The sequence below is a fragment of the Pongo pygmaeus genome, chromosome 17 (assembly GCF_028885625.2).
Source record: "Pongo pygmaeus isolate AG05252 chromosome 17, NHGRI_mPonPyg2-v2.0_pri, whole genome shotgun sequence".
NCBI classification, from domain to species: domain Eukaryota; kingdom Metazoa; phylum Chordata; class Mammalia; order Primates; family Hominidae; genus Pongo; species Pongo pygmaeus.
Genome location: NC_072390.2, coordinates 78,836,983 through 78,958,878, shown reverse-complemented (window position 1 = coordinate 78,958,878; position 121,896 = coordinate 78,836,983). Strand labels below are relative to the sequence as shown.

General features: G+C 39.7%; 4 protein-coding genes across 16 annotated transcripts in view; all 4 read right to left on the bottom strand.

The window, feature by feature from the left end:
• Positions 1–2,940: 2,940 nt before the first annotated feature.
• Positions 2,941–22,269, bottom strand: SERPINB8 (serpin family B member 8). 12 transcript variants are annotated; one of them, XM_063653790.1, is made up of 8 exons: positions 22,141–22,269; positions 13,857–14,033; positions 12,392–12,529; positions 10,494–10,611; positions 8,620–8,762; positions 7,091–7,243; positions 5,140–5,456; positions 2,941–4,773 (listed from the first exon to the last, which is right to left on the bottom strand). In XM_063653790.1, exons 2-8 carry the CDS (start codon positions 14,022–14,024, stop codon positions 4,764–4,766), a joined length of 1,047 nt encoding a protein of 348 aa, XP_063509860.1. In that variant the 5' UTR covers positions 14,025–14,033; positions 22,141–22,269; the 3' UTR covers positions 2,941–4,763. The 12 variants fall into 12 exon arrangements, with proteins under 12 accessions (XP_063509860.1, XP_063509862.1, XP_063509858.1 ...); XM_063653792.1 differs by having other exon boundaries at positions 22,158–22,204; XM_063653788.1 differs by lacking the exon at positions 22,141–22,269 and adding an exon at positions 20,849–20,934.
• Positions 22,270–32,235: 9,966 nt separating this feature from the next.
• Positions 32,236–58,981, bottom strand: LOC129019051 (serpin B6-like). 2 transcript variants are annotated; one of them, XM_054461314.2, is made up of 8 exons: positions 58,800–58,970; positions 58,074–58,193; positions 55,336–55,510; positions 53,922–54,071; positions 42,697–42,814; positions 41,452–41,594; positions 36,608–36,763; positions 32,236–35,248 (listed from the first exon to the last, which is right to left on the bottom strand). In XM_054461314.2, exons 3-8 carry the CDS (start codon positions 55,498–55,500, stop codon positions 34,844–34,846), a joined length of 1,137 nt encoding a protein of 378 aa, XP_054317289.1. In that variant the 5' UTR covers positions 55,501–55,510; positions 58,074–58,193; positions 58,800–58,970; the 3' UTR covers positions 32,236–34,843. The 2 variants fall into 2 exon arrangements, with proteins under 2 accessions (XP_054317289.1, XP_054317287.1); XM_054461312.2 differs by lacking the exon at positions 58,074–58,193 and having other exon boundaries at positions 58,871–58,981.
• A 9,764-nt stretch (positions 58,982–68,745) lies between these two features.
• LOC129019071 (serpin B6-like) lies at positions 68,746–88,318 on the bottom strand. The gene is made up of 6 exons (XM_063653785.1): positions 88,169–88,318; positions 84,396–84,570; positions 77,644–77,761; positions 76,397–76,539; positions 73,070–73,241; positions 68,746–71,451 (listed from the first exon to the last, which is right to left on the bottom strand). The coding sequence occupies exons 1-5, from the start codon at positions 88,231–88,233 to the stop codon at positions 73,176–73,178; spliced, it is 567 nt and encodes a 188-aa protein (XP_063509855.1). The 5' UTR covers positions 88,234–88,318; the 3' UTR covers positions 68,746–71,451; positions 73,070–73,175.
• A 13,181-nt stretch (positions 88,319–101,499) lies between these two features.
• SERPINB10 (serpin family B member 10) overlaps positions 101,500–121,896 on the bottom strand; it is a 26,969-nt gene continuing 6,572 nt past the window's right edge. The window contains exons 2-8 of the mRNA XM_054460853.2: positions 120,764–120,940; positions 118,923–118,988; positions 118,340–118,477; positions 116,536–116,653; positions 107,419–107,561; positions 104,396–104,551; positions 101,500–102,774 (exon numbers count right to left, since the gene is read on the bottom strand). Of these exons, the coding sequence (XP_054316828.2) occupies positions 102,370–102,774; positions 104,396–104,551; positions 107,419–107,561; positions 116,536–116,653; positions 118,340–118,477; positions 118,923–118,988; positions 120,764–120,931 (1,194 nt within the window). The 5' untranslated portion in view covers positions 120,932–120,940 and the 3' untranslated portion in view covers positions 101,500–102,369. The remainder of the gene's footprint in view (positions 102,775–104,395; positions 104,552–107,418; positions 107,562–116,535; positions 116,654–118,339; positions 118,478–118,922; positions 118,989–120,763; positions 120,941–121,896) is intronic.

Sequence of the window (121,896 nt, the reverse complement as noted above, 5' to 3'; positions counted from 1 at the left end):
GATGCAGTCTTGCAAGCCTGCTGTGAACCAAACGGCCGACTAGGCCGACTAACAATTACCCGACAATCACCCCCACTTTTTTCGCTCTTTTACCTAATAAATATGGAGGACTGAAAAAGTTCAGGGCCCTTGCCCACTAGAGGCAAGGTGCCCCCAACCCCTTCTTCCAAATATACTCTTTTGTCTTTGTCTTTTATTCTCGCGTTCATCCTACTTTGTTCAGTACACCAGGGATCATGGTCGGTTACACCAAAAAGTGAAAACATTAAATGTAAAGTAATCAGAAAAAGGAATAATAAAGATCGGAGCAGAAGTTAATGTTGTGGACAGAAAAACAATAGTGAAAATCAATGAAACCAAAAGCTGGTTCTGAGAACGAGCAATAAAATTTATCAACATCTAGTCATACTGATCAGAAAAGAAAAAAAGGCACAAGCTACTAATCTCAGAAATGAGAGCGATGGTATCACTACAGATTTTATAGCTATTTAAAAAAAAAGAGACTATTATAAACAACTTTACACCACTAAATTTGATGACTAGAAAATGAACAAATTCCTTGAAAGACAAAAGCTACCAAAGCTAACTCAAGAAGAAATATGTAATTTGAATAGTTCACTATCTATTAATGAAATTAGAGTTGTAGTATAAAACCACTCCAGTCTCGGATGGCTTCACCAAACATTAAAGGAAGAAATAATACCAATTATACAACATCTGTCCCAGAAAATTGCAAAGGTAGGTATGTTTCTCGACTCATTCTTTGAGATCAGAATTATCTAAAACCAAAATGAGACAAAGATATTACAAAATAGGAATAGTACAGACTAATGTCTCTCATGAATGGAGATGAGCAATTCTAAAAATATTTTAACAAATTGCATCCGATACTAGACAAAATAGGAAATACATCATGACCAAGTGGAGTTTCTCCCAGTAACGCAAGATTGTTTCAACATTCAAAAATTAATCCCAATATTAACAAAACCATATGATCATCTAAAAGATACAAAAAAGCATTTGACAGAATCCAACCTCTATTTCTGATATAAACACAACAAACTAGGAATAAAAGAGGCCTTCTTCACCTGTTAAAGGACACCTATGAAAAGCCTACAGCTAACATCACGTTTAATGATGGGAGCCTTCGTGCTTTCCCCTAAGATCAGGAACCAGACAAGGATGTCTGTTTCCACTACTTCTAATCAAGTCAGTGCAATAAGGCAAGGGAAAAAAAAGCTATGTAAATGTGAAAGAAAGAGGAAAATTTGTCTTTATTAGCAGACATGGAACTAGAAACACAGCTACTAGAACTAAGTGATTTTAGCAAGTTTGCAAGATACAAGGCTGAGATACAAAAAAACAACAAAAAAAAACCTGTACTGTATTCCCATATACTAGCAACAATTAATCAAAAATTGAAATTAAAAAGCAACACCACTTATAATAGCACAAAATAGGATATACTTAAGGATAAATCTGACAAAATTTGTACCAGATTTGTATACCAAAAACTACAAAACTATGCTGAGATTAATCAATAAAAACCTAAAAAAAATGAGAAACATGCTTTGTTCATGGGTTGGAAGACTCAATATTGCTAATATGTCTATTCTCTCCAAGCTGATGTTTAGAATTCACACAGTCCTAATCAAAATTGCAGCAGGCTTTGTACAAGTCAACAAGCAAAGTATAAAATTCACAGGGGAAGATAGAGGACTGAAAGCAGATGAAACAAATTTGAAAAATAAAGTTGGAAAACTTATGTCACTTAAGTGTTTTCAAAACTTATTATTAAGCTACAGTAATTCAGATAATGTGGAATTGACATCAAGATAGACAAGCAGATCAATGGAATCCAATAGAATCCAGAAATAGAACCACACATCCATGATCAACTGATTTTTGACAAAGATGCAGAGGCAATTCAGTGGGAAATGGATAGCATTTTCATCATATGCAAAACATGAACTCAAAATTGATCATAGGCCAAAAAGGAAAATCAAATCCTGTAACACTTCTAGAAGAAACATAGCAGATCCTTGTGACCTTGGGTTAGGCAAAGCATTCCTTCAATATGACAACAAAAGCATTAAGCATAAACAAAGAAACAAAATGATAAAATGGACTTCATCAAAATTAAGAACTTCTGCTTTTTAAAGGCACTGTTATAGAAATGAAAATTGAAGCCATGAGCTGGGAGAAAAAATGGTTTCAAATCACATATATGACAAAAGATTTGGTAGTCATATCATGAGATTTTTCAAAATACAATAAGAAAACAAAAGGCCAGGTGCGGTGGCTCATACCTGTAATCCCAGCACTTTGGGAGGCCAAGGTGGGCAGATGACCTGAGGTCAGGAGTTCAAAACCAGCTTGGCTAACATGGGGAAACACTGTCTCTACTAAAAATACAAAAATTAGCCGGGTGTGGAGGCACACGCCTGTAGTCCCAGCTACTCGGGGGTCTGAGGCACGAGAATTGCTTGAACCCAGGAGGCAGAGGTTGCAGTGAGCCGAGATTGTGCCCCTGCCATACTCTGTCTCAAAAAGAAAAAAAAAAAACATGAAAACAAAATAAAGCAAGAAGCAATAAAATATCGATGAGACATTTAAAAAGACATTTCATCAAAGAACATATATGGATGGAAAATAAGTACATTTTTAAAAATGCTGAACATAATTAGGCATTAGGGAAATGCAACCTAAAGCTGGTACACACTGAAAGTAACAGCACTGGTAGTACCAAGTACTGGTGAGAAGGGAGAAAAACCAGAACTCTCCTAGGCTCTACTGGGAATGTTAAATGATACAACCACTTTCAAAGGCAATTTGGCAGATCCTTAAAAAGTTAAACTTAAACCTTCCATATGACCCAGCCATTCTACTTCTATGTATCTATATACAAAAGAAATGAAGACATATGTCCATACAAAGATGTATATACATAAATGTTCATAAAAACTTTATTTTCAATAGCAAAAATCTTGGTAACAACCAAAATGTTCATCAACAGGTAAATTTGTTCATCAACAAATCATGGTATATCTATACAAAAAAATGTTACTTACCAATAAAAAGGATGAACTATTGATATATACAATAACATAAATGAATCTCAACATAATTGTACTGAGTGATAGGAGTCATACTACAAAGCATACATGATGTATGCTTCCATGTATGTAAATTTCTTTAAAAATGCAAATTAATCTATAGTGACTGAAAGAAGATCAGTAGTTGCCTGAGCAGATCAGTGGTTGGGATGGGACAGGGAGAGGGAGAAGGAAGAGTGAGAAATTACAAAGATGCAAGAAGGAATTTGGGAGTATGATAGATAGGTTCATTATCTTGAATATAGCGATGGTTTGTTTCATGGAAAACGTGTCAGAACTTATTGTATAGGTTAAATATGTGAAATGTATTCTGTGTCAATTAAAGTATAAAGTACTCTTCAAATTAGAGGTGGAAGTGAGAACAAAACTCACAGATGTATACCTTTCAGTCCCATGGATTAATTTTGCCCAAACCTGCTTTGGAAAACATGATCCCTGAAATGAATGTGGCCTAACAGATATATCCCAGCTTGGTCAAATTTAAGTAAGAGCTGTAATATGAATGGTTCATGTAACTGTTAACTGTCAGTCAAAAACAGAGTCAGAATTAACCACTGTTCAGTCTAACTCATTAAAGAAATAATAAAGCAGGCAGCAGTTAGTGGTGGTATAAATGGTGACATAAGTGGGAGTACAAACCAGTGTAACTTTCTAGGGACCAATTTGTAAGAAGTCTCAAAATGTGCTCAACTTTTATCTCAACAGTACTATTGTTAGGAATTTTAAAAAATATATTAAGGATGTGAGAAAATATTTAGTATATCCAAAACAGCATAATATATATTATTAACAATCTATTATTTGTTAACAGAAATAATTTTAATTACTCAAACTGTCTAAAATTAGATTCAATTATAGAAATCCAGCCACACAGTGGAATACTATGCACATCAAACTGATGACCTGGAAAGATCTTAAGGGAGGTTTTTCATAAGGGAAGAAATTAGCTACTGAAGGATATGATTAACTTGTAATAAAATACTTATAAATTTCTATTTGCATACACATAATAGGGAAGGATGTATATCACTATTAACAGCAGTGATTGCTGTGTGTTGGAATTGTGGGTGACTTCAATTTTTTTGGAGACTTTGCTGTAGTTTCTAAATTGCTGCCACAATGCAATTTTATTTTTAGGCAGAAAAAAATTAACGTATGGAGGTTCTTTCTTAACTAACGGGTATGCTTGAGCTGTGTCTGAGCACATATGATGAGTTAGAGGACTCAGTGGTGTGCTGTGTAAGTTCCTTTGGTATTTTGTGTGTTTCAGAGGGAAAAGGAATGGAAAGAACGGCATAGCAAGCTTCAGATATTTGCCTCCTAGTTCAGTCCTGAAGTGCATTGCTGAGTCCCTGAACTTGTATCTCAGGCTTATGGAAACATGAGAAGGAGGTGTCTTCATTACAGACTGTGTGAGACAGGGGGCATGCAGGGCTGTCTATGCGACAGTGACAGAAGCAGATCACTATTTCAGCTGCACATGAGACACAGGGTGGCTGCAGCTTTACTCTGTAGGGTTTGCGCTTGGCTTTGTGTGCAGTGTCGCCTGGGCACTGGTCCCCTGTTCAGCCTGGCAGTGGTGGTGGGCAGAGCTGGGCGGATGGAAGAGCACATAGAGGGCTGGCTCCTGAAGCCTTGAGATGCTCCTTAAGATCCCCTGAAACAATGGGCACAGACTTAGGTGAAGGCAGAGGCAATGGCAGGCACCCCAAACACTCCAAAACCAGCATAGCCTTCCCAGGCCCAAATTTCATGCATCTGCGGCCTCAGTTACTCTCAATGGCTCTGGAACCTTCAGCAAAGACTTTCACACACTATCCAGTGCACACGCTTTATTTTGGTATTCAAGCCACTGCACCACCTAGGTCACACGGAATGTTAATTAAGGCAAGGTAGGTAGAAGGAAAGGAGGGCATGTACAGCAATTGCTCCTCTTTACGGAGAAGAGAACCTGCCGCAGAACAAGATGCAGTTGGTTTTGTGGTGCCTGATGAAGAAAAGGAAAGGGTGGTCTGCACAGAACCTTGGCTCCATTCTGCTGCACCGGGAATTCCTGACCACAGCAGTGGCTGCGGCAGCCTCTGTGCCTTCCTCATTGACCTCCACGAAGCACTTGTGAGCAACCTTGGACACAGGCACATTCTTCTTAGTTGACATTCCAGAAAAGTCTGCCTTGGCTTCGTCAAAAGCATCGATCATTCCTAATCTTCGAAGGAAAGGCTCCAAGTCATAACTCTCCTCCAGCTTTAATCTGGGAAGGAAAACTTGAACCTTACTTTTTGTCAACTTTTCTGAATTTGTCCAGGCTTTGAATTTCTCATATGTAAGAGCTTTTTCCACCTAGGATAAGAAAGACTCAAACCTTAAAATTTAGATGACAATAGCCTGATACCCACACACCCATTTATTACCCCTCCCCCAATGACATGCAACTAGATGATGAGCTCTGGTCCAAGAAAATCTACAGATATTTTCTTTTATAAACACACCAAGATTTTCTCCCAAATTTTCGTCTTTTCGCAGTTTTATGGAGACAAGTGTAAAAGAGCTAGTAAACACCTGAGACAGGCAGAAATTTTTAATAAAAATAATTTGTACCTAACTCCTTTCAAATGTTAAAAACATTTTTTAACAGTTTAGAAAATTCTAACCAATTCATTACATTAATCTTCATGCAATACATACTACTGTGAGTGGGAGAGATTGTTTGACAAAAGACAAAGAGCATGGCTCAGAACTCTGCTTCTGAGTCTAAGGAGGGGACTATTCAGGGTTAAATCAGAGGGCAACTCAGAGTAAAAGAGAGGGAGTTGTGTTTCATCTGAAGAAGGGAGGCATGAGAAGGGAGCACGAGACAAGAAATGGGGAATTCAACAAGATTTCATCGGCGTCCTTGTTTGTCCTCTACCTCTCCTGGAGTTAGCTTCAAATTCTTCAAGATCCATCACTCTTTCTATTTATCAATAAGGTAGAAAGAAAAAAGGGAGAAGGGCCTTCCACTCGCATCTCCCGTTCCCTTTAACAACTGGAGCCCAGGTGGGTACTCCTCTCCAATGAACATTGTTTTGATTTTGACTCTATTTCTAGACTCTCCTAATTTTCTCATAAGTGGCCACAACAGATGTCATCCCTGACTTAGGGCAGTAGCGTTCTGATTCCAAAGGGAAGCCAGGAAAATCAAGCAGCCCAGCCTCAACATCCTGTGCATTGGGGAGCCAGAGCTGGCTCCTATCAATTGTTAAACCCTCAGTAGCCTAAAGTCGGCCGTGGTGGGATTATTTACCATGTCATGAGAATTGGCAAACTTTACAAATGAAGGCTTCTCCCACCTCCCAGAGCTGGTTTACAAGTGCACTATTAGTCTCGCACCTCCTACCTTGCAAGTTTACTATTTCCCTTCCTGGACTCTGTTCCTTTTCTGTCACAGTAAGTCTTTTCTCTCCTCTTGTATAAGGTAAATTTCCCACCTCTACGTTAGACTTTTGCTATTCATAGTGTGGTTCCAAGCATCTGTATCACTTGGAATCTTGTTACAAATGCAAGATCTCAGGCCACACTCCATTGAATCAAAATCTGCACTTTAACAAGATCACTAGAATCATATATGTGCATTAATGTTTGAGAATCACTGCCCAGATTGATCCTTACCCTTCTTCCAGGACTTTTGTGCGATAATCATTGGGCTTTCAAATAGACCTTCCATGCAGAATAAAGAATAATATTCCAAATAATAATATATTTAGAACTCTCTCTTCTTAGCTTCATCAAAACTTGTCCACTCATATATGTATACACTCAACAGAAATGCATGAACATGTTCACCAAAAGACACACAATGATGTTCACCCAGCACTGCTTGCAACAACCGTAATAACCCCAATTGGAAACTCCTCAAATGCCAATTGGTAGATGGACTTAAAGAAATGAGCTCAGCTGGACTCCACAGATACTCAGGCTCATTGCCTGGAGCTTACCACGGCAAGGTCCGTGTTGTCATCGGGAAGCAGAATGACCATGCTCAGCTCCTCTTCCACATAGGGCAGCTCCAGGACCTGGGTGTGCACCTCATCCACATACCCCATTTTAAATTTAGCTTCCTTAAACATCATCTGCACTGTCTTTTTTTCCTAATGGAAACATAAAATTAAAATTAGATTACTGAAAAGTGGGTATAATTTACTAAAAATAGGATATATCTAACTCACAGAAACTCTAGGTGTGTATAATTACCGTTTCTGCACATTTATGCTGATATATATAAAATCTTCATTAGTACATCTTAGTATTGAATAGAACAAGCTATTGTTCCAGCAGATCAAATATTACCAGGTGAGGAAAAAAAACCGTTTGGTAAATGGAGAAGGACATAAAAATTTACATTATTCTTGGAAGAAGTTGTGTTTGCTTTTTTGAGAACATTCATAGAGAAGCTTTCTCATGGAAGCTTCCAACTAAAAATTCTTTATCGAAGTTAAGATAAATATTCAGGCCCTTGGGCTGAAGGATCTGGTTAGAAAAGACGTACAGTCCAAACTCTGAAAAGTTGCCTTGTTGTAGAATTGGTTTTATGGCCTTGGTTTTCTTAGGAAGGGGACCTTGAAGAGTTGTGTAAGGTCTGCTGTTTTTAAAGCCTGCATCAAATATATTTTTAACTTTCATATCTTTGTGCAATATGAAAGTATCATATTTGATGGATGTCAAATCCCAAGCTAACAATTATTGATACCAGCCATTTTCATATTCAAAAGGGAATGTAAAGTTAGGCTTTACATCTGCTAACATTTTTTTTCTTGTGCTCAGGATTGTATAACTTTGATTTTTGAGGCAATAAATAGGCACAGTTGCCACTGATATTGCAAAAAGGTATCTAACTAAATACAGACAGTAATAGCATCATGCAAACATAATTCCAAGGCTTAGAAGAAATTCTCCTCCAATCCAAATCATATGACCAGAGATGGAAGGTAGATTTGATCACAGATGGAAAAACAAAACTATCAATACCAAACTTATTTTTGTTTCTCTCCTCCTTCCGCCATTAAAGATATACAGGAGGCATTAAATTCATTCAGAAAAGAAGCCAGGCACAGTGGCTCATGCCTGTAATCCCAGAACTTTGGGAGGATAAGGCAGGTGTATCACTTGAGGCCAGGAGTTCGAGACCAACCTGGGCAATATGACAAAATCTTGTCTCTACAAAAAATACAAAAATTAGCCAGGCCTGCTGGTGTGCACCTGTAGTCACAGCTACTTGGGAAGCTAAGGTTGGGGAATCATTTGAGCCTGGGAGGTTGAGGCTGCAGTGAGCTGAGATTGTACCACTGTACTCCAGCCTGGGTGACAAAAAGAGATCCTGTCTCAAAGAAAATAAAATAATATAATATAATTCAGAAATAGATTAAAATCAAGATCACGTCAAATAAATTATTCATTTTTCTGAGAGAATATTTCCTGTAATATTACTTTAAGAAAGTAGCAGTATATCTGAAAAATCTTTCCCTACCTCATTGGTTTTAAAGAGCATTCCCCTTGTGTACTTTCTGTCAAATTGCTCATTCCACTTTCCCTTGAAATAAATGGCATTCACAAGGACCAGCTTTGTCAAGGGATCGACTGTCCCAGCATCCAGTACCTCTGAAATCTTACCTATAAAGAATATGAGAGTTTATTGCAATTTGTGGGGAAATAAGCATTCTTTTACAAAAATCCCTTTGACACATAAGGCAGAGGCTTGGTTGAGAGACAGGCTGGAGTTCTGTCTTTCTGGGCCCCTGATGAATTGGGCGATGGTGTTTAGCAGTGTGGCATACACAGTGTAACATTCGTGCTTAAGAAAAAAATCTTGAAGTAGGAAGGGCAACTATGATTTTGCCCTCAATTTATGGATGTAGAAATTCAGGATCAGAGCATTTGCCAGACTTTTGCTGAGTGCACACAGGTGACAAGTGGCTGAGTTGAGAACATCACCCCAGAGTCTTGATTCTGACTATGGGGCAGTCAACCTTGGCACTATCATATCCAAGCCTCACCACTATTGTCATTTTAAGCCAGATAATTCTTTGTTATGAGGGCTGTCTTGTGCATTGTAGGATGTTTAGCCAGCAGCATTTCTTCCCATTTAGACAACCAAGACTGTCTTCAGCCATTATCCAACGGCACCTGGAGGGCAACGCTACCCCTGGTTAAGGATCATTGCTCTATGCATATATTCAAACCTCATCAGACAAGGAAAGCTTTCCAAAGGATGAGAGAACACAGACCTGTCAACGGGAAAAGGCAGGCTCTCTGAAAGGGGTGAATGGGGCAAAGGAATTAGGGGGGTAGAATAGAGGGGCCCAAATTGAGTTGTCCAGTGAGAGGGTAACAAGGTCATCTCCAAGGTTCCCTTCAGCTCTAATATTCTGGGGGAAATGTGGGTGGTCAGCCTAAGGGAAGGAAGGGCATAAGCAGCACTGGAAGAGAAGTGACAGGTATAGGGCAGTGGGGGGAAGGTGTGGAGAAGCTTCCAGGTTCCTCAGGTGACAGTACTGCTAGAACAACTGGAGAGACCACTGGGCAGATGATGTATGAAAACACGAAAGGCTCTTCTCTTCCCGTGGTAATTATTTTATTGGCTTTCAGTAGAATCAGGGGCATTACTTCTGCTGGACACACAGTGGTTGTGACATAGGATGGAATGGACGCAATAATGAGTGCAGGTTGGCCCTTGAAATAAGTGACCTAATTCCTTCACTGTTTACAAGTATCGAAATTACTTGTTAGGATGCTTTAAAGTATGCCTTCCCCTTTTTCCTACTGAAGTAAAGAACTGGCAGAAATATTTCTGGTACAGTGGAATGTGGTCTGGGCAGGGAACACTGCAGGCTCCATGTCGCTGCACCTCCAGAATAGGGAAGAAATTCCGAAAAGCCCACACTCTGAGAGCAAATGTAGCCACGGCCAAGTTAAAAAGGAAGGAGAAGGCTGCAGATCAAACTACCGAGCTGTCCCATTACTACGGGGAGGAGATAACATGAGAGCATGAAATGTTGCCCTCTCTAAGCCGCAACTTAATTGAATGCCATTCCATCTCTGAGCATGGAAGGGCCTCTCAGATAGAAGATTAACAGGATTCCAAGGAGGAACCATTTTCCAGGGATTTTTCCAGCATGGTCAACAGGGGAGGAGGTCTGAGACTCAACATTAGTTTTAGAAATCAGTACTTCATGATCTGATAAGAAATGACAGAGTTGCATTGTTGGCCTGCAAACTCAGCAATACACACAAACAGGCCTGTGGTAAGCAGGTCACAGTGACAACACCGTGGCGGTCCCATCCCAGCCAATCTCAGCCTCATTGCATAGTAATTCCAAATCAACAGAAATGAAACTGTCTCACCTTCAGTCTTCTCTGCCACCCAGTCATTTATATGTTTCCTGCACTCTTCAGTGTCTTCAGCAAAGGACAACTCCTCCAGCTCTGCCTGATAGAACTTCTGACAGGATTCTTTAAAGTCCTGCAAACACAAAACACTGAGTTTGGTCTCATGTGGTACAGGTTCCCACAAACGCAAAAGCATTTTGTTTTCTCTTACTGCGTTTCTACCATAAGTGCTTGGACAGGTCACATTCCACTTAAAGGTGCATGCGTGCAATTAACAAAAATGTATGGGCCACCTATTCTTGTCTGGTACTGGGCAAGGTGCTTGGCTTGAGGAGGTCCACGGTCTGAGAACAGGCAGCTGAGACACCCAGACACTTACAGGACATCATGAGCTGCCACTATCCACAAAACATCCCAGGAGCATCCTTGTCAAATGTTCTCCACTGACTTTAATATTGCTTCCCTCACTAGGCAGTCTAACACACTTTTACTCATTTTGCATCACCAGCACCAACCACAGTATTGTGGTTTTGGTTAAATGAGAGGCTTTATAAAGGAACTAGATAGTTAAGAAATCGTGTTGAACTGCAAAGAAGGAAATAGCATTTTAGATCTGGGTCATATGGTTGGTTGGAAGAATACAGAGCAAGGAAGGCCCCATGGGAATGGAGCATGATAGGCCTGGATCATAGAGTGTGTGTGCAACTGGGTTCATACATGTGCGTGCATGTGAACATCTGTGCACATGGGTGCACATGTGTACATGTGAGTGCTTGTGCACCTGCATGTGTGTGGACTGCATGCATGTTTGTGTGTGTGTGTACACGTGTATGTGTGTTTGTGTGTATCAGGGAGGTGATTAAGGGAAACAGTGGCAGGGGAAGAGCCTTGAAATGTAAGTTGGGGTCCAATCAGAAAAGGCCTGTAACCAATACATTAAAACCCAGATAACTCACCTCACAAAAACCTGGCTCCAGGTATAATAGGCCTGGAAACTGGCTCCCAGCCCCTGTCCATTCTCTGTTCTCAAATTTTTAATTTTGGCCAAAGAAAGAGGATATGGAGGGAAGGAGAAGCCAACCCACCAAGAAAAGTAGAGGTTGGTTCCCTGTGTCCCCAATATTACAACAGTAGAAGATCAGGCTGACATTCAAAAATGAAATGGATTCACCAGGAAATTCCTGAGATCCAGAGTCACCTTCTGAGGTAGATAAACCAAGAGCAGGCAAATTCCGGGAACAGCACCCAGCTGCTACCAGGACAGGGATGTATTTGAACCTTAGAGGAGTCCTCTCAGAACCTCCAGCCAATAGGATGGCCAAGCTTGCTGCGATGGGTTCACTAATTTTAAGACAACATCACCCTGCATATTATATGGCATGATTTTTGAACCTCACTGATTGCATCATGCCAGGCTGGACTAGGGAACCTTGGAATTATATGCCGAAGTAAATAGAAACTACTTAGACTTAAAACCTCAATTTTATGAACAGATTTTCATTTTAGAAAGACGATTGTGTCAGTTGTAGGTACAATTCAGAAGAGGGGGGAAAATTTAAGAGAATTTGAGAGGCTACCTCAGCAGGAGGCAGCCAAATAACCACACATGGGACTGGGGAGGAGCTCTGTACAGCGTGTTGAATGATGTGGTCACTCAGGGATAGGGAATTAAGGGGGAGAAGCAGGGCTGCATGCAGGAGAATTGACATATTGGGATTGATAACAGGGATGGGTGTATCAGTAACAATTTACAAAGGACGTAATTCAGAAGCCATCACAAAATCTAAAATTGTAATTTCAGAAGTGTAATTCCAAGTACATTTTAAGTCAGTACACTTATACTTTATTATCTGCTCTTCTGTAGTCTAGCTTATTTTCAATTTCTTTTTCATCAATATATGAATACTACTTACTGGAAGGAAATCACACGTCTTTTCTCCAAAGAGTCGGTTGGCAGTTCTAAGCAAGTTCTGAGTGCCAGTTCTGTTAACTTCACTGAGAAGTGACTGGAAACCTTGGTGAATATCTCCGTCTTTGTATAAACAAAGTGCCTGGGAACAGAAACCAACGCTGACTTTTAACACTGTCATTGTACTCTACAAAAGAGCTTTCTCCAAACAAACCTCTGTGCTAAAAAAAATCACGCAGGATCCTGCTTTAAAAAGGTTTGGCCTAATTGTCTAGCACAGGGTTTCTCAACGTGGGCAATGCAGCCTTGACATTTGGGGCCAGGACACTTCCTTGTCTCATATAAGCATTGTAGGATTTTTGCAGCACTTCTGGCTTCTATCCACTAGGTGTCAGTAGCACCTCTCAGTTATGGGATCTAAAACTCCAGGTCTTCGCAAGGGTCCCCAGGAAGGAAAAATTCACCCACCGACCCCTACCTCCCACCCCCCAGGTGAGAACCACTAGTCTAGCAAATTTATTCATGCCAGCAAGGCAGTGTGCGATAATTCAAGGGGAAGGCAGAACAGAAAAAAGTAAGTAACTGGGATGAATTACGACTCAGGTAATACAAACAAAAGCAGCAATAAAACTAAAAATGTTTCATCTGCAATTTTACAGAAGTTCTCCAGACCATATTACAAATTAAATGTCAAGTCAGAGTGAGAATTAAGGTTGTTCCTATATCTCTCGATCACCCCCAGTCCAAAGCCTCACTCCTCCAATCAGTTGAAAGAAACAACCACAGAAGGATGTCAACTGGCGTCCCTGGGTGCGTTTTAGGAGATTGTCTATACACTCCTGATATTGGTGGCAAAGTGATATCCATTTGGCAATTATCTGGGACATTTTCACCAATAGTCAGAGAACTGTTCCTAAAGTATCCCCCACCTCATTTGTAGATAAGGTTATACATCACCATTTTGAATCAAACAGATTATACATTCCTCAAATCACTCCAGAAGATATAAGTCCACACTTGTGTTACATTCCTTTTCTAGGATGCATAATCATGCACTAAAAATAACCCACTTAACAAAAAGTTAATCTACCCACCCACATGTCTATTAAAAGTATAATGTCAGCAAGAGTTTAAAATGTAACAAAGTTGGAATATTTTGCCTTCTCGTGGGACAGAATTATAGTTTATCCTACTTATCAAAGATGTGAATTTGCCAGACTGTATTGATGATCTGATCTAGAGAAAATAACTCTATGGCTTGATTTCTCCCATAAACATCAGAGGAGATGATCTGTCCAACACATTTCACCTTTCTACCCCTTTCTGCTCTTCTCCACTGCTGAGCTGCTCCTCCTTCTACCTCCAGCTCCACAGGCCTCAGCGGGAGCAAAAGCACAGAAAGACAGCTGTATGGAAGCATAAGGGAAACACGCCGTTCTCCTTCCTTTGCGACAAGCACACATACATACCTGGGATATCTGGGCTGCGGTGCTTCCCTTTGCCCCCATGAAGACCATGGCCAGGGCAGAGGAGATGCTCATGGGAGAGAAGAATACGTTTCTTGAGTTGTCCTCTTCCCCCAAGATTTTAAATAAGCTGATGGCAAAAGTGCCATTTGCTTCACAGAGGTCATCCATCAGAGAAGTCTGCATCAAAGGCACAGCACGGAAAAGCACATAAGCCAATGATTCCGGTAGCCACGCAGTCATTCATCCCCTAGTCAGTGGACGCTGAGGTGGTAGGTGGAAGAACCACCCTCCAAAGACTTCCACTCCTAATTCCCAAAACCTGTGACTACATGATCTTCCCTGGCAATAAGGACTTTGCAAATGGTATTCAATTAAGTATTGTGAGATGTGAGATTATCCTGAGTTATCCCAGTGGACTTAATGGAATCACGAGGGTCCTTAAAAGAGAGAGGCAGGAGGGTCAGAGTTGGAGACAGAGATGTGAAGACGGAAGCAGAGGTCAGAGGGATAGGGGCCACTGATGAAGGAATGCAACCTCCTCGCGAAGACAGAAAAGGCAAGGAAACAGATTTTCTTCTAGAGACTCCAGAAAATAACATTGCTATGCCGTACCATTTTGGACTTAGGACTTCTAGAACCATAAGATAATAAATGTGTGTCATTTTTCAGCCACTAAATTTGTGGTAAAGTGTTATCACACCAATAGGAAACAAAAACACTGGTTTATTCATAAAATAGCCAATCTCAGGGCCTATGACTTGTATCCCTCTTAGCAACAGGGGCACAGACACCCTGCAACACCTGCTTACTTCCTCCCTTGGTGTAGCAGCAGCCAAAAGGTCTTTGTGCAGACGGGTGTGGTGCCTCACACCTGTAATCCCAGCATTTTGGAAAGCCAAGGCAGGCAGATAACTTGAGGTCAGCAGTTCGAGACCAGCCTGGTCAACGAGATGAAACCCCATCTCTATTGAAAATTCAAAAATTATCCAGGCATGGTGGCAGGCACCTATAATCCCAGCTACTTGGAAGGCTGGGGCAGGAGAATTGCTTGAGCCCCAGGAGGTGGAGGCTGTAGAGAGCCGAGATCACGCCACTGCACTCCAGCCTGGGCAACAGAGTGAGACTCCATCTCAGGAAAAAAAAAAAAAAGATCTTGGTGCCAGGCACTGTTTTCAGCACTTTACATTACCACCCAATAACACATTGAGGTCAGTATAGTTATTGCCCCATTTTAGAGATTAGAAGACTGAGTGAGGTTTAGTAACTCATTCCAGAACCCTCAGGTAGTCATAAACGCCTGGAACCCACAGTTTGATTCCGGAGCCTGAATTCTTAATCATTACACAAAATCCCCCTATTGCTGCTAATTATCTTTCAGTTTAATGTCTCCAATATAATCTATAAAGAATGTTCTAAAACTTATAAATGTAATTCTTTATCAATAAAAACTGTATTTCTGTCATCACTTCCTATGAAAACAGCTAGATACATTTCACCAAATTTGGAGGGTTTGTTTGAGATAGGCTGGCCTAAAATATGAGGCTACTGGAAAGACAAAAAAAAAAAAAATTACTTTTTAAAGTGACTCCAAAAAGATGCCCCATTTTCCCCAAGAGTTGCTGAAACTGGGTTACGGAGTTGCAAAGAAAGTCCGTAGGTATGGATATAAAATATGAAGCCCTAATCTTGTCATCGAGTGAGCACTTTTAATTAGACGCATTGATTTTTGGATCCTTCTGGCTAAGAGGGTCTTAACATTCCCCTTAGCTTGAATTAACTTTAGACAACCTAAATTTGACTAAATAAACAAACTAAACGGGCTTCCTCCTGCCTCTAGGCCCTTTCTTCCTTTTTCTTAAAGCATTTTATTTAGAGAACTTGTCATTGTAAATTCTTTATCAGCCCCTTTGAGATGGAAATCTTTTAAAAAAGCTTCTTGCTAGTTTTACATCCCAGGACAGTCTCTCAAAGACCTGGAAGCCATCCCTTTGAAATGTAATCATCAAGAAAGATAGCATCCCTATCAACCAGTTCTGTGGAAGGTAGGAGCCTAATCTAGGGGGGGAACCTTGCTTAAAGTGCTAAAAAGCTATTACAGCTTACTATTATTATAATTTTAGTGCATTATTATAAGTCCTACATTGTTGTTTATATCTATTAAACCCTATAAAAACTTGGGCTATTATTTCATAAAATATTACAGTTCACCAACTCATCTCAATTTCCCTGAGCCTTTTTGTTCTTACAATTGAGAACATTTGGGAAAATAAAAGGACAAATCATTATCTATAATCTCATGATCCTACAAGATATTTTTTCTATTGTATTATCCTTTTTTTCATAAACATGTATAATTTTAACTGAAAAAATGTAGTCAAACAAGAAAAATATGCTCCAGTTTGGAAAATTAGCAAATGAGGAAAACGAAAAGTCCTGGAAACTCTATCTAGAGATATAAATCATCGTGCATGTGTTCATTTCTATAAACAGATGGAGCCTCATCCAGTTTCCCAGCAGCCTACGAAGTGCCTGTTGCAGCAGCTTTGAAACTGTATCCCCTTAGTGGGGGTCTTGGACAGGTCTTCTGGGTCTCTTAGAGCACAAGAGGAAAGGGGAATTGAGTAGCTGAGACAGGGAAGTGGGGAACAACTGTATTAACCAAAGTATCTTCACTGTTGGATGTTTTGCTTCCTCCTAAGATATTTTGCTTCCTCCTAAGATATTTTTCAACAGAAGGGTGTCTCTTACTTAAACACAAAAGTGAGCTTATATATTTTTTTAAAGTGTAAAGGCAACACTCTAAATATAGAACAACAGTCTAAAACAGTGCAAATTCTTTAAAGTTTAAAATAAATGTTAGTGCAGTTCAGAAAAAAACAAGTAGGGTTAGGGTTATGGTTAGGGTTCAAAAAACTAAGTAAAATAAATGTGAACCAAGAAAACACAATCATGACATAATTTGCACAACAGTACTCTATACTTAAGAGGTTGTTTATTATGGAACAAAATATTCCAGTTCCTCACTATCCTCACATCATAAGACCTCTCCAGAGCTTATACTAGGGTCTGCAGATGTTGGAAGGCAGAGTAGTCTGTGCAGGCAAGTCCCGGGGTTCTCCACGACCTCATCTTTCACTTGAGGACATTTCAGAGACTGGGAGGCAGGAAGGAATATTCAAACTTCATAGAACTGGGCCCATCAGAAGGTGGCACCAAAGAAGCTTAAAGATGGAGAGAATTAGGTAAACTGGGTAAGACAGAGACACAAATAAATTTGGATTTGATCCAACCTTAGCATAAGAGCTTTGGACTCAGTGTGAAGCAAGCATGAACTTAGGTTGGTGTGTGTGTGTGTGTGTGTGTGTGTAGTTGTGTTTAATCATCCTGTCTGAACTATTGAATCAATAGTTTCAATAGTTCTGAATGAACTGAACGATTGCATCAATCTCATCTTTACATTTTAACTTCTCTTAGTTGCAAACTGCTACTTCTGATTTCTTCCATCTTTCCTCTTCCTTCATCTCATGTCCCCACTTTAATTCCTTTTCAACACTCAGGTGCTGATCAGTATGTGGTATTTCCCATCAATATCTACCCTGCAGCCACAATACATGTGCACACACTCACACACAAGTGCACCCCCTTGGCCTCTGCTCGGGTCAGAAGTCAGGCAGGGGAGAAAACCAGGTAACAGAATGACTCTTCCCCCCGTCTTCCTGGTGCTCCAATCTCATTTGGACATTATAGCTTTTGAAAGGGTTGGAACTTTAAACAAAATGGATTTTACCCAATATTTCTAAAAAGCAATTAATTTTAATACAAAATAATACTTTAGGTGCCAATGCCACAATTAGATTGTGTTATAAAAACACAGGAATCAGACGTTTTTATTTCCAGCCAACCAAATAAATTGGCATTAAACTAGTTTTTCCTTTTCAGGCAAACAAACAAGGACAGAGGCAATTAAATACTGTCCACAGGACTCACAGAAAAAGTGAGAGTCAATCTCAAAAGCAAGCCTTACATTTCCAAGTATATGATATCGCCCTCCTCCTGGGAGCCCCAAATACCTATGAACTCCCTCCTCCACTCCCCCATCCGCATACAACATCCAAAAGTGAGTTTATTCAAAGAGCATTTATGTAGAATATTCACTACCTGTTTTGGGAGGAGAAAATGAAAAATAAATGCAATAATCCCTGACCAGAAGCTTACACCGTGAAGAAGACACACATATAGAAATGCGTAGTTTCAAGCCAGTCAGGTGCTCTATACCAGGATAATTTTGAAAGTGCTAAGGAAGTCCTCAGAAAAAACAAATAAATAAAAAATAATAATAAAAATCCTCTATAGAATCCTGGAAAGACTTTCCAGAGAAGCTGGCTTTAAAAGCTGGGCAGGGCAAGGTAATTTATAGATTCAATGCCATCCCCATCAAGCTACCAATGACTTTCTTCACAGAATTGGAAAAAACTACTTTAAAGTTCATATGGAACCAAAAAAGAGCCCACATTGCCAAGACAATCCTAAGCAAAAAGAACAAAGCTGGAGGTATCACGTTACCTGATAACTACACTACAAGGCTTCAGTAACCAAAACAGCATGGTACTGGTACCTAAACAGAGATATAGACCAATGGAACAGAACAGAGGCCTTAGAAATAATAGCACCCATCTACAACCATCTGATCCTTGACAAACTTGACAAAAACAAGAAATGGAGAAAGGATTCCCTATTTAATAGATGGTGCTGGGAAAACTGGCTAGCCTTATGTAGAAAGCTGAAACTGGATCCCTTCCTTACACCTTATACAAAAATTAATTCAAGATGGATTGAAGACTTAAATGTTAGACCTAAAACCATAAAAACCCTAGAAGAAAACCTAGGCAATACCATTCAGGACATAGGCATGGGCAAGGACTTCATGACTAAAACACCAAAAGCAATGGCAACAAAAGCCGAAGTAGACAAATGGGATCTAACTAAACTAAAGAGCTTCTGCGCAGCAAAAGAAACTATCATCAGAGTAAACAGGCAACCTACAGAATGGGAGAAAATTTTTGCAATCTACCCATCTGACAAAGGGCTAATATCCAGAATCTACAAAGAACTCAAACAAATTTACAAGAAAAAAACAAACAACCCCATCAAAAAGTGGGCAATGGATATGAACAGACACTTCTCAAAGGAAGACATTTATGCAGCCAACGGACACATGAAAAAACATTCATCATCACTGGTCATCAGAGAAATGCAAATCAAAACCACAATGAGATACCATCTCACGCCAATTAGAACGGTGATCATTAAAAAGTCAGGGAACAACTGGTGCTGGAGAGGATGTGGAGAAACAGGAACACTTTTAAACTCCTGGTGGGACTGTAAACTAGTTCAATGATTGTGGAAGACAGTGTGGCGATTCCTCAAGGATCTAGAACTAGAAATTCCATTTGATCCAGCCATCCCATTACTGGGTATATACCCAAAGGATTATAAATCATGCTACTACAAAGACACATGCACACGTATGTTTACTGCAGCACTATTCACAATAGCAAAGACTTGGAACCAACCCAAATGTCCATCAATGATAGACTGGATTAAGAAAATGTGGCACATATACACCATGGAATACTATGCAGCCATAAAAAAACGATGAGTTCATGTCCTCTATAGGGACATGGATGAAGCTGGAAACCATCATTCTCAGCAAACTACCACAAAGACAGAAACCCAAACACCACATATTCTCACTCATAGGTGGGAATTGAACAATGAAAACACTTGGACATAGGGCGGGGAAAATCACACACCAGGGCCTGTGGGGTGTGGGGGGTGGGATGTGGGAGGAATAGCATTAGGAGAAATACCTAATGTAAGTGACGAGTTGATGGGTGCAGCAAACCAACATGGCTCATGTATACCTATGTATCAAACCTGCATATTGTGCAATTGTACCCTAGAACTTCAAGTATAATAATAAAAAAGAAGCAACCCAAATGTCTATCAAAAACAGAATGGATAAATGGATTGTAGTATGTTAGTATAATGGAATACAGAGCAATAAAAACTAAAAGAACCATATCTATAAGTTCTTTTAGTTTTTGATATGGACAATTCCCACAAATAATGTATTAAAGGATTAAGCCACAGAGTAATACAGTATTATTCCATATACGTAAAGTTCAAAACCAGGCTAAACTAAATCATTCTGGATGCATGTGTAGATAGTAAAACTGTCAAGAAAAGTAATGTCGTTATTATCATGAAACTCAGGAAGGTGGTGATACAGAGGGGAGGGAAGCGGATGTGATGAGGGAGGAGGGTGTGATCAGTAGGGAAACACTCAGGGCCTCCAGCGATGACAATATTCCAGTTATTAAACTGGATGATGGGTTGTACTGCTGTTCTTTATAATTTAATACACATTTTAAATGTTCTTTTGTATTTATTCAATAGGTAATAAAACTTATTAAAACCACATATCAAAAAAAAAAAAAAAAAGAAAAGCTGGGCAGGCATTCCGTAGGTGGTGAAATGGGGGATGCAAATAATAGGCTGAGGAATTAGCAGGTGCCAAGAATGTGGCAGGAAGACAAAGGGCATGGTTTCTGTGGTGCCCCTGGGGTGGGTTTCCATGGTTTCCTGTGAGCCACGTCGTAGTGAGATAGGATGGACCCTTGGCCACATTTAGGAGTGTGAACTTGAGATTATGGTCTGGAAAGCCATGCATGGTTTTTAAACAAACGACTCATAGGGGCTTTAGAAAGATAACCCAGCTCAGTAGTTGGTATGAAAAGAGGCTGGGGAGCTGGCGCGTAGGCCACCACCATGGGCCAGGGACTGCTGAAAGCAGAGGGATTGTCTGCAATAGAGAAGTGGGGGCTGGAATTGCCAGGCAGAGTGACTGCTCACATAGGGATAGAGCACAGGAGGGCCAAGTCCCGAGGCGCCTAGCTGTTATAAATTCATACTCAGGGTGGGTCACGAACCATTGGAATTTTATATGAGGAGTCAGGCTGGAATGGGGAATATGACTTGTTCCATTTGAGATGCGTGGAATACACCATACCAGGTGAACCTGTAACAAAGACAGCCAAGGATGTTTGTAAACAGTTAAGGGACGGCGATGAGTAGACCGTCTAGAGCCAGAGACCTGGAGCCATCAGCATCCCGATTCCGAGGGGTTCCATGAAAACTACACAGAACATCTAGTGGAGGCACAAGGGAAGAAATCCACCTATTTCTGTGGAATTTCCAATATCTGGAGGTAGCAAAAGAGACAGAGGAGGGGAGGGGAGAGCGCCCGCGCGAAAGGGATACTGCGACCCAGCCATCAGGGTGTGCTGGGAGAACTGGGGGGACGAGTCTGCCCCTCCGAGTGGACCCAGGGAAGAGGGCGCGGTCTACGCAGAACCCGAGGCAGGGAAGCGGGAGGGGCCCGGAGAGCAGCCCTGGGTGAGGCCGTTTGGAATGGGGAGGTATCAGGAGTGAAGCAGCAGCCAGAGGACTGAGAGTGTCTGGAAAGTGAGGAATTGGTTAAAGTAACGCCGGTGGCTCCGACAGAGAGGGGCGTAGGTGAAGAAGCACCCCCAACCCCATCCCATTTGAGAGGAAGCAGACAATGAAGAAGAGAATATGAAAGATACAGAAAGATGAAGGCAGGGATGGAAAGAACGGAGGGAGGGGACAGGAAGGGAAGGAGAAGGTGCAACCAATAGGCTGTAAGCACAGGGGCAGGCGTGGGTGCCAGGGGAGCAGGGACTCTGCGCCTCCCCGATCTGCCCCAGGCGCCACGGAAATTCCAGGCTCCGCCACTCGCACTCCCAGAGCCTCCTCCGCAGCCGCGGCTCCTCCCACTAGCCCTCCTTGGGCTCCCGCCCAAGCTTCCGGCGCTTCCAAACCCACTGCTCGCGTCACCCCCAGCTCCAACCCGGCAGCAAATCACAGCGCAGCAAATCGCAAGCCTAGAAACAGACGCTCCCTCTCCAGGGGCAGCTTCCTATTCAGGGCGGGTCTGGGAGCTCCTGTTCTCGGGGCCCAGCCCTCGGCCTTGGCCGGGTCTCGCGGTGGGGCTCGGGACCCCGGCTGGTGCCCGGGCGACCCCCACAGCCCCGCGACTCTGTTTCGCGGCCGCCTCCCGCCGTCATTCTCCTAGTTCCTGCCCCTTTGCCTCGCTCTGATTCCTGCTCTGGCCTTCCTCCCTTCCCCTCTCTCACGCGCTCCAGGGAAGAGGTGGCCGCCGCGGGAACCTGGGCACCTGCGTGCCTGCCCCGCCAGGTACCTGGCAGAGGCCCCCACCTCCTGCTGCTGCTGCTGCTGCCGCTGCTGCCGCCGCCGCCACTGCTTCGACTATTCCTCCTTTGTAGATGCTTCACGTCCGCCTTGATTGAGGGCAAGGCTTCCGGCAGATGACTCAGAACCGTTCGATTGCTCTGGCTTGTGCAATCCCTAATTCTTTGGGCCTGTGTGGATGTCTGTGGGCACCGAAGAGAGGGCCAGTGCCTGGTCTTTGGAGGGTGGTTGTGGAAGGCTTTGCTCAATAGGAGATTGGATTGTTTTCCTGGGTTAGTATGTTCAGTATTCGTGTTTCGGGTGTGTGTATGCAAGAGCACTCTCAAAGTGAGGACTTAACTTTGAAAATTAACTAAAGGCAAAACCAGAGGTTAAAGTTGCTAAAGTCAGCAGTTTCCAAGCTGTTTTGGCGTGACACCCATCAACACAAGTTTTGACACGCATCCCCAATGGATCGCTATGAATTTATACGTAATAGTGCGCTCAATACTAATGTATTCTAAATGCTATAAAACATAAATTTAAATTTGGATTGACAGCTATCATGGGGGAAAAGGTCTCAGGAAATGGACTGATTTAAATGGAATAAAGACAGCATTGGTTGTACTTATTAAACCTTGACATTTGATTTTCAGTCAAAGATATTTTGACTAATCACTCAAAGATATTTGATTGGAATCTAGTTAGTAAAAATCTATGCTCTTGAAACCAGTTTTTAAAAATAATTTAATTTTTATATTTCAACAGTTCGAAGCCCACCGAACCTATTCTTTTTGGAAGATTTTTATGAAGATTAGAAACCTACATTTCCACGTTTTTAAAGTGTTCTTATATGAGAATTTTAACAATTTTTAACAACAAAATCATACAATTATGGAAAAATATCCCAGGAGGAGTTCTCAAAATGATGACCCCAGACTCTTTCAAAAAGCAGTTCATTTCTCATTCATGGAAAAGATGCACATTTACCTGAAAGGCGTTCAATTGTATTTTTTTCAAAAACATTTGCTAGGTATTCCACTACTGACAGCCTCTTATCACCGAAAAGGTCAGCACAGGAGGGAACAGTAGCTTTTTACAAAAGAAAAAAAATGCAAATGTGTAATTAATTCCTTTTTTAAAGTACACTTGTATGAGACAACAAGAAAGTCAGCATTTTTCAAAAGACTGATGGCTGCTTTCCTACTTATTACAAAGTATTGTAAAAGTTCTGCTATTTAACATCCTAGGTTTTTGTTTTTTAAAACCGCAGTGATAGCATCTGGTGGCAAGCATTCCTTGCAATATCTTGCTGAAAGCAAACGCACAAGCATGTTACTCTAAACCCTATTTTTTATGAAACAGTGCTCCTCAGTGTCTGTGTAGAGGTTCAAAGAGCCAAGTTTTGGTTCCAACCCAGTTATCCCATATCGCAAAGTCTGTGCTGTTCTGCTTCCAGAGAAGAACTGGGCAGGCCATACAGGAATCAGAGACAGACATGGACACTCAAGTTTAGAGCCTCACAGAACAATTTTGAAAAGTAGTCTTTGCCATTTCAGGTTTATATTAGACCCCTACTTTTCAGAGAGTTCTTACTCTGGAAAATCTTTGAGAAATCTCAGCCCTAACACGTCTTTGACTGAACATGATTGGGATAAAAATTACACAGGGACTAGTTCTCAGGGTCTCAAGGAAAGTGGTGGTAAAGGGAAGGTCTTAATCTGAAACATGCATACCTCCAGGGTTTCCACTCTACCCCCACCATGGAGGAGTGGCCAACTGTCCCCTTGACTAGATTTAGCTTATCCTAACCCTCTGTTTTAAGGAAGGAAGTCGACCTCCTCCTTCCCAGGACATAAGTGCATGAGTAACCTTCATTCCTACATCGTTAGTCTCTTCACTATTTTGCAAAGTCTTAGCATGTAAATTTGCTCAATATCTCACATATTAAAAATAAACATGCTTTCTTTACCTTTTATACCTTGTAGCTACCACCCTGCTTTTTCATTTTTCTATTCACAGTCAATTTCTTTATAAAAAGTGTACACATAGGCTATTGCCCTTTTTTCACCATTGATTCACGTTTGACTCCACTGCAGGTAGACGTCCACCCAAACATTCTCTGAAATTGCTCTTGTTAAGGATACTAATCATTTTCTAATTGCATTGCCCAAAAAATACATCCCAGGTCTTATTTCATTTTGTTTGTTGTTGACATTTAGCCCTTTCCTCTTTGACCTTCCCAGGATTTCCGGAGCACCCTTCCCTTCTTCCCTGACTCCTTTGCTTGGTATCCTGATTCCTTTCCTCCCATTCTAAGCCCTCTTCTTTTCACTATAATATGATCTTCTTGTATGACCTCCACTATATCCATAGGTTCATGTTTCAACTTTTAACTTCTTCAAAATCTCTAACCTGTCTCAAGCCGTAGATGTTACCTGTGTACTACTGGACATCTCTCAGAAACCTGGGTGTGTCCCTCCCCAATTCTTTTAACTAAATGATCAAAAGTCCTGTTATTTCTATCACTTTTGTGTTCCTCCCATCCATACTCTCTCACCTCCATCATGTCTCATGTCTCACCTAAACACTTAATTTTCCTACCTACAGTTCTGATCCATGCCAACCTATTGTCTATTCTGAAGTTCAGGTAAACATTCCAATTCTAATTATTTTATACGTCAGTTTAAAATCCTTTATAACATCCTCTTATCCAAAAAGATAAATTACAAACCATTGAGCAAGGAGTGTAAGCCTCTTAACGTCTTGATTTCTCCCTTCTTTTCTTTAGAGCCATAGCAAATTATTTACATTCCTTCCTATCCTCTATTCATATACATGGGGTTCCTGGCATGCAAGCTTGTCTTTCAAAATTCAGCTCAAATAATGTCTCCTGCAGGAAGCTCTCACAGAGCTCTCCAGTTTGGGAATTCTGCTTTTAAAGATGCATATTCCCACTCTGCACCCAAACCAATTAAGTAAAAATCTCTTGGGGGAGGGAACCCAGCAGCAGTATTTTGTAAAACTTGCTCAGTGATTTCCCTGTGGAATCCTAAAAGAAACTGTTCCCAAGAACTCTCCTCAATAAGTCTTGGTGCAAGATTCTCCCCCATCTTTTCTCCATGACTTTGAAACCCCTCTCTCTAGTGGCTACAGACTCACATTTGAACTGTGCGCAAACTTACCTGCTCTGCTAGTTGAAAGTGCCAAGGTCACTTCCCCATTATGCATCAATGTCTCCTTGTTGGTCAGAACTATATCCAGACTTTGGGCCCCACTTGATCCATCCACTCCTTTTCCTCTTTGACCAGCAAAACAGATTAAAAGATGAAAAATGCTTGTTTTCCTCCTTGAAACTTCCAGCAACTGCCTGGTGGTTTGAAGTCCTTTGCAGAGGATATAATTTGGCCCCTGGGAGTTTGGTTGTAAACACAGATATCCCATGTAGGAAACACAGTGCATGCAGGTGCAAAGAGGCACAAGATAGCACCATGAAAACTATGACGTATCCAGGCCTGCAGTGGTACAGATAGTGTGGATGAGGCACTGCAAGAGGGCATCTGATGTGTCCACAGGGCCATGTCATGAAGGGCCATGTGGACGCTGTTGGTGGTGTTTCTTCATTCCCTTGTGGACTATGGGGAAACACAAAAGGATTTTAAGCTGGGGAGAAACATAGTCATATTTGTATTTACGAAGGTCCCTCTGGCTGCATCATGGGGTATATTATAGGAGGGTACCATTGCCTGCAGTGAGAGGTGTTAGGGACACAGCATGGATGAGAGATGAGGAAAGCTGAAATGAAACAGAGGCAGGAGAAATGGAGAGGAGGGCATGGCCTTGAGGAATTTCCAGGACGTAAATTTGGCATCGCTTCTTGGACCATGAGAGGAAGAGGGAGCAGGAAGAATCAAAGATGAATCCAAGAATGAACAAATCTAATTTTTGAAATAATGCAATGAAAAGTGGAACTGGTCTGTTTTCCTAGGTAAGGAATTTGTCTGCAAGTCGATATTCATGAGGATTAATTGTATTTATTTTCCGAGTACGGACAATTTAAATGCTGGGCCCTAAAGGGAAACCCATCTCTCAGAGTAACTAAAGCCCAATTTCAGAGTGAGCCTGAACAGGCTCCCCACTCATGAAGCCTTCACCCTGGCCCACTGGGGAGGCAACAGGTAACTGATAAGGTTCCGGAGTATATAATTCAGTGCCTCAGAAACTGTCCTCAGCCTCATCTTCTGTCTTCTTGCCTCATACCTAACTTCACGTCTCTCCAGTCAGTACTGGGGAGTATCTGCTGGTTCTCAACTCCATACTCAACCTTGACCTAGTTTTGTCTGACTCCCTTGGCTCCTGACTTTATGGACCTCAGGAAGGGCACACTCCTAGGCTAGTCTCAGGTTGAGCTACCAGTGTCTCCAAATTAGACTTCCACTTGTCAAGAAGGAAGTAGAGTCCAGGCATAATTGGAGCTTCCTAGGGTGGTTTGAGATCTCTGTACTCCTTGCTGTAAAATGAACAAATACTCTACCTTAAAGAGTCTCATGGGGCACGGCACAATGGCTCATGCCTGTAATCCCAGCACTTTGGGAAGCCGAGGCGGGCAGATCACCTGAGGTCAGGAGCTCCAGACCGGCCTGGCCAACATGGTGAAACCCCGTCTCTGCTAAAAATACAAAAATGAGCCAGGCGTGGTGGCAGGTGCCTGTAATCCCAGCTACTAGGGGGCACTGAAGCAGGAGAACTGCTTGAACCCTTGGAGGTTGCAGTGAGTTAAGATTGTGCCACTGCACTCCAGCCTGAGCAACAGAGCGAGACTCTGTCTCAAACAAACAAACAAACAAACAAAAAACATAGAGTCTCACCGGAATTCCAAAATATCCTTCAGTGACTGACCATATACTCTAGCAACAGTTATTTCATATATACCCGGCCACACCGCTCAATCTCCCATGAGATTCCCAGCAAGCTTCCCTGGTTTTGAGAAAGTGTGAGGTTAAAAAACAAAAAACAAAAAACAAAAACAAAAAAAGCAAAAACAAAACACACTTGCTTCAGCTAATTAATGCTAGAGAAACAAACATAGCATCATAAAATGTAAGCATTTGAAAGAACCATATTGTTGACACTGTTCCTTATGTTTTGCAGGGGAGGATGGTGAAATAGAGGTAGTTTGTGTGATTTGCCCAGAATCCCATGAAGAATTCACAGAAGAATTGAGACTGCAGTCAGTATGGCCACATTCCCAGAGAACTGCTTTTTCTGCCACACCCTGCAATAATAATATTGTCACAAGACAATTGGACAGTGTTTCACATATTCAGTGATGGAAGAAGAGTTTAATTGAAATAAATAAATGCAGGAAAAATTAATTCGATTGTGATAACACTTAAGGAATGGAGTGTTCACTCTCTAGGAGAAGTTGGGCTAAACGATGAAATGGAGTGTCCCTGTATGTGATCTGTGGTGCTGTTTTGTTGCAGTTAATTCCTATTTTTAACTTGAAATGTGTTCTGACTGGGTTAGTGCCAATGTTTTTGAGACTGGTGTACCTATCCTATTGGGTACATTCAATTTACACAAGTACATTCTCTTTTCAGTTCTCCCACCACTTCTCTCTATTCAAACAATTAAAACCTTCTTGAATATTATTTGGTTAGTCCTTTGAGTTAATGCATCAATTTTACAGGATCTGCTTCTGTCATTTTTCATTAACATTCCGCAGACAAATTAGTACTGCTTACTAACAGCACAATCCTAAATTCAAAAGACTACTGAGTTATAAAGTGGATGTCTGGACCATCCAAAACATACTGGCTGTGGTTTGGGTATGGATTTTTGTCTCCACCAAAACTCACACTGCAATTCAGTCCCTGCTGTGCCAGTGTTCCACTTAGGGATAGGTGTCTGCGTCATGTGGGTGGATCCCTTGTGAAAGCCTTGGTCCTGTTCTCCTGGCAGTCAGTGACGTAGAATTAGCTCTCATGGAATGGATTAATTCCTCCAAGTGTGGGTTGTTATAAAGTAAGGTTTCTCCCCATGTTTGGCCCCTCTTCACATGTGCCTGCATCCCCTTTGACCTTTTCCTCATTGAAACTGCAGGTTCATTGCAGGTTCACTGCAACCTCCGCCTCCCGAGGTTCAATGTCTTTTGACATAGCACAAAAGCCCTCTCCAGAAGCCTGGGGTTGCCAGTGCCATACCTCTTGTATAGTCTGCAGAACATGAGCCAAATAAGCCTCCTTTCTTTATAAACTACCCAGCTTCAGGTATTCCTGTATAGCAACACAAAACAGACTAAGACAATGCTTACATTAAAATGTCGAGATTGTTACCAAGACAAATGTAAGCAATGAAACATACATGTTGTAGAGCCTCTGCTGACCAAGGGTAGGGAGAACCCAGTGGACCTTAATGTGAAAAGCATTACATTAATATGCCTGGTATTGTATTTCTAGGAACTTATAAAAGAAAAAAGCCTCCTGATATGGCATTGCCTGGAAACTGCCATTAGTCCCTCATTAGTGAATTGTCAGTCTCTCCATTAATTTGAAGGGGGTTAAGGAGAAGTATTAAGTGACAAAGAGTTTGGAGGGAATTAGAAAGATCTCTTTGGTTTCTAAACGTATCTTTTTGTGCTTTGATTGAATGTGTTGCAGATAGGAAAGTTGAATAGGAGATCCCTGGTATCCTCTCAGATTTTAGCTTATCAATAGAGTTACCATTGATTGTTGAAACAGTGTGAGTTCATGCCACTTGTTCTAGTGTCCTGTCTGGTTCAGCATTAATCTTAGAATTTTCAGTTTTTAATGGAGTAGTTTTTCTAATATCTCCAACTATCAAGCCAGAATGTGTTTGGTAGACCCATGCTGTGGACTTCTATCTTCTGCCACACTCTTTCATAATAGTGTGAGAGATGCTTATTCAGTTATATCAGGCAGTGTTCACTTTGCAGACAGAAACTACATCAGAGATTTGAAGAGAAGAGAATTATTAATATAAAGAATTATTCAGTAATAGATTTTAAAAAAACACTGTAATGGGAGCAGATGTAGAAGGTACAAAAGAGAAATTGTCACTTCATGTCTTGGGGTAAGTGGAAAAAAAACGAACTAAGGACTTAGGAAAAGACATATGCTATAGACTGCATTATGTCCTCACAAAATTTTTATGTAAAAGCCCTAATCCCTAAGACGATAGTATCTGGAGATAGGGCCTTTGGGAGTTGATTGGGGTAAAATAAAGTCAGGAGGGTTGGGCCCTCTTGAAGGAATTAGTGGCATTAAAAGAAGAAAAAGAGATAAATTGCTCTCCCTGCCATGTGAACATAGCTAGAAAGTGGCCTTCTGCAAGCCAGGAATAGAGCCCTCATCAGAAACCAAATCTCCTGGCACCCTGATCTTGGACTTCCCAGCCTCCAAAACTCTGAGAAATGTCAGTTGCTTAAACTGCCCAGTCTATGGTATTTTATTTTTATTTTATTTTTGAGTCATGGTCTCACTCTGTTGCCCAAGCTGGAGTGCAGTGGCATGATCTTGGTTCACTGCAACCTCTGCCTCCTGTGTTCAAGTGATTCTCCTGGCTCAGCCTCCTGAGTAGCTGGGACTATAGGCAGGTGCCACCATGCCCAGTTAATTTTTTTGTTTTTCTTTTCATTTTTGTATTTTTAGTAGAGACGGGGTTTCACCATGTTGGCCAGGATGGTCTCTAACTCCCGACCTCAGGTGATCTGCCCACCTCGGCTTCCCAAAGTGCTGGGATTACAGGCATGAGCCACCACACCCAGCCTATGGTATTTTATTATACCCACCTGAGCAAACTAACATGACCAAATGTCCCAAGGCTGATATTCAGAGCTCTTTGAAGGTGTGGCTGCCACAGGAACATGCAGTCTGCAGTGGCTATGAAACTCGCCAGATGGCCAAAGCTGGCTTACAAGAAGCCATATGCCCTTGCTGGAGGGTGCGGACAGGCTGGGGCTGGTCCATAGAAGCAAATGCCTGGTAGGGATATAGTTGCCAGAGGTTGCATCTTGACAAAATGCAGAAATGGCCATTGTGTGGAGAAAGCATTCACTGAGAATGTGGCTACAGATGACCAAGTGGGCTGCTGGATGCCTACACTGAATAATCCTAAGAAAATCAGAATCCAGAAAGTGCATTTCTACTGCTAGCTTCTTACAGTGTCTCTCCAGCTCCTTCTATTGGCAAAGCCGAACACTGGGCCAGTCAGTCAAGTTCTTGTTACAGGATCCAGGTTTACTATCAGAAAGTCCACAAAGGTAGATTTAGGGCTGATAGACAATAAATTGATATATGGCACAGCAATGAATGGAGTTCTCAGGCAAGCCTGTCATTAAATCTGTATGATAACTAGTGAATCTGTCTCTTTTCCTGATCCTCTCCAGAATCCTTCATTTAAAGGACAATACGTAAGGAATTCACTGGTAAAACATTGTATGCTTGGTCACAAGCAGCTAGAGAAAGCAAACTACTTCCAGCCTGGCACAGTGGCTCATGCCTGTAATCCCAGCACTTTGGGAGGCCGGGGCGGGTGGATCACGAGGACAGGAGTTCAAGACCAGCCTGGCCAACATGGTGAAACCTGGTCTCTATGAAAAATACAAAAATTAGGAGACTGAGGCAGGAGACATGCTTGAACCCAGGAGGCAGAGGTTACGGTGAGCTGAGATTGCACCACTGCACTCCAGCCTGGGTGACAGAATGATACTCCATCTTAAAAGGAAGGAAGGAAGGAAAGAAGGAAGGAAGGAAAGAAGGAAGGAAGGAAAGAAGGAAGGAAGGAAAGAAGGAAGGAAGGAAGCGAGAAAGAAGAGAGAAGAAAGAAAGAAAAAAGAAAGAAAGAGAGAGAAAAGAAAAGAAAGAAAGAAAACTACATCTGAAGTCAACACTAGTATTGGTGGGAGAGGAATTTTATGCTGCGTTTCCCAGTAGCCACTAGATATGCCAATCAGGTGTGCATGGTCCATGCTATGACCTGTGAGTATCAGATCAACGTCAGCTTGTGCAGCAAGCCCACAGGACTGGAAACCTCCCTCCAGTCCTCTGCCCCCTCCATCTCCTTCAACACAGAAGCTTCAGGTCAGGAAAGGAAAGGCCACCTTTCACATGCAGAAGCACATCAGCTTCTGGAGGGGTACTTTGGGCAGGTACAGCCTCCATCTTCTCAGTCTCCAAACCATCCCCTGCTTTGGACCTCTCCTTTGCAACTGTGGTCCTGCAGCCCTCTTTGAGAAGAGGGATGCAAGAGCCTTAGAGTTCCCACTTATTGATGCGTAGGAGGAGTGAAGGCTCTCAGGACCTCCATTCAGGACTCCTGGAGGGGGCAGCAATGCTTGCAGAGTTCATAGCGCCCAGATGCACCTGACCTTAGGTCCATATCCCAGGATGCTCATCCCTGGATCCAGGATGATGTGCTTTTGGTGCCGGAAGCTTCTGAGTCCCACTTTTCGGATGGGATAGCACAGCCAAAGAAATCAGACTTCATGTTAAAGGGAAACAGGTTTCTGGTCCCTACTCTTCCTGCACTGTGCTGACAGCTGCCCTTCTGGTAGGAGCTGATATAGGTAAGTTTCACGATAACAAGAGGAAGAGATTACCCATGGCTCTTCTGGATGTACCAGGCTTGTTTCAGTAATTTTCCAGTTTTTGGCATTACCAGACATTGGATCCACATTTTACCTCATTGCTAGCTACAAGAACTTGTTCAAGCTACTTAACTTCTGAGTCTCAGATTCCTCATGGGTTTATTATCCCTGAGGATTAAATAATATATGCAAAATGTCCAATGCAAAGAAGGTATTCAGTAAACATATCTGAAGAGGTGAGATCAACCTTTTTTCCTAGAATTCAATTCTAAATGGAACTCACTTTGTGGATACTTACAAGAAACACTACATAGTGTAAAGGAAATGTCTTAGTGCAATTTCACAGAAGACATGGAATTATTATTTGGGAGGCTGGACCTTTCACTGAATTGTAGTTGTTTTGATTATCTCATATTCACCTTGTTGGTGAAGGAGGGATCTCCCCCACTAAATAGTAGGAGATCACCAGACACATAGCATGAGACACTGGACAGATGAAATTGGCAGCAGTTTATTAGTCACATCTGCTCACAGGGAGGGAGGTCACCACATGCCATGCAGGGTCACAGGAGAGTTGCATTTGGGAATAGAGTGAACCAGCAGGGGTTGTGGAAGGCAGGCGTTGCAGTAACAAGAGGAAGAGGCGATTCCTGACTCCTCCAGATGTGACAGACTTGTTTGAATAATTTTCCAGGCTGGAGGGAAGTGAGCTAGGTTGAGACCCAGGTGGGGTACAGCTGACTGGCTGATAGGGGAACTTAGAAGGGCAAGAAGCCTTCCTGCTCAGTGGGTGAATAGGGTGCACATATCTGACAAGAGCAGGGGACTTCATGGCCAGGCCTCTGAGGCCCTGAGAAGCCCATAGACATCAAGGCAGCACATGGGGTTTCAGGCCTTACAAGACAGAAATAAAATATTGAGTGATAACTCTTCAAAGAGAATATGACAAACATAATTTTACAAGACCCTCTAGGAACAATATGCATATTGTTATCTCTATGTTTTATGATTTACATAGCTAAAGTCTGATTATATTATATTTCTATAACAGATAAAACCATTATCATTCATTTTCATAATTCACTATGGAAATGATTTGATTATCCTCATTCCAGGAAAGACAGAAAAAAACCACCTTCCTGCTTGGATACTTAGAGGCTACTCCATTTACACTCCCCACTCGCACCTCTTACTCCACTTGACTGGACTATCTGCAAGGTAGTGCAAAGAGGTGTGTGTTTCCCTGAGGAAGAGGGCACCACTCTGTTGCCCCTGGCTGTAGCACTCAGAGGCTCTCTCTGCAGTGGAAGAATCATATGAGCTGATTATTCCCCACCTTTCAGACTTCTTTCCAAGTCCAAGTGTTGGGCAGAGGAGGAAGAGGAATGAGAGTAGCAAACCCGACAACCTCTGATACTCCCTCTTTCCTCTCTCAGCCCACATGTAACGTGGATGTTTCCTTGTAATCTTCAGTCTCATTCTCTCCCTGAAGCTAAGTAGCTGGTTTTGGTACAAAGGGAAAAGTGGGCCAGTTAGGGAAAGAAAATATGGGTTGTGTCAGTGAAGTTCTGAGGGCTCAGGGTCTTTCTGGCTGCAAGGGGGTTGCTGGAATAAGTCTTTTTAGCTGTGCCCTAGAAAACAATATAACTCTCCCATTCAATCTAAATCATCAGTGTGTTCCCTTATCACTGATCACAGCAGTTGCATTTCAAGCCTGTAACATAAATGGCCACAGAAAGCTTAACTTCCTTTTCAAAAAATATTTCAAATATAGAAAGACATGTGATGTATACCCGTGAAGCTGTCTCAAACTACATTACTGTGAATAGAGCATATATAATCATCTCTGCCTCCTGATACCAAGTGTAAATTTTCAGAGAAAGTGGATAGTTGTACATTTGAATAGGCTTGTGACCCACTGATCCCTGTGAATGCAAACTATGTTTAAAACAGAAACACCGGGGAAATTGGACTGAATTCTCACTGGTCTCAGTTAACTGCTCTGTCACCCTCTGTGCCAGCTTCTGAAGAGCTGGAAGAGAGGTCGCTTCTGAAAATTTCTTCTTTTTCTTTCTTTCTTTCTTTCTTTCTTTCTTTCTTTCTTTCTTTCTTTCTTTCTTTCATTTTCTTTCTTTCTTTCTTTCTTTCATTTTCTTTCTTTCTTTCTTTCTTTTCTCTCTTTCTCTCTTTCCTTCCTTCCTTCCTTCCTCCCCCCTCCCTCCCTCCCTCCCTTTCTTTCTTTCTTTCTTTCTTTCTTTCTTTCTTTTCTTTCTTTCTTTCTTTTTGACAGAGTCTCGCTCTGTCACCCAGGCTACAGTGCAGTGGCACAATCTTGGCTCACTACAACCTCCCCCTGCCGGGTTCAAGTGACTCTCCTGCCTTAGCTTCCCAAGTAGCTGGGACTATAGACGTGCACAACCATGCCCAGCTAATTTTTGTATTTTTAGTAGAGACGGGGTTTCACCATGTTGGCTGGGCTGGTCTCAAACTCCTGGCCTCAGGTGATCCGCCTACCTTGGCCTCTCAAAGTGCTGGTTACAGGTGTGAGCCACCATGCTGGGCCACTTCTGAGAATTTCTGAGTCCTACTCACCATACTTCCTCCCCAGTCTCCATTTCACTTTCTATTGTTTCATTAAAAATGGGCCCATTTGTCAATACTATTGAACAGAGAAGACAGAAAATAACATGTATCTTCTTGTGTTTGGGAAAACAGAAGCATAGCGCTCTGTGAGGGTGGCACCATATACAAAATGAAGAGACAGCAGATAGCTCTGATAGTTGGAATGTTTTGGTGTGGGCAGTGGGGAGAGGGTGACACCTCATTTCACGCAGAGGGGTTTGACTAAGTGGTCATCGATACCACCTACAAAGTGACCACAAAATCCTTGGAGACGATCAAGTTCAGATCCTAGAAAACATTTAACATGCAAACACACACAAGAGTTCTCAAAAAGGAATTTCAAAATTAGATTCCTAACATCTCATTTTTGACTGCTGCAATAATAAAGTCACTTTGGGTCACAGGCACACTATAAAGAGTAGAGGAAATGTAGGTCACTACGAGAAAAGAGAAGGACTATATCCAATGACTACCTATGTCCTTATGGAGAGGAAAATCGACCACAGAAGAGAATACCATTGGTTTTGCTGTGCTGGATGAAGAAAAGGAAGGGATGGTCTGCACAGAACCTGAGGGTGTAACTGGCACAACATAAAACCATTTCTTCGGTGGTAGCTGCTGCTGCTTCTGTACCTTCCTCATTGACCTCCACAAAGGACTTGTGCGTGACCTTGGACAAGTACAGATCCTTCTTAGACGACATTCCTGAGAAGTCTGCCTTGCCCTGTTCAAAGGCATCGACTATGCCCATACTGCAAAGGACATCTTCCATGTTGTAAGTTTCCTCTAGTTTAAATCTAGGAAGGAAAACTTCCATCTCTCTTTCATGCATCTTGTCAGGCTTTGTCCATTCTATGAATCTCTCATAAGAAAGTTTTTTTTCCACCTAGAAGAAGAGTGTTGGATGTTTTAGGGTCTAGATCAGTGTTACCCAATACAATTTTCTGCTATGATGTTAACGATGTATGGCCATGCTGCCAAATGTGATAGCCATGAGCCAAATATGGCTATGGAGCACTAGATGTGTGTGTAGTGTAAAGGAAGCCTTGATTTTTAAAATTGTATCTAATTTTAACTAACGTAAATGTAAATAGTTACAGGTGGCTAGTGGCTACCATATTGGAATGCACACATCTGGAAGACAGCACAATAATGCTAAACCATTCAAGTATGAATTGATTTTATATTTCTGTGCTTTGACTCTTCATTTCTAGAAACTTAGTCAAACCATTTCCCTGAGGCAGAATCTTACAGTTTGGTTACATTTGTATGAGAACGGCTGTTCTTACAAAGTTTGGTGTTGTAGCTTAACAGAAACATGTTGAGGTAGGACAACTCAGACTTGCCTTTTCTTCCATCCAAACTTTCTTCCAACGAACCCATTATCATTTTCTGTTAATTTAAATTTCCAAATCTCTCTCTCATCTGGCCCTTACTCCATCTCTGCTGCCACTGCCTTTGTTCAGGCCCTTGTCATGTCTTGCTTGAAAGGCATAGCAACATCCCTTCTGACCTATCTCTATTATCAATACTTCCAACTCATCTATTGCAGGCATAAGGATTAGTTTTCTAAAAACTCAAATTACTCTCCAGCTAAATTTTTCACTGAGTCTCTACAACCTTGCTGTTGAGTGTGGTCCATGGGCTACTAGCCTTAGCATCGCCAGGAGCTTGGTGGAAATGCAGATTCTCAGGCTCCTCCATTCCAGTCCTACTAAATCAGAATCTTCTTTCTAACAAGATCCTCAAATGATGCACGGAGTCACAGCAGCTGTTCCCCACATGACTGCTTTCTAAAGAGCAAACTTACAACTATGGGGCAAGGTTGTGGAGAAGACTACTAATATTAGTCATATTCTGTGCATCTAAACAAATGCGTTATATACACCATGTCTTTCATCCTACAACATCCCTTGTAGGGAGGTACTGCCACCATTTTCCATAGGAATAAACAGCCTGAGAGAGTACAGATTTCTAAATTGTAAAGCAGGACATTGAACTCTTACCTGGTTCAGAGTTCAGAGTTGACCCCAACCTGAGCCCGTTCTAGGATGAGTATTTTCTAAATTGTGTTCAACACTTAGAACACCACCCCACTGGATGTAATCATGAAAAGAGAAAAGGGCATGTGGCCAAATATGTCAGGGAAACACTAGTAAAAGCAAATTTTCAATGTTTTTTTTTTTCCTAAAAGGCTTGTGAGAGCCTTTGCTATGATAAAACGCATACTTTGAACACTCATTACCATTTTCAAATCAGTGTTTTCATTGGGAAGCATAATGATCATATTCAGTTCCTTTCCAACATAGGGAAGCAGTAGAATTTGGCTGGATATTTTCCTTACATAGGTCATTTTAAAGAAGGATTCCTTAAACATCATTTGCACAGGTTTTTCTTTGTTCTAGAAAGGAAACAGATGCACATTAAGTTGAAGCACAAGAGTCAAATATTGGGCATAATCAATAGAGTTGGCCACTTTCTGCCCCTACAAACGCTTTGTTTCTTTGGTCTCTAGAACCCCGTATTAGACCTTTCCTTTACTGGCTCATGGTCATTACCTCAATCTCCAAACACTGGGCTACCCAGGGCTCATCCTTACCTTGCTTTTTGTTGGTGATCTTGAAGGAGATCAGGATATGCTACTCTGAAATATACCACTTTGGTTTAAGAATATATTTTGAACTGAAGGCATTAGAGTTCCTGAAATATCCTATCTGCCTAAAACCTCCCCAGAAAACCTCAATTGTCATTATTCTCTTCCTTGGTAACAATTCTAATTTTCTTAGAGATGAAAAATCTGCACACACCCAGCCAGATATTGTCACAAGCCTATTACCTCTGCCATCGATTCTCCTCCAAAAGGATCCATTTATCTTTCCACAAAAGGCATTTGTTTTTCCCAAGTGCCCTTTACTCCCCTCCCTTTCTCCTACTAAGTTGGGTAAAAACACCACAAATTCTAATGACCTCTTCGAATTACTCATCACTGAGTTTTCCCATGTACATGTGGATGCACAAGTTAATAAATTTCTGTTCATTTTTCTCGTTAATTCTCTTTTGTCACTCTACAGGGTCCCAGCCAAAGAACTTGTGAATATAGAGGAAAAATATTTCTTTCCACCTCTATCATTTCATTTAGTCTCATGAATTTAAATATAAAACCTAAGTCTGCACCTGTGGCCTGGAGCTCACCTCAGTAGTCCAAATTCATCCATTTCACTGCCTACTCAACATCAGCATCTGAGCATATAAAACCAACCTCCAGTCTAACTTGTAACACTGGGCTCCTCACAACCCCTTCCCAATCTGCTCCATCTGTTTTCTGTCCCATCTCAGTTGAGGGGGACAACGTCATTCCAGTTGTCAGATACCCTCTTCACTCCCATCTTTCTCTCACAACACATATCTGACCCATTAGCAAATTATATCAGCCCAATTTTTACAACGTAACCAAAATCTAACCTGTGCATCCTACCTCCACTCCTATCATCCTAGTCCTGGATGGTGCAATAAATTCCTAAGTGATTGCCTTATTTCTGCCCTTATCCTCCCTATGATTATTCTCAACACAGGAGCCCAAGAGACCCCTGTTAAGAGATAAGTCACATCACTCCTCAGCTGAAAACCCTCCTGACTCAGAGCGAAAGATGAAGTCTTTGAAAAAACTGGCAGATCGTGTCAGAAGCTTGTCCTCCACTTCCTCTCTGATCTCATCTCTTACTGCACTCCCTTTGCTTGTCTGCTACACTCACCGTGGTTGCTTCACAGAGCCATGGACAAACTATCTCAACTCTGCCCACTGAACTCATTCCCCTAGAACCTGTAACACATATGGCCTTACCTCTTTCTGTCCTTGTCTCAAATACCACCTCCTTCGGTAAGGGATTCCTTGAGACCCCTACCAGAAATTGTGCTGCCCCACCTCGACTTTCTATCACCTTTCTTTGTACCTGTCTCATAGCACTGCTTTTTAATATATATTTATTGTCTTTCTCCCCCAAGAACATGTAAGCTTCATGAGGAGAGGGACACTCTGCAGATTTTGAACATGGCTGGAATATTACCTAGCACAATGCATGGCACATAGTGAGCGCTCAATCACCGTTCGTTAAATAAATGAAGAAATAAACTTAAAAACAAAAATACTGAAAAAAAAGAAAAATTAACACAATTTACTAGAAGAACACCGCATCTGTTGCTAATGCATCCTCAAACAGTAAGAAAGATTTGAGGACCATGATTATGTTCTACACAATAATTCTGCTCAATTGACGAGTCTTTTGTAAGTTAATAATAGCAGCTACTGTGAATTTATTGAATACTAGAGGACTAGTCAAAAACACTTTGTAGTCCCCAGTTCTCAGATATATCACATAATTCTATATTAAATAAATGAACCCCAAAATATTTGTGTTCAGCCATTATCTTCATATTGTTGCTCACATAAACTAACGCTCAGCCATAAATATCCTCTTCTTCTTTAGTTCTGTCACTTTAGGCCAGGTTTCAGCAAACTGATTTCTGGAAACGGCCCAATAGTAGATGTTTTCAGCTTGGTGTCTGTACAGTTTCTGTTGCAACTACAGAGTGAGTATCCCTTATCTAAAAAGTATGGGGCCAGAAGCGTTTCAGATTTTGGATTTTTTTTTCAGATTTTGAAATATTTGTATTATACCTACTGGTTGAGCATCCTTAACCTGTTTTTTTGATTGTTTGTTTGTTTGTATGTTTGTTTGTTTTGACAGACTCTCACTCTGTTGCCCAGGCTGGAGTGCAGTGGCGTGATCTCAGCTCACTGAAACCTCTGCCTCCCAGATTCAAGCAATTCCCCTGCCTCAGCCTCCCAAGTAGCTGGGACTACAGGTGCGCCCCACCACGCCCAGCTAGTTTTTTGTATTCTTTAGTAGAGACGGGATTTCACCATGTTAGCCAGCATGGTCTTGATCTCCTGACCTTGTGATCCACCTGCCTCGGCCTCCCAAAGTGCTGGGATTACAGGTGTGAACCACTGAGCCCGGCCTGAGCATCTTTAATCTTAAAATCTATAATCCACAATGCTTCAATGGCCATTTTCTTCGAGCATCATGTTGGTGGTCAAAAAGTTTCAGATTTCCGCTAGATGACGAGTTAGTGGGTGCAGCGCACCAGCATGGCACATGTATACATATGTAACTAACCTGCACATTGGGCACATGTACCATAAAACCTAAAGTATAATAATAAAAAAAAAAGTTTCAGATTTTTGGAGCATTTCAGATTTTGGATTTTCAAGTTAGGGACACTCAATGGTACTTAACTCTGCTGTTGTAAAATGAAAACACCTATAGACAGCATTTTAGCATATGAACATAGCTGTGTTTCAATAAAACTTTATTTATAAAAATAAGTGATGGACTAGACCTGGCCATTGGGCATAGTTTGCCAACAGTTTTCCAACTGGTCTAGGAAAATTCCTCTCCCCACTTTCAGATCCCAAAACCTCTAGTCTTGCGATATAAAAGGATCCAATCTTGGTCATTTATAGTAACTCAGTGATTCACTAAATATGCAATTGTATAGGTAAGTTTCATTTTATTTTGTAATTAAAGAATTAAAATGAAAATTTGTATTACAAAATCTGCACCCTTTAAGAAAGTACATAGGTTGGTTCACTTAACACTATTTGCAATTTGTGTGTGTGTGTGTGTGTATGTGTGTAAAGACTAGAAAGCAAAAGAGAATTCTTCACCTCCTTATAGCATAAAATAATTCTGGCCCATGAGATAAAGAAAAAAAGCTTTCCTTCATGAGACAAATGGCAGAACCTCAGAAAGAGGAGATTTACTCTTCTCCCTCTGTCCTTGCTGCTTTCTCTTGCCTTAATGTCTGAACCAGCTTGTGACCATGAGGAAGTAAGTCACGGAAGTACTGAAGACAGAGCAGAAGAAAAGTGATTCCCTGAAACTTTCACTTACATCCCACATCAGCCTTAACCTCTGCTCACCTCCAGAATTCCTATTGTGGGAGAAGAATATCAAGAGTTTAAACCTTGCGTGTTGAGTTTTCTGTCAATTGCAGTTCAACGAAATCCTAACACACATATTGTTTTAAAAAATTTAAGGACAGAAATAGTTTTCCAGGGGAAAATGGAACAGTTCATTTCAAAAATAAAGCTGGAAAGAAAATACATTCCTTGAGAAACCAAAGACTCAATCAGGCTCAAGTGGGCACAGAAGATTTAACTGGTGATTAATAATTAACTTAATCTATTCTGTCTACTTTTGAATATATCCAGAAATCTCTAGAGTTAAATAAAAAAGAAAGAATAAACCAGATTTAGAGAAAGATAAAGGGCCTTTTGCAAATAATGTATTCCAAGTTGGAGGTAGCTAAACTCTATGTCTGTCCTGTGTATGTGTTCTTGCTCACCTGGTTTTTAGGTAAAAATTTGTGCTTTTTCATCTTTATTACCAACAGAAGACTGAACATAATTCATTGGTTCAGTACTTGTTGAGCACAAGTGTGAGTGAGCTAAGCACTGGTAAGGTAACATTCTCTGCACTCACACAGCAACAAACAAAGTGGGAAAAGGGACACCTGATTCAACCACGGCAATGCCACCATGGAGCAGTAGAGATCGCTGTGACAGCTTGGAGGAAGAGACAGCTTGGGGAGGCGCACTGTCAGAAAGGCTTTCCGGAAGGAACAGTGAAAGAAAGAAAGGAGCATATAGGTACTGTTGAGAAATGAAGATAGAGAAATATGCGAGATCCAAGAGCCTCACACATCATACCACTCATTTGAACTTTATCTCACAAGTTTTGGGAAACCAAGGGCTATAGACTCAGATTTGTGGTATAGATGTGATATAGATAGTACAAAATACAAATGAGATAGGGAGCTGGACCAGAAGCCTGGGAATATGTAACCACTGTTGATGAGACACAAAAAGGAGATGAAGGGTAGGAGAAAGGCCCCTAGGTTTGGAGGGGAGTCCTGCTGCTGGACTACCAAAGGGTCATGTCAAATCTACCAAGAGTCATGTTTTAAAGCCAATATGAAGACAGAAACTGTTCCCAAAAATCACAGTTGAAATGGAAAAATATTCACCTTGCTAATTTTAAAAGGCATTTCCCTGGTCATCTCTTTCACAAACGGACTTTCCCAGTTTCCTTTGAAGTAGATGGCATTCACGAGAATCAGTTTAGTCAATGAATCAACTGAATCTGGAGAGAGCATCTCTGTAATTTTACCTGTAAAGAAGAATTAAAGAACCATTTAGCTAAAAGTATTCCCTGATGATTTTATCAGGAGAGATATTCAGATCATGTCATCTGTTTGAGAAAGCAAGTATGCATGAAGGTAGTTCATGGTGTCCTAAAATATAACCATGTAAAGGGATGCTTATCCTCACAATGACCATAGTAACAACACTGCAACAAAAACTTGAAATAGAGCTCTTGTAATAAAAATATCACAATTTGAATAGAATGCATAAAACAAACAAGTAGATATTAATGGGAAGAGGATGACCTGATAATATATAGCAGGGAATGATTGGTGCCTGTGGTTTAAAGAAATAAATGTAAAAGACTGGCAAAAAGGTGAGTAGTTGTAGCAACTTTAAGAACAGTTTAAGAACTAAAGCCTAAAAAGGGCATGGCTGGCTGGGTGCTGTGGCTTACGCCTGCAATCCCAGCACTTTGGGAGGCCGAGATGGGTGGATCATTTGAGGTCAGGAGTTCAAGACTAGCCTGACTAACATGATGAAACCCTGCCTCTACTAAAAATACAAAAATTAGCTGGGCATGGTGGCAGGTGACTGTAGTCTCAGCTATCCCAGCTACTCTGGAGGCTGAGACAGGAGAATTGCTTGAACTCGGGAGGTGGAGGTTGCAGTGAGCTGAGATCATGCCACTGCACTCTAGCCTGGACAACAGAGCGAGACTCTGTCTCAAAAAAAAAGAAAGAAAAGAAAAGGCATGATCAAGCATCCTGCCACATTACATAGATAAACCATAGTGCACAGACAATACCAGAGAGGGAGGCCTTTAAATTCAAATGTTAATGCTATGTGTGAATAGAAACCCTACCTAATATTAATAACAAAAATGTGTAGGTTCTTCTGGAAAAGATGTACTGCATATTGAGAGATATCACAGATAGATGATAAGAGCAGGGATAAAGCTAGAGAAAAGGTCTACACTCTGGCAATATTTCAGAAGCAAGTTTTTAAAGTTTTCATAGTTATTTAGAGAAAAAAAGCACTCCTTGTCATGTGTGACAGTTTTATAAAGAAACTGACTGTAAGACTGTTTGAAATATTATTGAAATGAAATACCAGTATGTTTTCACCTTCAGTTTTTTCAGCAATCCAGTTATTTATGTGTGTTCTGGACTTCTCTGTATCGTTCAGGAAATCAAGCTGTTTTAGCTTTGCTTGGTAGAATTTGCCACAGGAATCTGTAAAACACTAGGAAAAACTGAGCAACATAGTATCACAGCTAACGAGATGATTAACACCCACAATTTACTTCTTCATTGTGACACATCAGAAAATCAATAATTTTATTATTTACCATATATAAATTTCAAACAAGTGTGAGAAATTAACCTAAAGTCAAAATTCTTTTCAGCTATTCCTAATCTTAGCTTATAAACTAAGTAATACAGTGATCTGCATATCAAATAATTTTCATCAACTGCTGGATCTTTCAAGAGAGTGGCAGTGCATCAGTGAGATAATAAAAGGCACTGAGAAATCTCCAAGATGAGATAACAATCCTTAACATGAAAGCACCAAATAGAGAAGCATCAAGACACATAAGACAAAAACAAATAGAACTGAAAGGAGAAATAGATGAATCCACTATTATAATTGGAGACTTCAACATCCCTCTATCGGTAATGGATAGATCCAGAAAGCAGAAAATGAGTAAAAACATAGCTGAACTCAACAACAGCCATCAAATAGGTGAATATAATTGGCATTGACTACTTTATCCAACAAGAGTAGATTACACTTTCTTCCCAAGCTTACATGCAACATTCACCAAAATAGACCATATTCTGGGCCATAAAACACAACTCAGCATATTTAAAATAATAAACATCATTCGATGTCTGCTTTCAGACTACAGTGGAATTAATCTAGAAATCAGTAAGAGAAAGATGGCTGGAAAATTCAAAGGTACTTGGAGATTAAATAGTACACTTTTAAATAACACATGAATCAAAACAGAAATCTCAAAAGACACTAAAAACATTTTGAGCTAAGTGAAAGTGAAAACATACTGACAACACTAAATGCTGGTGAAAACATGGAGCAACAGGAACTCTCATTCATTGCTGGTGGGAATGCAATATTGTACAGTCACTTTGGAAAACAGTCTGGCAGTTTCTTATAAAACTAAAAATATGATTCAGCAATCATGACCCTCGGCATTTACCCAAAGGTGTTGAAAAAACCCTGCACGCAAATATTCATAGCAGCTTTATTCATAATTGCCCAAGTTGGAAACAACTAAGCTGTCGCCCACCACTCTGGTGGGGATGTTAATAATGGGAGAGGCTATGCATGCACCTTCTGCTCAGTTTTTCTGTGAACCTAAAACTGCTTTTAAAAATACTCTTTTTTTTTTTGTAAAAAAAAAAAGAAGGCTTCAAGATGCTGTGACTATAGAATCTGTCACTTCTGTAAACCATTAAATTTGTGGAGTAAGGATTAACACAGCAAGTGCTATGTCTCCATCTACATTTTAGAACAACAGAGTATGAAACTGGGTCTGTTGTTTCATAAATTATATGAATAAAATATTCCTACACCAGCAATTTCTATCAGACCTTGCTGCAATGCTAGGAAAGTTGTAAACTCCAATGTCCAGATTGGTGCCACATAAAGCTATTGAATGCTAAAAATATGGCTAGTGGGACTGAGGAGGTAAACATTTAGTTTAATTTAGTTTAATTAATTGCTTTGAAATGTTCATAACCACATGTGGACAGTGGCTGTGATTCTGGATGTTTTAGAATATGATCTACTTTACAAAAAAAGTCCAGCACTTTGGGAGGCTGAGGCGGGCAGATCGCCTGAGGTCAGGAGTTCAAGACCAGCCTGACCAACATGGAGAAACCCCGTCTCTACTAAAAATACAAAATTAGCCAGGCACGGTGGTGCATGCCTGTAATCCCAGCTACTGGGGATGTTGAGGCAGGAGAATCGCTTGAACCCGGGAGACGGAGGTTGCGGTGAGCCGAGATCACACCATTGCACTCCAGTCTGGGCAACAAGAGCCCAGGCTCAAAGAAAAAAAAATTTAATTTATTCTATGGAATTATAGGATATTCATGAAAACCTACATTATGCCATATAAAAGCAGAATCTGTGGAGGAAAGTAAATGGATTGAAATAATTAATTTGTTCTTCATGCACTATGGAATTGTTTCCTAATCTTTCCCTCCTACTGCTCACTGGTAAATATTTAATCCCCCTTTTCAGGTTTTGGTTTTTATTTCAAAATTTTATACTTCCATTTCAGTACAGCATTGGAGAGGAAATATAACAGTAGTTATGAACCCAGGTTCTGCAACTTATTAGCTGTGGGATCTTCAAAAAGTTGCTTAGTCTTTTTATGCCTCCATGTTCTCTCCTGTAGAACAGGAATGCAGTAATAGCCACACCTCACAAGATAACTGTGAATACCTGATGAATTATTTTCACTTTATCATGTAACATTTTTGAATTTTCAGTATGCTTCATGCATTGCATAACTAATCTATATACATCATCTTATTTAATCCTCCCATAATTCAGGTTTTGCCAATTTTGCTGGCTCTGCCTGTTTCTCAATGGTTTGGAAATTGGTTAAATTTCTCAATCTAAGAAAACAGTCTGAAAGAAAACTGATGAATCACATATTAATGACTTGTTGCAGCTGTAGGTGATCTTTTCAACTTTTAAGCATTTTAAAATAATTGTCAGCTAAATTCACTTACTATTTTAGAAGCCATGAAGAATAAAACTAAAAGAACATCTGATTATCTACTGCTATTGGTTTTGGATTTTGGAAATAAGAATAAATAAATAAATAAGAAATTAATGATAGTTGACAAGTATTTCTCATTTCTTTATTTTGTATTACAATATCAAAATAACATCTTAAACATCAATTTTTTAAAAAAATCCACCAAAAGTATATATTTATATGTTGGAGTTTTGTTTTTCTTTATACAGAAGGCTAATAAAAGGTGGTAATAACGTAAATAGTAGCTAAGACTATAAAAATAAGTGAAATACATCATAAAATCGCACTATAATGTGCAACTCTTATAAATATTCAACTTTATGCTTCAAACTTTTCTTGTATGCCAGCTGGTTTTGAAACAATTAATTTCGATTTTAAAACAAGTTTAAAAAATAATGAAAAAAATCATATAATACAGTAACAGTGATATCCCAAACATAAAGAATTCTTGTAAATCAATAAGAAAAAAACATCCAGCCCATGGAAAATGTGCAAAGAAAATATAAATAGGTGATTCACAGAAAAGTTAGAAATGTTCAGTTCACATAGAAAAGCTCTTCAGCAATGAGAACACATGGACACAGGAAGGGGAACAATACACCCCAGGGTCAGTCGGGGTTTGGGAGGTGAGGGGAGGGAGAGCATTAGGACAGATAGCTAATGCATGTGGAGCTTAAAACCTAGATGATGGGTTGATAGGTGCAGCAAACCACCATGGCACAAGTATACTTATGTAACAAAACCTACACATTCTGCACTTGTATCCTGCGAATGTAAAGTATAAATTTTTAAAAATGCACTTAAATTTCACATTCTGCTCTGTAATATAAACAGCTGATTAAACAATTTGATTAGAAAAAAAACAAAAGCTGTTCAATTCCATTAATAATCAAAATGGTGTTTTTGGTGCTTTTCTTGCTTTATGGATATTAGCCCTTGTCTATCATATATGTTGTAATCATTTTATCTCAGGCTATCTTTTTTTTTAACTTTTATTTTAGATTCAGGAATACATGTGCAGGTTTATTATATAGGTAAATTGCATGTTGTGGGGGATAGGTGTACAGATTACTTTGTCACCCACCACTAATAAGCATAGTACCTGTTAGTACAGTACCTGTTAAGTAGTTTTTGGATCCTCATCCTCTTCCACCCTCCACCTTCAAGTTGGCCCCAGTATCTGTTGTTTTTTTCTTTGTGTCCATGTGTACTCAAAGTTTAGCTCCCACTTATAAGTGAGCAAATGCTGTATTTGGTTTTCTGTTGCAGGGTTAGTTTGCTTAGGATAATGGATATCCAGCTCCAACAATGTTGCTGCAAAGGATATGATCTCATTCATTTTTATGGCTTCATTGTATTCCATTGTATATATGTAGCACATTTTTAAAAATCCAGTCTACCACTGATGGACATTTAGGTCGATGCTATGTCTTTGCTATTGTGAGTACTGCTGCAATGAACATATGTGTGCATGTGTCTTTATGGTAGAAGAATTTATATTCCTTTGGGTACATACCCAATAGTAGGATTGCTGGGTCAAATGGAAATTCTGTTTCAAGTTCTTTGAGAAATCACCAAATTGCTTTCCACAATGGCCGAACTAATTTACATTCCCACCAACTATTTACTTTTCTCTGCAGCCTTGCCAGCATCTACTATTTTTTTGACTTTTTAACAATGGCCATTCTGACTACTGTGTAACGGTATCTTATTTTGGTTTTGATTGGCATTTATCTAATGATTAGTGATGTTGAGCATTTTTTCATGTTTGTTGGCAACGTATATGTCTTCTTTTGAAAAGTGTCTGTTCATGTCCTTTCCCTACTTTTTAATGGAGTTATTTGTTTTTTGCATGTAAAACAAAATTCTTTATAGATTCTGGATATTAGACCTTTATTGAATGTATGGTTTGCAAATATTTTCTCCCATTCTGTAGGTTGTCTGCTTATTGTCTTGATAGTTTTTTTGCTGTGCAGAAGATCATAAGTGTAAATGGGTCCTATGTGTCGATTTTTGTTTTTGTTGCAGTTGCTTTTGGTGTTGTTATTGGGAAATATTTGCTAGTTCCTATGTCCAGGATGGTATTTCCTAGATTATCTTCCAGAGATTTTATAGTTTTAGGTTTTACATTTAAGTCTTTAACCTCTTTTTGAGTAGATTTTTGTATATGGTGTAAGGAAGAAGTCCAGTTTCAATATTCTGCATATGGCTAGCCAGTTATCCCACAAACATTTGTTGAATAGGAGGCCTTTCTCCATGGTTTGTTTTTGTCACATATCAGATAGTTGTAGGTGTGTAGCATTATTTCTGGGCTCTGAATCCTGTTCCATTGGTCGTCGTGTCAGTTCTTTTAACAGTACCATGCTGTTCTGGTTACTGTAACCTTGAAGTATAGTTTGAAGGCAGGTATGTGATGCCTTCAGCTTTGTTCTTTTTGCTCAGGATTGCCTTGACTATGTGGACTCTTTTTTTGGTTTCATGTAAGTTTTAAAATAATTTTATTCTAATTCTGTGAAGAATGTCATTGTAGTTTTATACAAATAGCATTGAATCTATAAATTGCTTTGGGTGGTATGGACACTTAAACAATATTGATTCTTCCTATTTATGAGCATGGAGTATTTTTCCATTTGTTTGTGTCATCTCTGATTCTTTGAGCACTGTTTTGTAATTTTTATTGTAGAGGTCTTTCACCTCCTTGGTTAGCTGTATTCCTCGGTATTCTGTTCTTTTTTTTTTTTTTTTTGCTACTGACAATGGCATTATGTTCTTTATTTTACTCTCAGCTTGGATGTTGTTGGTATATAGAAATGGTACTGACATTTTTACGTTGATTTTGTATCCTGAAACTTTGCTGAAGTTGTTTATCAGATCAAGGAGCTTTTGGGCAGAACTATGGGGTTTGCTAGGTATAAAATAATGTCATATGCAAAAGAGGATAGTTTGACTTCCTCCCTTCCTATTTAGATGCATTTCTTTTTTTTCTCTTCCCTAATTCCTTAGGCCAGGACTTCCACTTTTATAGGAGTAGTGAGAGAGGACATTCTTGTTTTTTTCCAGTTTTCAAGGAGAATGTTTTCTTCTTTTGCCCATTCAGTATGATGTTGGCTGTGGGTTTTTCATAGATGGCTCTTATTATTTTGAGGTATATTCCTTTAATGTCTAGTTTGTTGAGGGTTTTTAACATGAAACGATGTTGAATTTTATAGAAAGTCTTTTCTGCATCTATTGAGATGATCATGTAATTTTTTTGTGTTCTGTTTATGTAGTGAATCACATTTGTTGATTTGTGTATGTTAGGTGAATCTTGCATCTAAGGGGATAAAGCCTACTTGATAATTTTGGATTAGCTTTTTGACGTGCTGCTGGATTTGGTTTGCTAGTATTTTGTTGAGTATTTTTGCATCTATGTTTATCAAGGATATTGGCCTGATATTTTCTTCTTTCTTTCTTTTTGTTTCTTTTTGTTTTTTGATTTTTTTTCTTTTTTCTGTCTCTGACAGGTTTTGGTATCACAATGATGCTGGCCTCATAGAATGAGTTGGGGAGGAGTCCCTTCTCGTCAGGTTTTTTTTTTTGTTTTTTTTTTGTTTTTTTTTTTTTGTATAGTTTCAGTAGAAATGGTACTAGCTCTTCCTTAGACATCTGGTAGAATTCAGTTGTCAATCCATCTGGTCCTGGGCTTTTTCTGGTTGGTGAGCTTTTTATTACTGATTCAATTTCAAAACCTGCTATTGGTCTGTTCAATTAAGATTAGATTCAATCTTTTCCTAATTCAATCTTGGGACATTGCATGTTTGCCAGAATTGATTTATTTCTTCTAGGTTTTCTATCTTGTGTGTATAGAAGTCTTCATAATAGTCTCCGAGTGCTTTCTGTGTTTCTGCAGGGTCAGTGGTCATGCCCGTTTGTCATTTCTGATTGTGTTTATTTGGATCATCTCTCTTTTTTCCTTTATTTGTATAGCTAGTGGTCTATCTACATGATTAATTTGAAAGAATTTTTATGTATTCCATTTGCTTCGTAGATTTTTTTTCTCTATCCCTTTACTTTGAGCCTTTATGTGTCTTTGCATGTGAGACTCATCTCTTGAAGATAGCATACCGTTGGGTTGTGCATCTTTATTAAATGTACTACCCTGTGCCTTTTATTTGGGGCATTTAGACCATTTACATTTGAGGTTAGTATTGATATGTGCAGATTTGATCTTGTCATCGTATTGTTAGCTGATTATTATGCAGACTTTGTTGTGTGGCTGCTTTATGGTGTCACTGATCTATGTATTAACATGTATTTTTGTAGTAGCTGGTATTGATCTTTCCTTTCCATATTTAGTACTCCCTTCAGGACCTTTTGCAAGGTAGGTCTGGTGGTAATGAATTCTTTTAGCACTTGCTTGTCTGAAAAGGATTTTATTTCTCCTTTGCTTATGAAGTTTAGATTGGCTGGATATGAAATTCTTGGTTCAAAATTATATTCTTTAAGAATGCTAAATGTTGGCCCCCCAATCTCTTCTGGGTTGCAATGTTTCTGCTAACAGGTTTGCTGTTAGCCTGATAAGATTCCCTTTGTAGTTGACCTGCCCCTCCTTGTTTTTTCTTTTTGATTTCAATTTTGGAGAATCTTATGACTATGTGTCTTGAGGATGGTCTTCCTGTGTAGTATTTCGCAGGGGTTCTCTGCATTTTCTAAATTTGAATGCTGTCCTCTCTAGCATTTGGGGAAATTTTCATGAATGATATCCTGAAATATGTTTGCCAAGTTGCTTGGTTTCTCTCTCTCTTTCAGAGAAGTCAGTGAGTCATAGATTTGGTTTCTTTACATAATCCTATATTTCTTGAAAGTTTTGTTCATTCTTCTTTATATTTTTCTTTATTTTTGTATGAATGAGTTATTTTGGAAAGCCAGTCTTCAAGCTCTGAGATTATTTTCTCACTTGGTCAATTCTGCTGTTAACATTGCAATTTCACTGTGAAATTCTTGTAGAGTGTTTTTCAACTCTATCAATTCAATTTGTTTCTTTCTTATAATGGTCACTTTGTCTATGAGCTCCTGTATTATTTTATTGTAATCATTAGGTCTCTTGGACTGGGTTTTGACTGTCTCTTGTGTGTTGATGATCTTTGTTCCTATCCACATTCTGAATTATGTATCTGACGTTTCAGCTGTTTCAGCCTGGCTAAGAACCATTGTTGAGGAACTAGTGTGACTGTTTAGAGATAAGAAGACATGCTGTCTTTTTGAGTTACCAGAGTTCTTCTGCTGGGTCTTTCTCATTTGTGTGGGCTAAAGCTCCTTCAGTCTTTGAGGTTGCTGTGCTTTGGATGGATTAGTTTGCTGTTTTCTTCTTTGATGAACTTGGAGGTTTGATTATGGCATAAGATGGTTTTGGTTGATGGACCTTGATTCTAATCTACTCCTGGGTCTTGGGGGTGCTCCTTCTGATTACTTTCTCCATGCTTGCATTTCTTTTGTTGGGTGTTCTGGTCCATAGGGCTCTCTCAGTCAGGGCCCACAGTTGGCAGACAAGCTGTATCCTTCCCAGGTCAGTCCTAATCTGCTGTTCCTGTGCGTCCTGGGGAAACATAGAGTTACACCTTCCAGCAGAGTTCAAGTGGAAGTGGAACTACTGGGCTAGAAGCTCTAGTGAGTGTGGCCCATCTGCCTATGACAGGCAGGAGTGGGTGGAGTTGCCTACCCTGCCATTCAGGTGTTTCCAGGGTGACAGGGGTCTGTGTCTCTCAACAAACTTAGGAAGAAGCAGGACTGTTGGGCTGGAAACTATAGCAAGTGTGGCTTGCCTGGCTACCAACCACAGAGGTGGGTGGAAATGACTGCTCTGCCTTCTGGGTGCTTCCTGGGATGACAGAAAGCTGCCCCTGCAAGATGAGTTCCCACAGAAGCAAGACCACTGGACTGGAAGCTTTAGTAGGTATTACCCACCTGGCTACCAGTGGTAGGGTGGGTGGAGTCACATACTGTGCCCACCATGTGCTTGCAGGGGCAACAGAAAAGCTGCACCCACTGGCTGAGTTCACACAGAAGCAGCAGCACTGGGCCGGAAGCTCTAGCAGGTGTTGCCAGTCTGGCTACCAATGGCTAGGGTAGGCAGGTCACATGCCCTGCCGTCCAGGTTATTCCTGGAACAACAGAAGACTGTGACCTCCAGCTGACTTCATACAGAAGGGTGACCACTGGGCTGGAAGCTATAGCCAGCATTTCCCACCTGGCTACCAGTTGCAGGGGTGGGTGGGGTTGCATGCTCTGCCACCTGGGTGTTTCCTGGGACGATAGGAACCTGTGCCCAATAGCTGAGTTCACACAGAAATTGGGCTGGCTGTTGGGCCAGAAGCTCTAGCATGTATTGTCCACCTGGTTACTTGTGGTGGGGGCAGTTGGGGTCACACAGCATGCCATCCAGGTGTTTCTGGGGACAAGATAAAACTGCACCCTCCAGCTGAGTTCACACGGAATTGGGACCGCTGGGCCAGAAGCTCTACCAAGCATTGCCTTCCTGGCTATAAATGGTGAGGGTGGGTGGGGTCATGCACCCTGCCATCTGAGTGTTTCCTGGGAAAACATGAGGCTGTGCTCTCCAGGTCAGTTCACACAAAAGCAGGACACTGGGCAGAAGCTGGCACCAAGCCCTGTCTGGTAAGAAGGGGCGGAGCAAACTTACTGCTCCCAGGCACTGCAACTGTGGCTTCTATTGGGGATATGACATCAGTGATCGTCTGCTTCGGGGCCCAAGGCTTGTAGCAGTCTTCTTGGATTCGAGAGTTGCCCCCACAATACATCCAGGTGGCTCTCTGCCTCAGTCTAGAAGTGCGGTGGTGGGGTGTTAGGGGTCAGGGGGATCCTCCCATTCTCAGTCATGCACAGGTCCTGGTGGACAGCATGAATTCCCCTGGGGGCTCTCACTCACTCACCCTTTCCTGTGTTGGACCGAATCTCCTGGCTCTATGCAGAGCTCAGACAGGCTGGTTCCTGGATTCCTTCCTGTCTGCTCTCTGTGCTCCCCTCCTGCCTTGATGGAACCCAATGTCATTTCTCAGATGATTGATCGGTGTGCAGTGTCAGTGTTCATTAGTCCTTCTATTTCTTCTCATGTGTACAGAGGTACACATGAGCTGCTTCTAGTCCTATATATTGGTTGGCCCCGCCCTTCCAAAAGTTTATAGGTTTATAATATGCAGTGTTGTTGATAGTAGGTGGAAATGAGCACTTTACACATATCCTTTGGGGAATGTAAGTGGCTACAATACTGGTAACAGCAATTTGGCAATATTTATTAAAGCTTCAGTTTCATTCCCTTCCTCCCTTCTGCACATCAGTTTTAGACAGTAACTAAGGCACATGAGCACAAAATCTTGTACAAGGATATTATTGTTTGTAATGGTCCAGATTAAATACAACCTAAATGCTCATCAATAAGGGAAAGGTTTACTACATCACGGTACAGTCATACTTAGGAATACCAGAAAATGGGTAAAAAGAGTGACATAGATACGCATATGCTGAGATGAAAAGAATTTAAGACATATTGTTTAGTAAAAGGAAACAAAGTATAAAACAATATGTATAGTATAATAACAATGCAGGGGGGAACCTCACAAAGCAAAATTTCTGTATGTGAAGCAGGACAGACTTCAAATTTATAAAAGCTCAGACATTGAGAAGAGGAGTATTGGAGTTAGAGGTTAATGAGGGTTCTTGATTTATATGCATTACTTGCATTTTTGTATAAGAAGAAATTACTTGAGTACCTTTGTTTTTGTTTGTTTGTTTGTTTGTTTGAGACGGAGTCTTGCTCTGTTACCCAGGCTGGAGTGCAGTGGCGCAATCTTGGCCCACTGCAACCTCCACTCACTGGTTCAAGCAATTCTTTTGCCTCAGCCTCCTGAGTAGCTGGGATTACAGATGCCTGCCACCACACCCGGCTAATTTTTGTATTTTTAGTAGAGACAGGGTTTCACCATCTTGGCCAGGCTGGTCTTGAACTCCTGACTTCGTGATCCACCCGCCTTGGCCTCCCAAAATGCTGGGATTACAGGCGTGAGCCACCATGCCCAGCCAAGTACCTTTGTTTTTTAAAAATAAAAAAGTCATTAAAGACTTGTCAACGAATAGAGCCAAGGTATTTAGCTAAAATACATTTTAAAAGATTTGCGGTGTCTAAAAATCCAATCAAAATATTTAAATGCATAAAAAGGAAAGTGTCATGACACACAAAAATTAACAACATCTGCAAAGCAATTACTAGAAATACTCATTTTGATCATTTCTTTGTTTCGGCTGATTCATCTCCAATTGTGCTATGCTCTGTGTCAGTTCTTTTATAAAGATCAAGTCATTTAAGCTTCATGAAAGTCTTGTCAGTATTTGCTATAAGACTTATTTTACGGACAATAAAACAATCAGAGGAGCCGTGTGAGGTTAGGGAATGAAGTTGTGAATTCAGGCCCAGCTGCATGAATTCATAGCCCACATTCTTTCTACTACTGTCCATCACATTGCTATCTTTATTTTCTTGATAAAACACAAAGTACAACTTACTGTGTGGAAGTCATAAGACTTTTCTCCAAAGAGCCTGTTAGCAGTTCTAAGCAAGTACTGAGTGCCAGTTCTGTTAATTTCAGCAAGAAGTGACTGAAAACCTTGGTGAATATCTTCATCTTCACCACCAATTTTACTAAAAGAGAGTACCTGAAATTTAAAAAAAAATAATAAAATACACATTTTCAGTATTCCCTGACTTCAAAAATAGGTGCAATGCTAAATTCAACATTAAGAGATTTACAGATCCTTGCTGCAGCATAAAAGATGATTAATCTAATTTATATGGTTTGGCTATGACTCCACCCAAAATCTCATCTTGAATTGTAATTCCCATAATCCTCACATGTCAAGGGCAAGACCAGGTGGAGGTAATTGGATCATGGGGGCAGTTTCCTCCATGCTGTTCTCATGATAGTGAGTGAGTCTCTCAAGAACTGATGGTTTTATAAGTGTCTGGCATTTCCCCTGCTTGCACTCACTCCATCCTGCTACCCTGTGAAGAAGGTGCCTCCTTCCCCTTTGCCTTCTGCCACGAGTTTAGGTTTCCTGAGGCCTCCCCAGCAATGTGGAATTGTGAGTTAATTAAAACTCTTTCCTTTATAAATTACCCAGTCTCAGGTATTTCTTCATAGCAGTGTGAGAATGCACTATTACACTAATTAAAGATAGAAAGTGTGTTGAAATCCACCCAGTCTAACTACCTAAAGCTCTTCTTAAGTTTCCCTATAATCACTTCCTATGGACAACCAAAGTTATCTAAATATTGGAAAGATTGGATATGACTTTTGCAAACCCTAACAAAATGATTCAGGTTACTTACGCTCATTGTTTGTGGTACTTTGTCTAAAAACACAGCTGCCAATCATGTGTTCTGTCTCTGCCTATACATGGTGCTCCTGACACCAAAAGATGGAGTCTCTCCCCTTTGTTAGGATCTGGGATGGCCCTGTGACTTACTTTTAACAAGAGAATGCAGATGTAGCTCTGTTCTAAGCCTAGACCTTAAAAAGCCTGGCAGCTTCCACTTTGACTCTCTTATAACCCAGCTGCTATGATATAAGAATGCATAAGCTTCCCTGAGGAAACGCCATGTGGAAGGGCCCTGGAGGAATGAAAAGACTTGCTTTACAGGCCCCAGCCACCAAGCAGCACCAAGGCACAGATATGTGAGATCTTCTTGAACCTTCTAGCCCAGCTGCCTGTGGAAGCACCCACAAGAGTGACCCCAGGTCACCAAGGATGGTGAGGCAGTGGTAACATGCTCCATCCTGCCAAGTCTCCATCCACACCCCTGTGACACTAGTAGAGTTAACTGTTAAAAGAAGAATCTCTTCGAGATTTGAAGCATGAAAGACCAGCACTACTGATAAATTAGTAGCATTTATTTTTGTCTTGAAGTGGCTTTAGGTACCTGAGACATCTGGGCTGCAGTGTTTCCCTTCGCCCCCATGAAGACCATGGCCAAAGCAGATGACATGCTCATGGGTGAAAAAAATATGTTGTTCGAGTTGTTTTCCCCTAGCTTTTTCAAAAGGTTTAATGCAAAGGTGCCATTTGCTTCTGATAGAGCATCCATGACGGTGAGCCTGAAACAATGGATTTAAAAACAATATTACATCAATATAGGCTTACTATGTATTGCATTTTCACTTTATTTATTAATAGCTTTAGTGGATACTTTTCCTCAGTGAACAAATAGGTACACACACAAAAACTAAACTGGGGCTTTTGATGTGCAATTTCATTTTATCTGTACAACCTGATGGGGTAGGTGCAGTGAATATTTGCATTTTACAAGCAAATAAATGGAGTCTTCGCTGTATCAATATCTTGCCTCTGCCTCTGAGGATACCCAGCTACAAACAGCAAAGCAAGGATTAGTAACCAGGTCTGTGGTTGCTGAGGAACCCTGTAGATCTAGGTTTCCTCTTAATCACCATGGTACAAGGTCTTTTTTTTTTTTTTTTTTAAAAAGAAAGAAAAAAAAAGAGAGAGAAGAAGAAGCAGAGAACAAGTTAAAGCTATCTTTTTAAAACATGAAATTCATAAGTACAAAAACTATTAATTTCCAGTACTGGTAAAATAGGTATTCCTTCCTGTACTCTACAACTGATTATATAAACATTTTCAGAGTGTAATTTAGAATTATATTTAAAAAAGGAAGGAAGGAAGAGAGGGAAGGAGGAAGAGTAGAAAAAAGAAAATGCCAAGGAAATATTTATACATTCAGAATAAAAAAATTCATTTCAAAGAATTTCACTGAAAGTAAAACTCACATGTACTGATAAGAAATGTTATGCAGAAAGATGACTAGTGAAGCACTTCATATGCTAGAGAGATAATCTTTAAATTGCCAACAATAGAGAACCAGTTAGATTCTGTGACATCTGTGATTGAATATAAATGAAGATGAAGTGTAAATTAGAAATAAAGTTACATATAAGTATAATTCACAAATAGGCTGGAAAAAAATACTGAATATCGAATACTTCTGGGCAATGGGTAATTTTGATGTTAGTTATGTTCTACTGTATTTTTGCATTTTCTGCAATGTGCGTATATTCTTTTTAGTGTGATTTAGTCAGTTTTGCTCTTTATGAAATTAATGAACTGGCACTTAGTTGTAAAGTCAAATAATTCTAGGAGAGACATTATACAAATCAACAGGCACCTTCCCCTTCCTCCCAACTTCCTAGAAGCAGTCAATCACAAGTCAGCTTGCTCTTTCTCCTGGCATTTACTTCCATGTTTAGCTATAATACGTGCATACTACTGTTTTTGACCTAACACTTTTAGACATTATTGCCTTCCTAATTTGTGGAATTACATCTGTTACTTCAGTCACTGCACTTCACCTCCTCTATCCAAGTGTTTGCTTTATTGCAATTAAATAGTATTCATAGCTAAGCCAAGTAGTGAAAAATTAATCCATTCCTCTTCTCACATAACTCTGTTTTTCCTTTTGTTAATATTTCTTCCACCCCACCTTCTTTGGCTTTCTTGTATATATAGCAAATTTGCCCCCAAGTGTTCCACCAATTAGTCAAACCTTTTCAGTAATTTCTTCATATGCTCAACCACATGAATAATCTCAGTCCCTTTGCTCATCTCCCACAGTCTTTCACCCTGCTGGTGAGTGCAGGTTTCTTTAATCTGTAAGAGTTTCATTCCCAAAGCAGAATTTTCATAAGCAGAGAACAACTTTCCCTACTATTATACTTTAGTTAGTGGCCAACTTATTGTTTATCAATTTGGTAAACATAAACTTTTTCTTTAAACTTTAAAGCGCACTACTAACACAGCAAATAAATTATTTTTAAACATTTGAGCATTGATTACAAATCTTTGTAATCAATGCTCAAATGTTTAAAAATAAAATAAAAGCTTTTCTAGGGCCATACCAGTGACAAAACTGAGATAGATATTCCATTTTGGTTTCTAAATATGTTATGATGTAAATTACATTGGTATTTAAATACGTTAAATACCTTTCTTTTCTAAACATTCTCGCATTCAGAGGCTATCTGCTGGGCTGCAATTGTACTACCATTCTCTTCCATAATTCCAGTGTGTTGCATCCATTGCTATTGATCATTCACATTGCTGACTCTATTCCTTTCTAAACTCACTTCCCTTTAGTGTGCAGCATCCCTGTCTCATCTAAAACAGCCCTTTGCCAATGTCGTTTGTTTTGAACCCCAGTGCCTTTTCTGCTGCGTGGTTTATTCCCTTGTTTGCATAGAACAATAGTTTTCTAAGACAGAATACATAAATTTTGATTTATTGCATATCTGAAACTATTTTTCTTCTACTGTTAGATACTATTGATCATTTGGCTGGTACCAAATACGAATGTTACTTATCACATCAGTCTTATAAATCAAATCACAACAGGGAGGAGACAGCTCTGGGTCAGATTCCTGTCATCAGACACAATTAGACCCCAGAAGCAAGAGGACCCACACCTGACCCAGTTTCCCCCTGGCATCTGAGTATGCCTGACAGCATCTGAATATTAATTTTCTGTAAGTTCTGTTTTCCAAACTTAGTTTTAAAGGGAAGTGGGAAGAGAAAAGGAAGTAACTTACGTGGCAATATGATCTAATACAACAAAATTAATATATGATTAAAAGGCTCCCACCATCTTACCTTAAGGACAATGAATTGTATCCTGTCGGTGAATTTAATAAAAACAAGATCTGGAATGTCCCTCACGATGATCTTTGCAGGCCTGCACACTCTCAAAAGTGCTGTGGCGTTGGCCAAACTCTGGAAGCCAGAGAGGGCTGTGAAACCCATGCGCTCATTCTTGGAAAAGGCGCTGGGGTAGGCTCAGGGTCCAGGCTGCCTTTGGGACCCACCCCTAGTTCTCTCTCGAGGGTCTTCGGCACCCTTAGAAATTCCCAACGCACTGCTCTCTGCGGCATCACCTATGGCCAAAGGGCCCTGAGCTACGGCACCGAACATTCTGCGACGACCCCATCCCACAGGTGACCCATCTCCCGGACTCTGCAGGTGCGCGTTCCCAGGGTCCTGGGGTCCTGGGGTCCTAGGTTCCTAGTGTTCTGAGGCGTCACAGCCCCCTCCCACCCCCAAAGAGTACTTCACCAGAGAGGATCGCGGGGCGTCATTGTCCGCACCCCCGCTTCCCAGCTCCTGCGTGCTGAGCTGAGCTGAGGCTGGAGGTTCATCCCCCAGCTCCACGCGATCTCCCCCGACACCCGCCCTGACCACACCAGGACCCACAGGGGTCGCAGCCAGGCGCAGCCACGCCCCTGCTCTCGGGGAGGCCCGGCCCGAGACCAAGTGAAAGAGGGGAGACCCCGAGAAGGCGCTCAGGGAACTTTGCCAGGTTCCGCTTTCCCGGGCTCCTACCGTTTCCCGGGCGCGGGAGCGGATAACCCGATGCCTGCTTGTGGGAGCCGCTCCCAAAGCTAGACACGTACCCCAGTTGTGGGCACCGTTGCCCAGGATCGAGGAGAGGCCGGTCGGAGTGACGGGAATAGAGGTGTCTGGGCGGCGCGGAGTGTCAGATCCTAGTGAGTGGGGAGGCGGGCGGAGTCGGGACCCGACCAGGCGCCACCCAGTGGGCGCGTGGGCAGGAGGACGGGGCGGGTCCCGCAGGCCGAGGGGATTTCCTGGTGTGCAGGAAGCGGCCACTGTCTGCAGAAAAAAAGCCCCTACTCTCTGGGAGTTTTCAATCAAGAAGTGATAATCCACCCCGCACCCCACCCCAAGTTAAGGTGTCTTTGTAGTGAACTGTGAATCATAATTTCAGGGACCAGAAGAATGCCAATTCCTGGTACATAGATAGATGTAAGGTGCACATTGCAGAACAGAAATTTAAAATGAACCATCTATGTAGGGGTCTGGTGATAAGAATTTGATAAGAATTAGACTTTGGGGCATTGACAAATTATAGAAATGAGTGTGAAACCTTATTTCCCATTTTGGAGCACTCATGGGGAACAGAAAGGTTTCAGGTGACTGGGGGTGGGGAGAGGGCTGGCCAGATTTTTATTATTTATTTATTATTTATTTTTATTAATAGATAATAGCTGACATAGTTTTAGGGTACATAAGTTAATACATTCGTATAATTTGTAAATATGAAATCAGTGTTTTTGAGGCTTCCAATACCTTCAGTATTTGCCTTTTCCTTATGCAGAAACATTCAATTACTCTCTTCTAGTTATCTTGAAATATACAATAGATATATTACAAATACATATATGTAATATATGTGTATATGTAATATATAATAAATATACAAAATACAATATTTTGAAATTGTAAACTATTTTCACTCTACTGATCGGTTAGACACTAGGTCTTAGCTTCTATGAAACTGTATATTTGTACCCATTAATCAATCTCTCTTCAACACTCCCTTCCCTCTACCCTTCCTCACCTCTGGAAAGCTTCAGTCTACTTCGTATCTTCATGAGATCCACTTTTTTAGCTCCCACCTATAAGTGCGAACATGCAGTATTTGTCTTTCTGTACTTGGGTTATTACACTTAACCTTATGACCTCTAGTTCCATCTATGTTGTTGCAAATGACAGAATTTCATTTCATTATTTTCTATGCTGAATAATATTCCATTGTGTATATATATCACATTTTCTTTATCCATCCATCCATTGATGGGCGCTTAGGTTGGTTCCGTATTTTCTCTATTGTGAATAGTGCTGCAATAAACATGGGAGCATGGGAGTGCAGATATTCCTCAATACAGTGATATCCTTTCTTTTGGATCTATACCCAGCAGTGGAATTGACATGGCAGCTCTATTTTTAGGATTTTGAGGAACCTCCGTAGAGTTTTCTATAGTGGCTGTACTAATTGACATTCCAACCAACAGTGTAAGAGGGTTTCCGTTTCCCTACATTCTCACCAACATTTCATTATTTTATTATTCCTTTTTTTTTTTTTGACACAGTTTTGCTCTTGTTGCTCAGGCTGGCGTGCAGTGGCGTGATCTCAGCTCACTGCAACCTCAGCCTCCCGGGTTCAAGTGATTCTCCTGCCTCAGCCTCCCAAGTAGGTGGGATTACAGGCATGTGCCACCACACCAGGCTAATTTTGTATTTCTATTAGAGATGGGGTTCCACCATGTTGGTCAGGCTGGTATTTAACTCCTGACCTCAGGTGATCCACCCACCCCGGCCTCCCAAAGTGCTGGATTACACGTGTGGGCCACCACACCTGGCCCCCTTGTCATTTTCATACAAGCCATTTTAACTGGAATGAGATGATAGCTCATTGTGGTTTTAATCTGCATTTCTCTGATTATTAATGATGTTGAACACCTTTTCATACGCCCATTGGCTATTTGTATGTCTTCTTTTGAGAAATCTCTGTTCAGATCTTTTGCCCATTTTTAAAATCAAAAAATTTTTTTTGCTGTTAAATTCTTTGAGATCCTTATATATTCCGCTTATTAATCCCTTGTCAGATGGATAGTTTGGAAAAATGTTCTCCCACTCTGTGGGTTATCTCTTCCTTTTGTTGATTGTTTATTTTACTATACAGAAGTTTTTTAGCTTATTGTAATCCCATTTGTCTATTTTTGTTTTGGTTTTCTGTGCTTTTGAGGCTTTGCACATAAATATATATATATATACATATATATATATATATATATATATATATATATATATATATATATATTTGCCCAGACCAATGTCCTGGAGCATTTCCTCAGTGTTTTCTTCTAGTAGTTTCATAGTGTCAGGTCATAGATTAAAGTCTTTCATTCATTTTGATTTGTTTTTTGTATATATTGAGAGATAGGAGTCTAGTTTCATTCTTCCGCCAATGGTTATCCAGTTTTCAGAGCGCCATTTATTGAAAAGACTGTATTTTCCCCCATTTTATGTTCCTGGCACTTTTGTAAAAAATGAGTTGGCTGCAAATGTGTGGATTTATATCTGGGTTCTCTATTGTGTTCAATTGGTCTATCTGTTTTTATGCTGGACTATACTGATTTGCTTAGTATAGCTTTGTAGTATATTTTGAAATCAGGTAATGTGATGCCTCCAGCTTTGTTTTCTTTGCTCAGGATTGCTTTGGCTATTTGGTGTCTTTTGTGGTTCCACACAAATTGTGGAATGGTTTTTTCTATTTCTATGAAGAATGACATTGGTATTTTGATAGGGATTGCACTGAATCAGTAAATTGCTTTTGGGTGGTAATTTTAACAACATTAATTCTTCCAATCCATGATGTTGAAAAGTATGAATATCTTTCTACTTTTTCTGAGTCTTCTTCAATTTTTTTCATGAATGTTTTATAGTTTATCTTGAATAAATCTTTTAATTATTTGGTTAAATTGATTATCAGGTGTTTCATATTTAATATTTTTTGTAGCTATGGTAAGTGGTATTCCATTCTTGATTTCTTTTTCTGATTTTTCACTGTTGTATAAAAATCTTACTGATTTTTGTAAGTCAATTTTGTATCCTCCAGCTTCACTGCTTCATTGATCAGTTTTAACAGATATTTGGCAGAGTCTTTAGGTTTTTCTAAGATTATGTCATGTGCAAACAAAGCTAATTTGAGTTTTTCCTTTCCAGTTTGGCTGCTTTTACATTTCTTTCTCTTGCGTAATTGCTCTGGCCAGGACTTCCAGTAAGGTACTAAATAAAGCAGGTGAAATTAGGCATCCTTGTATTGTTGCAGATCTTATTGAAATGTTTTCAATTTTTCCCCATTCAGTATGATATTAATTGTGGATTTGTCATTTATAGTCTTTATTATTTTGAGGTATATTTGTTCTCTACCCAGTTTGTTGAGGGTTTCTATCATAAAGGGATGTAGAATTATGTTAAGCACTTTTTTAACATCTACTGAAATAATCATATAGTTTTGTTTTTGTCTCTGTTAATGAGATGTGTTGCATGTATTGATTCATGTACATTGAACCATCCTTGCATACCTGGGATGAATCTCACTGAGTGAAGCTTTCTCAGAGCTCTCCAGTTTGGTCATTCTGCTTTAAAAAATTCCCATGCCCACTTTGCACTTCAAACCAATTAAATCTTAGGAAATGGAATTGGGAAGAAATAATTTATAAAGCTCTCCAGGTGACTTCAGTGTGGAATTCTAAAAGCAACTGTTCCCAAGAACATCTCCTCAGTAGTCTTGATGCAGGATTCACCCACATCTTTTCTCCATGATTTTGAAAAACCCTCTCTGTAGTAGCTAAAGACTCACATTTGAACTGTGCCCAAACTTCCAGGCTCTTACAATTGGAAAATGCCAATATCACTTCCCCATTATGTAACAACTACTCCTTGTTGTTCAGATCTAGCTCCAGACTTTGGGCCCAACTTCATTCATCCACTCCTTTTTCTCCTTGACCAGCTTAACAAGTTAAAATATGATAAATACTTTTTACCTCATTCCCACTGCCTAGTTGTTTCAAAGTTGTTTATTAAGGACATAATTTGGTAACTGAGAGTTTCATTATAAACCCAAGTATCCCAGGTTGGAAACATAGTGCATGCAAGTATAGAGAGGCACGAGACAGCAATATGATGTTGGATAACTGTGACCATTTCAGTCCTTTAGTGGCACAGACAGTTGGAATGAGGCACCACAGGAAAGCCTCTGTTGTGTCTACAGGAGGAGATCATGAAGGGCCATGTGAACTCTAGGGGGAGTTTCTTCATTCCCTTGTGGACAATGGGAAATCACTAAAAGATTTTAAGATGGGGAGAAACATAGTCATATTTGTATTTTACAAAGTTTCCTCTGGCTGCATCATGGAAGATATTGTAGGAGGCTACCATCACATGTAGTGAGGTGTTAGGGGGACACAGCATGGATGAGAGATGAGGAAAGCTGAAACGAGGCAGAGGCAAGAGAAATGGAGAGGAGGAATTTCTAGGACATAGATTAGGCATCACTTCTTGGGCCATGAAAGGAGGAGGGAGTGGGAAGTATCACAGATGAATCCAAGAAAGAATGAAACTAATTTTTGTAATAATGTAATAAAATGTGAAACTGGTCAGTCTTCCTAAGTGAGAAATCTGTCTGCAAGTCTATATTCATGAGGATTAATTGTATTTATTTTCTGAGTATGGACAATTTAAATGCTGGGCCCTAAAGGGGAACCCATCCCTCTAGGTAACTACAGCATGATATCAGACAACCTGAACAGGATCCCTACTCATGAACCCTTCTGCCTGGCCTACTAGGGAGGTGACAGGTACCTGTTAAGAAGGTTCCAGACTATATCATTCAGTGTCTAGAAACTGTGCTCAGCTTCATCTTCTGTCTTCTAGCCTCATACCTAACTTCACATCTCTTCAGTCAGTACTGGGGAGTATCTGCTGGTTCTCAACTCCCGACTCAACCTTGACCTAGTTTTGTCTGACTCCCTTGGCTCCTGACTTTATGGACCTCAGGAAGGGCACACTTCTAGGCTAGTCTCAGGTTGAGCTACCAGCATCTTCAAATTAGACTTCCACTTGTCAAGAAGGAAGTAGAGTCCAGACATAGTTGGAACTTCCTAGCATGGTTTGAGATCTCTGTGCTTCTTATTGTTAAATGAACAAATCCTCCACCTTAAAGAGGCTTATGGGCCTTAAAAATGTTTCCACTCAGTGACTGATCATATTCACCAGCAACAGCCACTCCTTACATGCCCTGCTTCACCTTTCAGTTTTCTCATGAGATTCCCAGCAAGCTTTCATGGTTTTGAGGAAGTGGGAGGTAAAAACAAAACAAAAAAAAAACACACACTTGCTTCTGATAATCAATTCCAGAGAAACAGAGAAAAATGTAAGCATTAGAAAGACTCATATTGTGGCTGCTATGTTTACAGAGAAGGATGGTGAAATAGAGGTAGTTTGTAAGATTTGCCCAGAGTCCCATGAAGAATTCATGGAAGAAGTGAGACCAGAGTCGGTATGGCCACGTTCCCAGAGCACTGCTTTTTCTGCCATACTCTGCAGTAATATTATAATATTGTTATAATATAACTGAAGAATGTTCCACATATTCAGTGATGGAAGAGAATTTTAATCATAATGAACAAATGTCAACAAAGTTAATCTGATTGTTGATAACACTTAAGGAATGGAGTTTTAACTCTCTAGGAGAAGTTGGGCTAAAAGACTAAATGGAGTCTCCTTGTATGTGATCTGCGATGCTGTTTTGTTGAAGGTAAATTCCTATTATTAACTTGAAATTTGTTCTGACTGCGTTAATGCCAATTCTTTTGAGCTCAGTGTGCCTATTCTTTCCAGTACTCCCATCACTTCTCTCTATTCAAACAATTACAAAACTTCTTGAATATTATTTGGCCAGTCCTTTGAGTTAATGAATCATTATATATGTTCTGCTTCTGTCCCTTTTCATTAACATTCCCCAGCCAAACTACTACTGCTTAGTACCAACACAATCCTAAATTCGATTAGAGTACTGAGATAAGTGGACATCTAAGTCATCCAGAATACTCTGACTGTTATTTGGATATGGTTTGTTTGTCCCCAACAAAACTCACATTGGACTTTAATCCCTGATGTGTTGGTGTTGGACCTAGTGAGATGTTTTTGCGTTAAGGGAACGGATATCTTGAAGAAGGCTTGATGTGCTTCTCCTGGTAGTGAGTGAGTTCTCATTCTGGTGAGGCAGAATCAGTTCTCTCAGAAGGGATTAGTCCCCCTGAGAATGGGTTGTTATAAAATGAGTTTCATCCTCCTGTTTGGTTTCTCTTTACACACATCCACATCCCTTTTGACTTTCTTCACCATATTAAGACAGCACAGAAGCCCCCACCAGAAGCCAGGCACATGCTGGCATCACACTTCTTGAATAGCCTAGAGAACCCTAGGGCAAAGAAGCATCTTTTTTTATAAAGCACCCATCCTTAGGTAATACTTTATAGCAACACACATATATACTAAGACAATGTTTATATTAAAATGTCTAGAATAGTACCACAACAAAGGCAAGCAATGAAAAATAAGTATTGTAGAGCATCTGCCAGCCAAGGATATACAGAACCCAGTAGAATTAAATTTGAATTGCATTACATTAATCAGTATGCCTGGTTTTGTATTTTAATGAACTTATGAGAGAGAAAAATATCTCCTGATATGGCATTGCCTGGCAACTCCCATTAGTGCCATTAGAGCATCTGCTGACCAGGATATGGAGAACCCAATAGAATTAAATTTGAAAAGCATTACATTAGCAGTATGCCTGGTTTTGTATTGTAATGAAGTTATGAAAGAAAAAACATCTCCTGATACGACATTGCCTGGTAACTGCCATTAGTGACTCGTCAGTGCATCGTCATTCTCTCCATTAATTTCAAGGCTGTTATCAGGAAGTATTAAAGGATAAGGAATTGAATGTCAATTACGAAGAATTTTTTGGTACTTGAATGCATCTTTTCCTTTCAGGGGTTCTTGATTGGTTGTACTGCAGATAGGAAAATTGAAAGGGAAATAGAATCTCTGATAAATCCCAGCACTTTGGGAAGCCGAGGCGTGCGGATCACGAGGTCAGGTGATCAAGACCATCCTGGCTAACATGGGGAAACCATGTCTCTACTAAAAATACAAAATATTAGCCAGGCGTGGTGGTGGGCACCTGTAGTCCCAGCTACATGGGAGGCTGAGGCAGGAGAATGGCTTGAACCTGGGAGGCAGAGCTTGCAGTGAGCCGAGATCATGCCACTGCACTCCAGCCTGGGCAACAGAGGGAGACTCCATCTCTGGTGAAGCATTAATCTCAGAATTTTCAGTTTTTAATGGAGTAATTTTTCTAATATCTGTATTAACTCAAGCCAGGATTGGATTGGTAGACCTGTACTTTATACTTCAAGCATCTGTCACAGTTTTTCCTGATTGTGAGAAGCATATTCTGTTACCCCAGCCAGGGTTTACACTGCAAACAGAAACTAACAACAAACTGCAAACAAAACAAACATCAGTATTTGAACAGGGGAGAGTTTATATAAAGAATTATTAACTAGCAATAGGAGCTTTTCTATTTTTAAAGACTCCAATGGGAGCAGAAATAGAAGATATTAAAGAGAAATTGCTACCTAATGGCTGGGGTGAGTAGAAATGAAAGAACTAAGGGCTTAGAGGGGACATAGGCTATGGACTGATTTGTGTCCCCACAACATTATTATGTGAAAGTCCTAATCCACAATATGATGGTATTTGGAGAAAGGGCCTTTGGGAGATACTTAGGGTAAAATAAAGTCAAGTGGGTGGGGCCCTCAGAATGGGATTAGTGGTTTTATAAGAAGAGAAAGGAAGAGATTGCTTTCTCTGCCATGTGAGGACATAGCTAGAAGGCAGCCTTCTGCAAGCCAGGAAGAGAGCCCTCACCAGTAACCAAATCTGCTAGCACCCTGATCTTGGACTTCCCAGCCTCCAAAACTCTGATAAATGTCTGTTGTTTAAACTACTCAGTTTGTTATATTTTATTATACTCACCTGAACAAACTAAAATGACTGAATGCCCCAGGGCTGAGATTCAGAGCTCTTTGGAGCTTTGGCTGCCACAGAAACATGCATTCTGCAGTGGCAATGAAACTTGCCAGAGGGCCAAAGCTGGTTCACAGAAGCCATCTGCCCTTGCTGGAGGGTGTGGGCAGGCAGGTGCTGGTCTGTAGAAGCAAATGCCTGGTAGGGATACACTTGCTAGAAGTTAGGTCTTAACCAAATGTGGAAATATCCATTGTGTGGAGAAAGCATGGCCTGAGAATGTAGCTACAGATGACCAAGTGGGCTGCTGGCCACTTACACTGAATAAGAAATTCTAGGAGGACCAGAATCTAGAAAGTGCATTTCTACTGCTATCTCCTTAGAGTGTCCCTCCAGCTCCCTCTATTGGCAAAGCCTAACACTGGGCTAACCAGTCTAGTTTTTGTTATAAGATCCAGGTTCATTATCACAAAGTAAGTCCACAAAGGTAGATTTAGAGCTGACAGACAATAAATTGATACCTGGCACAGTAATGAATAGAGTTCCCAGTTGAACTTGTCATTAAATCTGGAAGGCAACTACTGAATCTCTCTTTTCCTAACCCTTTGCAGAACCCTCCATTTCAAGGACAACATGTGAAGAACTAAGAAAGCATCGTATCCTTTGTCAGAAACAACTAGGGACAGTGAACTCCTTCTGGAGGCAACACTAGTATGGGTGGGAAAGGAATTTGATGTTTCTTTCACCAATAGCCACTAGATGTGCCAAACAGGTGTGGATGGTCCATGCCCTGACCTGTGAATGTCAGATCAGGGTCAGCTTGTGCAGCAAACCCACTGGAACTGGAAGCCTCCCTCTAGTCCTCTGCCCTTTCCATCAGCTTCATTGCAGAAGCTGCAGGTCAGGAAAGGAAAGGCCACCTGGTGCATGCAGAAGAGCATCAGCTCCTTTAGGGGTACTTCCTGCATGCAGAGCATCTAGGCTCTCAGTCCCCAAACCATCCCTGGCTTTGGACCTCTCCTTTGCAATTGTGGTCCTACAGCCTTTTCTTAGAGAATAGTGATGAGAGAGCCTGAGGGTTCCCACTTATTCATGTGTAGGAAGAAGGAAGGCTCTCAGGACTTCCATCTACGACTCCTGGAGCGGGTAGCAACTCTTGCAGAGTTCATATAGCCTAGATGAATTTGACCTTAGCTCTCTGTTCCAGGAACCTCATCCCCGGGTCCAGGATGATGTGTTTTTGGTGCTAGGTTTCCAAGCCCCACTTTTAAGATAAGAGAACAGACCCAGAGAAATGAGACTTCATGTTAAAGGGAGACAGGTTTCTGGTCCCTGCTTCTCCTGCACTGTGCTGACAGCTGCCCTCTGGTAGGAGCTGAAGTAGCAGTTTGGCCTCTTATACAGAATCCAGTCTTTGGCATTATCAGATATTGGATCCAGGTTCTATCCCCTTGCTAGCTACAAGAATTTGCTTAAGCTGCTTAACTTCCAAGTCTTAGATTACTCATGGGTTTATTATTCCTGTGGATTAAACAAAGTAATCTATTTAAAATACCCAAATGCAAAGCAGCTATCCAGTAAACATCTATGAATAGGCCTATGGAGAGGTGAGATCAACTGTTTCCTAGAATTAAATTCTAAATGGAATTCATTTTGTGGACACTTACAAGAAACACCGCTCAGCATAATGGAAATGTCTTTTAGTGCAATTTCATAATAGACATGGAATCATTATTTGGGTGGCTGGACTGTTCACTGAAGTATAGTTGTTTTTATCATCTCATATTCACCTTGTTGGTGAAGGAGGGATCTCCCCCACTAAATAGTAGGAGATAACCAGACACATAGCATGAGACACTGGACAGATGAAATTGGCAGCAGTTTATTAGTCTCATCTGCTCACAGCTCAGGGAGAGAGGTCACCACATGCCATGCAGGGTCACAGGAGAGTTGCATTTGGGAATAGAGTGAACCAGTAGGGGCTGTGGAAGGCAGGCTTTATAGTAACAAGAGGAAGAGGCAATTCCTGGATCCTCCAGATGTGACAGGCTTGTTGAATAAGTTTCCGGGCCAGCAGGAAAGTGAGCCAGGTTGAGACCCAGGTGGGGTACAGTTGACTGGCTGATAGGGGAACTTAGAAGGGCGAGGAGCCTTCCTGCTCGCTCAGTGGGTGAATAGGGTGCACATATCTGACAAGAGCAGGGGACTGCATGGCCAGGCCTCTGAGGCCCTGACAAGCCCATAGACATCAAAGCAGCACATGGGGTTTCAGACCTTACAAGACAGAAATAAAATATTGAATGATAACTCTTCAAAGAGAATATGACAAACATAATTTTACAAGATCCTCTTGGCCAATATGCATATTATTACCTTTTACGTATTGTGACTTACAATGGCTAAAGTCTGATTGTATTATAGGTCTATAACAGATCAAACCAATATCGTTAACTATAATTCACTATTGATAGGATCTGAATATACTCATCCCAGGAACGATTTAAAAAACACATTCCTGGCCAGGTGCAGTGGCTCATGCCTGTAATCCCAGCACTTTGGGAGGCTGAGGCAGGTGGATCACAAGGTCAGGAGTTCGAGACCAGCCTGGCCAACATGGTAAAAACCCCTCTCTACTAAAAATACAAAAATTAGCTGGGCGTGGTGGCACACGCCTATATTCCCAGCTACTGGGGAGGCTAAGGCAGGAGAATTGCTCGAACCTAGGAACCGGAGGTTGCAGTGAGCCGAAATTGTGCCACTGCACTCCAGCCTGGTGACAGAGTGAGACTCCGTCAAAAAAATAAAATAAAATAAAATAAAAACACATTCCCACATGCATGGATGGTAGGAAGCTACTCCATTTACACTTCCAGCTCCCAACTCCTAACCTACTTAACTGGACTTCCTGCAAGGCTGTGCAAGAAGGCATGCCTTTCCATAAGGAACAGGGTGCCAGCCTATTGCCCCTGGCTGTAACACTCAGAAGCTCTCTCTGCAGTGAAAGAATCACATTAACTCATTATTCCCCACCTAGGATTACTCTTTCCAAGTGCAACTGTTGGGCAGAAGAGGCAGAAGAATGAGAAAGACAAACCCTGCAATCTCTGATACTCCCTCTTCCCTCTCTCAGCCCGCATACAAAGTGGATGTTTCCTTGTACTCCTCAGTCCCGTTCCCTCCCTACAGCTAATTGGCTGGCTTGGGCCAAAAGGGAAAAGTGAACCAGCTGTGGAATGAAAATATGAGTGGTGTCAGTGAAATAAGGGGCTGCCCAAGTTTCTTCTGACTGCAAAGGTGTTGATGGAATAAGTCCTTTTTGCTGTCCCCTAGAAAACAGTACCAATCTCCCTCTTCAATCTGACTGTGTTCTCTTATCACTGAACACTGCAATTTCATTTCAAGCCTGTAATACAAATGGCTACAGAAACCTGAGGTGTCTTTCAAAAAATATTTGAAATAAAATAGAAAGACATGTATTGTATACTCATGAAGCTGTCTCAAACTGTGAATAGAACATTACCTACTCCTCTCTGCCTGCTGATAACAATTGTAAATTTTCAGAGAAAGTGAATAGTTGCATGTTTGAACAGGTTTGTGACCCACTGATCCCTATGAATGCAAACTACAAATAAGGCAGAAACACACAGGAAATTGGACTGATTTCTCACTGGTCTGAGTTAACTGCTCTCTCACCCTCTGTGCTGGCCTCAGAATTGCTGGTAAAGTTCGACTAGAGGTTGCTTCTATGGATTTCTGAGACATGCTGCCCACATCTCCTACCCATTCTCCGTTTCACTCTCCATTATCTCATTAAAAGTGGGTCTGTATGTCAATACTGTTCAGCAGAGAAGAAAAGTAGCAACAAAGGAGAGGGAGATAGCTAGTTCCAAGCAGAGTGGTTTGGCTGAATGGTTAGAGATATCACTGCCCAAGTGACCACAAGATCCTTGGAGAATGTCAACTTCCAACTTTAGAAAACATTTAACCTACAAACATACACAGAAGGGTTCTGAACAAGAAATTTCAAAATTAGGCTCCTAATATCTCATTTTTGACCACTGCAATAATAAAGTCATTCTGGGTTTGTAGGCACACTATGAAGTGTAGAGAAAAAGTAGGTCAGTTAGAGAAAAGAGACGGACTAGATTCAATGACTACTGTTTCCTTATGGAGAAGAAAACCGGCCACAGAAGAGAATACCAATGGTTTCTCTGTGCTGGATGAAGAAAAGGAAGGGATGGTCTGCACAGAAGCTGAGGGGGTATTTGGCACACAAGGGAGTTATTTCTAAGGTGGTAGCTGCTGCTGCTTCTGTGCCTTCCTCATTGACCTCCACAAAGGACTTGTGCATGACCTTGGACAAGTACAGATCCTTCTTAGACGACATTCCTGAGAAGTCTGACCTGCCCTCTTCAAAGGTGTCAACCATGCCCATACTGCGAAGGACATCTTCCATGTTGTAATTTTCCTCCAGTTTAAATCTAGGAAGGAAAACTTCCACCTTTTCTTCAAACATCTTGTGTGGTGTTGTCCATTCTATGAATCTCTCATAAGAAAGTTCTTTTTCCACCTAAAACAAGAGAGTTGGAGATTTAAAAATCTAGATCAGTGTTATCCAATGGGACTGTTTTCTATGATGTTAACATGCTCTGGCTGAGTTGCCTAATGTGGTAGCCATGAGCCATATATGGTTACTGAGCACTTGAAATGTGGATAGTGCAATAAAGGCCTGTTTTGTAAATTTAATTTTTTAATGTGTACATCATCACAAGTGGCTAGTGGCTACCATATTGGACAGCACACATGTGGAAGAAAGCACATTAATGTGAAACCATTCAGGTAGGAGATGACTTTACATTTCAATGCCTTGACTCCTGAATTCAAGAAACTTAGTCAAACCTTTTCCTTCATGTAGAAACTTACAACTTAGAATATATTTGTAGGAGAATGACTGTCCTCTTAAAGTGTGATGTTCTGTCTTAACAAAAGCATGCTGATAGCTCAGACCTATCTTCTCTTTTACCCAAATTTCCTTCCAATGAATCCATCACTACTTTTTGTTCTTTTAACTTCCAACATCTTTCAGCCCTTCCTCTGCCTCTGTTGCTGCTGCCTTCATTCAGGCCCTAATTGTGTCTTGCTTGAAATGTCATAGCAGCTTCCTTTCTTATCTCTCTCCATTCTCACTTCTTTTAATTTGTCCATTGCAGTCATAAGGATTAGCTTTCTAGAGAAGCAAAATGCTACCCTGCTAAAAGTCTTCATTGGCTCTCTAACACCTTGCTACTCAGTGTGCTCCATGGGCCAGCCGCCTCAACATCACCTGGAAGCTTGGTGGAAATGCAGCATCTCAGGCTCCATCCCAGTCCTACTAAACCCGAATCTATATTTTAACAAGATCCTTGGGTGATGTATAGACTCAGAGCAGCTCTTCCCCGTATGACTGCTTTCTGAAGGGAAAACTCACAACTACTGGGCAAGGCTGGAGTGAAGACTACTAATATTAGTCAATGTCATACTCTGTGCATTGAAACAAACGCCTTATATAGGCCATCTCCTTTATCCTGCAACAACCCTCATAGAGAGGTACTGACATCATTTTCCACAGGGAGGAAAAGGCTAAGAGAAAAAAAAAGTAAAAATTGTAAAGCAAGATTTTGAAGGCTGACTTGATTTGGCCCCAACCTGAGTCTTTTCTGGAATAAGAGTCTTTTCTTTTTTTCTTTTTTTTTTTTTTTTTTTTTTTTTGATGGAATCTTGCTCTGTCACCAAGCTGGAGTGCAGTGGCACGATCTCGGCTCACTGCAACATCCACCTCCTGGGTTCAAGTGATTCCCCTACTTCAGCCTCCCTAGTAGTTGGGACTACAGGTGCACGTCACCAAGCCCAGATACTTTTTGTATTTTTAGTAGAGATGGGGTTTCACCATGTTCGCCAGGATTGTCTCGATCTCTTGACCTCGTGATCCACCTGCCTTGGCCTCCCAAAACACTGGGATTATAGTCGTGAGCCACCGCACCAGGCCAAGAATTTTCTACATTGTGTTCAGCACTTAGAACAACATCCCACTAGATATAACCATAAAAAGAGAAAAAGGCATGTGGCCAAATATGTCAAGAAAACATTGGTAAAACCAAATTTTCGAAGTTTTTTTCCTAAAAGTTTGTTAGAGATGAGAAAATGCATACTTTGGACACTCATTACTGTTTTCCAATCAGTGTTTTCATCTGGAAGCATGATGATCATATTCAGCTCCTCTCCAACATAAGGAAGCAGTAAAATTTTAGTTAATATTTACTTTGCATAGGTCATTTGAAAAGTAGATTTCTGAAACATCATTTGCACAGGTTTTTCTTCGCTCTATAAAGGAAACGTAAAAATTAACTTGAAACACAACCGTTGATACATTGTACATACATCAACAGAGCTGGCCACTCTCTGACCTTGGAAACACTTTCTTCCCTTGGTCTCTAGAGTCCCATATTGGCCTCTGCCTTTACTGGCCCATGATTTTTGCCTCAGTCTCCAAACACTGGGGTGTCCATGGTTCAATCCTTACTTTACTTTCTCTTGGTGAACTTCAAAGGAATCAGAATATATCACTCCAAAATACGCTACTTTTGTTTAAGAATTATTTTGAGGTGAAGGCATTTGAGTTCCTGAAATATCTTATCTGCCTACAGCAGAACCTCCCAAAAGGACTCAGAAGCACTCAATTGTCATAAATTTGTTTTTTGGGAACAACTTTCATGTTTTCAAAACTGAGAACTCTGTATACACTCAGCCAGACACTATGACTGGACTATTATATCAGCTATCCATTCTACTGTAAAGGATCCATTTATCTCTTTAAAAAGTCATTTCTTTTTCTCTAAATATCCTTTTTCTCTTCCCTTTCCCATCCTAAATTAGGTAAATACACCACCAATTCTAACCACCCATTTGAGTTATTCATAACTGAGGTCTCCCATGTGTATGTGTGACATACGGGTTGATCAATTTCTGTTTGCTTTTCTCTTGTAAATTCTCTTTTGTTATGCTATGAGGCCCTAGCCAGTGATCCCGGCAAGATAGAGGAAAAAGACTTTTTTTTTTTCCCTATAATTCCATTTAGTCTCTTGAATTTAAGTATGAAACCAAATTTGCACCTCTGGCCTGGAGCTCACCCCTGTAGTCTAGATTCATCAATTTTGCTGCCTACTCAACATCTGCATCTGAACATCTAACGTATAAAAGAAACCTCTAATTTTACATGTAACACTGGGTCCCTCACAATCCATTCCAAATCTGCTCCATCTCTCATCTTCCCTGTCTCAGTTGATGTGGACGCCATCCTGGAGCTAACCTTGACTCCTGTCTTTCTCTCACACCATATATCTGACCCATTATAAATTATATCAGCCCCATCTTTAAAATGTAAGCAAAATCTAACCCATGCTTCCGTCCTCCACCGCTATCATCCTAGTCCTGGATGGTGCAATAAACTCCCAAGAGACTGCCCTGTTTCTTCCCTTATCGTCTCCGTGATTATTCTCAGCACAGGAGCCTGAGGGCTACTGTTAAAACACAAGTCACATCATTCCTCAACTGAAAACCCTTCTGACTCAGAGCAAAAGCTAAAATCTTTGAAGTGACTAGCAAACTGTGCCTCAAGATGGGACTCAAAAAGTTACAGATTTTAGAGCATTTCAGATTTCAAGTTTTCAGATTAGGGACCCTCAATCTGTACTTAACTCTGCTGTTGTGGGATTAAAACAACCATAGACAATATGTAAACATATGAACATGGTTGCTTCAATAAAACTATATGTATAAAAATAGGTGGTGGGCTAGATTTGACCATGGTCCATAATTTGGTAACTCCTAGTCTAGAGAGTTCCTCTCCTCACCTCCAAACCCCCAAACCTCTGGTATTGCAATAGAAAAGGATCCAAGCTTGGTCTTTTTAAGTAACTGAATAATTCACTAAATATGTAATTATATAGATATTTCATTTTATTTAGAAATAAAAGTGCTAATGAAAAGTAAAATGAAAGAATTAATACCAAATCAAAATCTGTGATCTTTGAGGAAATGTATAGGTTGGTGCACTTAACACCCATTGCAACTACTGTAGTTTTCGCCTTTTTCTACTGTATAGGCTAGAATAGAAGATACAGTTCTTCACCTCCTTATGGCTTACAAGAGTTCTGGCCAGTAAAATATAGAAAAAACCATTTCCTTTAATGAGTAATACAGTAGAACCTCAGGAGAGAAGGCTTTTACACCACCCACTTTGTTCTTCCCACTTTTGCCTGGATTGTGAGCTTAATGTCTGAACCATCTTAGAACCATAAAGAAGTAAGTCATGTGCTGAAGACAACGGAGCAGGAGAAAGAGTTTCACCCACATCCCACATCAGCCCTGGCCTCTGCCTACCTCCAGACTTCCTGTTAAGGGAGATGAGCTTCGAGAGTGTAAACAGTATGTGCAGAGTTTTCTGTCAATTGCAATTCAACAAAATCCTAACGCACATATTGTTAAAGAAATTTCAAGAAAGAAATATTTGCCAGGAAAAAAAGGAACAGTTCATTTCAGAATAAAGCTAGAAAGAAAATACATTTCTTGAAAAACTGAAGACCTGGGTCCAGTCAGCCTGGAAGATTTAACAAATGATCAATAATTTACTTATTTTTTTTCTGTGTAATTTTGTGTATGTCCAAACATTTCTAGAGTTAAACAAATAAGAAAGAATAAATGGATTTAGAGTAATATAAAAGTCCTTCTGCAAACAAAATATTCAGAGTTGGAGGTAGCTAAACTCTGTGTCTGTACTGTGTATGTGTTTTTGCTCACCTGGTTGTGAAGCAAAATTTATGTTTATTTATCTTTATGATTAAAAGAAATCTGAACATAATTCATTGGTTCAGTACTTATTGAGTGCAAATGTGTGCTAGGTCCTTGTAAGGTAGCATTCTCTACACTCAAATAGCAACAAGCAAAGCAGGAAAACAGACACCTGATTCAACCATTGTAATGCCACCATGGAGAGAGGCAGGGGTCACTGTGACAGCTTAGAGGAGGAGACAGCTTGGGGAGGTGCACTGTCAAGAAGGGCGTCTTGGAGGGGCCACTGGCAGAAAGAAAGGAGCACGAAGGTACAAACGGAAATGAAGATAGAGAAACAGGCAGGATCCAGATCATGAAGAGCCTCACACACCATACCATGGAGTTTGAATTTTATCTCACAAGTTTTGGGAAGCCAAGGGCTATACACTCAGACGTGTGATATAGATAGTACCCAGCATAGATGAGATAGAGAGCTGGACCAGAGGCCTGGGAATATGTAGCCACTTTTGATGAGACATAAGAAAGAGATGAAGGGCAAGATAAAGGTCTCAAGGTTTGGAGGGGAATCCAGCTGCTAAACTTCCAAAGGGTCATCTTAGTCAAAGTTCTTGAAGTTAAGCTTCTTGCAGGTGTTAAAGCCAATACGACAGTTCCTTAAAACACACTTGATAGTGCAAAATACTCACCTTGCTGATTTTAAAAGGCATTTCCCTTGTTCTGTGTTTTCCAAACGGACTATCCCAGCTTCCTTTGAAGTAGATGGCATTCACGAGAATCAGCTTAGTCAGTGAGCGAACTGAATGTGGAGACAGCACCTCTGTAATTTTACCTGTAAAGAAGAATTAAAGAATCATCTAGTTAAAAGTATTTCCAGATGTGTGTGTCCAAGAGGGTGTTCAGATCATGTGGTCTCTTTGAGAAGGCAAGCTGCATGAAGGGAGTTCTTAGTGTCCCAAAATTAATTAATTATGTAAGGGAATGCTTGTCCTTACAATAACCATAGTAACAATACTGCAATAGAAACTTGAGATAGAGCTTTTGTAACAAAAAATACCACAATTCATATAGAATGCATAAAACAAACTGGTAGTTATTAATAGGCAGAGGATGAGCTGATAATATATTAGACAGAAAGGAATGATTAATGCCTATGGCTTAAAGAAAGAAACACAATGGATTTTCAAAAAGGTGAGCAGATGTAGCAAGTGTAAAGAACAGTTTAAATTAAGAACTTGGCTGGGCACAGTGACTTGCACCTGTAATCCCAGCACTTTGGGAAGCTGAGGCTGGTGGATAGCTTGAGGCCAGGAGTCCGAGACCAGCCTGGCCAACATGGCGAAACCCCATCTCTACTAAAAATACAAAAAAATTTGCCAGGCATGGTGGTGCTAACCAATAATCCCAGCTATTCAGTAGGCTAAGGCATGAGAATCGCTTGAACCCGGGAGGTGGAGGTTTCAGTGAGCCCACATCGTGCCACTGCACTCCAGCCTGCACGACAGAGCCAGACTCTGTCTCAAAAAAATAAAAATAAATAAATTAAGAACTAAAGGCTAAAAAGGCCTTGGCCAAGCATCCTGCCACATTACATAGATAAACCATAGAGTATGGCAATACCAGTGAGGGAGACAGCTAGAAATTTTTAAATTCAAATTTTAATGCTATTTGTGAAAAGAAAAACTACCTAATATTAACAACCAAAAAAACCTGGAAGAGATTATTTCATCTAGAGAAACATCACAGATACTTGATAAGGGAAAAGCTAAAGCTAGAGAAAAGGTCTACGAGTTGGCAATATTTCCAAAGAAAGGTTTAATGTTTGCATAGTTGTTTAGAGAAAAAAGGACTCCTTTTTATATTTGACAGTTTTGTAAAGAACTGACTATAAAACTGTTTAAAATATTATCGAAACAGAATAACAATATATTTTCACCTTTAGTCTTATCAGCAACCCAGGAGTTTACACATGTTGTGGACTTCTCTGTATCATTCACAAAGTCTAGCTGTTTTATCGTTGCTTGGTAGAATTTCCCACAGGAATCTGTAAAACCCTAGGAAAAACCAAAAAACATAATTTCACAGCTACAGAAACAACTAATATCACTGCTTACTTCTTCATTGTGCCACCTCAGAAAATCAATAATTTTATGATTTACCATATATAATTTGCAAATAAAGATGAGGAATTAACCTAAAGTCCAAATTCTTTTCAGCTATTCCTAATCTTAGCTTATAAACTAAGCAACACGGTGGGCTGCATATCAAATGATTTTCATCAACCGCTGGATCCTTCATGAGAGTGGCAGTACACCCATCAATGAGATAATTAAAAACACTGAGAAATCTCCAAGAAGACATAGAAATCTTTAATACGTAAGCACCTAATAGTGGACCATCAAGACACATAAGGCAACAACTAATAGAACTGAAAGGAGAAATAGATGAATCCACTATTATAACTGGAGACTTCAATACCCCTCTATCAGAAATGAACAGATCCAGCAAGCAGAAAATTAGCAAAGAACATAGTTGAACTCAAAAACAACATCAAGTAACTAGATATAATTGATATCTCTTGACTACTTCATCCAACAAGAGTAGAATCTATATTCTTCTCAAGCTTACATGAAACATTTACCAAAAGAGACCACGTTCTGGGCCACAAAGCACAACTTAGCATATTTAAAATAATAGAAATCATGCAACGTCTGCTCTCAGACAATAACGAACTAAACTAGAAATCAATAAGAGAAAGATGGCTGAAAATTCCAAAAGTACTCGGAGATTCAATAACACACGAATCACAGAAGAAATCTCAAGTGATATTAAAAACAGTTTGAACTAAATGGAAGTGAAAACACACTGACAACACTAAATGCTGGTGAAAACGTGGAGCAACAGGAACTCTCATTCATTGCTGCTGGGAATATACAATATTGTACAGTCACTTTGGAAGACAGTGTGGAAGTTTTTTATGAAACTAAAAATATGATCCAGCAATCATGACCCTTACCATTTACCCAAAGGAGCTGATAAAACCTGCACACAAATATTCATAGCAGCTTTATTCCTAACTGGCCAAGGTAGAAACAAGAAAGCTGTCCCCCACCACCGTACTAGGGGATGTTAATCACAGGAGGGACTACGCATGTACCTTTTGCTCAATTTTTCTGTGAACCTAGAATTGCTTTAGAAAATAAATTCTTTTTTTTTCTTTTTTACAAATGGTGACTATAGAAGCTGTCACTCCTGTAAACTATTAAATTTGTTGAGTGAGGATTAACACAGCAAGAGCTACATTTGCCTCTACATTTTAGAACAACAGAATATAAATATAAGCCTGTTGTTCCATAAATTATATGGGAGACATATACAATCCTAGACCAGCAGTGTCCATCGGAACTTTCTGGGATAATGAAAATGTTGTAAATCTGCAATGTCCAGAGTGGTGCCACATAGGCTATTGAGCCCTTGAAATATATTAATGGTTAGTTGGACTGAGGAGCTGAATAATTAATTTCATGGAAAGCTTATACTCATGTACATAGTGCATAGCATTATGGATGTTTCAAACTATGATCAACTTTCCAAAAAAGTTCAAACTATATTTAGTTAATATATTCTGTAGAATTATAATGATCTTAACAGAAACCTACACAATGCCATATAAAAGCAGAACATTTGGTGGAAATTAAATGAACTGAAACTGAAATTAAATGAACTAATTTATGGACCATGCATTATAGAATTGTTTCCCAATCTTTCTCTCAAACTGCTTATAGCTAAATATTTAATTTCCCTTTCCATAATTTTGCTTTTATTATAGAATTTTATACTTCTGTATCAGTATGGCATGGAGAGGAAATGTGACAGTAGTTAGGAACACAAGTTCTGCAACTTACTAGTTGTGTGACCTTCAAATATTTGCTTTTCCTCTGTTTATGCCTCCAAGTTCTCTCCTGTAGAACAAGGAAGCAGTAATAGCTACACCTCACAAGATAACTGTGAAGTCCTGATGAAATATCACCTTTTCATGTAACATTTTTGAATTCTCGGTACTACACAACTGATCGATGTACACTATTTCACTTAATCCTCCCATAATTCATGCTTTTCCAAAATTGCTGCCTCTGCCTATTTTTCAGTGGTTTGGAAATTATTTAAATCTCTCAGTGTAAGAAAATAATCTGAAGGCAAACTGATTAATCACATATTGATGACTTCTTGCACGCCTAGGTGATCTTTCCATCTTTTAAACGTGTTTTTAAATAACTGTCTGCTATTTTAAGTTACTATTTTACAAAGTGTGGCAAATCAAACAAAAAGAACATGTAATTATATATTGCTATTGGTATGGGATTCTTGAAAATAAGAATAAACAATAAATTAATCTGAAATGGTTTACAAATATTTCTCATCTTTTTATTTTATATTCCAATATCGAAATAACATTTTAAATATCAATGCTTTTCTTTCAAAATATCCACCACGAATTGATATTTGGTTGTTAACATTTTGGTTGTCTTTATATAGAAAACTAGTAAACCAGTAAAAAGATGGCAATAAACTAGTAGCTAAGACTAGTAAAATAAGTGAAGTCGTAAAATCACAATATCATATACAAATCTTATAAATATTTGACTTTTATGTCTTACCACCTTCACTTTATACCAATCTGTTTGCAAACAATTAATTTAGAGTCGAAAACAAGTTTGAAAAAATACATATCACAGTAAGAGTGATATCCTCAACAAAAATAATTCTTATAAGTCAATAAGAAAAAGACATACAACCCCATAGAAAAGTGTGTAAGAGGATATATAAATAGGCAATTCACAGAAGAGATAGAAATGCTCAATCCACATAAAATTGTTTAATCCCATTTATAATCAAAAGTTTTTAATTTTATTTGTTGCTTCTCTTGTTTTGTATTAACCCTTCCCTATCACATATGTTGTAAATATTCCATCTCAGATTCTTTTTTAAAAACTTTATTTTAGGTTCACGGATACCTAAGCAAGTTTGTTATATAGGCAAATTTCATGTTTCAGGGGTTTAGTATACAGATTATTTCAACCATGTAATAAGCCTAGTACCCGATAGGTAGCTTTTCAATCCTCACCCTCCCCACACCCTTCTCCCTCAAGTAAGCCCCCATATCTGTTATTCCTTTCCTTGTGACCATATGTACTGGATGTTTACCTCCAACTTATAAGTGAAAACATGTGGTATTTGCTTTCCTACTCCAGTATTAGTTTGCTTACGATAATAGCCTCCAGTTCCATCTCTGTGGCTGCAAAGGACGTGATCTCATTCTGTTTTATGGCTGCATCGTATTTCGTGGTGTAGATGTACCACATTTTTTTAATACAGTCTACTGTTGATGGGCATTTAGGTTGATTCCATGTTTTTGCCATTGTGAATAGTGCTGCAATGAACATATGTGGCTTTATGGTAGAATGATTTCTGTTCCTTCGGGTATGTACTCAACAATGGGATTGCTGGGTCAAATGGCAATTCACTTTTAATTTTCTTGAGAAATCACCAAAGTCCTTTCCACAGTGGCTGAACTAATTTACATCCCCACCAGCCGCATAGAAGTGTTCTCTTTTCTGTGCAGCTTCACCAGCATCTGTTTTTTGACATTTTAATAACAGCCATTCTGACTGGTGTGAGATGGTATCTCATCATGGTTTTGATTTGAATCTCTCTAATGATTAGTGATGTTGGCAATGTTTTCATAGGCTTGTTGGCCACACATATGTCATCTTTTGAAAAGTGTCTGTTCATGTCCTTTGGCCACTTTTTAATGGAGTTGTGTTGTTTGGTTTTTGCTTGTAAATTTGTTTAAGTTTTTTTTTTAAATAGATTCTGGATATTAGACCTCTATCAGAGGCATAGTTTGCAAATATTTTCTCCATTTCTATAGGTTGTCTGTTTACACTGTTGATAGTTTCTTTTACCATGCAGAACTTTTCCATTTGCTTAAGTCCCATATCTCAATTTTTTTTTCCGTTGCAATTGCTTTTGGCATCTTTGTCATAAAATATTTGCCAAATCCTGTGTCCAGAATGTTATTTCCTAGGAGGGGTAGAGCGATCTTACTTCTCCCAGGAACCACAACTGTGGCCTCTATTGGGGCTATGGCTTTGGTGCTGGTCTGCTACGGGGCCCAAGGCTTGTAGACGTCCCCCTGGACTCCAGAATTACCCCTAGAAAACGTCCAGGTGGCACTCTGCCCCAGTCTAAAAGCACAGTGGGGAAATGCGGTGGGGACAGGAGGATTCTCCCATTCCCAGTCTTGCATAGGTCCCTGTGGACAGTGTGAATCCCGCTGGGAACTCTCACTCACTCATCCTTCCCCATTTTGTAGGGGTCCTCCTGACTGCACTGATCCCAGAGAGGCTGGTGCCCAGATTCACTCCTGTCTGCTCTGTGTGTTCCCCTGCTGCCTAGATGGATCTCGACATGGTTTCTCAGATGATCGGCTTTCAGGGTCAGTGTTCACTACCCCTTTTGTTTCCTCTCGGTGACGCCAGCATCAGGAGATCCTTTTAGTCGGCCATCTTGGCCCCACCCTTCCAAAAGTTTTAAAGGTTAACATTATGCAGTTCCGCTGATGGTGGGTGAACTGAGGACCCTATAAATACCCCTTGTGGAATGTAAATGGCTACAAAACTGTGGAGAGCAATTTGGTAATATTTATGAAAACCTCAAAGCTTCGTTCCCTTCCTCCCTTCTACAAATTCATTTTAGATAGTAACTCATACACATACGCACAAAACTGTGTAAAGAAATACTCCTGTCTGTAATGGGCCAGAGTAAATAAGCTTAAGTACTCGTCAATGCAAGAAAGGTCTATTATACCATGGTACAGCCATACTTAGGAATACCAGACAAGGGTTAAAAAGAGTAATACAGATCCATGTATACTGAGATGGAAGGAATTTAGGACATATTTTTAAGGAAAAGCTAACAAAGTATAAAACAATATGCATAGTACAATAACATTACATAGGAGAAAAACTCATGAAGCAAAGTTTTTGTATGTGAAGGAGGAAACATCAAATCTATGAAAGCTCTAACATTAAAAAAGGGAGTTGTGGCATAAGAAAGAAGCTGATGACATCTCTTGGTTTATATGTGTTGTTTGTGTTTTTATATAACAAGAAATTACTTCAGTACTTTTCTTTTCAAAAACTAAAAAAGTCATGAAAGCATTGTCAGCGAATGCAACCAGTGTAATTAGCCAAAATTAGTTTTAAAAGATTTTCATTGCTGAAAAAACTAGTCAAACTATTTAATGCATACATTATAGTGCCGTAATGCATAGAAAATTAAAAATATCTGCAAAGCAATTACTAGAAACAGTCATTTTCACCACATCTTTGTTTTGGCTGATTCATTTTCAACTGTGTTATGCTCTGTGTCAGTTCTTTTATGAAGATTATCTCATTAAAGCTTCACAAAATTCTGAACAGTATTTGCTATACAGCCTGTGCTACAGATGATCAAACTGAATCAGAAGATGCGTGTGAGATTCGTGCGTGGAGTTCTGAGTTCAGGACCACCTGCAGGAATTCATAGCCCACATCCATTCTCCTACTTCCTACCACATTGTTATCTTTATTTTCCTAATAAACAAGTATGACTTACTGTGAGGAAATCATAAGACTTTTCTCCAAAGAGCCCGTTGGCAGTTCTAAGCACATATTCAGTGTCAGTTCTGTTAATTGCAACAAGAAGTGACTGAAAACCTCAGCGAATATCTCCATCTTCACCCCCGATTTTACTAAAACAAAGTGCCTGAAAATAAAATAATAATAAACATACACATTCTCAGTATTCTGTGACTTCAAAATATAGGCACAACAGTAAACTCAGCAATATGAGATTTACAGATGCTTACTACAGCTTAAAAGATGATCAATCTAATAAAAGATAGAGAGTGTCTCAAAAGCCACCCGTCTCCCTACCTATACCTCTTCTAAGGCCTCCCTATAAGCACATCCTAAAAGAAACGACTGTTATCTAAGTATTGGTATAAGTGGATATGCCTTTTGCAAACCCTAACAAAATGACTCAGATTTCTTGTGCTATTTATGGTACTTGGTCTAAAAACGCAGCTGCCAACCATGTGTCCTGTCTCTGCATACACATGGTGCTCCTGACAGTAAAAGATGGAGTCTCTTTCCCCTTCTTTAGAATCTGGGCTGGCCATGTGACTTGCTCTAAACAGCAGAATGCAGAACTGGCTCTGTTCCAGGCTTAGCCCTTAAAAAGTCTGGCAGCTTCCACTTTTCCTCTCTTGTAACCCAGCTACCATGGTCGAGAAGCCCAAGCTATCCTGAGGAAAGACCACATAAAAGGAGGAATGGAAAGACTTGTTTGTAGGGAACTGAGGGCCCATCCACTAGCCAGCACCAAGGCCCAGACATGGGAGTGGAATCTTCTTGGACCTTCTAGCCCAGTTGCCTGCAGAAGCACCCACATGAGTGACCCCAGGTCACCAAGAAGGTCAGGCCTTGAAAACATGCTCCATCCTGCCAATTCTCCATCCACATCCTGTGAGACTACCAGAGTTGTCTGTTAAAGGAGGAATTTCTTCGAGACTTGAAATGCAGAAGTCCAGCTCAACTGATAAATTGATAGCATTTATTGTTGTCTTGAAGTGGCTTTACATACCTGAGACATCTGAGCTGCGATATTTCCCTTTGCCCCCATGAAAACCATGGCCAAGGCTGACGACATGCTCAAGGGTGAAAAAAATAAGTTGTTTGAGTTGTTTTCCCCTAGCTTTTTCAAAAGATTTAATGCAAATGTGCCATTTGCTTCTGATAGAGCATCCATGATGGTGAGCCTGAAACAATGGATTTTTAAACAATATTACATTAATATAGGCTTACATGTGTATTTACTTTTCACTCTATTTATTACTAGTTAAATGGATACTTGTTTTCATTGAACAAATAGGTACACACACAAAAACTAGACTAGGGCTTTTCTTACAAGATGTCATTTAATCCATACAAGCTGATGAGGCAGGCACTGTGAGTGAATGTCTGCACTTTACAAGCAAAGAAATTGAGCCTTCACTGTTTAAGTCTGTTGCGCCTGAGATTGCTCAACTACAAACAGAAAAGCAGGCATTAGAAACCAGGTCTTTGTGGTTCTAGGGCTCCTCTTAATCACCATGGTATAAGGACTTGCAACAAAAGAAGCAGCAGAAAGCAAGAAAGATACTTGCTTAAAACATGAAATTTGTAAGTAGAAAAACTATTGATTTCCAATACTGGTAAAATAGGTATTCCCTCCTATGTTCCATATGTGATTATGTAAATTGGGACACCAATATTTTCAGAATGTAACTTAGAATTATGTTTTTATAAATGAAGGAAGGAACACAGGGAGGGTGGAAGGGTGGGAAAAAGAAAATGCCATGAAAATATTTATACCTTTAGGATGAAAAATTCCATTTCAAAGAATTTCACTAAAGATAAAGCTCACAAGTACTGATAAAAACAGTATGCAGAAAGATGACTACTGAAGCACTTTATAAGCTACAAAGAAAATATTTAAATACCCAGCAACAGAGAACCAGTTAGATTCTGTCAAATCTGTGATTGAATATAAATGGAGATATTAAAAATCACAGTAATGCCATGAGAAAATACAATATTAAGTATAAATTAAGAATAAAGTTACATATAAGTATAATTCATAGATAAAAAGACTACAGGGAAACACTGAACATCACATATTTCTGGATAATGGGTAATTCTAATTTTATTTATATCCTTTGCTATTTTCCCTACAATGTGCCTATATTTGTTTCAGTGTCATTTGGTCATTGTGCTTTTATGAAATTAATGGACTTGCACTTAGTTGAAAAGTGAGATAACACTAGGCGAGATCTTACACAAATCAACCAGTGTCTTCCCACTACTCCCAGCTCCCTAGAAACAATCAAACCTCAGTGCACCCTTTCTCTTGGTATTTACTTTCATATTTAGAAATAATTGTGTATACGACTATTTTTAACCCCACAATTTTTGACATTATAAATTGCCTTCCTAATTTAGGGTTGATGATTAATTTTCTTTTATCACTTACCGTACTTCACTTCCTCTCTCCAAGTGTTTGCTTTATTGCATGCAACTAAATAGTATTCACTGCTAAGCCAATTAATGAATAATGGATGCATTGCTTTTTTTACATGTCTGTTTTTCCTTATGTTACTATTGCCTTCCCCCCTTTTCTTGTTTTCACTTTTTAAAAATCTATGGCAAATTCCCCTCCCACCAAATATTCTACAGATCACTCAAGCTCTTTCAGTAATTTCTTCATATGCTCAACCACATATGAGTAATCTATCACTCCCATTTCTCATCTCCCACAGTTTCCCCCCTGCTGGTGAGTGCAGGTTTATTTAGTCTGTAAGATTTTCATTCCCGAAGCGGAATTTTCATAAACAGAGAACAACTTTTTCTATTATTATACCTTATTTAGTCAATGATCAATTAATTTCTTGTTAATTTGGTAAACAAATTGTTTTCCTTAAACTTTAAAGCACACTGCTAACACAGCAAATACATTATTTTAAACATTTAAGCATTGATGATAAAGCTCAATGTATCAGATGTTTTAAAGTTGTAATCACTTTAAAGAACAAACTTACAAAGTTAACAACCATATCATTAATATAAGAATTTGTACAATAATAAACTGAATAAATCAACACTTATAAATCCGGTAAACTAGATTCTCCTAAGACTTTCAAACATGTTTTAAAATACAACTATACAACAGTGATTATAAAACTTATTTCTAGCACACCACTAGTAATACTGTGGGTTTTATACACTTTATCTTCACTCTATCTTTTTGTATTTCCTAGAGTGATAGTAATGCTTATTTTAATACTTTTCTGGGGTTAAATTAATAACAGACCATCTCCTATTCACAAAAACAATAGGATGGGGCTGCCAGATTGATGATTGGGACATGGGGTCTGACTGACCTGACACTGCTACTTTTCAGGTCATACTGCTTTTTAGAGCCAAACAAATGTAAGGACCATTTTGCGGTTTGGTCCTACATTGGGATTTCGCAAAGACAACTATTAAATTTGCTTTTTTTTTTTTTTTTTTTGCCAAATGCCTTTCCTTGAAATGAAATACTATTTGAGGTTCTCGTGCATCTGATTTGCGTAACACAGGGTTCTATCCACAAGTTGGCTTTCAAAGTCTCCTGGTTTAATATTTGGACCTTCAGGCTGGTTTTTGTAACCACTGTGCCTGTCAACCTAGGTGCCTATAGTCACAATTCCTACACAGCAGTCGTATATGAATCATCACACAGCATTTCTTGTAAACATTATTGAAATTATTTCCTGCCTCCTTTAAACTCATCTTACTTTTTTTTTTTTTTTTTTTTTTTGAGACAGAGTCTCGCTTTGTCCCTCAGGCTGGAGTGCAGTGGTGCAATCTCGGCTCACTGCAACCTCTGCCTCCCAGGTTCAAGCGATTCTTCTGCCTCAGCCTCCTGAGTAGCTGGGACTACAGGCCCATGTCATGGCACCTGGCTAATTTTTGTATTTTTAGTAGAGACTGGGTTTCACCATATTGGCCAGGCTGTGTCTCGAACTCCTGACCTCGTGATCCGCCCCCCTCAGCCTCCCAAAGTGCTGGGATTACAAGCGTGAGCCACCGCGCCCAGCCCATCTTACTTGTTTTATCTGAATTTACTAAAGGACTCATTCTTGGCTTTGTTGTAACATGTATTTCAATTAACACATACTGGTTTTTGTTCTTGAGCAAATTCTTACAACTTGTCTACTGGGAATCTCTGTAAATTCGTTACTTTCTTTTTACACTATCCCAACATTCTTGCTTTCTGGCAACAGTATAGTCCTCATTTTGATTTTTTTCCAGTCCAAAAACATACTATCAACGCCTCTCCTGGTTTCTTTTAAAGGAGGAGGAATGTCAAGTACAAATTCTGAATACTAAGAGCATACGAGTTTCGGTAACGACAAATAAATACTGCTGCTGTTGTTTTTCCTGGAGGTCCCAGGCCTCACAGCCCCTTCCAGCACCCAACAGAAACTTCACCAGGGTGGGAGGCCTCATTGTCTGTACCTACTTCCAGCTCCTGCAGGATGAGTGGAGCCCAGGCAGGACTTTCACCCCCCAGCTCCTCGCCCATTCGCCCTGGCCTCCCCTCCCCGCGCCTGGACCCATAGGGCACACAGCCAGGTGCAGCCAAGTCCCTGCCCTTAGGGAGCCCCCGCCAGAGACCCAGTGAAGAAGGACAGCCCCAGGGAAAGGTCTGGAGCAACAGGTGCGCTGAGCACTTCACTGGGCTTCCCTTTCGTAGGTTCCCGCCCTTTTCCTGGGCTCAGGAGCAGGTAACGAGAATCCAGCTTGTGGGAACCACTCCCAAAGCCAAACACCTACCCCAGTTCTCCGCGCAGCTGCCCAGGAGCGAGGTGAGACCTGGTCGGAGTGGCGGGAATAGACATGTCGGAGCGGCGCCGGGTATTAGTTCCCAGTGAGTGGGGAGGCGGGCGGAGTCGAGCCCAGCCAGGCACCACCTAGCGGGCGCCTGGGCAGGAGGGCGGGGCGGGTCCCGCAGGCCGCGGGGATTTCCTGATGTGCAGCAAGCGGCCAATCTCCGTGCGGGTAAAAGCCCCAACCGTCTGGGGGTTTTCGGTAAAGAAGCGATAATGCGCTTTGGCTATTTGGGGTTTTTCGTGGTTCCATACAAATTGTAGGGTTTTTTTTTTTTTTCTATTTCTGTGAAGAATGACGTTGGTATTTTGACAGAGATTGCATTGAATCTGTAAATTGTTTGGATAGCATTGTACTTTTAACATTAATTATTCCAACCTATGAGCATGAATATGTGTCCATTTTTTGTGTGTGTTCTGCATGTTTTTCTCATCAGTGTTTTATAGTTGTCCTTGTAGAAGTCTTTCACATTTTTAATTACATTGATTACTAGGTATTTTATACATCATATTTCTTATAGCTATTGTAAGTGGGATTTCTTTCTTGATTTCTTTTTCAGACTGTTCACTGTTGATGTATAGAAATCTTACGGATATTTTATATCCATTTTGTATTCTGCAACTTTACTGATTCATTTATTAGTTCTAGTAGTTTTTGAGGGGAGTCTTTTGGTTTTTCCGATTATAAGATTATGCCATTGGTGAGCAAAGCTAATTTTACTTCTTCCTTTCCAGTTTGGGTGTCCTTTGTTTCTTTTTCTTGCCTAATTGCCCTGGCCAGGACTTCCAGTCAGATACTGAATAAAGGGTGTGAAACTGGGCATCCTTGTCTTGTTGCAGATCTTATAGGAGAGGTTTTCAATTTTTCCCTGTTCAGTATGATATTAGCAGTGGGTTTTTCATTTTGGTTTTTATTGTTTTGAGGTATATTCCTTCTATACCCAATGTGTTAAGGGTTTTTATCATAAAGAGATGTAGGATTTTACTGAATACTTTTTCGGCATCTATTGAAATGATCGTGCAGTTTTTGTTGTTGGTTCTGTTAATGTAATGTGTCACATTTATTGATTTGTGTATATTGAATCATACTTGCATACTCGGGTGAATCTCACTTGATCGTGGTGAGCTATCTGTTTAATCTGTTGTTGAATTGGAGTTGCTAGCAATTTTTTGAGGATTTTTTCTGTTTTTACCTGTTGATGTGATGGATTCCTTTGATTTTCAAATGTTGAATTAGCCTTCTACACCTGCAATCAATCTTACTTAGTCACAATGTATAATCCAACTATTTTACACATAGTTTGATTTCATTTGTGAATATGTTGTTCAGGATTTTGCATCTATACTAAAGAAAGATATTGGTCTTTAAGTTTCTTTTCTTCTAATGTCTTTGTCTGGTTTTGTTATCAGAGTAATTCCAGCCCTATAGAATGAATTAGAAAGTAGTTCTGCTTCTATCTTCTGAAAGAGACTTAGAGAATTGGTGTAAAAGTTTTCTTAATTTTTTTTAGAATTTACCAGTGAGCCCATCTGGATCTGGTAATTATTTTAGAGGGCTATTAATTATTGATTAATTTTTTTTAGTAGATATAGGCCTATTCAAATGTTCTATTTCCTGTTGTGTGACTTTTGGCGGATTGTGTCTTTCAAGAAATTGATCCATGTCATGTAGTTTATCAAATTTGTGGGCACAGAACTGTCCTGAGTATTCCTTTATGATTTTTTATCGTACATGGGATTTTTAGCATGTCACCACTTTCATTTCTGATATTAGTAATTTAGGCTTTTCTTTTTGCTTAGCCTGGCTACAGTCTCATCAATTCATTGATCTTTTAAAAGAACTAGCATTTATTTTCATTGATTTTCTCTCTGGATTTCATTCATTTCTGCCCCCATTTTTATTATTTATTTTGTTTTGCTTAGTTGGGTTTAATTTACTCTTCTTTTTCTGATATTCTAAAGTAGAAGCTGTGGTGACTGATTTTAGAGTTTTTAAAACAAAGTTTCTACTTTTTTAATGTATCCATTCAATGTCACGAATTTTTCTGGAGAGGTGACTCACATGGTCCAGTAAGCCAAGAAATGTTAAGTGTCTAAATAGTAAACTCTAACCTTGGGTGAGTAAAATATGGAAACTAGTGGATTAAATCATCTGTGATTGAATCCATTGCTTAACTCACTAAATTAGTTAAGCAAATATTTACCTTCACTCCTTCATCTTTAGCCTCTTCACTTTTTTGAAGTCTTATCTCATAATTATGCTCAATATCTTATATATTTTTAAAAACACACTTTTTTTACTTTTGGATATGATTTTATTTACATAAATTTCAAGAAAATGCAAACTGATCTATAGTGACATAAGGTAGATCAGTAGTTGCATGGAACGTGAAACTGAGGAGACAGCAGAGAGAGGTGGGTGAGAGGCAGTATAAAGGAGAAGGGGATACTTTGGTGTGACGGATATGTTCATTATCTAGATTGTCTTTACAGGTGTGTACATGTATATATACATATATCCAAATGTATCAGATTATATATTTTATTTTTAATTAATTAATTAATTTTTTATTAATGTTAATTATTATACTTTAAGTTCTGTGGTACATGTGCAGAACGTGCAGGTTTCTTACATCTATACACATGCCATGGTGGTTTACTGCACCCATCAATCTGCCATCTACGTTAGGTATTTCTCCTAATGCTACCCTCCCCTAGACCCCAACCCCATGACAGACCCCAGTGTGTGATGTTCCCCTCCCTGTGTCCATGTGTTCTCATTGTTCAACTCCCACTTATGAGTAAGAACATGCGGTGTTTGGTTTTCTGTTCTTGTGTTAGTTTCCTGAGAATGATGGTTTCCAGCTTCATCCATGTCCCTGCAAAGGACATGAACTGCATGATATTCCATGGTGTATATGTGCCACATTTTCTTTATCCAGTCTATCATTGATGGGCATTTGGGTTGGTTCCAAGTCTTTGCTATTGTGAACAGTGCCACAATAATCATACGTGTGCATGTGTCTTTATAGTAGAATGATTTATAATCCTTTGGGTATATACCCAGTAATGGGATTGCTGGATCATATGGTATTTCTTGTTCTAGATCCTTGAGAAATTACCACACCATCTTCCACAATGGTTGAACTAATTTACACTCCCACCAACAATGTAAAAGTGTTCCTATTTCTCCACATCCTCTCTAGCACCTGTTTCCTGACTTTTTAATGATTGTCATATCAACTGGCATGAGATGGTATCTCATTGTGGTTTTGATTTGCATTTCTCTAATGACCAGTGATGATGAGCTTTTTTCACATGTTTGTCAGCCGCATAAATGTCTTCTTTTGAGAAGTGTCTGTTCATATCCTTCGCCCACTTTTTTTATGGTGTTGTTTGTTTTTTTTGTAAATTTGTTTAAGTTCTTTTTAGTCTGGATATTAGCCCTTTGTCAGAGGGATAGATTGCCAAAATTTTTCTCCCATTCTGTAGGTTGCCTGTTCATTCTGATAATAGTTTCTTTTGCTGTGCTGACGCTGGATCCCATTTGTCAATTTTGGCTTTTGTTGCCATTGCTTTTGGTGTTTTATTCATGACGTCTTCGCCCATGCCTATGTCCTGAATGGTATTGCCTAGGTTTCCTTCTAGGATTTTTATGGTTTTAGGTCTCACATTTAATACTTTATTACATCTTGAGTTAATTTTTGTATAAGGTGTAAGGAAGGGGTCCAGTTTCCGTTTTCTGCATATGGCTAGCCAGTTTTCCCAACACCATTTATTAAATAGGGAATCCTTCCCCCATTGCTTGTTTTTGTCAGGTTTGTCAAAGATCAGATGGTTGTAGATGTGTGGTGTTATTTCTTAGGCTTCTCTTCTGTTCCATTGATCTATATACCTGTTTTGGCACCAGTACCATGCTGTTTTGGTTACTGTAGCCTTGTAGTATAGTTTGAGTCAGGTAGCGTAATGCCTCCAGCTTTGTTCTTTTTGCTTAGGATTCTCTTGGCTATGTGGGGTCTTTTTTGGTTCCATATGAAATTTAAAGTAGTTTTTTTTTCTAATTCTGTGAAGAAAGTCGCTGGTAGCTTGATAGGGATAGCATTGAATCTATAAATTACTCTGGGAAGAATGGCCACTTTCACCATATTGATTCTTCCTATCCATAAGCATGGAATGTTTTTCCATTTGTTTATGTCCTCTCTTATTTCCTTGAGCAGTGGTTTGTAGTTCTCCTTGAAGAGGTCCTTCACATTCCTTGTAAGTTGCATTCCTAGGTATTTTATTCTCTTTGTAGCAATTGTGGATGGGAGTTCACTCATGATTTGGCTCCCTGTTTGTCTATTATTGGTGTATAGGAATGCTTGTGATTTTTGCACATTGATTTTGTATCCTGAGACTTTGCTGAAGTTGCTTATCAGCTTAAGGAGATTTGGGGCTGAGACAATGGGGTTTTCTAAATATACAATCATGTCATCTGCAAACAGGGACAATTTGACTTCCTCTCCTCCTATTTGAATATGCTTTATTTCTTTCTCTTGCCTGATTGCCCTGGCCAGAACTTCCAATAATATGTTGAATAGGAGTGGTGAGAGAGGGCATCCTTATCTTGTGCCGGTTTTCAAAGGGAATGCATCCAGCTTTTGCCCATTCAGTATGATATTGGCTGTGGGTTTGTCATAAACAGCTCTTATTATTTTGAGATATGTTCCATCAATACCTAGTTTATCGGGAGTCTTTATTTTTTACACCTTGGAAATAAAACGCCGCCTTTTCATTTTTCCATTTTCCATCAAGTTTCTTTATAAAAAGTGTATACATAGAGTGTTGTCTTTTTTCACGTTTGGTTCTCTCCTGACCCCACTGCAGTTAGAAGTCCACCCCAACATTCTCTGAAATTCCTCCTGATAAGGTCACCACTCCTTTTTTAATTGCCATGGCCAAAAGATACGCCCCAGGTCTTATCTTATTTTGTTTGTTGGCGACCTTTAGCCCTTTCGTCTTCAGCCTTCCCAGGATGTACAGAGCCCCCTTCCTTTCTTGCTCAACTCCTTTGCCTGGTATCCAGATTCCTTTCCTCCCATTCTAGACCCCCTACTTTTCACTATAATATGATCTTATCATGATCTTATCATATGACCTTAACTGTATCCATAGGTTCAAGTTTCAAATTTTACTTATTTGAAATTTTACTTATTTTACTTATGGCTTATTTACAAATAAGCCATTTTACTTATTACTTATTTACAAATTTTACTTATTTTACTTATGGCTAACTTGGCTCTTGAGTTGTAGACGTTACCTGTGTACAACTGGACATCTCTCAGAAACCTGGGTGCATCCCTTCCCAGTTCTCTTCACTAAGTCATCAACAGCTCTGCCATTTCTATCACCTTCATGCTGCTTCAATCCACTCTCTCTTTCTCACCTTCATCACATCTCATTTCTCTCCTAAACAATTAATTTCCTTACCTACAGTTCTCCTGATTAATGCCAACTTATTCTCTCCTCTGAAGTCCATATAAACATTCCTGGACTTTTTTTGGTTAGTAGGCTGTTAATTATTGCCTCAATTTCAGAGCCTGTTATTGGTCTATTCAGGGATTTGTCTTCTTCCTGGTTTAGTCTTGGGAGGGTGTATGTGTCCAGGAATGTATCCATTTTTTCTAAATTTTCTAGTTTATTTGCATAGAGGTGTTTATAGTATTCTCTTATGGTGGTTTGTATTTCTGTGGGATCAGTCATGATATTCCCTTTATCATTTTTTATTGCGTCTATTTGATTCTTCTCTCTTTTCTTCTTTATTAGTCTTGCTAGCGGTCTATCAATTTGTTGATCTTTTCAAAAAACCAGCCCCTGGATTCATTGATTTTTTGAAGGGTTTTTTTGTGTCCCTATCTCTTTCAGTTCTGCTCTGATCTTAGTTATTTCTTGCCTTCTGCTAGCTTTTGAATGTGTTTGCTCTTGCTTCTCTAGTTCTTTTAATTGTGATTTTAGGGTGTCAATTTTAGATCTGTCCTGCTTTCTCTTGTGGGCATTTAGTGCTATAAATTTCCCTCTACACACTGCTTTAAATGTGTCCCAGAGATTCTGGTATGTTGTGTCTTTGTTCTCATTGGTTTGAAAGAACCTATTTATTTCTGCCTTCATTTCGTTATGCACCCGGATGTCATTCAGGAGCAGGTTGTTCAGTTTCCATGTAGTTAAGCGGTTTTGAGTGAGTTTCTTAATCCTGAGTTCTAGTTTGATTGCACTGTGGTCTGAGAGACAGTTTGTTATAATTTTTGTTCTTTTACATTTGCTGAGGAGTGCTTTATTTACAATGTGGTCAATTTTGGAATAAGTGCAATGTGGTGCTGAGAAGAATGTATATTCTGTTGATTTGGGGTGGAGAGTTCTGTAGATGTGTATTAGGTCCGCTTGGTGCAGAGCTGAGTTCAATTCCTAGGTATCCTTGTTAACTTTCTGTCTCGTTGATCTGTCTAATATTGACAGTGGGGTGTTAAAGTCTCCCATTATTATTGTGTGGGAGTCTAAGTCTCTTTGTAGGTCTCTAAGGACTTGCTTTATGAATCTGGGTGCTCTGTATTGGGTGCATATATATTTAGGATAGTTAGCTCCTCTTGTAGAATTGATCCCTTTACCATTATGTAATGGCCTTCTTTGTCTCTTCTGATCTTTGTTGGTATAAAGTCTGTTTTATCAGAGACTAGGATTGCAACCCCTTCGTTTTTTTGTTTTGCATTTGCTTGGTAGATCTTCCTCCATCCCTTTATTTTGAGCCTATGTGTGTCTCTGCACATGAGATGGGTCTCCTGAATATAGCACACTGATGGGTCTTGACTCTTTATCCAGTTTGCCAGTCTGTGTCTTTTAATTGGAGCATTTAGCCCATTTACATTTAAGGTTAATATTGTTATCTGTGAATTTGATCCTGTCATTATAATATTAGCTGGTTATTTTGCTCGTTAGTTGATGCAGTTTCTTCCGAGCATCAATGGTCTTTACAATTTGGCATGTTTTTGCGGTGGCTGGTACTGGTTTTTCCTTTCCATGTTTAGTTCTTCCTTCAGGAGCTCTTGTAAGGCAGGCCTGGTGGTGACAAAATCGCTCAGCATTTGCTTGTCTGTAAAGGATTTTATTTCTCCTTCACTTATGAAGCTTAGTTTGGCTGGATATGAAATTCTGGGTTGAAAATTCTTTTCTTTAAGAATGTTGAATATTGGCCCCTACTCTCTTCTGGCTTGTAGAGTTTCTGCCAAGAGATCCACTGTTAGTCTGACGGGCTTCCCTTTGTGGGTAACCCGACCTTTCTCTCTGGCTGCCCTTAACATTTTTTCCTTCATTTCAACTTTGGTGAATCTGACAATCATGTGTCTTGGAGTTGCTCTTCTCGAGGCATTCTCTGTATTTCCTGAATTTGATTGTTGGCCTGCCTTACTAGGTTGGGGAAGTTCTCCTGGATAGTATCCTGAAGAGTGTTTTCCAACTTGGTTCCATTTTCCCTGTCACTTTCAGGTACACCAATCAGATGTAGATTTGGTCTTTTCACATAGTCCTATATTTCTTGGAGGCTTTGTTTGTTTTTTCTTACTGTTTTTTCTCTAAACTTCTCTTCTCACTTCATTTCTTTCATTTGATCTTCAATCACTGATACCCTTTCTTCCAGTTGATCGAATCAGCATGTGTCACATGCATGTGTCACGTAGTTCTCGTGCCATGATTTTCAGCTCCATTAGGTCATTTAAGGTCTTCTCTATGCTGTTTACTCTAGTTAGCCATTCGCCTAATCTTTTTTCAAGGTTTTTAGCTTCTTTGCGATGGGTTTGAACATCCTCCTTTAGCTCGGAGAAGTTTGTTATTACCGATCATCTGAAGCCTGCTTCTCTCAACTCGTCAAAGTCATTCTCTGTCCAGCTTTGTTCCCTTGCTGGCGAGGAGCTGCATTCCTTTGGAGGAGAAGAGGTGCTCTAATTTTTAGAATTTTCAGCTTTTCTGCTGTGGTTTCTCCCTATCTTTGTGGTTTTAGCTACCTTTGGTCTTTGATGATGGTGACGTGCTGATGGGGTTTTGGTATAGATGTCCTTTCTGTTTGTTAGTTTTCCTTCTAACAGTCAGGACCCTAAGCTGCAGGTCTGTTGGAGTTTGCTAGAGGTCCACTCCAGACCCTGTTTGCCTGGGTACCACCAGCAGAGGCTGCCAAACAGCAAATATTGCAGAATGGCAAATGTTGCTACCTGATCTTGCCTCTGGAAGCTTTGTCTCAGAGGGGCACCAGGCCGTATGAGATGTCAGTTGGCCCCTACTGGAAGGTGCCTCCCAGTTAGGCTATTCGGGGGTCAGGAATCCACTTGAGGAGGCAGTCTGTCTGTTCTCAGATCTCAAACTCCGTGTTGGAAGAACCACTACTCTCTTCAAAGCTGTCAGACAGGGACGTTTAAATCTGCAGAAGTTTCTGCTGCCTTTTGTTCATCTATGCCCTGTCCCTAGAGGTGGAGTCTACAGAGACAGGCAGGGCTCCTTGAGCTGTGGTGGGCTCCTCCCAGTTTGAGCTTCCTGGTCGCTTTGTTTACCTACTCAAGCCTCAGCAATGGCTGGCGCCCCTCCCCCAGCCTCGCTGCCACCTTGCAGTTCCATCTCAGACTGCTGAGCTAGCAGCTAGCGAGCCTCCGTGGGCGTGGGACCCTCCAAGCCAGTCGCAGGATATAATCTCCTGGTGTGCCATTTGCTAAGACCATTGGAAAAGTGTAGTATTAGGATGCGAGTGACCCGATTTTCCAGGTGCCATCTGTCACGGCTTCCCTTCGCTAGGAAAGGGAATTCCCTGACCGCTTGCACTTCCCGGGTGAGGTGATGCCCCACCCTGCTTCAGCTTACACTCCGTGGGCTGCACCAACTGTCCTGCACCCACTGTCCAACAAGCCCCAGTGAGATAAACCCGGTACCTCAGTTGAAAATACAGAAATCACCCACCTTCTGTGTCACTCACACTGAGAGCTGTAGACTGGAGCTGTTCCTATTGGACCATCTCGGAACCTGATCTCTCCTAAGTTTTGTATTTTTAGTAGAGACAGGATTTCACCATGTTGGCCAGGATAGTCCCAATCTCTCGACCTTATGATCCACCCGCCTCAGCCTCCCAAAGTGCTAGGATTACAGGCATGAGCCACCACACCCGGACATATCTTCAAATATCTTAGTGGAGGGTCAAGCACTGAGGCTGGAACATATTTTTTCCGGCACTCAGCAACCCGCGTCTCTGCTTACAGACTGGTAACAACCAAATGCTGAAGAAGATTCCTTATCTCTAGTGGCTTCCATTCCCTGAACTGAAATAATAGGTCTGGAATTGAAGAAAATTCACAGTCCATCAATATAGATGCAACATTGCTTTTTTCTCCCCCTTACTGGAATTCATGGAAAAATTCAGAATAAATTTACCTCTCTTGTTCCCACAGTTAAAAATAAAAATAATTCATTTTTGAGGGAAAAGGACTCAGAGATGCAATGAGGCCATGCTCTTCTGCTCCACTCTAGATTTCTATTGTACTATGTTTTAAAAAGAGAAAAAGTGATTGTATTTTTTAAACCACAGACCATCTTTTACATTTAGATGCTTAGATATATTCTAAACCCTTCCCACATCAAATTTTTTCATCCCTTGAAATCCCTTCTTCACTAAATAACAGATTTGGGAAACAATATAAACAAACCATTTACTAGTTGTCCATAACTTCATTTATTAGACTTTTATTGTACTGAGCACTGTAACAGACCATAAGGAAGTTAAGAAACAAAACTAAATAAAATATGTACCTTCTTTTTCTCTGTATCTCAGATGAATGGGAAAGACAGGTTGTATTTACAATAGAGTGGACAGCAGCTTTAATGGAGCAGGTACACAGCAGGATGAGAAGAGAATGATGGAAACAGTAGCTCTGGGGACTCAGGATGAATCCACAGTAGCATCAGTTGAGCTGAGTCTTATAGGATGAGTGATTTTACAGATGGAGAGTGGAGAAAGAATATATTAGGCAGAGGGGACATATTTCTAAAATGTGGTTGTGAAAAGGTTTGTAGCACCTGAAGAATGGGTATATTTTGAGGGTGGAATGGAAGGTGTATACTGGGGAGTGGCCCATGATGACATTGAATGAGGTTAAACCCAGTCAGTAGGTCAAGGCTAAACTGGGAAAGATTCTATCTGCCATTCTAAGAAATTTGGGGCTTATTCTTTGAGCAATGGAAAACCATTATAGAATTAAAACCAGAGAAGTGGCATGATAGCGTGCTTTATTGGTTTCTCTCTCTCTCTCTCTGTCTGATTTACTCTCATGTCAATACTTAGGATGCAGAAGGAGACCAGAACACAAGTATTTTGGGCCTAAGCCCAGACAGTAGCAATGCTGATGCCAAGAACTCATTAGAAGGCAGAAATCACAGGAGCTAATGACCAAGTTGATTTTGGGGGAGAGGGCAAGGAAAAGAGCAGATTACTATATGTCTAAGTTTTTTAACATACATAATTGGATAAATGATGACCTTATTAATAGAGAGAGAGAGAGAACATGGGGGAAAGGAGTAGCAAGTAAAAACACCTGGGAGACAGAAGTAAAGACTAAGGTATGGTGTATAGGCACCAAGTGAAGTTTCAGGAGACACAAATTGGCCCAGAGAGCTTGCATATCAATAAGGCATTGGGCTGATGAAAGAAGCCTAGATGATGCCAATATTTATTTATTTATTTAGAGACAAGGTCTTTCCTCTGTCTTCCAGGCTGGAGTGCAGTGGCACAATCACGGCTCACTGCAGCTTTGACCTCCTAGGCCTAAGTGATCCTCCCTCAGCCTCCCAAGTAGCTGGGATCACAGGCATGCACCACCATGCCCGGCTAATTTTTTTTTCTTTTTTGTAGAGACAGGGTCTCACTATGTTGCCCAGGCTGGTCTCAAACTCCTGAGCTCAAGTGACCCTCTCATCTTTGCCTCCCAAAGTGCTGCGATTACAGACATGAGCCACCATGCCCAGCAATGCCAACATTTAAGATATGGCTTCAGAGAGAGGACATAGCAAAGAGGATGTAAAAAAGGAGAAGATACAGAAAAAGTTGGACAAAGAAAAAGAAGGAGGTGCATAGTATCAGCAGCTGCTACTAGAGGAAAAGGAACATTAAGATTGAAGAGAGCCCACCTCTCAATATTCTAGTCACTACTTACCTTAGTGAGAAGTGGTTGGGATAAAAATCAAATTGAATTGGATTGAGATATAAAAGGGAAAAGTGAAGACAGCCCTCTTCGACTACTCTTTCAAGAAACCTAGCCATGAGGAACTAGAGAGAGCATGCTGTCTAGAGATAGAGGGAAGCTGGAACAAGGATGGTATTGTAAGGACAGATAGCATTTACCATGTCTTTTGCCTTCTGAATAGTGACAATCAGAAACAGCAGGTAAAATACTAGGAAATTAGGGAAATGTCTTTGATTTAATGAAAAACCTAAACTAAAAAATGTATGGAAGAGCTGTTTAAGAAGGAGGATAGACAGGACCTGGGGATTGTTGGGTAGGAGGCTGAGGAAAGAGAAAGCTGGCATGATTTCCAGACTTACTGACTCGGACAAGCCAGTGAATGGCAATGACAATAAGCAAGATTGGGGAAAGAGGAAACTGAATGAATTTGGAGAAAATGAATTTCATTTTTGGCATGCTAAGGTTATATGGAAAGTTCAGGGGAAGTTTGGGAGGGAAAGGTGGGAAGGTCACTTGAGCTCAGGAGTTCGAGACCAGCCTGGGCAACATAATGAGACCCTTTCTCTACAAAAACAAAAACTTAGGGGTCCTCAGCAAATCGATATAGCTGAAGTCACGGGAATGGAGTGATTTTCCAGAGGGTGTGTGAAGAGCACCAGAGCCCTAAGAACGCCAAAATATAGCGGTCAATAGAGGAAAAAAAGAGCCGGAAAAAGACACTTGGAGAGGCAAGAGAGGCACAGAAAGAACTAGATAAGAGAGTTATTGAAAACAACAAATAAAAAGAGGAGGACTTTTGAGGAGGAAGTTGAGCAGTTTGGGGAGATGACAAGGCTCATATGGGGTCACGGAGTGCATGGCCATAGTTAAGTGGCAGTAAAAGTACCTAGAATCGAGCGGGTGTAGAATCTTATGGGTTGGGGGTTAGCCAGGCATCTAGGAGGAACTGAAAGCTGCAGATGTGTGGACAGATGATGGTGCAGGTACGGATGACCAGGAAGCTGAGCCAGATGCTGAAATCCGGAGATGTCGGGAAAAGAGCAGAGGCTCCCTTGTGGACTAGATGCTGAGTCAGACGGAGAAACACAGGGCTTGGAGTCCCTGAAAGCAACAGGTATCTTCAGGCCCTAAAATTGGGGTAGCCCCGGCCTCGAGGTGATCCCTGCCCGAGCCCAGCGCCGGTTCTGGGCCAGGGCGCGTGGGGTGCAAGAGCGACGGGCGAGGCTGCCCGTAGCTCCGTGGAGAGATGGGGCCGGTGAGGCGTCCCTAGGGCCACCCCACAACTCCCGGGGGGAGTTCCTTCCTCCGGGCTCTGAGCACCAGCTGATGGCCCCCTCCTGAGCCCCTGCCTCCCCACACCGTGTTCTTCGCTTTCGCGCTGGCCTTGCGGGAACTCGCCCGCCCCTGCTAGGGCTCCGCCCCACGGGCGGGCGTGGGTTTCACTCGGAAGCTCTTTCAAGGATTCTGCGCCACTTGCATTCTGCGGAGCTGGACTGTGTCCGCGGAAGCTCCCCCATCCCCTCAGCCAACCCCGTGCTACCCCCGAGGGCTCCTGGGAGGACTGGGCTGGCAGCGGGGGTGGGGGTCGCAGGACGCCACGGGCAGGAGGTCATGTGGGGAGGAGTCACCTTGATGTCCACTTCGGGGACAGAAAGGTCAAGGGACACCTCATACACCCTAAGGAGACCATCTATTAGCTCCCGCCATAGCGCCCCGTTTATTTCCGTCACCTCACCGATCACCAGCTGTAATTAGAATTAGGTGTTGTTGAGGCTGTGGCTCACTCTCGACTTCCACTAGAATTAATCTCCAGGAGATGGCAGCCGAGGCACACCGCGTTCCCCGCGCTGGACCAGTGATAGAGGCGACGCGCTCAGGCCTTCTGTGCGGACCCGGAAGGTCAGGCCCAGGGGCCCGAAAGGAAGAGGCAGCAGCCGAGGATGGGCGCCCAGGATGAGGAACGCGCGCTGCATTGCGCTCGCTGGGGCTAAGGCTACTGGGGGATGTTTGTATTGAGTATTTCAGCCATCCATAATGACTATTTTTAATAAAATTTTTATTTTGGAATAATTTTAGATTCGCAGAAGAGGTGCAGAGATAATACAGCTAATTCTCATATACTCCAGTACAGTTTACCCAATTGCTAACATCTTACATGACCACGGTACATTTGTCAAAACTAGGGCACCTACATTGAGAGATTGCTACTACCTAAACTACAAATTTCATTTGGATTTCACTAGGTTTTTAAGCTAATGTCAATATAAGTATTTTTTAAATAGCAGAAAAAGGGGATTTAGTTTTACAATGATAATTTATGCGCCACCAAAATGATTTTTTTGAGACAGGGTCTTGCTCTGATGCCCAGGTTGGAGTGCAGTGGTGTGATCTTGGCTCATGCAGTCTCAACCTCCTGGGCTCAAGCAATCCTCCTACCTCAGCCTCCTGAGTGGCTGGGACCACAGGTGTGCACCACCTTGCGGGGCTAAATTTTTGATCGAAATGATATTGTTGAGAAACTTCTTGTTTATCAATATCATATCACCTTTCTAAAGATTTTTTTTATTTAATGATGTATATGAAATATATAATGATAAGTATCATGGATATTGCAAGTGATCAAGAATTGTAAGGTATTCAGTTGAATAGCATAGTACTTCTGAAATGTAAATGAAATCACATTAGACAAAACGTTAACGTGGTAAAAATAAAAATCGTCATTCTCTCCAGCTGTAGAGATATGACAGGATCATTAGAATGCATTATTTCAAGATCTATTTACTTATATTCGAATGTGAAAAAGGTTTAGACTACAAACTCATTTTTGTGAAAATTGTGCTTTTCCATCTCATGGTACATTTTTCATACTGTAAGATGGTCTCGTTTGTTGAGAGATATGCAGGATTTAGGGGGAGCATAATCTTCCATAAAAAAGAATGGTGTTGGTTTTATTGTGCCTGATGAAGAAGAGGAATGGGTGATTTGCGTTGAATTCAATGGATGGGACTCTAATTCGTATATCTATCTCACTCCCACTGCCAGCTGTGGCTTCAGTACCTTGTTCATTTATTTCCACAAAAGCCTTATGGAAAACATTGGATAAAAACAGGTTTCTTGCTGAAGACATTCCTGAGAAATCAGCTTTGCTCTGGCTGAAGGCATCGCTCATCCCCATACTGCTCAGGGTTGACTTGAGATCATAACTGTCTTCCAGCTTGAACTTGGGAAGGTGTAGCTGCACTTCATACAACTCCATCATGTCTGCACTGGTCCACTCATTCAGCTTCTCGTAGGTGATGGCCTTTTCCAGCTGCCCATTTGTAACCAACAAAGAAAGAATCAGTAATTCCAAAGTGGAATGAAAAACAGTAGTAGAGAGAGCACCCTAGGAATTACATAGATGAATTATGATCACTCCCGTTACTCAGGGTGACAACACACACATCTGGAAATCCTTTGGTTGTATAATGTTGACCTTCAAAATCTTTTTTCTGCAGATTAATTGCTATCCGGATATAGGAGAACTAGAGTTTAATTCAAAATGGAAGTACTTCTGCTATAGTATGCAAGACATCAGCTATACACTCAAATACATAAATATAAATATACATTTAGATGTTAGCTATACAAAAGCATATACTCTAGTTAAAGTTGTAAGCCAATGCACAAAAAAACCTGTTTATCAACATGGGAGACAGCTCTTTGAAAAAAAAATTTGGAATAAAATAACACATCTATACTCTAATCAAAACAACATGAGATTAATAATTATAAACTAAGTCAAAAAAGAAAGAAAAGATATGAAAATCCTCCAAATAACAAAAGTAATTATTTTACAGTGAGTTTAAGGATGATTTCCCTCTTCTTTATATTTTAAACTTTTAAAATGATAAATATGTATGTGTACATACTACATATGTATATATGTGTATGTTTGATTTTTTAAATGACATGTTTGTTTTAATGCACATGCATCTTCTAGACTGAAGTTTTAGCTGTCAATGGCATACCTGTAAACCATTTACATTAATAACATGACAATATCTTCAGCTCAGGAAATTGCACTTCTAGGTTTTTATCTTACGAGGGCTTGACTCTAATGGTTATTTGTACACACTGGTTTTATTTTTACTATCCTCTCCAGTTTCACAAATTTTATAACATAATTTGGAAATATTTTCTACATACTAGTAGGATCGCGGAAACTTATAAGTATTAAGAGTCTGACACATGTGAAAAATTAGACACTGTGCAAAGAAAGACAGGCCATCCATTGCATGAGACTCATGTTCAGTTTAGGCATGCAAATTGCTCAGAAGCATGGTTTGACCAAAGTTGTGTCCAGATTAATAGAAATTTGGCTGGTAAACAGCTTAAATAATTCTTGAAGACGGTATTGATAGAGACTTTTTCTCCTGAAGGTTGCTTACTTGATAAAAATGTTCAAAAAATAAGTTTTGGAAGACAGCTTGATGTCTGCGTAAGTGTGTGTATACTAATGCAAATGATTAAAATATTAATTTCAAATTACATAGGTCCTACCAGAGGGAAACCTAGACTGATTGAAAGATGGTTATGATCAATCCACACAGTTCTGTGACTGACAAGGTATATTTGTATCTGTTGTACATGTGGCTATGTGTGTGATGACCCCAGGCTGGAGCTGTCTATACATTGCCTAACCTTTCTGAGGAACAGTAATATTAACTTTATAGAGTGTTGTAAAGTTTAAATAATGTTGTAAAGTTTAAATAATATTGTGAAGGTGAAGTGCCTAGGACTCAAGGTACATTGGTGACCTTTCTCTATAGGAATTAAATAATAGGGAGACCATTCTTCCTGAGAACGATTGGGAGAAACCTTGGCCCACCAGTTCTTTTCTTAGTAAACACTGGAAACACCCTCACATCAGACACACTGATGTTATTTACCTGTTCCAGCCCATTAATGTCTTCTGGCAGTAGGATAAGCAGGCTGAGGTCACGGCTTTTGTAGTAGAGTTGAAGGCCCACTGCTTTTGGCTTTTCTATGTGAAAAATGTGAAGCTTTTTCTTCATAAACATCATTTGCACTGGTTTGCTTGTAGTCTAAAAAAAAAAAAAAAAAAAAACAGGTAACAAGGTCATTGAAGAAGTATTCCACCAACTCCTTAATTCTCTACCATCATTGGCTCCCAGTTGGTGAAACTGCTGATTTTCTGCTAAATGCTGAATAAAGTTATCCAGACCTTCCTTTATGGAAATATCTATTCCACTGAAAAGTATCGCCAATAGCAGATATGTGAGTTTCTGTTTCTAACACAACTGTGGTAACCCCTATAAATCATAGCAACATGTATTAAATCAAACTCTTAATATATGATCTTGTGTAAATTATGGAAATGCCAATAATCCAGAAACTAAGGCATATTTTACATGAAAATATTTGAGAAAGTATTTTAGTATTATAAAAACTGACATTCACTAAGAGAATGCAAAGACAAGCAATAGATGAGCAGAAAATATTTGCAAAACATATGAGACAATAATAAAAACTCAACAAATAATAAAAAAACTCAACAATAATAAAACAAACAAGCCAGTTTTTTTAAATGGGCAAAAGATCTAAGAAACACCTCACAAAGAAGACATACAGCACATGAAAAATGCTCAATCATATGTCACTAGGAGATTGCAAATTACACACGGTTACTAGAATGGCTAAAATATGAAACACTGACAGCACCAAATGCTGATGACGATATGGAGCAACAGGCACTGTCATTTACTGCTAGTGGGAACGCACAGTGGCACAGCCACTTTGGAAAACAGTTCGGCAGTTTCTTACTAAGTTAACCTAGTCTTACCATATGATACAGCAATTGTGCTCCTAGGTATTTACTCAAATGTGTTAAAAACAGTGTCCACAGAAAAACTTGCATACAGTGTAGTATTTATAGCAAATTTATTTATTATTGCCAAAAAATTGGAAGGAACTAAGATGTGCTTCAATAGGTGAATGGATAACCAACTGTGGTACAGTTGTACCATGAAATATTATTCAGCAATAAAACAAAAAGATCTATGAAGCCCTGAAAAGACATGGAGGAACCTTAAATCCATAGTGAATGGAGCCAGCCTGAAAAGGCTACATGCTGTATGAATATAACTATGTGACATTCCAGAAAAGCCAAAACTGTACAAACAAAAAAAGATCAGTGGCTGTCAGGAATTTAGGGGGAATGGATGAACAGGTGAAGCACAGGTCACTTTTAGGGCAGTGAAACTATTTGGAATGCTATTGTAATGGTGGCTACGTGATATTGAGCATTTTCAAAACCCATAGAACAGTACAACATCAAGAGTGGACCCAAATGTAAACTGTAGATTTTAGTTAATAATGATGTATCAATATTAGATCATCAATTATAACAAATATGCCACACTAATGTAAGATGTTAATAATAACGGAAACTGTGTGTGTGTTGAAGGGGGGGACACATGAGAGCCCTATACTTTGTGCACAATTTTTTCTGTAAACCTAAAAATGCTCTAAAAATCAAGCTTATTTTAAAATAAGACCAATTGCCAAATGAAAGCAAAACAAACACCCCTGCAACTTAGATGTTGTAGACATATGTTACTTTTCCATTCTATGTCGAACTGTCAATCACAAAGCCCCACCGTATGCTAAGGTGGTGGCCATATGACAAGGGCTGTATACTGCGAGTACTCCAGCATACTGTGGTTGTTTCCAGAGAGAACCCATGAGTGGACCCAACCAGAGCCCTCCTAGACCTAATGACAAACAGTTTCTCTGTCTACTAGAGTTGTGAAGCTTGAAGACTGAATATGAGGCAACCATATTCCCTGATCATTATTAGAGAATGAGAGTAGCAACTAGAGAGAAAAAGAGAAAGAGACAGCATGAGAATGAACTGGGATTATGTGTTGAGACTCTAAATACCCCAATCACTCACTCCTGGACTTCCCAGTTTTTTGTCACCTCAGCTAATTCCAATACAATTCCCATTTTGCCAGAGCTAGTTTGGAATACTTTTCTACCACTTGCAACTGAAAATTTCCAGTGAATATATAAACCCAGGTAACATTCAGCTCACTTGTCGTTAACCTACTGGATTATGTGTTCAGTTCCTTCCCCATCCTCACCGCACTGATTGAGAAATGCCTATTGCACACATTCATCACAGCCATAGTTCCACAGCAGCACTGTTTGTGGCCTATCCCTAGACTAAACAACTGTAACAAACCTTGATCAACTAGTTCCTTTCCTAGGAATTTGGAATGGTATTTTCCAACTGGTTTCTAGAATGGCGAAGGTCCTGTGAGCAGCTATGTTCTGTCATTGTGAACTGGGAAGCAGAGAAATTTAGACCTCAACCTGAGAGAAGAATGATCGTAGAAACAGAGTTGAAAAAATAGAGGAAAAAATCCTGACAACGTTTAAGTCCTTGTTTCCAATCAGGTCCCAAGGCCCAGCCACACTTCAGCCCATTCACGGGAGTCAGATCTGTAACCTTACTTTAGTCTCCCTTTTTATTGCTTTTACTTATGTAAGCGTAAGAATTTGGTAGAAGTTAGTACTGGTTTAGCAGGGCAGGTACAGAACTTGCAGTGAGGACTCTTAGGTTCTTGTTCTGGACTGCTTCTAACTCAGGCATGCCTCCAGTCACTTGGCTACACTATATTTCTTACCTAGGAAATAAATATGAAAACTACCCTACCCAGCTCACATGGGTAGCAAGGACTGAGTGACTGTATATTCAGAGAAAAACAAGGGCAGGGAAATTTCAATGAATTCCCCATGGAACTGAAGGCTTTTAGCCCAGCCATCACTTCCCTAGTAAGAGCCATAGTTCACTAGAACATTCAATCTAAAAGAAGAGTGAATTTATAAGAGAATCACTTGTACAATGCCATGTGAAAATCCAAACTGATCTTTAAAAATTTCCTACCTCATTTATTCTAAAAGGCTTTTCTGTGGTGTTTTGCACTAAGAATTGATGTTCCCAGATTCCTTTAAAGTATAGGGCGTTCACCAGAATCATCCTGGTTGTGGAATCCACAGAGTCATCAGGCAGGAGATTCTGGATTTTACCTGTAAGAAAAAAAGGCAGGTTGCAAATGACTTGTAGAAATATGTATATTTTAACTAAAGACAACCAGGTTTCTATTTTTTCTGAAACTATAAAAGTTTTCTTTAAAAGTCCTGGTTTTTGATTTTCCAGAAATGGACAAGTACTATTCCTGTCCAGAATAGCTGCTGTGAATAAATATAGAAACGCTGAAGAAATAATATGCTGGACGGTCAGTAAGCATTATTCCACATAAAGTACAAATTTGCATTTTAATTACAAAAACTTCCCTCTAATATGAGTTGATTTGTACCCCTATTTTGAGGTGACTGAAATATTTCTTACTTTTTCACTTCTGTTTGTACCCACAAACTGTAAGCTGCTCTGATTAACATCTGAAAGGTTGTGCCAGTGTTTTCCTGTTGCCCAAAATATTGCTGTGTGCAATTGCTTCTATCAGATTGCTATAGTTACAACTTAAACTGATATTTGGCTGTCAACCCCAAATACATTCTCTCCAAACTCTCTACCAAAGCACCTTGAATGATTTATAAAAATATGTCAAATATATATCTCTCAAATCAAGTATTATAGGTTTGCTCTAGAGGCACATGTTTGATAACTGAGGTAGATAGAACTGGATTGAGAAGAACCTCCTGGCCAACCCAGCTTCACTCTGCAACAGACACTACTCAGAATAAAGGGCTGATCTTCTAAACTGCCATACAGACATGGGAAAGCTGTTAAAATTATAAGAGACAGCTTGTGGCACTTAATTTAAAAAATAATTTTCCAGGAAAATATTAATAGAATCTGAAGAAATAGTAGAAAATCTGAAAAAAAATTACACATGATTGAAATTTTACAACTGTCAAGTGATTACCTCCTGTGGAAACAGCATCAACCCCAGACATGTAGACAGGTAAATTCTTTTCAACCTTCAAGTAAATGATAAATCTCTACACTATTAACACAGTTTCAAAGCACAAAATAGAAAATTCTCTGATTACTTTTATCAAGCTAGCATATACCTAGTATAAAAACGACAAGAAAGCACAAAATTCCCATCTGTAAACCCATTTCTCTTGTGAATATAAACAGATAAACCCTAAATCACATTTTAGTAAATAAATCTAATTAATATACATTAGGAATGCAAGAAACATATATTAGGAAATCTACTAATGTAACGTGTTGCTGATATGGCCTGAATATTTGTGTCCCTCCAAAATTCATATGTTGGAACCTAATGTTCAGTGTGATAGAATTAACAGGTGGGGCCTTTGGGAAAGGATTAGATCAGGAGGGCTCTGCCCTCATGAATAGGATTAGTGTCCTTATAAACGGATTGAGAGAGCCTGTTTCCCCCCTCCACTATGCGATGACAATGAGAAGGTGTCACCTTGGAATTATAGAGCAAGCCCTAGCCACACGCTGAATCTCCTGGCACCTTGATTGCGGACTTCCCAGCATCCAGAACTGTGAGCAATAAGTTTCTATTATTTATAAATTACCCAGTCCAAGATGTTTTGTTATAGCAGCTGTAATGGACTGAGACAATTGCTTTGATGACTGATAGGAGAAAAAAATCATAACATCATCTGCAAAAATACTTTTGATCTTCAACATTCATTTCTAATTTTAAAATGATTACTTTGTAAATTAAAATGAAGAATACTTCTATAATATTAAAATAATATTTTTCTTCCACAAACCCATAATAATGCTAACCCAGAAACATTAGTGGTATTTATGGCCTGCTATGACTACTATTATTTAGCAGTTTTCCTCAAAATGCTAACTAAAGCAAAAAAAATTAGATGAGATATTATATAAAAGGAAGAGACAAAATTATTATTTGCAAATAATAAGGAAAGCAAGGAGAATCAACTAAAAAACAATGAAAACTAATAAGAAGTTCTTTTAGGTGCTGTTACACTATTACACTAAAAAATTATTTTCTTATCTTCTAACAATAAACAATTAGAAAATGATATAGTTACATCCTAGTGATACACCACATTTATAATAATTATGATTATAAAATATTGTTAAATGATGACATCTTATATACACCAGTGATCCAAACCAAGAAGTTAACATTAATAGAATATTATTGACAGGTCATATTTAAATTTCATCAGTTGTTCTAATAAAGTCCTTTTTTTCTTTAGAAATCAATACAAGACCTTGCATTGCATTTAGTTGTAATTTCTTCTTATTCACCTTTAATCTGGAACAGTTTCTCACTCATTCATTGTCTTTCATGACCTTGACACCTTCAAGAAAGACTCCCATTTGTTTTGTAGAATTCCCCTGAATTCCCAGTTTAGGTTTGTCTGATGTTTAATCAAGATAATACTCAAGTTATGCATTTTTGTGAGAGATCACCTTGGTAGGTTGAATTGTGTCCCCTAAAAAGAAGTGTCCCAGTTCTAACCCAGAGTACCTGTGAATGTGACCTTATTTGGAAATACAGTCTCTGCAGATGAAATAAAGTTAAGATGATGTCATATTGGATTAAGGTGAGACCCAATCCAATGACTAGTCTCTCTGTAAGGAGGGCGGAATTTGGACATAGGCACACAGAGAGGAGAATGCCATGTGAAGATGCAGAGACAAAAGAGAGATACAGACAAGAAGAGGAAACCATGTACCAATGCAGGCAAAGATTGGAGTGATGCATCAACAAGCAAATGAATGTCAAGGATTGTCAACAACCACCAGAAGCTATGAGAAGCTCATGCAAGTTTCTTCTCTAGAGCCTTCAGAGAGAGCACGGCCTTGCTGACAGCCTGATTTTGACACCTAGCCTCCAAAACTGTGAGAGAATACATTTTTGTTGTTTTTAACCACTCTGTTTACCTTAATGTGTTATGACAGCCCTAGGAAACTAATATAACCACCGAAGTCATGCTATGTTCTTCTCAATGAATCATGTAAGGAAGTGCATGATGCCCATATGTCCTATTACTGGTGCTATTAATTTGAACACTGATTTTTCCAATGTAAAAGGACTGGGTGGGTTTTTTTATTTTTTGGTATCATGTGGGAAGATACTTTGAGAGCATGTAATATTCTGTTTCTCATCAGATTTTTGTCCACGAATTTTAGTATCCATTTATTATTCCTATCTAAAACAATTACTACTGTGGTTACTATTGCAGATGGTGTTTTTCTATTTCCATCATTCTTCTGTATTCATTAACTAGAATTCTACTATGAGAAAGAGGCTTCCCTTCTTCATTTATTTGGATCTTCAATTATTTGTTTATATCAGTATAGACTCATGGGTATTTGCTTTATTCTATGGGTTATACTCCATTACTACCATTATTTATTTTGTTGCACAAATTGCTCCAGATTTTGTCATTGGAAGCCTCCCCTGTTGGCTCCTGTGTCCTTCTGACGTATTCCCAAGTATTTTGAGCATTTCCTTACATTCTGTTACCACAAAATGTCCTTATCTTGTACTTCCCTTGTCCCAGCTCTGTTACCATCATTTTGTCCAGGAGCTCGGCTTTCTTTTTTTGAAAGGAGTTTAGAAATCAAGATCTGGGTGTCAGATATGCTGATTACTATTGGGATGTCATTGCTTCCAGATGCTCTCAGCAAATGGGACTAGGAAATGTATGCATTGTCACTCATCTGTATCTATTTCTACATTTATCTATTGAATTATCTTTCTGCATATATATTGAAGAGTAGGAGGTCATATTGATACTTTCACTTCCAATCTAATAACACAGGGTTCATTGTAGCCTTTGTCTTTGCCTTATTTGTAATTTCTTTTCTGGCTCTCATGATTTCCAATATATTTCCTTATTTGCTTAATCCTAGAACAAACATAAAGTAGTTTCAGGATTGCAAATCCATTCTTCTATTAAAAACAAATTTAAAAACTAGGGTACAATATTTGTGTACTTTTTTCAGCCTTAAAATACATAGTCGAAGTACACTTAGTTTTTTTAACCTTTGAATTTATAGTCAAAAATGCTGTTTTACAAGGTTACTTAATGTTTTAGACCATATGTTTGTTTAAAACAATGTATCTGAAACAGTGCTACAAGCCAAGATGCCATTAAAGGACTGGAAAATTTGAAGAATCCCGAAAGAGAAAATACAGATAGATAAGACTGATAGAGAAAACCACAGCATACACACACAAAAGGCATCACAGATGATTTCTTGGGAGGTTGGGGTGTTGCTCAGGGAGTTAGAAACTCAAAGGTCATGCATTCATGGAGCTTGTTGGGGGCAGGGAGCATTAGTGAGATTAATGAAATAATTCCATTTATTGCAGTGGCTCCTAACTTTAACTGCAAATTAGGATCTCCTAAAGACTTTTAAAAATACTGATGCTTGAACCTCACTCCAAGATATCTGAATTAGTCCATCTGGAGTTACGCTTAGTAATCAGTAAATTCAGTTTAATACATTGCCACGATTGAGAGTCACTGGTTTAGAGCAATTGTGTTTATTGACTTTCTATACTTCCCTGGGTACCAGCAATGGGCTACAAATACATTAGCTTACAGTCTAGAGTAGTGAGTGAGGACACCCTATGTTACAGTGGAGTTAGAACAGTGTTCCCAAGGTACTAGGAATTCCCAAGAAAAACTGGAAGCTTCCCATGCCCAAAGGCAAGTTATAAACACAGCACATCAATGTCAGCCCAACAGTGACCATAGACAAGGTATAGTGATCTGCATTATAAACTAAGACTGGTAAACTGGGGTTGTCAAACAAAAAAGACACACAGAAAACCAAAAGGATTAACAGGTAAGAAAATCCATCCTATGAGAGAGAAGCATCAACATCACCATGCACTAACAGGAAACAGAATTAACACAGCAAAAAGACTTAAAAATAAGCAAAATTTACATATTCAGATAAAGCGACTGATCTCACTAATGAAAAAGAAATAACCAATAACCATAAGTCTTGAAGAGAAAAGAAATAATTGTCAAAGCAGAACATACATAACTGTGGAAATAAAACTCTTGAATAGATTGACTGAATAGTTGAGTGAACACAGCTGGAGCAAAATCATGATCTGGAAAAGGATAACAGAAGGGCAAAGCGATGAAAAGTAAATATAAATGGAAAATCAAAGCAGATAGGATAGATTGTGAAATTTCAAATTTGTTTATTGGAAGTACTGAAGGCAAGAAGGGACAGAATGAAAAGAAGAAAATCATGAAATAAATAATATACACAATTTCCTTAACCTAAAGGCCTTCATATTTAGATTTAAAATAACTGCCAGCAAAATTATAAAGTAAATAAATAAAAATAAAAAGACCCCTGCCTAGAACATAATGTTGAAACCTCAGAACACCAAAAACATTCTAAAATCTTCTGGGGAAGGTTCAGGGTGCAGGTGTGCTGTTTTTATTAATGATGCTGGATGCTACTGTCTAAAGGAAAAATGAAGACCTTGGAGAAGACCTGTTGAAAGCTCAAGGAAATAAGTTTCTCTGAGATGGTTCAGGTAGAATCTAGTCATGCCAAATACACTAGCAACTTTCCCTTAAAGGCATATGGAATTCTGCCTCGACAAAGTCTAAGTTCCTGAATAGCTAATTCATTCCTTATTTTATTTGATGTTGAATGCTTCCAAATAGCAGATATTTGTGTCCAAAATAGAAAATACAGAAGGATTACAGCTTTCTCCCTCTCTGGACAATTCCACTTCTGAGGAACAGAGTGAGGAGGGTCAGCTGGAGGAATGAAATCATGGGATGTGGCAAACAAGGCTCAGTAAGAGATTCGGACTGTGTCCACCATGAGCTTATTTTTTGGTGCCTCTCATTTGACCAGTGGTATGATAACAGAATTTTTTAAAGTGTGGATGTCCAATACCATGGCCATATAGCACTATAATCTGCAGTCTGCCTTTTCTTCCATAAAGTAAAAGATTATTTGCTCAGTTCTTCTTCAGAAACAAAACTTCTAGACTTATGCTGCCTAATATGGTGGTCACTAAATGCATGTGGCTACTTAAATTTAAATTAATTGAAATGAAATAAGTTGAAAACTCAGTTCCTCAGTCACATTAGCCACATTTCAAATCACCTGTGTTCACATGGGAATAGAAGCTACTCCACTGGACAGTGCAGATTTATGGCACATCTCCATCATCATAGGAAGATCTTCTGGACAGCTCTGTAATTCAGACACCTGGATTTTGTCATGTACCTTGAGTGCATCAGTCTAAGCTGGGGAAGCAAGGCAAGGACCAACCCCTAAGAGCCGTGCTTATGTGGCATCAGACAACAGCTGTCTTCTTGGCTCTAAAAGGCTTTGCTAGGATGCAAAGCTAGCAGATTAGTTGCCCCAGCCTTCCTATCTGTAGGTTCCCCACCTGATTTCCAAACAACATAACAGTCACCAGGCCAGGAATCTAAGACATAACATTTTGCCCAACTCCAGCACCATTCTTACTCCTGCTTCTGCTATGTTGAATTTGTGTTGTAGGTGACAACATACTTTTGCCTGTGTAATCAAATGTGGTCTCACACAAGCTACAAAAGTTCAAGCAACTAGTAAATGCTAGCTAATCTATAATTCTAAACAAAACAAACTTATTTTCAGATGAATGCAAACCAGGATGGAAGTTAAATACCATGGTCACTCTTGCTTCACCACGGCTTTTGAGTCATGGGCTCAATGTAAAAGGAACTGAGCACTTAGGTCTGCCAATGTTATCCATTCATTCCAATAAACATTAATGTTCTGAACAACTGCCATGAGCAGGCCTGTTATGTGTGATTTAAAGCTGAAGGCAGAGTTATCGCACATGGAGTCCTTGAGTCTAGCAGGGGACATAAATGTATAAGCAGTTAGTTTTGATAACAGTGTGGTAAGGGTCAAAGTAAAGGTTTGCACAAATGTCTGGGAGCAAAGAGGAGGATGTTTAGCCTGAATGAAGCCCTGAGAAGTTATTTGGGGGCAAAGAAGGGGTTGGGGGTGGCAGGGCAGGGAACGGTATTTCAGATAGAAGAAATGGCATGAGTACAGGGCCATTAAGTAGCACAGGGAGTTTGGGACACTCTATGACATGTAGAATCTCTGAAATATAAATTTTAATCCAGGGAGTGACAAGAGTTTAAGTGGAGAGACAAGCAAGGCTCCACAGTCACATTGGGCCTTATATGTCTGGTTAGGGGCTTTGTGTTGATGCCATAGGTCATGGGGCAGCATGAATCAGTTTTGAGTAGAGGAGTGACATGGCCTATCTGGTCTAATTTGTATTTTAGGCAGGTAATTTGGGTGGTAAATGGAGGTTAGATTTGAAGGGAACAAGATTAGAGGCAAATTATTGCATTTGTGCAGATAACAGATAGTGAAGAAAGAAAGGCTGTGGAGGAAGGGATTTGAAAGGAAAAGTGAACTCTGAGAAACATTTAAGAGGAAGCAAAGGAAAGGGGAGAATTTAGAGTATCTCTCAGATTACTGTTCTGGGCAAGTGTGTGATTGGTGTACCCATTCACCAAGATGGAGAATACATGAGGAAGACAAGGTCTGGGAAAACCATTCTGAATGTGATTTCAGGTATGGTGAATTTGAAATGCATGGGACCCTTGGCAAATATGTCTAGCAGGTGTTTGTTATGAGCCCTGAAGTTCAGAGGAGAAGACAGCAAAACATTCCATGTGCTTAGACACAAAGCAAAGGCATCATCATTAATATTCATTAATGACAAATGATGAATTAATCTTCATTAAGTCATGAATGATTAATTAATCTTCATTAATGATGATGCCTTTGTATTTCTTCATAAGATATAATATAATATCAATTGAAATGTTGATTTAAAAGGCAGCATGGTGTGTAGAAATCAGTTCAGACTTTGGAACTAAGCTGACTTATATTTGAAATCCTATTGCTGAAGCTTTAAACTGTGTAATCATAGATAATTTCTCTAAAATCTCAGCTTCCTTATTTCCAAAATAAGGATAATAATAAAAGACTGTTAAATTGCCTGGGAGAATCCTTCTACTACTTCCTTTTAGAAATAAAACCCTGAAATTTAGGTGACAAGTGGCAACCCAGCTGAAAACTCCATTTTGCAAGTCTTTCTACCAGCAAGTATGGTGACTGGAATTGACTGGAATGTGGTTGGTCACTCTTGCCTGGAATTAGGGGCTTTTTGATCCTAAAACTAGGAAAGTCACAGGCAAACCAGAATGCACTGGTCACCCTAGCAGAAAGTGTGTTATGGACTAAGTTTAGACCAGTGGGAGATGAGTGGAATTAACATGTGAAACTTCCAGGGCATCCCCTTAAAGACAAATTAGCTTTTGATGAAACTTCTTTTCCCCACTTCCTGCTGCTAGTACAACTGGCTATTGTAAGAACCATCTTGCACCTAGAGATGGAAGCCACGTATTGAGGATGGCAGTCCTGAACACCAGCCTGGATCTCTGGATGGCCTTGGGAGGCAGAATGCTCTCTCTAGCCTAGGATGCCTAACTACCTTTGAACTATTATTTGAGAGAAAGACAAACTTGTGTCTTATTAAGCCACTGTATTTTGGGTGTCTTCTTTAGAGTAGTTTAATCCATACTCTAACTGATACTTGAACTTACTTTGAAAAGTATTTAAGATTCTATAGCACATTTAATGCCACATTTCTGTTATTAGTAGATACTTTTCCTTAAAAACAATGCATTCGGCAGTACTTTCAATTTCCTTTTTGCATTTTTCTGCTTTTTACCCTTGGGCTCTTCTTTGGAATTAGTGGGAGATGATAATTTTCTTGTCTATTTGGTAAAGTGATGGCCTGACTTAATTGTTTGTTTTAGAGAAGACTTATTAGGAAGGCAGTGAATCTAAAAATTATGTACATGAATAGAAATAAATGTTCTGAATATTTACAATGTGTCCACACTTCTATTTAAGGAGTATACATACTTACACAGGACACAAACTAAAATAAATCCAAGGATGTTTGGGGAAAGCACGCTGCCAAGTCCCTTGGTGAAAGCTTACCCTCGGTCTGTCTTTCAACCCAAGAGTTGATGTCCTTTCTGATTTGATCAGAAGCTTCCACAAAGTTAACAGACTGAGGCTCTGCACCAAAATATGTTTTCATGTCTTCCAAATATTTCTGAAAGACATAGATAAAAATCCCCTTTTGTAGAGTTTGTTCAAAATTGAGAAATCAAATCTATTTAGATTATCAAAAGAACTAGGTAGGTGGGCAATTGCACACTCCCACACCATCACTCCATCCTCTCTTTCCTGACTCCCAGTTTTGGTCAAAAACTAAACACTTCCCTCTTCAAACTTAGCAGGGCACTGGCTAGCTATGCAGAGCTCCAGCTGTGGAAGGAAGTACTGATGCCCACATTTTGGGGGCTTCCACATCCTCTTCCTTTCTATTTTTATCCATGCCTTGAAATGAGGCTAGAATGGAAAGGGACTACAAATGACAAGAGTGACCCCAGTGGCCAAGAGGTATTGGGCATTGTACTTGACTTTTTATGGTAGGGATGAAACCAAAGTGAGGCTTGTGATACTGATAGCTTCCTTCTGTGGATTCTAAACATCAAGAATCTCGTGGAGGGCCCTTGAAGAAAATCATATCCTGCCATGAAAATGGATTTCTAAGCAGAGTTGAATGTTATATTAAGCATTCTGAGGCAAAAAAAAAAAAAAATGAGCCTCCACCTCCTCCTGGTCCTCTGATGTTCACCCAGTGGCAGTCATCACATGTAGGCTATGACTGAGTTTGCTGTTATGGGGGCATCTGCCTTGGGAACATAATTTATTCTTCAAGACCTTGTAGTATTCCTTCAATTTGCTTACTTTATGGAGGGCTTGTAGGAGTAAAAAGTGATGAGTTAATTCTGTTGCCAGGAAGTGGCTTGAAGATTATGAAGTCTAAATTCTGTGGAATTTAAAATCTAGTAAAAGGAAAACTTAAATATTTATGAGGGACCACTGCCTGTCTTAATTCAGGGCTTGTGGACATATAAAAATATGTTTGTCTCTATCTCTGTGTCCCTCTTATTTCTAAGTGCCCACTGAGTCAATCATGTCTCCTACTTCTGCATCAAATGAGAGTCCATGAGCCTACAAGAAAGGAAACTGTCTTTAAGATTCCATTTGGATGATTTTATATATTTAGTAATAACAAAGCTCAATTCCTGAACTCCCCAGAATTCACTAGATTTGAACAGGGATAGCATTGCTTGAAATCACAAGGTAGCTTTATTTTATCTTATCGCTATTCTTCTACCCTATCTAATTTCCTTGCTCTTTGCCCACTGGACACATGGGTCCTCCTGCCCAAAGAGATGTTGGACAATGAAGTAAATTATTGACCTGGGTTGTCATGTGACCCTCTTAACAGAGGACAGAGTCATCATGGTCTGCATTGGTGGGGTTTCAACCATTAGTAAAGAGGAGAAGTTGATATTATTTCATGTTTCATGTTCCCAAAGTCTGTAAAGTCTTGATGTGAAAACTGCTCACTTTTCTCATCCCAAGGTCAGTTTTGCTCTCAAGTAGACAGCCTCCAGCCAAGTCTCCATATGTATTTGTAGGCCATTCTCAGGGGTTACCTCTTTATTCTAGACAGAAATATCTGATTGCTAGATCTGATTTGAGACCTGTTATTGGTTTCCTTTACCACTAGACACTCATTGGTTGGTCTAACTGATTGTTTACAGGAAAGTACTGACCACATGAAGATTGTCCCTGGATCCCTAAAGAAATATACAGAGTTTACTGATTGGTCTCACTTTGCTCTTTCTTTTCCATTAGCTTAAAATAAGACATTTGCACTTACATTGTGAAATGGATACGTTTTCTCTCCATATATCGCATTGGCTGTTTTAAGTAGGTAGTCATTGTTGGGCTTGAGGATTTCTGAGATAAGTGTTTGGAAATCAGAGTGTATTTCTTCCGAGTTGCTCAATTTGAATTCCTTTAAAAGAGAAGGAACTAGTCAAATAAAAATGTTGGACAAGAGTTACGTACATGTTAGCAAACTAAAGCTAAATAAAATTATTTGGGGAATTGCAAACAAAAGTTGAAAATGTTCCTAAAGTGGATAAAAATGTTTTCTTTAGTGTTAGTGCAAAAGAATGAAATGTTATTGAGGCCATAATTTTCTTCACATTTAGTTTGCAAAAGCAGGCAAGAAAAAGTTTGAAACTAGAGAAATTTTTAGAGAGATTAAAAGGGCGTGGGGACAAGAGATCTTTCAAAAAGTGTAGATATTTTGTATTCCGAAAAAATGTTTCTGTAACTTTAATATATGTTTCTAAGAAAAATTACCTGCTAAAAGTTGCTTAAGTTATCACTAAAATACATGTGCTAAAAGTACTTTTTCCTTAATTATCAAATATATATTAAAGGATAAGATATACCATTTTCCTTTTTTTTTCACTTTCGGGGTCAGATTTGACTCCCTGGTCTCTATTAAATTGAAGCACCTGTAATTTCAATAAAAAGACAAATGAATAGACTGCAGAGAAGTAATCATATAAATCATACATCATCTGTAAATACAAGTCAGTCATTCCTATAATTGCAGAACATATAATTAGTTAAACAAAGGGGCTCTGACTTGACTTAAATAATGTGAGTAATAAAATAAGTCAAGAACTGCTTTTAAATAAATTTTCTAAAGTCAAATTTAAGTTGCTAGTTTCTTTATTTTCCTATGTTTTATAACTAGAATGATGTTGGGAAAACCTTGAGGTAAAATCCCCTTTTTTTCCGTATTTCCTTTTTACTCATGGTTGTTTTAAGAAGAATGCTAGGTGTCCAACTGAGACCATCATTTAGACAGTTTAAGTAAAAGCCATAATTATGTGGAAAATCAAGGAATTTTAGTTGTTTTTTTTTTCTAGTTACATGCTCAGTTCCTATTGTCTACCACCACTTGACATATTTAGGCACAATGTTTGTGTTTACCCCAGCATTTCGTTGGAAAGTTAACAGGAAGGATGTAGATACTCTTCTTTCCTTGGAATTGTACAACAATAGAACAGAAGGCAATACTTTTATCTGCCAAGTCCTGGACCCGGCTGACAGTAAGAAATACAGTATACTGCATCAAGGGTTGCATTGACCCATGGTAATAGAACACGGGCCACCTGCCGTACATAAAGGGGTGCACAGTTAATTCATGAGGCTCATTTGCAACTGAAAGTGTTAACATCCGAAACAAGGACAAGCAACACCCAGCAATATATTTATATGAAATAGATTCACATTGGAATCCACTTAAGATTGTCTATCACATTAATGATTAAGACTTTTGAGCTAATGAACCTGTCATTAACAAGTTGTGAACAAGGATTTTGTTGTTGCTGTTGTTGTTTTTAAACCACTTGATATCTTGTGAACTACAAGAGTAAGGATGATATCCCAAGTCCAGACTAATATAGCATGTGTTCTGCCCACTTCCCTCAGAATTACCAACCTTGTTCATATCCATACTTTCTAAGGAAGTCACCTTCTTGGATGAAAATTCTGTCATTTGGCCTTTTGGTTTTGCAAGATTTAGGGCCGAGTTTACTCTTTCTGGTTTTTTTTTATTTAAAATCATATTTATATATACATATTGTTGCATATATATATGTATTCATATATATTTTTACACACACATATGGCTATTTTGCTATCTATGACTACATATATATATTTACATACACACAATGTTTTGAGGATGCTTATTGCAAAAATAGTTCTGTATATAATAGTATTATATTGTTATTGTAATGATCTTAATGGGCTCCTTAGATTCATTCAGATAACCAGGGACTAAACAAAGAGAGAATCAAACAAAGCATGAGAAACAGAATTCTTTTATTTTTCTTTTTTGTGTCTTCAAGAAAATCCTTATGTGATTATAAAGATGCTGAATTACTCTATTATTTAAAGTTTGACCAATTACTTTTTAAATAATATCATCAAAATAAAATTGGTTTTGGTGTTGAACAAAAATTGATAACCTCATCCTTTCTCCATTTTATTTTGCTAAAGGACACAGGTTCTCAAATGGTTTTCCTAGCAACAGTTTGCAAATTGATTCTCTTTACCAGGATTTGTTTTATGGTATAGAATGTTTTAATGTATGTCTTGTTTTAGAGAATGTTATTGTGAAATGTAAATTATTGAGTTGTCAAGAGAAAACTGAAGTTAAAAGGCAATGAAAGCACTTAGTTTACAAGAAACAAGACGGTTGACCTTTTCCACTCACCTGGGCCATCTGGGCTGCAGTGGTACCTTTGGCGCCCAAATACACCATGGTCAAGGAAGTTGAGATGCTCCAGGAAGAAAAGAAAATATTTTTACCCTGAGCAGATTCAGCTAGCTTTTTGCTCAACTCCAGGGCAAACTGGTTGATTGATGTTGCTAGCGCGTCCATTGAGGAAACCTAAGAAAAATAAAGCAAAAGTTAGAGAGCATATTAATATTTATTTCCACTTCACCTTTGAAAAAATATGTATTCATAGTTGCATACATATCCATATACATTGTCATAGGAGCTGAATAGACTTTAGCAAAATTCTAGTCCAATAATAGTATTTTATATATTAAAACACTGAAGTTTAGAGAATTTAAGGGAATAGCCTCAAATTTTAGTGCTAATGTGCATTAGAGAATAAATGGATTCTGGTCAGTTAAAACCTGAGTCCCATAACGTAGTTTTTGCCACTCTCTTGACATTTTTCACACCACCAGTTTTGTTTCCATGTGTTTGTATCTAGTTTTTCCAACTCCAGCATAAGCTTCTTGAGAGCAAAATATTCTTCTTATGCTGCTTCCTGCACCCAACAGCACCTAGCTAAGGATTTTGCACAAAATGTGTGCTTATAAATATTTATTACTCATTTACAATATTCATAGTTTGGGCTGTAACTACCATTTTTAATTTATGTAAACATGGAATCATGCACAACTAATTGGAAAATGCTTGTAGAGAAGTTGAGAAGTTAAGGCTGTTTTTCTTTATTATCACTCATTTGAGACCCTCTGAAACTAGTCTTCTGGAACAAGAGTACTCAGGTTTCCTCATCTTTTTTGATATTATACTCAACATCTAAATGTCATCTCTAATGGAAGCAACCAAACAGCTGACCAGCCTACCACACCTGCATGTACCTGGCCTGAAAATGACAGGTGCCCCAATCCACAGCAAATGTGCACCACCACCACTCCATCACAAACACTCACAGCCTGGACCACTGAGGCAATTGCAGACATTATTGATGATGATTACAACTGAGGAAACTGCATGGATATTATGCTACCAAGTCCACCCTAAACCAAAGTCAACATACCATACCCACCCAATACCATAATATTTTAATTTAAAAGCCTTTTAAAACT

Excerpts from the sequence above, each read along its gene's own strand:
- SERPINB8 (XM_054461318.2), bottom strand. The coding sequence starts at position 14,818 with ATGGGGTTTCATCTCGTTGACCAGGCTGGTCTCGAACTGCTGACCTCA. Across the intron at positions 12,530-13,856 it reads CCGCAGCCCAGATATCCCAG|GCACTTTGTTTATACAAAGA; the intron begins GTATGTATGTGT and ends TTCTGTTCCCAG. Across the intron at positions 8,763-10,493 it reads GGTGGCAGAGAAGACTGAAG|GTAAGATTTCAGAGGTACTG; the intron begins GTGAGACAGTTT and ends TATTCTTTATAG.
- LOC129019051 (XM_054461312.2), bottom strand. The coding sequence starts at position 55,500 with ATGGATGCTCTATCAGAAGCAAATGGCACCTTTGCATTAAACCTTTTG. Across the intron at positions 54,072-55,335 it reads CTGCAGCCCAGATGTCTCAG|GTACTCTCTTTTAGTAAAAT; the intron begins GTACCTAAAGCC and ends TTTAAATTTCAG. Across the intron at positions 42,815-53,921 it reads AGTCTTATGACTTCCACACA|TGTTTTACAGATTCCTGTGG; the intron begins GTAAGTTGTACT and ends AGTTTTTCCTAG.
- LOC129019071 (XM_063653785.1), bottom strand. The coding sequence starts at position 88,233 with ATGTCTATTCCCGCCACTCCGACCAGGTCTCACCTCGCTCCTGGGCAG. Across the intron at positions 77,762-84,395 it reads TCGCAGCTCAGATGTCTCAG|GGTTTTACAGATTCCTGTGG; the intron begins GTATGTAAAGCC and ends GGTTTTTCCTAG. Across the intron at positions 73,242-76,396 it reads TGCCTTTTAAAATCAGCAAG|AGCGAAGAAAAACCTGTGCA; the intron begins GTGAGTATTTTG and ends TTTCCTTTATAG.